Source organism: Coenobita brevimanus, chromosome 38 (assembly GCF_032717465.1).
Source record: "Coenobita brevimanus isolate Jiangsu-jjx chromosome 38, ASM3271746v2, whole genome shotgun sequence".
Taxonomy (NCBI): domain Eukaryota; kingdom Metazoa; phylum Arthropoda; class Malacostraca; order Decapoda; family Coenobitidae; genus Coenobita; species Coenobita brevimanus.
In genome coordinates, this window is record NC_136991.1 from 42,066,870 (window position 1) to 42,211,048 (window position 144,179).

The following is a 144,179-nucleotide window of genomic DNA, read 5'->3' on the forward strand; positions in this document are numbered from 1 at the left end:
ACCAAGACCGTAATGGATCAGAATCTCACATCATGAAAATCAGGGTCTACGTTGTTGCTTCTGTTACCCAGATTGAAATGCCTGGGACTGCTGCAGCGTTGTCCCAAATGAATTCCAGCAACATGAATGTGATAGTTGCCTGTGACACCCTCAGTGCACTACTCTATTTTATCGAGATCATCAGTTACCTTTGAATTGGCTTGTACTGTAGAAGACAGCGTCTGCTCCATGTTACTGTGCAGAGTGGAAGAATGGTTGATTTTAAATTAGTCTCATTATAATATTGCTGATAATGAAAGAGCTGATCAACTTGCTTGTGATGTTACTAATAAGGATAGCGTTGACTATGTTCTACCGTTACCTATGTCAAGATTAATGACTGTTATTGGTAATCAGGTTGATTTGCACTTGGGGGGATATGTGCCTTAAATGTATGAGGGAAAAGTATGCATCTATTGATAAACATACCTGTGTAAGTGGAAGCAACTCTCCATCCTTTATTAATCTGGGTCTCCTTTCAAAACACCACCAGACTAGTTATAGTAGAATAAGACTTGGCTATTGTTATTTGTGGGAGGTATCGGGTGTGAGAAATTTCAACCTTAGGAATCATAGACTGTGGAGAAATAGACTGTCATACTTTGGATGATTACATTGTACAATGCAGAGAACTCGAAGACTATTGGGATATGTGTTGTAATTTGTCATTTGTCACATTTACCAATTTGTTATCTATCTTTCACGGAAGTGATGCTTTCAGGAAAGTTAAGGAGTTAAGAGACTTTGCAAATGCATGCTAGGGGTGCGCATTTTGTAATGTTCCAATGTCATACCTTATTGGTATAATTTTACCCTCTGTTCGTTGTATTATATATTATTTACTACCACTCAGTTATCATGGTGATCCTCCTGAAGTAACCTACTAAGGGGTGCGCCTTTTGTGTAGCATTTATATGTCTCTGTGTACTACTACACGGTAAAATTTATAAATGCAATTCCCATTTAACGCTGCCACTAACACTCCACCTCCCAAACCCTGCCACTACCCCGTTGCATTCTACCCGATCCTGACATTACCTTACTGCGCGTCAAGCAACACTCCCATAACCTCAACACACCCCACCCAAACCCACCATTACCCAACTAAACAAAACCCGCTGCTCGATTGTCCCTCTGCATCCCAAGCAACCCTGCATATACACCACTGATCCCCACTTATCCCTGCTCAGACTCCGTTGCATTCCTTCCAGTGTGGCTCTTATCTCACTGCACCTCGTAAAACCCTACCTAACCTTAGTGCACCCCACCCAATCTATATTTTACCCCATCCAACCGGGCTTTTACCCCTGAGCACACCACCCAACCCCACCATTGCTACACTGCACCTACACATCACCGTCATAACCCCACATTCTACCGAGCACACTGTGCGCCCCATCAAACCCGATGGTTATCCCACTGAACCCCACCCAGCCCAGCAAATACCCCCCCAAACCCCACTCAGCCTGGCAAATATTTTACCGAATCCAACTGAATCCCACCCAGTGTGGCAAATACCTCACTGCACCCCACCAACCCAGGCCTTACACCACCGCACCCCACCTAACCCCACCCTACTCTCAGAACCCGCCTTTACCGACTGCACCCCTATCCATATCCACCCTTACATCTTTGCACTCTACCCAGCCCCACCCATACCCTTTTGCATCCTTCCCGACCCTGTGCATACCTCACTGCACCCTACCTATCCCCGACATTACCACACTGTACCCCACGCAACCCTGCTATTACCCCCACTGCAACACGTAACAAACAGCCGGTACTCCACTGAACTCCAACCAACCGCGTGTGTATACAGTACACTACACCAAAATCAGCTCAGATCTTACCCCACTGTACACCGTTCAGACGCCGCTCTTACCCCACTACATTCTTAGTGTGTACTTACAGTGTGTATGGTGTACGGTGTGTATAGTGTATGGTGTGTATGATGTATAATGTGTAAGGTAAATGGTGTGTATTATGTGTATGTTGTATGGTGCATATTATGTGTATGTTGTATGGTGTGTATGGTGTACATGCACCTATAAAGCGTTTATGGTGTAATATACTTACCATGATCTTCACATTTGATGTAACTCAGTTAATGGTTCATTGAACAGAATATTTTCATGATCCGTATTTTCATTTGTTACAGTTACGAAGCTACAGCAGCCAACGAGATCGATGGTCTGTAACTATATTTACTGTCCCCTCAGTTGTCATAGTCCTTTCACCTTCACCTAGCCCAGATTTCACCCCTTTGCAGTTTATTTCACGTAGCTGAATGGCAGAATAAAACAGCACCATGATTCTACGTCTTTTCCATAGCAGTTCTTCATAACTATCACCGTATTCTAGTGCTAAATTATTGTTACAACTTAGCATTCGAGGTGGAGAAATGGCATTTCTATAGGCTGAGTTAAAGCAAAGATAGTTCAGTTGGGTGGAAGGATGGTTAGGACAAGCATGGTTAGGACAGTCACGACCAAAGTTCATAAACAGCCAATTATTCTCAGTTGGGTCAAATTTAAATTGATTCAGAACTGTTTGTGCTGACTACCATCTGATTCTGACCCCGTTCTTTGGCTTGCTCATTGACTGGCTGTTCCTAAAATCGAATTATTTCGTCATTATCTTACACTCGGCGTCATCTTTGGTCCAAATTGGAATAGAACTATTAAACAAAAAATCCTTTTTGTTCAACGGCAATACGTAAAATTTTCACTGCTGCTGTCTCATGTTTTACGGCCATTAACGAAACTGCTCTCAGTACACCACCCAGCAGTTTGTTATCGTTTGTCATTACGTTAATCTCTGAAGACATTTTTTTCTGCTTATGTATTCAACAGAATTGTTATTCTCTGTTTTAATAGGTCAGCTATGGAGTTGAAGATTTTGTATTTTGGATAATCCTATCCTCATTCATTGTAAGGGGACTGTTTCATGGGGTTACGTGTCCCCGCAGGAAGAGAAATTTGTGTAATGCGACACCACTGTATCAGATGACAGTTTATTTGTAAGTGTTTTGTCTTTGCAAGCTGTTTTAATATATGTAGAATAGGCCTCTGTTCCTAAAGATTATTCTGTAACCAACACAGATCGACGTCCTTCAAGACCCAAATAAAGTTGACTGAAGAATAATTACTATTTCAGAAATCAGAAGTGACCCGTTTTATTTTTAGCTTAAGAATGGTTCCATAAAGACTATTACACCATATATGCATACTTGTTTCAAAGAATTTTTAAAATGGAAAATAAATTATACTTTATTTCGTGAATGACTTACACACACACACACACACACACACACACACCTTGCAAAATAAAAACATCCGCCCTGTTATCGCGAGCGTGGATGCAATAATTTACAGGTGAAATGCAGTTTAGCTTATCAGAAATCAGATAAAGTCTATAATTTCCCTACCCTTCTCGCACGTAACTACACTAAAATATTTCGTCCTCTCTTTAGCATGTGTTACTTTGTTTCATTACTGGTAAGCGTAACGGTGCTCTGTAATTATATACATTAATCGTGCTCTTAATTACAGGAAATTACAATATTATTTTGCTGTCTCTCTCTCTCTCTCTCTCTCTCTCTCTCTCTCTCTCTCTCTCTCTCTCTCTCTCCAGTGTACAGTATAGCTAACCTTTCATTTTCGCTATTCTTCGGTGTTTTTTCCATAAAGTTTATATTGTTGATAATACTTAAATGACTTGTATAAGAAAATACTGCGCTCATTAAACTAAACTGAACAGACGGTGTGGTCCTACCACAGTCCTGTGTCGCAGCGGGTTTCTGCAAGCAAGTAAAACTGGTATAATGAGGGAGTGAAGTGTACTTTCTTCCCCGCCCCTTGCAATCCGAAGGCGTATTATATATTTATTCACTATAATCGTTCTGTCACCATTCAATATCATTCGGTTTAGGGGAGACTTTTTTTTTTTTTTAAATAGAGGGGTTAGACATGACCTCCATTACCCCTTCACCACAAGACATGTCTCTAGATTAAAGTTGCCTGGAAGCAACAAGAATAGATTTAATGAATGTCATGTTGAGGTGGCTAGAACTGTGAACTGAGAATGGCCAGTACACATTATATATTCAGCTGTGCACATTACCACCTTTGTTATAATGACCTCGCTTTGTATTTCGTTTTGCTACACCTAGACGACTTTATTTAGAGTAGGAGAGATCTTAAACAGAGACGTTGTTAAGAAAGCTAGTGTGTGTATGGGAGAGGGGGGGCGGGGCAATGTAGGGCGGTTCAATATGAGGTGTAGCAATGTATGGCGAGGCGGGGCTATGTGAATGCGAAGTAAAGTGTGGTAAGAGTGAGAGAGAGAAAAAAAAAATCCTCTTTTACCCCAGTGATTTTTCTAACTCATGGAATTCCTTGACAAGAGGATAACAACCAGTAGAAACAAGGGTGGAGTGAAAGAGGGAAGCAGTGTAACTTGAGAGGAAGGGAGGAGTTGTGGTTCTTCAATGTACAGTGGTGTCCAGTGAGGGGAGAGTCATTCGTGAAGGCAGAGCTACTTTGATCAACACAGGAACATTGCCACTTACAAAGTTCTGCTTAAATACCCTCAGACCCGGTAAGTCACTTGCGGTTTATTATTGCTGCTACCAGACGATTTTTTCAGTTTAAGAAAAGCCTTTAGTACTGAGGGGTTCATTGAAGGTCACATCTAACCATTGCGGTTCAAAAATTCTTGAGCTAAATCAAATTGTTTATAGACAGCAAGAAAAATACAAAATCGGATTAAGTGGTTAGTTTCTTTATTACGGGAGATCTCCAGTTAAGGTGAATAAATAAAATAAATCCGGGTGATAGTAACCTTAAAATAAGAGACGTTAAGAGTATCCTTCACCCAGATTAATATCAAAATTTGATCGTGGGAAGAACAGAAAGCAACACTCAGAGAATACAATATCCGTGCCGTACAAGCGGTCTAAAGGCCTGTACTTATGATCAGTAGACACATGTGGTATTGGAGCATGATGATGGAAAACATGTTAGAAAACGACCATGTAGACGTGATGAACTGAAGCTCCTACCCAGCTTTTGATCTGCTGCTTACTGCCTGATTCGTCACCGTTCTTCGAAACTGATGAACAGCGAGCTAGGGCATGTTTGGTGCACACTGACCATGTGGGAGGATCTTTATGGTAAGCAGTTGCCTCTACCCTGTGTCGTTGATCTTTGACTGATATTCTCTCAAAATAAAATTCCTTAATCCTTATCTGACTCTCAGTCCTTCTACCAAGTTTGGTTCAAATTGAATGAAAAGTGTTTTAGTTGACTTTAACGTTTGACCTAAAGTTTGGACGTATTGTTCCGAAAATATAGTTGTTTCACTTCTGCCTAACCTTTAAACCTTTCCATTAAGTTTAATTCAGATTGAATCAGATCTATTTGAGTTGAAGGGGAGAACTTTTGACCTTGCCCTGAGACCTTTACCTTTGACCAATTGATCTTAAAGAACTCCACCCTTTCCCATCCCTCAACCTATCCATCAAGCTACGCCGAAATATAACAAAATTGGATTGACATCCCCAATATATGACCCATGACGTTTTTTTGGACCCCCCAGAAATCAGTCACCAGTTCCTCCGATGGTCCCAAGTCACTATGCCAAATTTTGATCAAGTTCATCCATTAGATTTTCCATAATCTTGCAAACAGACAGACAGACACAGTGGGACAGACAAACCGGACAAGTCACATAACCCCGTCGCGTTTTCTCGTCCGTACGTGATAAGAGTTGGTGTATGTCATTGTGGTGATAGAGGTAATAAGGGTAACTTACTTCGCCCAGCGCAGCTTTCAAATCAGTCACCATAGTGGCGTCTGTTTATATCTGCTTTCTACCTTCAAACAACTTTATTCAGCTTTGTAAAGACTTGAAAGGATCAGCAATGACTACGGTATATGCAACCAACCATTCCAGTTCAGGAAAGTCCTAAGCGATACAATGTCGTCGGGAGTTAACAGGAACATAATATAAAAACGTCCTCGTGCTGAAGGAAGTTAACACTCAGGTTCCAATGATTCACTCTCAGCTGAGTCAAATCGTCTTGTATTTGCTTTGATAGGATACTAAAATTGTCCTGATCATAAGGGAGTTAAGAGTACTGTCCTGATCATAAGGGAGTTAAGGGTACCTACATTAGCACAGTCCGACTCCTATGATTTACTCTCAGCTGAATGAAATCATCTGACGTCGACTAGAGGAAATTAAAAGACAGACATGAGAGGGTTGAGAACAGTGGCAACTAGCACCGTACATGCATCTGATTTAATTTCCATAACAAATTGATTATTACTAACTAGTACGGAGCTGGAATGGTATGAATTTAGCTGTTCATTCGGCTCTCTGGATTAGGTATATTATCTCCATTAGAATGAACATATTAATGTGTAGTTCGTTAATATCCTGACTGATTAGAGTTTAATTCAGAAACATACTTAACGAAAGTTCCTCTTCTGAAAATGAGTTTGCTTCAGTTTTTGCCAATGACTGAGGGAGTATTAGGAACGAAACCAGTGGCAGTGCAGGGTAGGGCATGGCAGGTCAAGATGTAGCAAAGGCAGGATAGTAAGAGACATAGTGTTTCAGGGAGAGACATCGCAGGATATTGTGTGCAGAAGCAGGTTAGTGCGAGACAGATACAAAGGAGAGGCAAGACAGTTTGAGGTAGAAAAGGGAAAAGCAGGGCAGAGAAAGGAAGGGCAGAACTAAGTTGGACAGGGTACGATTGGGCACGGGGAGGAAGGGCAACACGAGGTAGAATGGGGTAAGACTGGGCAAGATGAGCCAGGGGAGGGAGAACCATGGCAATGAATGGTAGGCAGAACAAGGCATGCAGGACAAGGCAGGGAGAGGCGGAAGAAGAGGCGGGCTGTAGAACACAAGTAGTGGTAGAACAGGGAGAGTCAGGGAAGGAAGAAGCAGGCAGGACAGGGCAAGTTAAGACAAGGCAAAGAGAAGCAGAAAAGACAAGGTAGTGAAATGGGAGGCAGGGACAGGGCAAGAAGAGGCAGGGTATGAAAATGTAGGCAAGTGTGTATGTTTCCCAGCCATTAGGATATTTTGCGTGTTGTCGAAGGGGAGCAGTTGCTCTCCGCTGGCGTGGCTGACTCGTCGTCGGTCTTTCGCGCCTGTTCCTCCCAGTGAAAGTACTTATCTTCCCTATCTTTTCTCCAGTTCCACGTCTGTACAATATCTGTGAGATAATGTTAAGATGATGTATAAATGGGGATTTAATGTATAGATGGTTACTGGAGAGACACACATTGTATCTCGCCTTTGAGGTGCCCCCAAGTGAAGTGCTCCCCAGCTCCTGTCTTCCGTCAGTATCATCTATATATACCCCTCACTCAACTTACGTAAGCTTTAGCAGACTAAACTTAATTAGTTGTAACAGCAACACCATTTTCTTAGTGGGAAGAGACAGAGTGGTACAGGGTAGAGAAAAACAGGGCAGCTGGCAGGGTAGAGTAAAGCAAGACGAAGCAGAGCAGTTTCATCCCAGGGAGGGTAGGGCAGAGGAGGACAGGCAAGGCAGTACAAGACAAGAAATGGCAGGGTAGGGCGGGGAGAAGCAGGGGAGGGCAGTGCAGGGCAATATTGGGTGAGCCCGAGCGGCACAGGGTAGAGCAGGATTAAACAGGGAGATGCAGACAGGGCAGGGTGATGCAGGGTGGAGAAGGGCAGGATATGGAAAAGCAGGGCCGTGCAGTACAGGGCTATACGGGAAAAGGCAGGGCAGGACAGGGCAGGGCAACGTAGGACAGGACATGGTGAGATAAGGAAGGATAGGGATTAACAAGGCCGGGGAAGTCAGGGCAGTGCAAGAAAGGACATGGTAAAGGCAAAGGTTTACTAAGAACGGTAAAGCTAAGTTTGTCAGGGTCACAGAAGCAAGAACAGTTAGGGTAAGGAAAGGCGCGGCAAGGTGAAGTTGGGCAAGCACTGGGAGACAAGGAAGAAAAGTGACAAGTAGGCAGACAAGGACATAATAAAGCTAAGCAAGACATAAAAGGCAAAGTAAGATAAGGGAGAGTAAGGTAAGGAGGTGAGAAACAGGTAGATATGAACAGCGTAAGGCCATGGAATGAAAGACAAAGTGTAGTGGAACAATGAAATGTTAGGGATAGGGAGATTAGTGATGGATTATGTGAGACAAAGACCAAATAGCAGAACAAAGTAGACCAAGGAAAGATAAGACAGGGAAATGAGAGATAGACAGTTTGCAGCAGGCAAGACTTAGTCTATCTATCTATCTATCTATTGCCAGACGCCTCAATCTCGTTTGGGGTGGCCACAAACAAATCGCCTCCAAGTCGCCCTGTCCCCCGCCATTTCACTGCCCTGCTCCCAACTCACACCCCCCTCTCTCATATACCTCTCCACCCCATCCCTCCATCTCATCCTCGGCCTCCCCCTCCCTCTTCCCCCATCCACCTCACTCACATACACTCTCTTCGTCAGTCTTTCACCCTCCATCCTCTCCACATGGCCAAACCACCTCAGTGTGTTTCTCATAACGCTTCCTATCACATCCACATCCACACCACAACGCTCCTTTATATCCTCATTCGTCAGCCTGTCTCTCCACGTGACTCCACAGGCTCCTCTTAAATAACTCATTTCCACTGCTCTCACTCTTGACTTGTGTCCTTCCAACAATGTCCAAGCTTCACTTTCGTACGTTAGAGTTGGTATCACAATACTGTCATGTATTAACTTTTTCACTTCCATGCTCACTTCCCTGTTTCTTATCACTGCTTTCAAGACTTAGTATTGAAGCAAAACAAAGACTAGGTTAGATAAGTTACAAAAATTAGAGCGAAGCAGGGTATGTCAGTACAAGCAGATACAACAAACCAGAAAAACTTAGGATAAAGATAAATAAGGCTGAAATTTTGGGCATAGGCAGACTACGGCAGGGAAAGGCTAGGTAAATAAATGTAAAGGGGAAAGTAGAACAAAGAAAGAGTAGATCAGTAGTGCTCGTAAAAGTAGCCACTGCCTTTAGTTTATAGTAGAATTCTATGAAGAAAACCAGAAGCGAACGGAAAAAAATGGAAACACTGAGAACTGAGCATTTTTAAAAACTTGATGACCTTTTATTTACTTTTTTTTTTTTGTTTAGGGCGTTCAGCATAAAGACGTTTTTTCAATTGTTGCTATCTCCGTACATTATTAACGAAAAGTTTGATGAAACACACATCTAGTCCCTGCAGTTCTAAAAGTCTTCCGAGCTGAATAGAATCGTTTGGTGACAGAACCGATATAAGAAAAACCACTTCCTTGTATCTCACCTAACGTGAATAAAATCGTCTGGTAGCTGCAACAGCAAAATATGAATCACGTCATCGTACAACAACTGTATTCCGTTGAAGGAAGGGTTTTCGACCCCAAGGAATGAAATACTGCCTCCAGTAACCACTGCACAGTTGAATATCTTTCCTAACTGCATGACAAAACAAGTCATCGTGAATTTAAAGACTAGAAAAAATAACGACTGAACATTTTTGTGCCTCGTCTTTGTCACATTCGTTGAAGTTGATGCATTTACTAGGACCAGCTCCAGAAGCCATGATTTTGTTAAACTAAGAAAAGTCCTAGCAGTGTGTGTGTGTGTGTGTGTGTGTGTGTGTGTGTTTTGGCGATGGCGGCTGCGGTGGCGGTTCAACGCAGAGTTGGTCATATGTCTGCCCGTAATTTTGCAGACTTTTTTCTGTGAAGGGGGGGGGGGAGCTGTGATCCAAATAAGCCAGTATCAGTCTGATATAACGGGTCTGTGCACATACCTTTTTCATCCCCATTTTGACATTTGTGTTTCCCTTCTTTTTTCCCATCTCATTCTCCTTTACTCCTATCTTGCCTGTCCTGTCATAAATGTCTGGCTTTGTGCTGTTTTGACCAGCCTTGCTTTGGCCTCCTCTGCGCTGCTCTGTCCTGTCCTGCATTGTTCTGTTTGTTTTTGCAGTCTTGTTTCTAGTTGTCCTACCCTTGCCTTCACTACCCAGTCCTGTCCTGTCCTGTACCGTCTCCCTTTGCCTAACCTTGTGTTGTCCTTTTTACCCGTCCCCGCCCCGGAGGCGCTCGGGAACGGGCATTGTTTTCACTCGGTTTGTGTGTCTGTGTTTGTTTGTTTGTTTGTTTGTTTGTCTGTCAGTCTGTCTGTCTGTCTGTCTGTCTGTCTCTGTCTGTCTGTCTGTCTGCCTGTCCGTCTGTCTGTTAACAACTTTACGCGAAAACTACTGGTGCGATTTTTACTAAAATTACAGGGATGATGAACCATGACCTGATCACGTGATTAAATTTTGGGCCAAATTGGGCCAAGACCCAGGCTGTAGGCCCCAAAAAAGTAAAAAAGAGAAAAAAGTTTTTAAAATCATTTTTTCGCCATAACTCCTTTCAAACTGTCATACCGGCATGAAACCAAAACCTAAAGGTGCATCTTTCAAATCTGCATTTTTTTTTTTTTCATGCGAGGAAGAAGGAACCAAAGGCCATGAGCCCGCAGTAACAGTTCCCTCCAAGAGAAAAACAAAATACAATATAGAGCCAAATTCAAGATCCGATCATTTTGAGATGCCTGGACACACTGCGTTTGAAAGACTGGAGATCATAGGCAGCAGGAAATACAGACAGAGGGAGACAGTTCCAGAGCTGACCTGTTGCATAAATGAAAGACTGGGAGTAACGGTTAACTCTTGCATTAGAGAGTTGGACAGAAAAAGGATGAGAGTTTGCTGCCAGACGGGTGCTTCGCGCCCGTCGTAGAGGTGGAGGAATGCAAGCAGAGAGTTCAGAGGAGCAGTGACCATTAAAGTAGCGATAGAAAAGAGATAAAGATGCAACAGTGCGGCGAAGAGACAGAGGTTGAAGGGAGTCAGTAAGAGGAGGAGAGTTAATGAGACGAAAAGCCTTTGCCTCCACCCTATTGAGAAGAGCTGTATGTGGGGAGCCTCCCCACACATGAGAGTTGTACTCCACACAGGGGCGGATAAAACCCCTGTATAGAGTCAACAATTGTGCAGGGGTGAAGAAAGTGCGGAGTCGGCTTAGCACACCCAATCTCTTGGAAGCAGATTTTACAAGAGATGTAATATGATATTTCCAAGATAAGTCCCGAATAAATGAAACCCCAAGCATGTTCAAGGATGATGCAGGATTAAGCTGAATATTATTAAACATTAGTGGGTATACCTGTGGAAGATTTTGTCGGGTTGATAGGTGTAAGAACTGAGTCTTAGATGCATTAAAGACAACCATATTATTTTTACCCCAGTCAGAGATACGAGCCAAATCAGACATTAGGTGTGCCACAGCCTCATCCCTTGCTTGTTGAAGTAACTGTTGAGATGGGCGTTGCGGGAACCGAATGGAAAGGTGAAGGGTGGAGTCGTCAGCGTATGAGTGGATAGGGTTAGATGTACAGCTTAGAAGATCATTGATGAATAAAAGGAAGAGAGTTGGTGATAGGACAGAGCCCTGAGGAACACCACTGTTGATAGATCTAGGAGAAGAACGATGGCCGTCTACAACAGCGGCTATAGAACGACCAGAAAGGAAGCTAGTGATGAAGGCACAGATAGAAGGATAGAAACCGTAGGAGGGCAGTTTGGAAATGAAAGATTTATGCCAGACTCGATCGAAAGCCTTTGAGATGTCAAGTGCAATGGCAAAGCTTTCGCCAAAGTCCCGAAAGGAGGATGACCAGGAGTCTGAAAGGTAGGTGAGAAGATCGCCAGTGGAGCGTCCCTGACGGAACCCATACTGACGATCGGAAAGAAGGTTGTGATAGGAAAGATGCCTTAAAATTTTTCTATTAAGAATTGACTCGAAAACTTTTGAAATACAGGACGTTAAAGCAATTGGACGATAGTTGGAGGGTTGGGAGTGGTCACCCTTCTTTGGGACTGGCTGAATGAGAGCAAACTTCCAGCAAGAAGGAAAGGTACAAGTTGACAGACAAAGGCGAAAGAGTTTGCCTAGGCAGGGTGTAAGCACAGAAGCACAGTTCTTGAGAACAACAGGAGGGACCCCATCAGGCCCATATGCCTCGTTAGTACTGAGGCCAGTGATGGCAGAAAGTACATCAACTGAAGATATTTTAATGTCAGCCATGAGGAAGTCAGAGGGGGGAAGTGATGGAGGAACAGCACCGGAATCGTCTAAGGTAGAATTGGAGGAGAAAGTCTGTGCGAAGAGATCTGCTTTATCAGTAGAAGAAATAGCTACAGAACCATCAGAGTAGAAAAGAGGAGGGAAGGATGATGAGGTAAAGTTGTTAGAAAGATTTTTGGCAAGATGCCAGAAGGAGCGGGAGGAATTCGAGTCGGAGAGTTGAGAGCATTTAGTATGGATGAAATTATTTTTAGTAGAGCGAAGAACAGACTTGGCACGATTCCGGGCAGAAACGTAAAGATGGTGTGATTCAGGGGTGGGTTGGCTCCGGTACCTTTTGTAGGCCCTCTCCTTGTTGCGGACAGCATTAGAACAAGCGTGATTAAACCAAGGCTTTCTTGCATTAGTCAAAGGATATGAGAAAGGAATGTATGCTTCCATGCCCGAGAGAATAACCTCCGTAATGCGCAAGGCACACTCAGATGGCTCACGGCCATGGAAGCAATAATCATTCCAGGGAAAATCAAAGAAGTACTGCCTGAGGGCCTCCCAGTCCGCGGCTCCAAAATGCCACAGACGACGTTTCACTGGAGGGTCCACAGGCCGTACCGGAGTGATAGGACAGTTTAAGGTAATAAGGTTGTGATCGGAGGAGCCCAACGGAGAGAAAAGATTAACAGAGTAAGCAGAAGGATTAGTTGTGAGGAAGAGGTCAAGTATGTTGGAGCTCTCTCCAAGGCGGTCAGGGATACGGGTAGGGTGCTGTACAAGCTGCTCTAGGTCATTAAGGATAGAAAAGATGTAGGCTTGTTCACCAGGTGGATCCGTGAAAGGAGAGGAGAGCCAAAGGTGGTGGTGAACATTGAAATCTCCAAGAATGGAGATTTCAGAGAAAGGAGAAATGGATAGAATGTGTTCCATCGTAGAAGTAAGATAGTCGAAGAATTTTTGATAGTCAGTAGAATTAGGGGATAAGTAAACAGCACAGATATATTTAGTCAGAGAATGACAGGAAAGCCGAAGCCAGAGTGTGGAGAATTCAGAAGAATCAAGTTCAGGAACACGAGAGCAAGATAAGTCGTTGCGTATATATACACAACAGCCACCTTTGGCTTTGAAATGAGTATAGAGAAAGTAGGAGGATACAGAAAAGGGTTTGCTGTCAGTTGCCTCAGATAGCTGAGTCTCCGTTAGAAAAAGAAGGTGAGGTTTAGAGGAGGAGAGGTGGTGCTCAACAGAGCGAAAGTTAGAGGAAAGGCCGCGAATGTTGCAGAAATGAAGAAGAAGAGAGTCAGACCGTGGTTCCAGGCACCTTGAGTCGTCACCGGGAGATGGGCAGATGGTGGGGGCATTTATGGTCCCCCCCCTGGGGACTCCGAGGCTTGATAAGACGACGCCATTTTGGTAAATTTTGAATAGGAAGTGTAGTGTGTACTGTGCATGTAGTTTGGTGTAGATAGTTAGAGAAAATTGTACTGGAGAGCATGCTGGCCTACTCTCTGTGTAATTGAGACACTGAAAAAGTTCAGCAAAGGGGGATGGTCAGGAACTAGTCCTGAGGGCTGATGAAACGGGAGCTCCAGCTCTCCCTGTCATCAGCTTTCCATCCACCTCGGGAGTACTGCCCTGCTCGACCGGTGCTACAGTCTACTCCTCCCATATAAATTGCCTCATTACATCAGGGGGCTCACCCCCCAGTTTGCGGTGGGGGGGTCAGTGTCAGGTGGGTAGGGCCTAAAATTTGATATGGGCATTAAAACGTCAATTTTCACACGATTTACTCCAAATTTGATATGTGACATCTGTGACTAGATATCTTGTTGTGTCTATACGTCAGTGCTAAAATGACTGCCGGGGACGGGTTTGCTGTGCCTTGGCACCGCTTCTTGTCTTTCCTGCTCTGGCCTGGCACGGCCTGCTCCGTAATTTATATCTTCCTGTCTTGTCCTGCCGTGCCATGGCCTGCTCCGTCTTTTGCCCATTTCTTCCCTACCCTGCCCTGTTTTGCCGTACCTTATCCAGAAATGCCTAGTTCTGCTCTGTCCTGCCCCACCCGGCTGGCACCTTCCTTTCCGTCTCTGCCCTGCTCAGTCCTTCCTTGGCCATTTCCACCGCGCTGTTCTAGGTGATCCGTTGCACAGTTCAGGATCCTGGCACAGTTTCCACCCAGCCAAACTATGGAAAGCCGCAAAAACATCACAAATCCCCGTCATATTCCCGCACTCGCTTTCCTTTCCGTTATTATGATTGTTGAAGGAAGGGCTTTTGCTTGAGTTTACTGCACTTTATATAAGCTTCTGTGCGTACACCCTGCCTATGTAAACTCTTTCGCCTTTGTCTTTCAATTTGTACCTTTCCTTCTAGCTGGAAGTTTGCTCTCATTCAGCCAGTCCCAAAGAAGGGTGGTCATTCGCAACCCTCTAACTATCGTCCAATTGCTTTAACATCCTGTGTCTCAAAAGTTTTCGATTCTATTCTTAACAGAAATAATTTAAAGCATCTTTCCTATTACAACCTTCTTCCTGATCGTCAGTATGGGTTCCATCAGGGACGCTCCACTGGCGATCTTCTCACCTACCTTTCAGACTCCTGGTCATCCTCCTTTTGGGACTTTGGCGAAAGCTTTGCCATTGCACTTGACATCTCAAAGGCTTTCAATCGAGTCTGGCATAAATCTTTAATTTCCAAACTGCCCTCTTACGGTTTCTATCCTTCTATCTGTGTCTTCATCTATAACTTTCTTTCTGGTTGTTCTGTAGCTGCTGTTGTAGGTGGCCATCGTTCTTCTCCTAGATCTATCAACAGTGGTGTTCCTCAGGGCTCTGTCCTGTCACCAACTCTCTTCCTTTTATTCATCAATGATCTGCTAAGCTGTACGTCTAATCCTATCCACTCGTACACTGATGATTCCACCCTTCACCTTTCCATTTGGTTCCCGCAACGTCCATCTCAGCAGTTACTTCAACAAACAAGGGATGAGGCTATGACACACCTAATGTCTGATTTGGCTCGTATCTCTGACTGGGGTAAAAATAATCTTGTTGTTTTTAATGCATTAAAAACTCAGTTTTTACACCTATCAACCCGTCAAAATCTTCCACGGGAGTACCCACTAATGTTTAATAATATCCAGCTCAATCCTGCATCATCCTTGAACATGCTTGGGCTTTCATTCACACGGGACTTATCTTGGAAAGATCATATTGCATCTCTTGTAAAATCTGCTTCCAAGAGCTTAGGTGTGCTAAGCCGACTCCGTGCCTTCTTTACTCCTTCACAGTTGTTGACTTTATACACATTGGTTTTATTCGCCCCTGTTTAGAGTACGACTCTCATGTATGGGGAGGCTACCCACATACAGCTCTTCTCAATAGGGTGGAGTCAAAGGCTATTTGTCTCATCAACTCTCCTCCTCTTATTGGCTCCCTTCAACCTTTGTCTCTTCACTGCAATGTTGCATCTTTATCTCTTTTCTATCGCTACTTCAATGGTCACTGCTCCTCTGAACTGTCTGCTTGCATCCCTCCACCGCTACGACAGGCACGTAGCACCCTTCTAGCAACAAACTCTCATCCCTTTGCTGTCCAGCTTTCTAATGCAAGAGTTAACCGTTACTCCCAATCCTTCATTTATGCATCAGGTCAACTCTGGAACTGTCTCCCTCTGTCTGTATTTCCTACTTCCTATGATCTTCAGTCTTTCAAACGCAGTGTATCCAGGCATCTCGAAATGAATGGATCTTGAATTTGGCTCTCTTTTGTATTGTTTTTGTTTTTTCTTGGAAGAAGCGTTCATGCAGGCTCAGCCTTTGGTTTCTTCTTCCTCGCACACATATATATATATATATATATATATATATATATATATATATATATATATATATATATATATATATATATATATATATATCAATGGAGCCTCTGTGGTACAGTGGTAAAGTGTGCGTTTTCGTACACGGGAGAACCAGGGTTCACACCCCGCCAGGGTAATAAACTTTGGGATTGTTCACCCGGCCACGTACTGCTTTGGTGGACATCAAGGATGCTGTGGTTGAACAATTGTCGCATACTATAAAGTATGCTTGCACCCAGTCGGCTTGCGTGGGCCGATTACACTTGGTTCACGGACTACACACACATCCAAAGCCATTCCAACACAATTACACTTACAAGCACTTCTCACCCTACATACAATCTCTGCTAGACGCCCTAAGCCACTTGGTCGAGATACATTGGTTGTATCGTCCCTGCTTCAGTAGGGATAGGCCGGTCCTGCAGTGGACACTCAGATGGCTGATGACTGGGACGATATATATATATATATATATATATATATATATATATATATATATATATAAAATTTAGAGAGAGAGAGAGTGATACAGCCTTAGGTAGAAAGATAGACAGATAGATAGATAGATAACGATACAGCCACGTTCAGTATTACGTTTTAACTGTAGCTTTTCTGTGCTGTTGGATGTTCTAAAAATGGAGTCCTTATTTTTCAAACCAGACTTCCGTTCATACACATTTTTATCTCGAGCTCTTTGCAGTGGTAAATCTGAAGTGTGGGGAAAATTTTATGTGCTGGATACACACATTTCTCGTAAAAACAGTAACTGGGTTTGAAGCCGAGTCCTCCAAAGGATTTCCAGGGAATTCGCACAATTGGTCTGTAAACTGTAACGAAGACAAATTGTTTGTCTTTGTCAGAGCGAATAATCTCCAACAGAACCAAATAATACATGTCATTTTGCCTCGATAAAAAAGCTTAACCAGAGAAAATATGTCATCAAAGATAAGAGAAGTGAATTTCATATTCCGCTTAGCCTACTATACCCAGATCAAGAACAATTTCAGACATAATCTGACGAATTCTGTACAGTCGGGAACAAGAGTCCTGAGAATGTTCACCCCTTCTTTTTCTCAACTCTTCTCGGTGGCAGATTCTTTTATGTTAAGAGAAGCTTGATGTTTCTCTGCCCACTGATGATGATACATTTTGATATCGGATGCATCCGAGAGGGAAGTGACGGACATGCCATACGTTGAGTAGACGCTGTTGATCAGTAGTTGATCCTGTTCCTGGCTGTATATATGATAAGCAAATTCTTGCCTGTACCAAGTTTTATGAAAAAACTGAGTGACATCCTTTGGTAGTTCGATAAACGTGCGATATGCTTCCCACCCTGAATATCATCGTAGGCAATATTTGCGCTAAATTATAACAGGTCTGCAAAATGTTAAATCCTGAAAGTTGATTAAGATATTTTTGCTTAATTATTGTAGCTTGGGGTTCCAAATTTTACACCGATTATCTTCCATCACGTAAGGTTTTCTCAAAAAATGATAAAGAATATTACTCAAGAGAATGCATGAACTGGCATATAGGCAAAGAAATAAAATGATAATGCATATACAACTGTAAATTCTGAGAAAAATAAATAAAGTGCACCAAATATGTACCATTAATAGATTATAGACTCCCTGATTCAAAACTGCATTTTTTTTTCACAAATGCAATGGCAATGATTAGGTGGATGTGCAGTGCGTCCTTCAGTGCAAGGCCTGGGGGGGCTAGGTTTACGATGGAAGAGTTGAGAGGTAGGATGGGAGTGGAATGTATTGGTGTGGTGATGAGGAGAGGTAGACTGAAATGGTTTGGGCATGTGGAGAGGGTGGGAGATGATAACTGAGTGCAGAAAGTGAGAAGTGTTAATGTTAGGGGTAGAGTAGTGAAAGGTATACCGAAGAAGATCTGGGATGAGGTCATTGAGTGTGACCTCAGGATTAAGGGACTAAATACGGAAGCTGCCAGAGACCGAGCAGCATGGAGATCCGCCATTAGGTGACCAAGGCCGACGCATGCAAGCATGCTGGAGCCTTCAAAAACGAAAACGAAAACTAACTGCGTCTGGAACTTCTTCGTGTATAGTTTTTAATGGATTCTCGCGATGCAACATCCAGCAGTAGTAGTTAATACAACCCCGCGTAGCCATTCCCAGATAAACTACAGCTGACACTAAAACAAATATTAAAGTACTATGAAGATCTCTACAAATATAGAACTCATACAAAGCACTGCAGATCAGAACTAAAGCTAATCATACTTTTACAATGTACGTCCGAACAGTACTGAGGCAAGGTGTCCAGTGGCACACTTCTTTGTTTCCCTTTTCAAGCCTTTCGCACTTATTATTATATTCATTCCTGCTGTAAATCAAAGTGCTAGATTCATGGTTAGATCTGTAATTTAATGAGAGAATCTTGCTATGCTACTTTATGAAACTTTGGCCGGAATCTGATCTGCTTTAATTTTTCTGGGCTCTATGATTTAGAAATTTAACTTTGTGAACAAACTGTACGTGATTCTTAAATTTCAGCATAATGTTTGAATTCAGCATTTCGAAATTTATAAGAAACATGTACGGTAATAAGCCCTGAACATTTTATTTTTCAGACCTGCGTTATTGGATATTTGGTTTCCTAAGATTGTTAGCCCTTTTAGTTGATGACGCATTTATAATTTAATTACTCCAAATAGATGACTTTATAAAACTTAGAAGAGATTTCTAATAATGGAGGCCGCATCAGACCCCTCGAGCTTAGAAAGTCTTAAAAAGCTGAATATAATCGTCCGAGGATAGCAAGAATAAAACAAAATACGTCATCATGGTGAAGGAGTTGGAGATACTGTATATAAGGTGGGGTCAGGGGCAGTAGTTCTTTGACTGTAGAAATTGTAGGTTGTATTCTAAGTGGCATGGCAGGCTTCGTAGCACCTCATCCTTTGCGATTTGTTTTGTATATTGCACCTTACCACTCCTTTGTGTGTTTTTTGTATCGTTAAAATATACTGTACTTTCTATCACAGATGTATAACAGGATACTACAGTGTAATTTTCAGAATAAATCGTTAAGAAGTGGGCGTTATGAAATCTCCAAAGCCACCTAGAATACAACCTTGTGTCAAAAGCCAAACGAGAGCCAGCTTAATTGACCAAGAAGAGTCAAAGCGATTGGAGTCTTGTTTAATGAGCTAGAAGCCCAGACACGTATTGGATGATAGTTTCTTGGTTCCCCTATCTAGCAAAATTTCTGGCCGGTCAGACTGGTGGACTCAGTTTGTGCTCCCCTGATTCTTCTTTACCCAGCGTCACAGTTGGGGACTTGAATAGGAAAACAACTACCACGCATATCTCGTAGGGAAAGACGGAGACTTGGCCAGCACTCACTGTCTGCCATACTGACTCCCATTAAGTTGATAGGCATGGATCTAAGCCTTTCTCCACATACCACATACATACATGGAGTTAATGTTGGTTCTCTCATATAACAGGGACAGACAGACAGACAGACAGACACACACACACACACACACACACACACACACACACACACACACACACACACACACACACACACACACACACACACACACACACATGGTGATGGTTCCTCTGATATGGCCATTGCAACTAAAAAACTCACTTAGCCAAGCCTGATAAGCTGGCCCTAGACGATTACCTCTACGAGAGCAGTGAAGATATGAGAGAGGGAGAAGTTTATCAAGAACTATAAAAAGTGCTACGGGTCCTTCTTGTAACAGTCCTTTTCTGCCTGAGTACCCATGTAAGGCAATATCACCACACATATACACCAAATTAACAGAAACTGAGAAATGTTCGTAGTTTCATAAAAATAAAAGCTTTCAAAATGCCTGCATAAAGTCTACAAAACTTTGCTAGGTCAAACTGAAGAACATTTGACGCAAGTTCGTTTAGCTTGTACAGTTGGGAAAGTTTGTTAGATATCAGCCACAATAATAAAAAATTTCATCATTTTCATTATCATCCCATTCCTACTTCCCACCAAGAAGTCGGTGGTCGGACAGGATTCGGAAACAAAGAAGGAAGAGCGTGACAATCATAGATCACTCCGTTCTGGCTCTACCTCACAAGTAAACTTCCTGCACATATTTATTTTTTTTTAGGTACCTTTCACATATCCCAGAGGAACAGAGTCATTCTGTTCACTACCAAGATTTAAAAATAAAGTAGAGCTCTTGTCATGCGAATTTCCGTACCAACAGGTGCCTCATCCATCCACGTCTATTCATTGTTAGTTCCTTAATTTACTCCACTTCCGTATTTCGCATTCTCACTCACTCATTCTACCACGTCCATCAGTCTTCGTGGCCTGTCACACTCCTTGCACCTTCAGACTCACTCACATATACTAATTCCACGACCATTTGTATGAACTTGTATATACATTCTCTTCCAACCACCATGCAATCAAATGACAGTCTCTTTTATCCGTGGATCAACAGACTTACTTACTTTCTTACTTACTCCACGTTTTTCACATCCAGTTTGCACAATGCTCACACATTCCTTAGCAATTTCTTGTTAACACTCTTGACTTTTCACATTCATGGCATTCACATGAGTGCTATTATGCAAAGGCACACGAGTTATATAAAGAGAAAAACAAGGAAACATACAGAAAAGAAAGAAAGCCAGAGACAAAGAAAGATATATAAAAGAAGAGAAAAAAGAAAGAAGCAGGAGAAAGAACGAAAGAAAAAGAAGAAAGCAATGAATGAAAACAAAGGAAGAAGAAAGAAAGAAGTAAAAATGAAAAGGTACACAAAGAGCGAAAACAGAATGAAAACAAATAGAACAAAAAACGAGAGAAAAGATAGTAAGAAAGCAAGAAAGTTGCTTTGACATCACGTCTTCCGGTAAATGCTGGGGAGACAAGTGATTGAAACTTTAGCCGTCTTTTCATACCTCTGCTTTATTATTATTATTATTATTATTATTATTATTATTACTACTACTACTACTACTACTGCTATCTGTACATTACTTTTTATTAATACCGGTATTATTGATATTTCGTGGTTAGTCTAAACTCCTTAACCAATTTAGTATAATGATAGCATTTTTCCAGAATCCGGACTGCCTGGTAGATGATTTTCATACTGTTTAGGAAAAGCCTTTTATACTGATCAGGTTTAGAAGGCCTCAGCAAACCCCTCCAGTTTGACAAGTAAACTGAATAAAATCATCTGGTGGAACTATACTGTTTTTACTACAACTGCCCGGTGCTTCCTCCTTTTGCAGCTTATTTCACGTAGCTCAGTGGCCGAAAAAGACAGTGTTATGGCTGTAAATCTTTTCCATAGCACTTCTTCGTGACCAGCACCATATTCATTGTTAATCTGTTGTTACAACTCAGCATTCAAGATAGACAGACGACACATTTGGATCAAGGGGAGGCTGTGGGTCAGTCGCTAGAGGGGTGGCCTGAAGTCCTACCGGACCCAGGTTCAAATCCCAGCTGGGGTAGGAAACAGTTTAAGGATTTGAATTTCATGTAAAGCAGACTTTACTGATCCACCAGAAGACCCGCCGACATGTCGTAAAAATACCCCTGCTAATACCAATACACCAGTCCTGTATGAGACAGCCCTAGCATGTATTCAATATGGACGGTGGGTGTTAGCGCCGAAGTGGTGACGTGTAGAGGTGTATGGCCTTGGGAGCAGGCTGTGAAGCCTATGCCCAGAGTCGGACACATAAAAAAAAAAAAAAAAAAAAAACGTAGAAATACAGCGAGTCGCAATACGTCATCATAGTGGCGGAGTTGAATCATTCAGTGCCACAACGCCCCTGCCATTTTTTTTTTTTTTTAATCAGTATTCCTACCTCCATATGCTTTTCTTTAATTTAAGATTGATCTCTGTTACACAAAAGGTTTGAGGTTCCATCAGTCCTTCCAGTAATTTACCGACTTCTGTGTATCATCCTCTCCACCTTAGTACGATTTTTGTTTAGGATTGACGTCTTGTAGTGGAGGGGGTTAACCAGACCAAGGACGTCATCTTAATGTACTCTGGCTATCCGAGACGATTTTATTCAACTTCGGATAGACAGCTCGAAGTGGAGGGGTTAGATACAGCCTTTATTAACCCTTCCATTGACCCCTTTACTAACCTGTTATTAACCACTTTATTAACCCATTCATTAAATCCTTTACTAACCCATTATCTACCCTTTTATTAGCACCACTGTCAGGAGCCGCAGCCATGATGAACGAAGTCTGACGATAACAGGAGGAAAACTAAATAAAGTAGGTAATCGTGGTGAAGGGGATAAGTTGGATAGAGTATTAAGTAAACAGGATTATTCAAAACAGCTGCATAAAACTTCCCCCTCCCCCCAAAAAATGGGGGAGGAGGAGGAAGAAATAAACAAAAGAGAGAAGAAAGAGACGAAAGAAGAAATGATGGGAAAAAGGAAAGGAAAAAGTGAAGGCAACTGGAAAGGAAGGAGGTAATGAAGGAAGAAGGAAAGAAAGGAGGTAACGAAGGAAGAAGGAACTGGAGAAATGATGAAAAAGAAATGAACTAAGAAGGGAAAAAAAAAAAAAGGAAGAAACGAAGGAAGAGGAAAAAGAAGGAAGAAACTGGGGAAGGTATGAAGGAAGAAGGAAAGGAAGAAAGTAGTGAAGGATGAAGGAAATTAAGGAAGAAGAAGAAGTACGAAATGATGAAGGGAAGAGAGGAGGGATGAGAGGATCATAAGTTGGGGAAATGGAGAGAGAGAGAGAGAGAGAGAGAGAGAGAGAGAGAGAGAGAGAGAGAGAGAGAAACAGACAGACAGACAGACAGACGAACGAGGGGTGATTATGAGAACAGATAATAGAGAAGCGTTTGTGAGTGAGTATGAGCTTTATGAACAAGGATATTGGTGAAGCGAATGTTGCAATTGAGTAAGAGAGGTAAATATGAAAAGATAATACTGGAATGGGAGACGTAATGTATAATTATAACAAAGGTGAATAAGTAACAGTGAGAAAGATGAATGTGCGTAAAGACCTAAGCGACTATGAGTAATGGAGAGTGATGGGTGAAAGTGAGCGTAAGGCGTGAATTATTATGATGAACAACTCTGTAATAGAAGCTTGAATGTAAAGCTGTTATAAGGTCATCTCACTGTCGTCGCAAGATCTCCTCACCTTCAATTGGTGTGAAGACAGTCTAACCTAACATATTCTGATATGACCTTTTTGTACCACGTTAAGTTCACGTCACATGATCTCACTTTCATCTGACTTCACGCTTACCTATAAATGCCATATCTTTATTCTCCATGGCCTCACTTTCACGTCACCATGACCTCATTTTCATCCCATGAGGACCTTGCTTTCCTCCCAGTATTTCTTTACTGAAACAGTCAGCCTTTAGTTTCTCACAAGTTTATCCTCACTTTCACCTCACCATGACCCCACTTTCACCCCATCACCCCACCATGACCCCACTTTCACCCCACCATGACCCCACTTTAACCCCACCATGACTCCACTTTAACCCCACCGTGACTCCACTTTCACCCCACCATGAACCCACTTTAACCCCACCATGAACCCACTTTAACCCCACCATGACTCCACTTTAACCCCACCGTGACTCCACTTTCACCCCACCATGACCCCACTTTAACCCATCATGACCCCATTTTAATCCTACCATGACCCCACTTTAACCTCATCATGATTCGTCTTTCACCCCACCATCACCCCACTTTCACCCCACCATCGCCCTGCTTTCACCCCACCGTCGCCCCACCATCGCCCTGCTTTCCTCCCACCATCACCCCACTTTCCTCCCACCATCACCCCACTTTCCTCCCACAATCACCCCACTTTCCTCCCACCATCACCCCACTTTCCTCCCACAATCACCCCACTTTCCTCCCACCATCACCCCACTTTCACCCCACCCATGACCCCACATTAACCCCACCATGATCCCACTTTAACCCCGTCATGATTCCTCCTTCATCCCACCATCACCTCACTTTCACTCCATCATCACCCCACTTTCACCTCACCATGATCCCATTATAACCCAACGAAACCCCACTTTCACCCAATCATCACCCCACTTTCACCTCACCATGATCCCATTATAACCCCACGAAACCCCACTTTCACCCAATCATCACCCCACTTTCACCCCACCATGACCCCTGCTTCACTCTACTATGACCTCACTATTACCACACCGTGATCCCACTTGCGTCCCCCACCGTGACCCACTTCAGTCTCACCATGACCTCAAAATGAACTCACTTTGACCCCCACCATGACCCCACTTCAGTCTCACCATAAAATCACACTGACCACCCCACCATGACCCCGCTGCAGTCTCACCATGACCCCACCATGAACTCACTTTCGCCCCGTCTTGCCTCGCACCCCAAGCTCATCTGCATCCATCAGCATTAATCATTACTAAAGCCACTCTCGCCGTATAATTTAGGCTCAGCTTAAAATACAGCAAGAAAATTATGATAAGTTTTCATTTTTGTAAACGTTCTTTTGCAACTAAGATGGCCAGAGGGAAATGAAGTTGATAAGGAGTACATGATTTGATCTTTGGCTTGCTACTGAAGCCCTTGGTTATCACTTGAGGCTGGCCCCGCATGACTGTGTATAACCAAGACAAATCCTGACGGTCAGAGGATCTTATTGCATTTATCTGATTCAGACGAACACACGATGATTTTGTTACGCTGAGATTTTCAAGGTCAAAGGGTTAAATTGTTTTAATTATATTCATCACGCCAACACTCGGTTACATTGTTCTGCATGGAGCAGTCCTGGCTGCCTCAGAGAATGATAACTTTTATTTCAGCTGACACCAGGTAATTTTGTTTCGGCAGTCACGGAAGTAAGGAGCGGTTTATATTAGTATGGCTTAAAACAGACGATTTTATTCAGCTGCGAGCACTCACTGAAGTCAGAAGTAAAGGCGATTTCAGTCTTTTCAGGCTGACTTTAGATGATATTCTCATAACTGACAAAAAAAAAATCGTCACAGTTGTAAAGTTCTGTTATATAGTTCTGCATTTATACAATTTCCATTATCTTGTTTCTTTTTTTTTTTTCCGTTAGTCGTTTAAAAGAAACAAGGTAAATAAGATGATGATGGTGATGATGACGATGATTATTACTATTATTATTAGTAGTAGTAGTAGTAGTAGTAGTAGTAGTAATGTACTAGATTTGGTAAGGAATATTCACCGGAAGCTTTACCTTGGTCTTTGCTATTTAGTACACTGCATTTTGTTCCGTCTGCCGCTACTCAGGATTATATCACTCTCTCTCTCTCTCTCTCTCTCTCTCTCTCTCTCTCTCTCTCTCTCCTGCACTTCATACTAACAAGTAGAGAAGGAGAAAGACGCGTTATGTGATATACAAGAAGGAGTAATTAAGAGCAATAGATAGATACACGGATAGATAAATAGTGTGTGTGTGTGTGTGTGTGTGTGTGTGTGTGTGTGTGTGTGTGAAAGTGGAGGGAGAGAGGGATGCAAGTACCACATAAGAAGAGTTGCAAGGAGACGGCGGGTATGTTACAAGCATCAAAGTATATATTCTGGTATAAGGTTTCAGCGTCTTGGGTACAGTCGTCTTTGGAATATTCTCGTGTGGAAAGCAGACCTGGAAATGCTGAGAATATGCGTATAAAGCATTAGTTGGTCTCGCTTTGCTGTTCTCGTACCTAAAGCCATTACTCTCTCTCTCTCTCTCTCTCTCTCTCTCTCTCTCTCTCTCTCTCTCTCTCTCTCTCTCTCTCTCCAGCCTTCCTGTTTGTTATTCTCTCTGCTTTCTTTGTGCCTTCCTCTCGTCCCCTCTGTCTGTTTCATACATACGTTCTTGCCTTTAATCTTCATTGCATTATTTTCTAGCTTCATCCTTCGGGCTTTCTTCTGCTTGTTGTCTTTCTGCCATTTTTATGTATCCGCTTCTTCCGTCATTTTTTTTTCTCTCTCTCTCTGCTTCTATCTCCCACCCTAGTATTTTTTTTACTCATACGCTCCTTACTTGTCTGTGTGCCATCTCAAGCCTCTCAGCCTGTTGTCTCTTAGCCTTTTTGCCTGCCAACGACTTCTCCCACTTTTCTTCTGCCTCTCTCTGTCTCTCCCTTTTTGGGGGCATTCCTCTCTGTGTTTTTTTTTCTTCCTCTGTGCTTTTCTCTCTTCTTTTCAACGTGCTTGATTCTTCTCTCGCTTTCTCTTCCTCTGCCTCTCCCTGCCTTCCTCTCTGTCTGTCTTCATCCCTGCCTGAATCCTTCACTGTAAGCCCCCCCCCCTCCATCTGCCTGTCCATTTTTGCGGCAACCCATTTTCCATACCCGATTCTTTCTCCACGCACCCCTCTTGCCTTCCTCTCTGCCTCCACCACACCCTTCCTGTCTCCACCCCACCCCTCCTGTCTCCCCCACACCTCTCCTGCCTCCACCTCGCCCCTGCGGCCTCTATTTCACCCCCGCCGCCTCTCCCCTACCCCTCCTTTCAAAACCTCACCCCTCCTTCCTCCACTACACCCCTCCTCCTCCCCCTTACCCCTCTTTCTCTACCTCACCCTTCCTGCCTCCACCTCACCCCTCCGTCCACCTTTTCAATCTTTCGTCATCCACACTACCTCTCTTTTCTCCATACCTGCCTCCACCTCACCCCTCCTGCCTCCACCTCACTTTTCTGGCCTCTACTTTAATCCTTCTTCCTTCACTCCACCTCTCCTGCTTCCTTTGCCTGCTTCCATCTCATTCCTCCTGCTTCCACCTGACACCTCCTGCCTCCAACTCACTCCTGCCTCCACCTGACACCTCCTGCCTCCAACTCGCTCCTCCTGCCTCCACCTGACCCCACCTGACACCTCCTGCCTGCACCTCACCCCTCCTGCTTCCACCTCTTCCCTCTTGCCTTCACCCTACCCATCATAACTCCACTTCAATCCTCATGCCTGCACCTCACCCCTTCTGTTTCCACCTCTCCCCTCCTGCCTCCGTCTCTCCTCTCCTGCTTCCAACCTACCCTTCCTGCCTCCACATCACCCCTCCTACCTCCACCTCATCTCTCCGGCCTGCATCTCACTCCTCCTGCCTCTACCTCACTCCTGCGACATCCTCATCCCTCCTGCCTCCACCTCACTCCTGCCACCACCTCATCCCTCCTGCCTCCACCTCACTCCTGCCACCACCTCACTCCTATCACCAGCTCATCCCTCCTGCCTCCACCTCACTCCTGCCACCAGCTCATCCCTCCTGCCTCCACCTCACTCCTGCCACCAGCTCATCCCTCCTGCCTCCACCTCACTCCTGCCACCAGCTCATCCTTCCTGCCTCTACCTCACTCCTGCCACCAGTTCATCCCTCCTGCCTCCGCCTCACTCCTGCCACCAGTTCATCCCTCTTGCCTCCGCCTCTCGCTGCCTCATTCTTTCCCTGTCTGTCTTTTACCTTGTGTGCATTTTTCCTTCCCGCTCGAGTTCCACGCATCCATTTTCTGACAAACACTTTTTGTTCCTGTCCTTTTCTCGGCTCGCTTCATCTCTCCCTACCTTCCTCCCTTTCAGCATACCTACCTCCTTGTCCCCCCTCCCTTTTAGTCCACCTACGTATCCTAGTATATTGCTGCCGACCTAACCACCCAGCCTATCTCCTAACTTCTCCTCTCCCTCCCAACCCGCCTTCCCTGCCCCTGCCTCTGTCCCTTCCAATCTACCTTCCTCTCTGTTGCCCTCACCCCTTCCTCGTCTGCTTCTGTATCCCAGTCGGCCTATCCTTCTACTTTCCTGCCTTCCCTTTTTCCTCCTTGTTTTCCTCCCTCTCCTCAGTTTACGCTCTCTCTCTCTCTCTCTCTCTCTCTCTCTCTCTCTCTCTCTCTCTCTCTCTCTCTCTCTCTCTCTCTCGCTACCTGACTGCCTTACTGGTTAGACCTCCAGGTCCGCTTTGGGAATACCCACAGCTAAGTGCCCTGTTTCAGTGTTTTGTGTGTGATTACAATAGCGTGATAGTCCTGTGTTTAGGTGAGTGATCTAGCTGACTGCTCGCGAAGAGTAGTTTGTGCAGTGTAACTACTGTACAGTTTGTTTAACGTCTGTGAGTTTTGTTTGTAGTTGTGTTTGATTTCCAGTATTAGCTTTGTTTGATAAACCGTATTTTGAGTAAGAGACTCTTTTTGTGTGATCTCTGTGACTGAGTGTTGAGTGATTTAGGCGGCGATCTGCACCGCTTTAAGGTAATAGGATATATATATTTATAGATAGATAGATAGAATTGTTTTACCCTGGCTCTCACATTTCTTTGTCCTACATAAGCAGATTTTTTTGCCGTAGTCCGCCAGAGGGCCAGACGAGGTACCCTCAGAAAACCATAGGAATTTGTGTTTTTTGTATTTATTTTGTCTGTCTTCGAACTACTTTTAGTATTAATGGATTAGGGTAGTGTTTTTCACTGTACTAGTGATCCATTATTATGTAACTGTAAACGATAAATTTGTGAACCAAGTGATTACGTCAGAATTTGTTTACATCTTCGATGCCAGGCAAGTCTTGTTGCTGATGCCCAATAGCTTTTTTTCTACTTACAATAATTTTTACAGAGAAATATCTCTCCCATTCTTTACTGGTAAGATAATACTGCATATTCATATGTTGTGACTTTCAGGTGTTAAAATGCTTGTTTTGTTTCTGTATTTTATGACTGTGTTGTGGTTTCATTGTTGTTATATTTCAGGTTATAATATAATGTCATTTCTTCATTCTAGGTAACGGTTAGCTTTCCATTCTCTGTAAGAGAGTATTGATAAATTTTCTGCAGGTACACCCACGAAGGTAATTATCGATACCTCTTGCTTCGTTAAGTTTTGCAACTTTCACTGGTACATACGCAGTAACAGTTGGTACACCTGATCCTCCCCCCCCCCTCTCTCTCTCTCTCTCTCTCTCTCCAGATATACTACAACGCTCGTATCATGTTGTGTGTAATGAGTAAGTCGTAGTAACAGACGTAATGCTCAAAGTAAAGTCTCAAAGCATTATCCGCTAGGTAATATAGAAATCAAAATGCTATTATTCTGCTTGGCATCCATCATATCCGAGGTTACCACCTTAAGATTTACTGACACGTTGTGATACAGTTATAGCCACCATTAGCATTTAAGGAGTAGGTTGATGGCAACCTAAACTAAACACATCCGCTTCCAAAGAACTTTACTTCAGTATTATATCTCTGAGCTGCCTCATGTTGTTTCTTACATCTACATCCTTCACCTTTTGGAATTTTAAGTTTAATTATTCTCTCCTTAGTAACAGTCTTTAATATCCGTTCTCTCTTATCAGCCGTTTTCTTTTAATCTTGTCTTTTTATATTGTACGTATTTTTATAGGAAATCTCCTGAAGCTGGAGCAAGGCCTTTCATAGAGCCTGCACCGCTGCCTATTATGGCACTATTTTTTTTTTTTTTTTTTTTTTAGCCAGGGACAGATTGGGAATCTCAACCTATGACAAGAAATCACAACTCCAGTATGGTACTAACCACAAAGAAATCTGTCTATCTATTGCCAGACGCCATAATCCCATAAGGGGTGGCCATTTGACTTTGAGATGGTACTAACCACAAAGAAATCTGTATATCTATCTATTGCCAGACGCCATAATCCCATAAGGGGTGGCCATTTGACTTTGAGTTATTTGTTTTACGGGGCGAGGCACTAACCCTCCACCAACCCACTTGCTGACACGTAGGGAGCACGTATGGTTTGGTTATATGGTTACCACCTAGCGTTGTAAATGGTATCTTGGCTTACAGGAAACCATTTGGCTTGTCACTCAGTGTAAAGCCACCTGTAAAGGAAAGAAAAACAATAAGAAGTGACAGGAAAGATGGGAGAAAGAAGTGGGCAGGCACAGAAAATGAATGATAAAGGGCAAGGAAGAAGTAGGCATGACTACATCAAGTGAGTGGATGATGGTCGCCACCACATAAAGAAATGTATTGGAAAATATGGTGCGCTGTAGTATTCATCCATCCATCCATCCATCATCCAATCCTACGTTACCCCATGAGGAGCGTAGGAGCCCGGGGCTAGGCAGTTGGTCCTGACATTTAAGATGAGAGTGGAGATCATTAATATGAATTAGGAATAGGGTTGGATAATTAATATGTATTACAAATTGCTTAGTAAGCGGTGCTCTGAAGCCTCTGATGCCACAATGAATACGGGCCTAAGGCTAAGCAGATCAGGGATACCAACCTGGCACATTAACTTAGGAGTTTTGTTTTCAGATCTTTCTTCCGGTGTGTAGGTGTTATCACGCCAGGAGAGTGCTGATATTTTTTTTTTTAGTGGATGTACGTTACTGACCAGTAAGGTAAACTATTCGTGCACAGTTTTAACAGCAACAAAAGCCCCTCCAGCAGATTTTGTAAAAGTAACAGGTTCTTGTTCTAGTATCTCTTCCAGGTACTTATCAGTAATATTTGATTTTTTTTTCTCTCTCTCTCTCTTATAAGGCTTCACAGTAACTCTGAATTTCAGAATGCAGTTGAACATTATTTGTGCAGGATATGCAAACTACGTCAAAGCCTGGAAGAGTAGCTAACTGAGGCCATAAACAAAATTAGCAGCCTGACCCGAAAAGTTGATGTGCTGGAGGAGTTCAATGCAAGTAATGTCGGACACACTGTGGAAGAAAGTGCCACTGCTCAGCCAACCATTGTCCAAGTTGACTATCATCCTCTTACTGTAGTTACTTTGTTCCCTACCATACAGAATGAGTTCCTGCCAGTGCGGAATGGTGCAAGGTTTGAGAAAAAAAGAACATCATTCCAGTAATCACATTCAATATCTTTCAGATTCTTGCAGAAGTAGAGGAAGAGCCCCATGAGGCACGGGTTGTGGGGAACTCCATCATCCGTGGTAAGTTGGTGGAATTTTGCGGCAGGGCACTCTCTAAACACTTTCGTTTAGAGTCTAAACGAAAGTGTTTTTGTATTTCAGGTGCAGAAATACACAATGTATCAGAGGCTGTGGATGATATTTTTGAGAATGCAGAAAATGACAGCCTTGTTATTATTCATGCATGTATTAGTACCAGTTGTACGAACCCAGTCAGAGGAGCTGATGGAGAAGTACAGAAAGATGATCCAGTGCTACAAGAAAAAAAAAATATTTTAATTTTTAGGCACACTTCCAGGGTTGATGCAGGGAATGCCTTTTTCAGTAAAGTGTTTAGTATAAATAACAGGGTCAAGTCACTTTCCCTGCAGGAAGGCGTTGAGTTCATCGACACGTGGAACCAGTTTCATGAGCAGTGAACATTGTTTGCGAATGATGGACTACACTTGAATGCCGTTGGTTCTGCCCATCTCGGTCGTTTGCTTCGTGATGCAGTAAGTTTTTTTTTTTGTGTGTGTGTGTGGAGGAAAAACAAGCATCATAAGAGGCGAACGTAGATATCATGTGATCCTATGAATCAATAGGTAGTGGAAGCTCCCCACATCAGAAAGGCAAACACATTAAAGGTGTTTTTGTAAATGCGCTTAGTCTATCTATCTATCTATTGCCAGACGCCTCAATCCCGTTTGGGGTGGCCACAAACAAATCGCCTCCAAGTCGCCCTGTCCCCCGCCATTTCACTGCCCTGCTCCCAACTCACACCCCCCTCTCTCATATACCTTTCCACCCCATCCCTCCATCTCATCCTCGGCCTCCCCCTCCCTCTTCCCCCCTCCACCTCACTCACATACACTCTCTTCGTCAGTCTTTCACCCTCCATCCTCTCCACATGGCCAAACCACCTCAGTGTGTTCCTCATAACGCTTCCTATCACATCCACATCCACACCACAACGCTCCTTTATATTCTTATTCGTCAGCCTGTCTCTCCATGTGACTCCACAGGCTCCTCTTAAATAACTCATCTGATTTAGAGGCCATTGTCTTTGCTGATGATTATGTTTTTGGTGTAACAGAATTGTGGCTAAATACTGAGGAAAGAGATTTTTTGACAGACTTTAATTTACCAAGCTGTCACATCTTCAGTAGTTAAAGAAAGATTAGAGCAGGGGATGGTGTGTTGTTATATATTACATCAGGATTTCATCTAGTCGAAATTACCAAACCATGTATTGAAAACATTGACACTATTTATATTCAGCTTAGAAACGAATCTTGTCATAAAGACACTTGGCTTAATTTATTGTCCACCCAGTAAGCCACTGAACGTCGACAATGAAATCTACAATCAAATTGCCAAAATCTCTTGTATGCAAAGTGCTGTAATATTTGGTGATTTTATCAGTTACGAAGTGGAGAGAAGCCCTATCCTCGCACACAGGGTTAGACCTATATGCAGACTTAAAAGAAAGTTCATTGTATCAGTTTGTAAATTATCTGACACATGGAGCTAACATCCTAGATTTTGTCTTAGCCACATCAGAAGATTTAGTAAGGAACATTATTGTAGAAGAATTTAGTACAAGTGAGTTACATTAAACATTAAATTCAGTGTAGGCAGTGTCAGGGCCAGTTGCAAGAATGTGCTTGAGTGTTAGAGGGCATATTTTAATAAAGGCAATTATATGTGCAGGTGACAGGCATCCCATTGTACCGAATTATTAGTTACCAGTGATGCATGGAAACTTTGTACAGAGACTCTCAACAATGCAGTCAGGTTATGTATACCAGCACTCAACCGAAGGCCTTCCAAAAATTCTAAACCCAAATGGTGGAACTCTGATATTAAACATTGGTAGCAGAAAATCTTGCATATAAAATTATAATTCCACAGACAGTCATAGTGATAAAAATAAATATGATGCTCTTTGACGAAAAGCCAAAAAATTAATTAAACGCAGTAAGAAAAATTTTGAGGCACATATTGTCAGAATAAGTATATCAAATCCCAAAGAAATTCTCAGTTACATAAGAAGCAAAAAGGTAGTAACTCTAACAATCGGGCCCTTAATCACAGATAACAGAGAGCACACTGATGACGAAACTAAGATGGCAATAAATTCTTCATGCTTTCTTTACATCAGTATTTACATTGGAAACAAGAAGCGATGCCAAGGCACAGCAAACCCGTCCCCGGCAATCATTTTAGTCCTGACATACAAACACGACAGGATATCTAGTCAAAAATATCACATAACAAATTTGGAGTGAACTGGGTGAAAATGTATGATATGCCCATTTGAAATATTAGGCTTGCCCCACCTGACATTGACCCCCCTACCACTAACTGGGGGGTGACCCACCTGATGTAATGAGGCATGTTATAGGATGCAGATTTCAAACCTGCACCTTTAGGGTTTGGTTTCATGTCGATATGACGAATTTGAAGGGAGTTATTGCGAAAAAAAGAAGAGTTTTACCCATCCTCGTTTTTTTAATATATATTTTTTGGGCCTACAGCTTGGGCCTTGGCCCAAACTTTAATCAGGTGATCAGAAGATCATAACCCATCATCCCTCTAATTTTAGTCAAAATCACACCAGCAGTTTTCGTGTAAAGTTGTTAACAGACAGACAGACAGATAGACAAAGAGAGACAGACAAACAGACAGACAAACCGAGTGAAAACAATACCCGTCCCCGAGCCCCTCCGGGGCGGGGACGGGTAAATATACATTCGATTCCTGCACTTTCCTAGTTCCTATAGAAGAGGGCAACATAATCAGTGATATTACAGTTAATTATTGCACTGTACTACTTGCAGTTAGCATATTAAAAGAGAATAAAATACCAGGACCGAACAAAATATCACAACGTGTATTAAAGGAACAACAGAGTGAAATATCAATGTCTTTATCTGAACTTCTTAACTTACCATTAAAGAGAATTAAGTTGCCACACAAATGGAAGCTTACAAACGTAACCCCAATATTAAAAAAAGGGAACAGAGCACAACCGGAAACCTAACTGCCCAATTAGTTTTACATCGGTGTTTTGCAGATTGCTTGAAACTATTGTCAGAGACAAGTTTGTGAAACACTGAGAACCAAACAATCTCATCAAAGAATCCCAGCATGGTTTTCGGAATAATCACTCTTTCGTCATGAATCTTGTGGACTTTTTCAACCACATATTGAACATGTACGACGAGACTAAATCTGTTGATGTTGTCTGCCTCGATTTTCAAAAGGCTTTTGACAACGTTCCACACAAAAGACATCTTCAGAAGCTAAAGGTGCATGGTTGCAGTGGCAGTGTGCTCGGGTGGATAGAAGATTGGCTTATCGGACGAGAGCACAGAGTTGCAATAAATGGAAGAGAGTCAGACTGGATAAACGTTACAAGTGGAGTGCCGCAGGGTTCATTGTTAGGTCCTGTTCTTTTTTTTAATATACATAAATGATATTGATGAAGGATTATGTTGTAAGATTTCAAAATTTGCTAGCTATACTAAAACAGGTAACAGAGCAGATACAGCACTGCAGAGGCAGGTAGGTCAGAGAGATCTTGATAAACTGTTTAACTGGGCCCAAACATGGTAACTGTATTTCAGTCTTAATAAATGTAAAGTGCTAAACACTGGCAGTAAAAATTTAAGAGCTAGTTATAACATGAATATTTTTCAGCTTGATAGGGTAAACCATGAAAAAGACTTAGGAGTTATAGTAACAAATCATCTGAAACCAGGCAAACAATGTACAGAAGCTGTAAAAAAAAAAAAAAGCCAGTTGATCGACTGGAATTATAGGTACAGTATTTGACCGTTTATCCGACAATATCGTCCTCACTTTGTATAATTCCTTAGTACGCCCGCACTTGGAGTATTGCATTCAGTTTTGGGCACTGTATTTTAAAAAAGATATGGAGAAACTTGAGCGTACAGCAAAGGGTGACAAAGATGATACCTAGATTGAGAAATAAACTATATGAAGAACTTTTAGAAGCCCTGAATCTCTTTACCATAACTAATCGGGTGTTACATTTCTGTGTGTGTGTGTGTGTGTGTGTGTGTGTGTGTGTGTGTGTGTGTGTGTGTGTGTGTGTGTGTTGTTACATAGCCTATGATTTCATCATCCTTTGTGTAATTTTAACGCACAGTATGCTGCATGTTTGATCACGAGCATGTTCTGCCTCAGTCCCCCCCTTCTACCGTTATAGTAGAGTAAGTCGTCCTTTCTGTTGTTCAGAGGAGGATTTTCAGCTCTTTGTCCCCATGGCTTCATTTGCGCGTCCTTCTTACAAGTTGTATCAAGCTCTGCTGGCCCCTATATAATGAGCTCAGTCTCTGCATCATTGCCACTTAGATCTACTCCTCATTTTGTTCACATCTCTGTCCTTCCCTGTACAGTTATTGTTGTGAGTGCTCAGGAAGTCTCCAACCATCTAGCAGCTGTGTAATTTGAGTATAACTGTTATTGCATTTTTTCCTTGTACTGTGTAGCATGAGGTGTTGATTTGTAGGCCTAGTGAGGTTTTTGTAATTTATGTAGGATTCATTTTGTCAGCCAGTTTTAATATTATTTTGTATCTGTAATAATTTATCTTGCATTAACTGAGCATTACCCAGTGTATTTTCATTTTATCAGGGCTGACTTAGGTAAATTTACTCTTGCTAATTTCATGTTAATAGAGACTATTGCAGTTAACCATATATTTAACCTGTTTTTTGCCATTACATTATCCTTATGAGTCCTGAATGTTTTGTTGTTAGTTTGAGCATTAAACTTTAACTTGTAATTTTACCTAACTCATTTGTTTTGAACCTGGAACTTTACGGGACAGTAGTGATTTTTAGTATTCTCACTTAAAGTGTACATTATCTTTCTCTGTTCCGTAACATAAATTTGGCGACCTCTTATCAGGATATTCAGGATATTATCATAAGGATATTGCTCGATATTTTGTGACTGTGATTTATTCATGATGTCTACTATTACTACACTTGATAAAGCCAAAGATTTTTTGTCAAATGTGCAAACAGTGTGTGATGTAGAAAACAGAACAAAGAATGAACTTAAACTTGTTGCTCAACAATTGGGAATTGCTGTTCGCTCTCATCATTCTAAAGATCAAATTGTTGACATGATTAATGAAAGCTTGTTTAATGTAACTCCTCCAAATGAGCAAACGCAGATTGAATTAGCTAAGTTACAGCTAGCCCTGCAGGAGGCTCAGGCTAAGGAGGCGGAGTCTCGTGCTAAGGAGGCTGAATTTCAAGCACGTGCTAAGGAGGCTGAGTCTAAGGCTAAGGAGGCGGAGTCTCAGGCTAAGGAGGCGGAGTCTCAGGCTAAGGAGGCGGAGTCTCAGGCTCGTATTCAGGAGGCTGAATTTCAAGCAAATGCTAAGGAGGCTGAATCTCAGGCTCGGATTCAGGAGGCACAGATACAGGCTCAGGCACAAATTGAACTAGCTAGGATTCAGGCAGACCATGAGTATCGCATGAAACAAGGTGGAACTGGATCATCTAGCTCTGATGATTTTGATGTGGCTAAAAATGTTAAACTTGTCCCTCCTTTTAATGAATCTGATTTAACAAAGTATTTTCAGTTGTTTGAGAGGGTAGCTACAGGTTTTAATTGGCCCAAAAAGTATTGGCCAGTACTCCTTCAAACTGTTCTCACCGGTAAAGCTCAAGTAACTTATGCATCTTTGCCTCAGGATCAATCTGATAATTATGATGTAGTTAAGAGCTTGATTCTTAAGGCCTATGAGCTTGTTCCTGAAGCCTATAGAGTAAAATTTAGGACAGCTTACAAGCAAGATAAGCAATCCCATGTTGAGTATGCAAAAATCAAAGAAGATCTGGTAGAGCAGTGGTTAAATTCTAAGAATGTGGATTCTGATTTTGGTAAATTTAAGCAGATGATTTTGCTGGAGGACTTCAAGAGGTGTATTGGTAAAGATGTAAGCCTATATCTTGATGAGAAAAGAATAGATAATTTGTCTGATGCTGCAGTTTTAGCTGACGAATATGTTCTCACTCACAAGAGATATTCTAGAGAAAAAGGGAAAGCTGAGAGTAAGTACGTTGCCTCTACTCAGAGTACAGGTAACAGGAAAGAGAATAAAGATGATGTTTCTCAGGAAGTAAATACCAGCTTCACCTCTAGATTTCAGAAAAGTAAATGTACTTATTGTAGTAAGCTTGGTCATACTACGGAGAGATGTTTCAGGAGACAGCGTGATGTGAACAAAAAAGAGTCTTAAATATTCAGTCAATTGGTCTAGTGTCCACTCTTGAGAGTTCCCAGAATTCTTTAACTGAGTTAACTGAACCTGCTTCGAGGGGTAACTTAAATTCTCATGATGGAGCTCCTCTTTTGAGCAGTAACGTGGGTGACACTCTCAAGAGTTCATGTGCTAATTTCCTGTCTGATGGTTTTGTCAGTCCTCTGGACAATAATGACAGGAAATCAGTTAAAATATATCGTGACACAGGTGTTTGCCAATCCCTTATGCTGACCAGTGTTCTAGGCTCTAATGTTAATTCCTCTGATGAAACTGTAATCTTACAAGGTGTAGGGAATAATTACTTCTCTGTCCCTTTGTGCAGAGTGAATTTAGAGTCTGGTTTTGTTAATGGTTCCGTTATGGTTGGGTTGGTTGAGACACTCCCAATGTCAGGTGTAACTTTCTTACTTGGAAATGATATTGGTGGAAGTCAAGTGTGTCCAGCTCCTCAGTTGTCTAGTGAGCCAGTGGCTGCGTCCCAGGATTGTGATGTCCCTGATGTGTTCCCTGCATGTCACTAGGGCTAAGTCTAAAGTTACTGGTGATTTAGAGGATAATGATGATGATGATGTTATCCTAGCTGACACTTTTCTTGCTAATTTGGACCACTCACCAGATGAGGCAGTACCCCGTAGTGTTGATAATTTGTCTCGTCAAGAGTTGGTCGAGTTGCAGGTTGCTGACCCTGAGTTGAAAGGTCTAGCTAACTCTGCTTACAGTGAAGAAGAGTCAGCCGGTGCTTCTACTTGTTATTACGTAAAGTCAGGAGTACTTATGAGGAAGTGGATACCCCCAACAGTATCAGCCGACTGTGAATGGGAGGTTGTACATCAAGTTGTCATCCCTCGTGTTTGTAGGCAGGATATCATTAGAGTGGCTCATGATTCCAGTTTGGCAGGACACCTTGGAGTGAGGAAGACTGTGGCACGCATTTTGAAACACTTCTACCGGCCAGGTATCTTCAGGGATGTTTCCTGGTATTGTAAGTCTTGTCACACCTGTCAAGTTGTGGGGAAGTGTAATCAGACCGAAAAGGTTGCACCTCTAGTTCCCATTCCTCCTTTTGAGGCGCCATTCACCCGTGTGTTGGTGGATATTGTGGGCCCTCTTCCTAAGACTTCTTCAGGATTTTCTTACGTGTTGACCCTGATTGATATGGCTACTCGTTATCCTGAAGCCATTCCACTTAGAAATATCTCAGCAAAGAACGTGGTTAAGGAAATGCTAGGATTCTTCACAAAGTTTGGTCTGCCCAAGGAGGTACAGTCAGACCGGGGAAGTAATTTCATGTCAAATGTTTTCAAGCAGTCTCTGAAAGAGTTGGGCATCACCCAGATCACGTCTTCAGCTTACCATCCCCAGACCCAAGGAGCGTTGGAGAGATATCATCAAACACTCAAATCGATGCTTAAGAAATACTGTTTGGAACATCAGAAAGACTGGGATAAAGGTTTTCCATTCGTTGTGTTTGCTGCAAGAGAATCTCCAAATGAATCACTGGGCTTCTCACCTTTTGAACTACTGTTTGGCCATGAAGTAAGAGGACCCCTTAAGTTACTCAAGGAATGCTGGCTGTCGGAGGAAGATGACGTCAATCTGCTGGAGTATGTGATGAAGTTCAAAGAACGGCTGTCCACTGCTTTACAGCTGGCGAGAGAGAATTTAGGAGCTGCTCAGGAGAAGATGAAGACTTGGTATGATAAGAAGTCCAGGTTACGCCACTTTCAGCCAGGAGATCAGGTTTTGATTCTGCTACCGGTTCATGGGCAACCTCTTCAAGCCAAGTTTAGTGGTCCTTATTTCGTGGAGAAGAAACTCAGTGATGTCAACTATGTCATCGCCACACCAGATCGTAGAAAGAAAAAGCAACTATGTCACATCAACATGCTAAAGTTATATCACAGGCGGGACGAAAATAATCCAGTCTGCACTGTAGCTGTTCCACCCGAGTCTGCAAGTGAAGCTCTCCCATGCAGTACGAGCCTGAGTGATAGTTTGGGGAAGAATCCTGATATCATGAATGATCTCCAGACTAAGCTTTCTCATCTACCTCCCGAGGAAAGGCAGGAGTTTTCGGCATTACTGCAAGAGTACCCGCAAGTGTTCCGTGCCACTCCAGGAAGAACCACTGTGTTGATGCATGATGTCGATGTTGGAGACGCAAAGCCAATTAAATTGCCTCCTTACCGTGTGAACCCAGTGAAAGTTCCTCTCATCCAGAAGGAGCTTGGCTACCTGTTGGACCACAAGATGATTGAGCCCTATCAGAGCGAGTGGAGTTCTCCTGTCACTCTAGTCCCTAAGCCAGGTGGGTCACAGCGGCTTTGCATTGACTACAGACGTGTTAATCAGATAACTAAAACAGACACTTACCCTCTCCCTCGTGTGGAAGATTGCATAGACAAGATCGGAAAGGCTAGGTACATAAGTAAGTTTGATTTGTTAAAGGGATACTGGCAAGTACCTATGACTGAACGTGCTAGGGAGATCTCATGTTTTGTAACATTAGGAAAGACTTTTGCATGTTCTGTAATGCCATATACAGATTGTTTTAGAGTAATAAGAAATTTCCTTTGTAAATTTCTTTTTTCTTTGTGGGGAGGTGTTACATAGCCTATGATTTCATCATCCTTTGTGTAATTTTAACCCACAGTATGCTGCATGTTTGATCACGAGCATGTTCTGCCTCAGTCCCCCCCTTCTACCGTTATAGTAGAGTAAGTCGTCCTTTCTGTTGTTCAGAGCAGGATTTTCAGCTCTTTGTCCCCATGGCTTCATTTGCGCGTCCTTCTTACAAGTTGTATCAAGCTCTGCTGGCCCCTATATAATGAGCTCAGTCTCTGCATCATTGCCACTTAGATCTACTCCTCATTTTGTTCACATCTCTGTCCTTCCCTGTACAGTTATTGTTGTGAGTGCTCAGGAAGTCTCCAACCATCTAGCAGCTGTGTAATTTGAGTATAACTGTTATTGCATTTTTTCCTTGTACTGTGTAGCATGAGGTGTTGATTTGTAGGCCTAGTGAGGTTTTTGTAATTTATGTAGGATTCATTTTGTCAGCCAGTTTTAATATTATTTTGTATCTGTAATAATTTATCTTGCATTAACTGAGCATTACCCAGTGTATTTTCATTTTATCAGGGCTGACTTAGGTAAATTTACTCTTGCTAATTTCATGTTAATAGAGGCTATTGCAGTTAACCATATATTTAACCTGTTTTTTGCCATTATATTATCCTTATGAGTCCTGAATGTTTTGTTGTTAGTTTGAGCATTAAACTTTAACTTGTAATTTTACCTAACTCATTTGTTTTGAACCTGGAACTTTACGGGACAGTAGTGATTTTTAGTATTCTCACTTAAAGTGTACATTATCTTTCTCTGTTCCGTAACAGTGTATATATAGATAGATAGATAGATGTGTGTGTGTACGCGCGTGTGTGTTACAGAGTAGGTGAAGGACAACATACGAGATCACCTTAAGTTGCCATGGTACCAAAGGACACAGATGTTTACGTGGTTTTCTGTAGAGATTTATCAAGAAAAGCAGTGACTGGAATGAAAAATCGAGAAGAGATTTAGCAACATTATTTGGAACCGCGTAGGATATGAAAGTGGCATTGCCACACAATTTATATGGAAGGTCAACTGTAAGACAACACAAAGAATTTGGTGATGAGACAGACAGACAGACAGAGAGTTGTTAACAAAAAATATATTGCTCATAAACTGACGTACTGCAATTGGTATTTCTGTAATGACCTTACAAAGGAGCCATAACCCTCCTCCCACCTATAATACAGTCATGCTATCATTGTTTTGTTATAGCCAAACGAAATGGTAAACAGTTACTTATTACTGTTCATTTCCTTTTCTCATTGTAATTACCATACAACTTTTACCTCAGTGAATGAGGGCAACGCGAGCTTACCTTTTTTTTTGTAGAAGAAATCTGTGGAGTAAATTAGCAGTGCAGTTAAGCTATTAATCCTTCAACACCCATTTCCGTAGGGTATGCATCCCTGTCCCAGCTTCACCCTCCACCAAATTTTCAGCTCATCCCGTCCTTTCCTGACTCCTCACGCTCATTTCTTTACTTATTTGACGGTGATATGGACCGACGCAGACCCCTCGGATGACGAAAACGCTTGTTAATACGTTTATTTTACTGTTCATGGATATATATTCAGCTCTAATAATTATCTCTGAAATATCTTACATTAAATGGTGCATAAGAACATATCTACTAGAATGTTTTCAGGTGTCCCACCATATGTTTAATAAAACAGCCTCCATTTTAGGTTATGTTTAATAATTCAGAATGCTCAAATGCAGTCATGTGCAACTTTTAGTATATTCATGGGAGACCATAAAGAATCTATTAGAGGATGTTTCACTTGTGCTAGTTTTTTTTTTTTTCCATTTATTTTTCCATTGTTTACCGTACTAGTGGATGAACTACTTAGCACCACTAGTGTCTATTCTGCATCATTTTCTTCTTCCCACAACTCTGTTCGTATTTATATGTCTGCTGCTTAAAGCGTGTTGGCTTCATGGCTGATAACTAATTCATCGAGGCATCCATAATGTCTGTGCTCCTAACACCAGTAAACTGAACCGTCCCCGCAACAACCCAGATACGGCCAGGTGAGCAGTAAGGGGGACACTATACAGACCATCATGTATTGTCCGTTTTGGCTGGGGGAACAGAATATACAAACCACCTTGTATGGTCGGGTATGGTGCCTTCGTAAACTTTGTAATATAATAAATTGTCATAGCACATTTCCACCGTCTGGAAAATCGTCTTTGTATCTTATATTCTGAGGCAACAGGGTACATTTTTATTGTAAACCGTCTTTGTAGCTTATATTCTGAGGCAACAAGGTACATTTTTATTTATTTTTTAATGTTTATTTTTATGCTCGGGTAGCCTAGTTCTGAGAATCGGCTTTGGTGGTGTTTTATCCTGATTCTGTTTTAAACCTGGGTAGAAATATTTTTCCTCACTTCTATGCGCTTAAACGTTATACGGTATAAATACGAGTATATATATACATATAGATAGATAGATAGATAGATATAGATAGATGGATAGATAGATATAGATATATTGGTAGATACATACTGTAAATATATAGATTGGTAGATATCTATAGATAGATAGATAGGTAGATACATAGATAAAGATATATTGGTAGATACATATAGATAGATATAGATAGACAGATAGATAGATAGATTGGTAGATAGATAGATGGATGATAGATAGATAGATAGGTAGATACATAGATATAGATATATTGGTAGATACATATAGATAGATAGTAGATGGCTAGATAGATAGACAAATAGATAGGTAGATACATAGATATAGATATATTGGTAGATACATAGAGATAGATAGATAAGTAGATACATAGATATAGATATATTGGTAGATACATATAGATATAGATAGATAGATAGGTATATAGATAGATAGGTAGGTACACATATTGGTACATACATATAGATAGATAGAAAAATAGATAGATAGATAGGTAGATACACATATATATTGGTAGATACATATAGATAGATAGATAGATAGATAAATAAATAGATAGATAGGTAGATACACATAGATATATTGGTAGATACATATAGATAGATAGATAGTAGATGATAGATAGATAGATAGGTAGGTAGATACATAGATATAGATATATTGGTAGATACATATAGATAGATATATTGGTAGATACATAGATAGATAGATATCCAAACGCTTAGAAATTTTTTGCTTCTTTATACTGAATATAATATCACATTTTGAGTGTCAGTCAATCAGACAGTGCTTTTTGTCGTGGCTGTAGTTACAAGAATGAAAAGCGATGAAGTTTAATTAGCTCAGACTAGTTGTGACAGTTTTGGTCACTGGTGGATTTGAATGAGCTGTGTAAACAGTGATGATAAAAGACTTTTCATGACCATCGTATTAAACATAATTATAGCTCCCTATGGATATTAAAACTGCATCAGGAAAACTTTATGCACTCATCCAGTGTCTAAAAACACTGGTTTACAAAAAATTTGAGGCAAGCATGAAATTAGGTGTTCTAACCTAATTTTGGGGTGCTGATTTCAGATTCGAAATCCGTTTTCACTCATCACCTCTAGTGTTTGAGATATACATGTATACATATAGGCCTTGACCCAAAATATTCGCCAAAAATCCATTTACCGTCCTATTTTCTTGGAACGTGGTTTTAAACGCGCGCCACAACAAGCTCAAACATGTCAAGCACTACACGCAGAAGGACTGGGGGTCTAGGAGCACTTTCGTGCCTGGGAAACACAGTGCCCAAGAAAATCCTCAGGTGGACATGAACAAGATGCTTCTTCCCCCTCTTGATATCAAGTTTGGCCTTATGAAAAATTTTGTGAAGGCCATGGACAAGGATGATGCTGCATTCCAACACTTGTGCACTCTGTTCCCAGTTCTCAGTTCTGCTAGGCTCCAGGAGGGCATCTTCATCGGACCTCAGATCCAGGAGGTGCTGAAGGATGAGGTATTCGAGGGGAAGCTCACCTTGAAGGAATTGAGAGCATGGGAACCATTTAAATCAGTCTGCCATGGCTTCCTTGGTAACACACGGGCACTACAGTAGATTACCAAGAGCGTGTCGAGAAGTTGTTGCAGGCTTATCAGGATATGGGGTGCCGAATATCTCTCAAGATTCACTTTCTCCACTCCCACCTCAACTTCTTCCCCCAGAACCTCGGAGCAGTAAGTGACGAACATGGGGAAAGGTTCCACCAAGATATTACTAAGATGGAGAGCAACTACCAACGCAAGTGGAACCCCAGCATGATGGGGGACTTCTGCTGGATGCTCCTGCGCGACATCCCGGAGGCAAAGTATACTAGATCGTCAAAAAAAAACTCACTTCTGACTGTCTGTAGTACTATGGTGTGTATATATGCTTATATCCAAGTAATGGTAATATTTAGTTTTGTCAGTGTTCTGTGTCTGTTTTGTTTCGTTCTGTAATATGCCATTTTAATATATGAAATAAGCTCATTATATTATAAATATATGCATTATAATAAAAAAAGGTATATGTGAAAGCAAAAAAACTAGAGGTGATAGAGCAAAACTGTTTAGAAATTTGAATTAAGCATATCAAAATTAGTCAAAAACACCTATTCACATGCTTGCCTCAATTATTTATTTATTTTTTTTTGTAAACCAGTGAAATGTGTCCTGCTGACTGTGACTGATCATACTACTCATAGTAAACGATTAAGGGGTATTTGGGGATGTGTGGTTGCTGTTTTAGTCCTCCTTAGATATTCTCTCTCTCTCTCTCTCTCTCTCTCTCTCTAATCTTTCATAGTCGACACATAAAACATATTTCAATTATCTTGTCAAACACAGGGAGTAAAACAACACTGATGCTGAGTTCTGTGATCCCTTATCGGATATTTCCATGTCTATTGAGTCAACGTGTCTTTTACTGCGGGCATCAAGGCTGTTATTTTCAAGGCTCTTTATAACCCCATTTTTACTGTGATCGTTGAGCTGTTACTTTTATGGCTGTTTGTAATCGCTTCTTTCACTGTCATCATTGGTGCTGTCATTTTTGTCTGCATTACTTTTTTTTTTTTTTTTTAACTGTGACCATTGGTGCTGTTATTTTTTTGGCTCTGTATAACCGTTTCCTTTACTGTGAGCGTTGATGTTATTTTTTTTAGCTCTGTATAACTGTATTTTTACTGTGAGCGTTGCTGTTATTTTGGGGGCTCTGTAAAACGGTATTATTACTGCGAACTTTGTGCTGTTATTTTCATGGCTCTGTATAACAGTTTCTTTTACTGTAAACGTTGGTGCTGTTAAAAATAATAAGGCTGTGCATACCCGGGTCATTTACTGTGACCTTAGGTGCTGGTATTCTTTAGGCTTTGTATTTCGACTTTACGTGCCATTATTGTTATTGCTGAATGGTCAGGTGTGTTGAGATCACACAGCCAGTCTTTTTATCTTTGTGTGTGTGTGTGTGTGTGTGTGTGTGTGTGTGGCAGACAGACAAACAGACCTCTCGAGTTGCAGCTTCTCTATTTCGAGAAGTATCTCCTAAGCTTAATAGATTGTCTGGAGACAATAAGAATATATCTGCGTCTTCGGATTTAAGGAATAAATAGTTTATATTCAGTAGCAGCAGTAAAACTTGTAGGCTTAGGTCCATCTGAAAAATAAACTTTTTGAACTGCAGACTGAAAGTGCTCTTTTCCTGAAGCCCGTCATTCCCTTTTTGACAGAGAGGGAGAGCTTTCAGGGATGTTTATTTTGTTTATTGTTGATCAATCACTCTATGTCTGGCCGCGCAGACCTTTCAACCACAGGCAAACAACTGCCCCAGCAGGGCCATCTTGTGTTGTTAATCGATGTTCCCTTGTGGATGCGGGGAAAAGTGTGGATGTTTGGTTCCTTGGTGGATTCTTGATTTGCGTCTCCACCCAGTTGACAGGTGTGCCATAGTAAGCTCCATTTCACCCCGTGATCTGGTTATATGGCTACTACCCAGCGCTGTAAATGGTTTCCGGGGTTACAGGAAACCATTATGCTTGTCACATTGTGTAGAGGCAGCTGAAGTGAAAGAAAGGGAGAAGTAGGAAGAGAAGGGCAGACACAGTGATAAAGCTGAAGGAAGAAGTCGGCAGAATAACATCAAGTGAATGGAAGTGTTTGTTTAGAAATATGCTTATTTTTATAGTCGACTACTTGACGACAGAAGGCTCAAGCGATGATAACGTACACAATATTTTTCACTCTTGGCAGGGACTTCCCATCCGTTTTCAGTTTATTCATTATTACGGTATACATAAATTATGACAGTTATAGAAATCACATTTTATAAGATGGGTAGGGGTGTCAGTGCCCAAAACCGCAGGAACAAGATGGAGGCAGTGAAATTACATTCAACCCCAACCCTGTTTTTTTTTTTTTCCTTTTTTTTGTCTTTACCGATTAACATTATGGTGCAACAAGTAGTTAAGCATAAGTGCACCCCCAAAAAGAAAAGTGCCATGATTATGATATACTGTTACTCAGCCATGCGGTACACAAAAGTAACCCATGAATAATGTAGGGATGGTGTTACACGTACTTTTACTGCCTTGACCTTGGACTTTGGCGGTATCCTTGTGTCTTCATCCTTCCAAAAAAATATAACTATTATTCTTTCAGTATTGAAGTGGAAGATATAACAAGTAGGTAGTAGTATAAGATATAATAACTAAGTGGAATAAAATGCAAGCACCATGTTATTATAAGTACTACATTGTATAAGCACTATGATATGTGCATTATAAGGTATAAGCAGTAGTAGATATAAGCAGCATAATGTTTTGACCAGTATGATGATAGCAGTATCGGATAGGCTTACAATCGGTATAAAATATAAGCAGCATCAGATATAACCAGTGTAAAATGTATGCACTAAGCAATAGGGGGAATCAGAAGCTCAATATAAAGATTTTAGCAGTATAGGTAGTATGCGACACAAGCGTTGTAAGATACAAGAAGTAAGCAGAGTACCGTAATATGTAAACAGTATAAAATATAAGTAGTATAACACATTAGCAGTACAGAATTATAATAAGTATCGGATAAAACAATATAATAATAGCACATTAAAGCAACATAGGAGAGACAGGGATTACTGAATTCTGTTACTTCACTGTCTTTGTCTAAGGGGATGCACTGCCTCTCTAGCCATGGTCACCTCACTGCCATACTAGGTCGTATCACCTCTCTGAGTCATCTCTGTCTCAGGGGTGTCGCTACCTCTCTAGCCATGATTACCTCACTGTCTTACTGGGAAGTACCACTTAACTGAGTCGTCTTTGCCTCGGGAGTGTCACTGTCTCTCACGCCATGATCACTTCAGTGCCTTACTGGAAGGTGTTACCTCACTGAGGAATGTAATATTTTGTTCTCTTTACTGACAGTTCTTCCTCAGTGTACCTGTGTTTCCCCTTCAGAGGAAGTGGGGGAGCTTGTATTCCCTGCACCAGAGTGGTTGGTGGTAGTGGCACTGGGTGCGAGGTGTTGCTGAACCAGTCCGTAGAACTGAAGAGTTTTTTCCTCAGTGGGACCCTAAGTCATCCTGGTCTGTAGGCAGTGAGGCTAATACAGGAGTACTGTTGCCGTTCCCATTATCGTCGTATAGTCTCTTATATCGCAAGTAGGCATCAGATTCACACTGCCCAGGTTCTACATTTGTTTTTGGTCGAGTATAATATAGTCATTCACACCTTTCACCAAACTTGCTGGCCTAGTTCTTCTCACCGTCCCAGTGCATTACATTACAGCATATTTCAAATGCACTAGCTTCTAGAAAAATATAATTTCTTATACTGATATCATGACGTGTGAAGGAGGACACGACACCGTTCATCAGCATATAATTCACAACCAAGCATTCATGGGGAACATTGATGGTTTCCTCGGCTTGTTCATAGACTCTCAGTATTTCCTTCAAAATGTAGCGCTGGGAAGCACTCAGTCCAAGGTATTCATTCTAACAAATCACATTCAGTGCCGTTGCATTTACTGTTTCCCCAAGGCCAGGAATGGCATCACCATCCGAGGACACAGCTGAATGGTGAGCAACAGTTAGTATCATTTGCATTAAAGGCTCAGAGAGGGCCAAAAGCAGCTAGTGCACCTACACATTCCCCAGCTACTGGACGAGATTTATGAAAGTCTGAAGCAAGTTTTTCTTGCAAAAATGACAACTGTTATTATTATTATTTTTTTTTTTTTTTGTCACGGCATAGCGGATCACCGGCAGGAAGCTCAGGTGCTATGGTATATGGCATTTATACACGGCTAAACGTTTTCCCAGCACCCAGCAGACAAGGAGTCTCCCCTGCAGCTCTGGATAGGAATAAGCGTCGCACTCAGGATAGCGTGAATCTTATTTCCTTTTCACAATCTGTATCCTCTGACATTAGACTCCCCAAGCATATAAAATTTTCTAATTGTTTTGTTTGTCTCTCTTCTATGTTTGCTCTTACTATACTATGCTATACTACATTGGCAGTAACAGGCTCGGTGAGCAACTCGTTCACTTGACGGCTACTCCCTCTTCCTCCCTCTCCAGCAGGCAGCGTGCCGCGCGCACGTGGGTGCAGGTGGAGAGGAGGATCCTGACTTTGTTATTTCTCGTGATGGATGCACTTCAAGCGAAAAAGAAAGAGAGAGGGAAAGAAAGAAAAAACTTAAACGAGTATTCACTTTTCATGCTGCATTTTTCGCTCTGGCACCTCAGTTAACTTCAGTAACATATAGATATGTGTGTGTGTGTGTGTGTGTGTGTGTGTGTGTGTGTGTGTGTGTGTGTGTGTGTGTGTGTGTGTAGAAAGAGAGAGAGAGAAGCAAATGTGGGACACGTGTGCAGTGAGGCAGGTGTAGTGAGGCAGATGTGGCTCTCCCCTACCCTATTACAATAAACAAAGGGCCTCCAGCCTCATTAATTACAACGCCCCAGCCTCTCCCCAACGCCCATGTGACATTTATCGACTTCACTGCCTCCATTTAATTTCTCTGGTATCTCAGCACACGACATCAATATCACAATCAATAATTTATCGTCATACTGCAGCTGTTTTTATCACTGTTATTGCTTTCGTTGTTATATGTCCATATTCTACATCGTTATCATCATTATTTTAGCCTGTTTCAGATTATTCTGTGTCCACTTTAACTTTGCCTAATAATGCCTTCTTATATCTTGATTTACATGCCATAAAATATTAACTCCAGAATAAGGCGGTGGTCACGAACCAATGCTGTGGAACCATGAAACCGTAGTATTATTTATTCCACCATACAGCCACGCGAAATACGCTGCCAAAGGTCGAAAATTCTCGCCATTGCAACGTAACTTATGGAGTGAAAAGGATTCAGACAAGGAAATAGAAAAGGATAATTATATGAGAACTGTCAGTCAGTCAAGTGATCAGTGAAACAGACAGTCCATTCATTCATTCATGATTTAACTTTTAAAAAATCTCGGTTCCACCTTGACATCATCATTAATATTGCGCTGTATTAATGTCTGTGGGATATGAACTATTACCTCAACCAACTTAATCCTTTCAGTCAGTTTACTCTCTCTGTCGGTTTATTATTACCACCTTCTGACGGTTTTATCTCGGGGGAGACATCATCATCACTTCCGTCTCCTCAGCTCTTGTTTTAGCCTCTACCATAATTAAGTTCATATCGATAATGAAGTACCGGTACCATGGAAGTATCACACAACCTTGTCTCACTCCAACACTCATAGTCAACCACTTGCTCAAAATCCATGTATTCATACACATGCTTTGCTACAATCGTGAAAACTTCGCAGCATACAGCAGTTTAGTTCCTTCTTCGCTCCGTCATACTTTCTATCGAGGTCGATAACTCATATTTGCAGTTCTCAGTCTGCATTCTCGACAATGTGCCGTCACTCCCTCAGTCCGACAACCACCCTGTTCATCATTCACTAGGCTTTCCATCATCTGTCTTTTATTTCCATCCCCAATCATCCAGTAGTTACCATAGTCTTCTCGTGATGCGTGTGCGCCGAGTCTAGGGTTCGAGCCCACGTCATGGTTAACAGTTTAAGTGAGTGCTGGTAATATGTCTTTCATAATGCTTGCACAAGTTTGCACCCTCTCGGTATACCGATAACAGCGACTGACGCACATAAACGTTGCCATTGCAACGTATTCATTTTCACGTGCATCACTGTTTCTACACACTTCTCTTCCCCTTCGTACTTTGCCAGGATCAGTAAGGATTAATTCTGGCTATGACCCCCTCTGAGAGGAAGGTATGGATCTAATCTGAACTGATGCAGATGGAGAGACTTCCATATACGTGACCCAAAATGCTCGGGAGACGTATTATACAATTATTTCTCCGTTCATCTTGAACGCCTTTATTTTTAACTAAATCCACCGTCACAGCATTCTTACACTCCACTGACTCAACTCCATCCTTGCATCCAGGTTTCTTTTTATATTTCCCAATTCACTTCCGCCACTAACACATTCTCGGACACCCATTTCCTTCCTTGACTACCACCCAACGCAACTAAATTCACCTCCGCTTTGTCCTCGCAGTGCCAAGTCAGTATTTATATATAATTTTTAAAAAAATCGGTAATTCAATTCCACATCACATCATTGTTCCCGTATCATCCGCTACATTTTACTTCTTATTGCCACATGGATTCTGACATTTCATAATCTATTTCCGAAAGTGATGTGATACGGCTTTTGAGACGTACAGTAGTATTGACTTATTCAGCCTTTGAGATGCAACATGAGGTTTGAATATAGTCCTAGTCATGAAGAAGGGCAGTGGGAAGGGTATGAAGCCATAGTATTGTACTCTGCCATTGAACTGGAACGATTTACAGTAGAATACTCGTAGGGTACTAGTCACGAAGAAGTGTTTTGGAAGGGATACGGAGCCGTACTATCATCTAACATTGCCAATGAGATGTAGGAGGAAACTAGCACTAGGCTATGGCGCTGTAGTAACAAAGCAATGCTGTAGCAAGAACGTAGAGCCTTGTCACTGAGATGTAGCAAAAGATGAACACTAGCTATATGGTGCAGGTTACGAAGAAGTGCTGTGGAAAAGAAGTTGAGCCGTAGCATTGTCTTAATCAGTTTTTGCTTTGCTCTACGGAAAACAGACTGAAAAAGGGACGAAATTTTCCCCCAAATTAAGGTGGATAACTACAGTGATATACGAGTAGCTTGACAGGGACATGATCTTCAGTAATTTAATCCCTTCAGTTCCATGGCATATTTCAAAAAGTGGGAGCATCACTTGGAACGCCTTTGTTCGTCTGCCTCTCACTAATGATTTTCGGAGACGAGGTGCTTCACTCCCGTAGGCTTTAGCAACTTAGCGAGACCTTACTACACCACATCACACAGCACTTCATCACTTCATACCACCCTCCCATACCACACCACACACTCACCCTATCATACCACACCACTCAAAGTCATCCTCTCATACCACATCACACAGTCATCCTACCATAGCACACTACACAGTCATCGTTCTATACTACACCACAGTCACCCACCCCCATCACACCACACAGACATCCATCCATACCACACCACACAATCATCCTTCCATACCACACCACACAGCCACTCTTCATACACAGTCATCCTCCCATGCCACACCGCACAATCATCCTCCCGTACCACACCACACAGTCATCCTTCTATGCCACACCATAGTCATCTTTCTATACTACATCACACACCCACCCACACCATACCACACAGTCATCCTCCCACACCGCACCACACCTAGGGCATAAACCGACAGGCCCTAAAGCTGCCGCGTCTAGTAATTTTGTACGTGTTCATTTAGTTCAGACCGTCTCCAGACTATTGAATTTAACTCAAAAAGGACCCCTGTAATGAAGAAGTTCAAAGGTAAATTAGGTCCTCCATATTTTAGTGAAATGCCTAGAAATAGCAAGAATGAAATAAAGAATAGGTGTGGGAGCGAGGAGATTAATGAATTGCACCAGCTGGTAGTAGGATGATGAATGAATGATGTATACCACGCAAAATCCTGTACTGACCATCACTGGCTGCAGTGACGTTCTTTGCAATACATATTCACAGGTTTGCTCTCTGACTGCTAACATTGGCTGGTTTTGGCTTAAATGAAACTCTTACTGTAGATGTACAAATATAAGAGGAAGGGTTACTCGCAATAGCCTGGGAAGCCTTGTGACTGCTGGGATTTCTCTCAGCTGAACAAAATCATCTGTGTTCAGCTGAATAAAATACCCAAGTGCACAACCACCGCCAAATGTTCAGACAATGTCTCTTGGTCGGAATGTGTATTATCTTCAGTGTGGTGATGTACTTTTTTTTTTTTTTTACCGTATTTTTGCCGCTTTCAGACGGCTAAATTCACCTCCATAGTGAATGGGATAACGAAAGCAGTATCAAACTCCTCCAGTTCGAAGAATCTGTCCTGTGTTGAATAAAATGGTCAGGAGACAGTAAGGATGAAGTAAACTGCGTCACCAAACCGAAGTGGTTAACCTTCCTTTACACAAGTAATACCACATCGATATTTTAAATTTTATACATGCAAAATATTGCCATGTGTATTTTGGGGAATCGTAAGTGAACTTCGTGTAAGTGGTCGGCGGTGGGCTCCAACTATTCACTCACTGAATGTAGGTGGCTGAGTGACAAGCAAAACGATTTCACGTAGCCTAACCCAGGAAATTATTGACTACTTTTTATGGCTACAGTATTGCCAACAAATATTTGCCTGTAGGTCTAATGGATTATGGCGTACCGATCAGACGTGGCCAATGAGGGTGTATGTCGGCGGGTTGGGTGGGATTCATTATTTACATAATGTTACTCAAGGACGATGATCTGGCCACTTGCCTTATATGTCTGAACTGAAAACCTAGTCCTGGGTCCCTACGCTCCTTGTATGACAATAGAGAATTGGCTGATAGGTAAATTGGTAATGGTAATGATCATGATTAGTTCTACCAATGCCACAGTTTTTCTAAACATCCTTATCGCCAAAGAAAACGTGGAATTATGACGTCACATTCGTGTAAAGGAAAACGGAAGCTGTTTCGTGTACCAGTTTTACCACCATGGAAATATGTAACGCCTGTGTTGCTAGATCTAACCAGCCTGCATCTTTTATTACAGAGCTAAGTCGGGGGTGATGTAGAGGGGCCGGACCCTGCTCTGTCTTCATCTCGTCATGTATTAAGCGTTTGGCTGTAAATTACTCAATACAAGACAGTGTGGTTGCCGGTTTGAATACGGATGGTGGAATTCTCTCTCTCTCTCTTTCTCTCTCTCTCTCTCTCTCTCTCTCTCGTTTTAAATATCCACCACATCTGCATGACATATGGGAATAATAGATTTAAATGTAAATGCAAGGGTTTTAATAAAACCAGGGGCGTACCTAGAGATTTGGGGGCCCGGGGGGCTAGGTTCTTTGCGGTGCCCCCCTCCAACATCTAGTGAGATTTGATGAAAAAGATTTGCAATGAACAAACATGCTCCACCACTTACCTGATAAAAAATCCTAATATCTAATATCTCAGTTGGGATTGTCGGGATGCTAAATATATATATTTTTAAATAATAAAATAAAAAAAGCTTATAATTTTTTAAGGCTTTTGGGGGCCCCCCTCAATTGGGGTCCCGGGGGGCAGTTTCAAACAGCCCCCTCTCGCCCACCCCCCCTCAGGTACGCCACTTCCGCAAGAAATAGGACAGTTGGGTAATGGGCAGCTGAGTTAGCCTAATTGTCGAGTAACTAATCGGACCAATTATATATATATATATATATATATATATATATATATATATATATATATATATATATATATATATATATATATATATATATATATTGTTATGCAGCGTATTCTGAGTCCCGACTTCTCGGCCAAAGGTACGGTGCAACCTTGGGTTCTTAGTTCTCAACCTGGTCAGTCACAGACAAGGAAGGAAAGTGCAAACACCGCGTGTCAAAGGCACACTTGTATATTAACAATGGGCAAGTACACACACACAATCTATGAGCAAAACTGTGGAATATACAATAACCAAAATAGCTCTTACAATAAATCCTTCCCACCTAGTTCACCAAGCTTGACCTTTACACAGTATTCTACCTTTCTTGACACAGAGTAATTTCTACACTGTGTTACAGGTGTGGTTCACCGATACATCAGAACGCACTAGGTCTCGTGTATATGACGAGGACAGTCAGGTATATCTCAATATATCAAACGCGTGACATGAACGGCAGTGTACAGTATATTCAAGCCCTTATGTATATATGGCCGCATAATATAGACAATTTCCTATGCTAGTTATATGCATCCACGTGACATGGACGATACCCTAGCTATCCTTATGCTACGTGCACGTACAGAGGACGAGAGGATATAGCCCTTAAGATCTATCCATGCATGTGGGCTCAAGGGGGGGAAGGGAGGGGGGGCGGTAATATCAAGAGCGAAAGGGCGGGTGGCCAGGTGTCTAGGATTTGGGGTTTGCGGGGCAGCACAGGGGGAGGGATTGCTGGTATTATTGGTCCGTGTATAACACTGGGGGGGGGGGAGTCACACTTGGGGTGTACCCGTGGCCTGGCGCCACGCACTCCGCGAGTAAGGTTATGGACACAAGAGTTCACAGTTGCTCACGGGGGGGGAGGGGGTGACACTGAGGAAACACAAAAGGGGGGTGTACCTTCGTTCCGGCTCCCAAAAGCCAGGTACACCATGCTCGTCTAAATCACATCTGCTATTTCTTTTTTAGTGTCACAACTCCAGTCAGTCTTATTTGTCCAGGGACCCCTGTCCGTTCACTATCCGCAATTGGTTTATATAAGGCCCCTGATTACTGTACAGTAAAGTCTGAGTCTATAATAGCCCATGCCACACATTATCACTTCGCACTCCGCTCCCACAAGTATGACATCTTCAAACTTATTAATACTACTTTTCATCTACCAACAGACAATCTTTCTATCACACCAGAAAACTTACGTATGTTGAACTATCTAAACAATTCTAATTTCATTATGAACCAGTTCTCTTCAGCTTTTAACCGCTCCTGGTCACATCCAGTCTTTGTATTTCCTCCGGTTCCCTTATGTTTTCTAGGTTTTATTGCAATTGTTTGTATCCTGTATTGTTGTCTCAAGCGAATGGACAAAAGGTTGCATGAGATCCGTGTAGCAACAAGGTTAGTGCAACAACCAATAGACCTGGAAAATGGTAGTTCTGAGTAAAACTCATTTTGTGATTATATATATATTTGTAAATAGACCAAACCTATATGTTTATGCTATTTTTCCAACATGGCCATGTACTGTAAATATATTAATCCTTTCTTACATCCAGCTTTGTGAATTATGTAGCAATATCTCATTTATTATTGTACTCCCATGTAATCCCGGTTCACTGTATACTCAGACCACTTGTATTCTTGCCATATTATGACTTGATGCCCCACCACTGTGTCAGGAGACACACTTTTTGATGAGGGGGAAAATTGTTTGTAACCTTTTTGTAGATATTATATAATATGTAAATATAGTATGTAAGTAGTATGTAAGTAGTTGTAAGTAGTTGTAAGTAGGATCCAAGTAGGGCGTCAACGTTCACTCAGTATGTTATGTCTACAAAGTATGAGTCACGACTTCCGAGTCGCACCGCTTCTCTCTTTCTAGCCGGTGGGAAACCGGCGATCAGTAGCTGTTCAAACGGGTCTGGGGTAGGACATGAAATTGTCCACCATCTCTGTACATTGATTCAAGACTGTGTTTAACCCGCCCCATCCCGACGACGTATGGGTACGTTGCAACGATTTGCATTTGCCAGTCCCGGCGACGTACCAGTACGTCGTGCAATTGCAAGGTCGCTAATTTGCACAATTTTCAATTTTCGCACGTGATTTTTCGTATGTATACACGGGACACCTTCCTCTATTCCTGTACAATATACCAAGCAGGGACAATGCCTTACACTGCATAACCTCCCCCCTCCCCCCCCTCACGCCATTGTCTTGGCAAAGGACCTGTTACCAGTGACCTGGCTAATAAAGTTATTCAGGGCCAGAGTGATTCCCCAATCGATGACAATGTGGAGGACAATGTTTACATAGCATTAGAAGAAGAAACAGCCAGAAATAATGACCAGGTAGTGTGGCAAAAATAGGTCAGGTATGGTGATTAGTTAGTGAGTGAAACAATGCTTATAATGCCTTTATTACTGCTTGAAAACCAATATACTGTCATACTACATATACATTCGTACCAAGTAAATAAATAAATACCGTTTATGAGTGGATAAAATAGTTACCCTCCCATAGAACTCGTTTTCTTTGGTGCCAGCATGTTAGAAAAGCCACTCAGGTAAGGAGGAACTCCTACCTGGATTGGGCACTTTAAACCTCAGGTGAGCGATTTCTCTATGAATTTTCGATGTTTCTCACCAAAAGCGAAGGTTTTAGCCAAAAAAAAAAATTCGAAAATACCTCGGGACTGGGGGATGTCGGAGGTGCGGAAAACCTCGGGACGTGACGGGTTAATATATTGTCAGAAAACTACTACAAGACTTTGCCTTTACCTGCAAGTGACGTAAAGGGGGCCATCGACAGCTTTAACAGGGGGGGCACTGAAGTGGGGAGGGGAAAAGGGGCTAGTCCACTGGGGTGGGGCTCACAAACACTGAGGGGGGAACACAACCTTAGAGTCTCTTACTCACGGTACTGGCGGAGAGGGCACGGGTCACGGGTGGCAGGAGGTCCTATGCTGGGAGCCTTAGGTGGCGGCCAGGCGTCGGTGGTGGGCCGTCCGGAGTGTAGTACAGAGGTAGGTCATCTGTGGGGTTGCCACGAGTCCTGGAGGAGTTGGTGGGTGGCTCCCTTGCAGTGGAGGCCTGGCAGGAGGCGGGACTCTCTGGGCTAGGGCCGAAGAGGGCCAAGAGGTGCGCTGCTCGGCGCTGGCCCTTAGTCATTGTCAGGGTCCTGGGGGTGGCCCATGCCTAGGATCGGCTGTGGGGAGGGCGGCGCCCTGGCTAAGCCACTGTCACATCCAGCAGGAGCGGCCGTCAGGGAAGAACTGTGGCCACCTGCGCCGGGGGAGGTCCTGTGGCTGCAGCAGGTGTTGGGGGCGGTCCGCTGGCTCCTGGGGCTGTGGTCTCGTCTGCGGGAGGAGGCTGTCAGGGCTGGACTGCGGTCTCTCACCCTGGTGGAGTCCGGCAGCAACTAGGGAGGGCGGGGCTGCAGGGACAGGACACGTGGCCTTGGGGACGTCTCGCCCGGTCTGGTCTCTGGTAGGGTACCTGCAGGGAAGCAGATCCCACCTTCTCAGAGAGAAAGGCGGGGGGAGGGGCGCCTTGCTATGCCACAGGAGAGGATAGGTGCTACCCTCTGTAGGAGCTCAGGGACTCTTGGAGGGAGAGCGGCCAAGGGCCGGCTCTCTACTTGGGGGGCTCGGGAGGCCTCGCCGAAACTCCGGTCTGGGGTGTGCGGGGGAGGTCCGGAGGACGCTCCCTCCTCCAGGCAGCCTCGTTGGGCACTGCCTGTGCTCCTACTGAGGACAGGGGTGGAGGAGTCTGAGGGGACTCCTTCTGACACCACAGACCCTGGTGCCTGGAAGAGGGCACCCAGAGGGCTCTCCTGGCAATACCCACAGCTCCGGTGGAGACTGCACTCCTGCCGCAGGGTCTGGGACACCTGTCCCAGCGACGTCGAGAGGCAGAGGCCTGGTGGGCACTCTCGGCTTAAGCCGCAGCTCCGGCGGAGTCTGTCCTCCTTCCGTCGGGGTTGGGGCAGCTGTGGGCGATGACCGGCGGTCAGTCCCGAGTGGTACCTCCGGCGGAGTGTACCCCGGGGCCCGCCTCCCTCCTGGGGAGTACCGGCGAAGTTTGTCTGGTGGACGTGCCGACGTACCGGCTCCCAAAGGTGGGTGGCAGAGGGTTGAGAACCGATGGTCACTTCTCCTACAGTATACCCAGTGGGTTCTACTGTGCCACTGCTCCCTTGGGGTATAAAAAACCTCGAGGCTTCTCCTGAGACCTCTGTTATATAGTGGACTCGGCATCCGAGGTTTTGTTTGGGATCTTACCACTGCAAGTCCCACCAATTCGGGCGAGTGTTCCCTCCACCGAAGTGTAGTGTACTTTTCCTGTACACTGGCGGGTGGTCTGGCTGTGGGGGAGAGGGGCTTTGGGTCACGGGGGAGATACGTCGCTCTTGCCTGGACAGCGGGTCAGGTAGAACAGCCTCCCTGTCGTCTCCTCATGAGGTGGGTGTCGCCCCCTCGTGCTCTCCTCCTGGGGTGGTTGTGTCGGGTTCACCCCACCGCAAATATATATATATATATATATATACAGTATATATACATATATATATATATATATATATATATATATATATATACAGTATATATATATATATATATATATATATATATATATAAATATATATCTATATATATATATATATATATATATATATATATGTATATATATATATATGTATATACATATATATATATATATATATATATATATATATATATATATATATATATACAGTAATCACTCTAATATCTGGACGCCCAATAACCGAACATCCCCACTACCCGGACCTTATCGTCCTGGGATCCAACATTCCCAAAATGGTCCGAAAACCCAAAAAAATAAAAAAAAATAAAACGATTTTTTCCCGTACGTAATTTGAACTTGCCGCGCGCGCCATAGGAGAGCATTGTTTTGGTGCGTCATTCCTCCGACGTCCGATAGAGCGCCGCTGCATCCTCCCCACTTCCTGCCTGTCTCTCACCGCGACTGGACCTATGCTCGTCGCAATGGCTGCCCACGTGCTTGCTTTTGTGGTGGTGCCGTACCTGCTGCAGGGCCTCCTGCTGCTCTCGGGCCTCCTCTCAGTGTGTGTGATGATAGCCCCGCCATCTGAGAAAAGGAAGAGAGTGGTGTTGACTCTGGAAAAGAAGAGGGAGATATTGGAGAAAGTTGATGCGGGTTTGTCTTCTTCCCGCATTCTCCGCGAGTACAACCTGGCCCGGTCGACTTTGTTTGATATCAAACGTTCCCGAGACAAACTCATGCAGTACACGGCTGACTTCTCGTCACAAAGCAAACGCAACGTGGAAAGGAAGGTTATGTTTACCCCCAAGTTTGCAGAAGTCGACCGATCCACGTTGATTTGGTACCGACAGCAACGTGCAGCTGGTGTGATGGTACGTGGAACGGAGCTGAAGGCTGCTGCTGAGAAGTTCGCAAGGCTTCACGACGCCCTAGACTTCAAGGCATCCGAGGGTTGGCTCTTCGCATTCAAGTTGCGACATGGCCTTACTAACCGTAAAGCACATGGCGAAGCATTGGACGCTAACGAGGATGGAGTTGACGAGTTTCGGCACAAGGTGAAAGGCTTGATTGACAGGGAGGGCCTAACTCTCGGTCAAGTCTACAATACTGACGAAACTGGCCTATTCTATTGCTCGCTGCCAACGAACACTCTAGCCGAGGAGACGGAGAAGCGTGTACCTGGCCGCAAGCTTTCCAAGGAACGGATATCTGCTTTGTGTTGTGCCAGTGTTAACGGCATGCACCGGCTTAAGCCCGTTGTTGTTGGCCGTGCAAAGCAGCCTCGGTGCCTTCGTGGGGTGATGGATGTCCTTCCTGTCGTCTGGTACCATTCTTTGAAAGCATGGTTCACAGCTGTGATTTTCAAAGACTGGTTTCACCGTCACTTCGTCAAGGAGGTCATCCATTACCAGACGAAGACACTGGGAATCCCTCGCGACCAGGTAAAGGCTCTCCTTCTGCTCGACAATGCACCTGCCTACCCATGCGACAAGGACTTGGTTGCTGAGAATGGCCGTATTAGGTGCATGTTTCTGCCACCTAATACGACTGCTCTCATTCAACCCATGGACCAAGGAGTGATCGTGGCAACAAAGCGCCTGTATCGTCGGAAGTTCCTGGACGAGGTGATGGTTGTTCTTGAGGACGAGGACGAGCGCAGGGAAGGACGTGACACACGAGGCAAGCGGACTTTGGAAAACCTTCACCGCTACAACATCAAGTCTGCGCTGTACAACTGGGCTAGTACATGGAAGGAAGTCCCTGTGAAAACTCTTGAAAATGGTTGATCTCGTCTGCTTCTCGGAACGGATGTGGATTACGATTTTCTAGGGTTTGACGTGGATGACTTCCATGCACGGCTACATACGCACGGTGACGATGTTGACGTGGACGATGTTCGTGAGTGGTTGGACGACGACGAGGGCGATCATGGGTATCAGACATCTGATATCGAGATCGCGTCTTTGGTTGCTGGTGTCAGTACCGAACTTGAAGATTCCGACGACGATGATGCGGACTCCTCTCAGCAGGACACTACTCTAGCCATCCCCAAGCTGAGCGCACTCCGGGAACATCTAGAGTTCATCCTAGACTACCTGGAACACCCGGACTGCGACAGGGAGATGGGGCCCTTGGGACTCGTGGAGGAAGTGCGTGCTTTCAGGCAGCGCATCATCAATCGCCAGAATCGTCGGTCCTTGCGTCAGTCAACGATTGGCAGTTTTTTCAGGCCCGTGATCCCCGCTGTGCCCAGCCCTGGCTCCACTCCGTTGCCTCCCCAAGATAGGCCCTCATGCTCCGAGCCACAGCCCAGCACATCAGCCAAGGTGGAGTCACCGCTCGACGTGAGTTTGCGGCTTTCCTCAGAGTCCTCTGCAGTGGGTACGCCATCACCACGACCCAGCGATGCACCCTTTGGTTGCCTGCCAGTGATACTCTCGGACTCTGACAGTGAATAAACAGCAAGAACTTCTCCACTAGACCACACGGGAATTTTGAGTGTTGTGCAGTGAAAAAAACGGTGTGTTAAGGTTTTCGAGTTGAGAGAAAAGACTCAGTGGAAACTAAATTTAACGTAAATAAACTTCTTTGTTTTGGCTTTGGAAATTTTGAAAAGATTGGGAAAAGTTAATGTGCAACACTAAATTGAAATGGAACATTATTTTGACTAAAGTGAACACTGTGAAGAGAACGGACTTCTGTGTGTTATTGACTAAGTTCAGTGCAAGACTTCAGGAAGAGTGTACTGCAAGTGCTTCAGGAAATCGTTCTTACTGTCAGAGTCCGAGAGGAGGCGGTTATTCATCGAGGTGGCCAGGAACTTGCTGTAAGTAGCCAGAATGTTTCATACTGTACTTTTTTCCATACTATACTTACCAGAATGTTTCATACTGTACTTTTTTCCATACTATACTTACCAGAATGTTTCATACTGTACTTTTTTCCATACTATACTTACCTCATGCATGTGCAGTAGGAATGTGTTTTTCTGAGTTAGGCTAGGTTAGGGTCCATAAGAACCAGAATGTTTATTAATATATGAACATACTTCTAAACCCTCATTTTATGTTTCTTTTGCATTTATTTCAGTCATTTATGTGCCTTATTGATGTGATTTGGGTGTTAAATAAGTGCTATGCATGTCCAGAGGGAGTTGTATAGGTGTTTCTCTGAGTTAGGGTCCATAAGTACAAGTCCATAAGCTGGGGCCCAATATCCGGACAAAACCAATAACCGGACCTACCAATGGCTCTATTACGTCGGATATTGGAGTGATTACTGTATATATATATATATATATATATATATATATATATATATATATATATATATATATACAGCTCGGATGATGTAACACGTAGAACAACACTGAAAAATAGTGCTGACTTCCTTTTCAAGTAGAGGGTCAGATTAAAATTTCCATTCCCTCCTGCATATGAAATTACCGTGACAGTTTTTTATGCCGCATGGTGATCCTTCTCACTATATCCTGCCGGCTTCGGCTGGAGGGTTTGGTGGGTGGGTGGGGGGGAGCTTTCCTGCCTTTCTATCCTTGTCCTTAACTGGTAGAATAGTTTTGATAGTTACAACCTTCCCTATACCAAACAGCCACGAAAAGACCAAAAGGGTTGTTGCTGTTTGCTTTCCTCTGTACTCCTTTGTCTCCTGTCGCTGCTTTTCTCTTCACCGTCCTCTCCGTCCATTTGCCCACCTCCATACCTTCCTTCTTTTCTCACACTTTTCCTTCCCTTCTTCGTTTCCCTCTTTTCTTACTTTCGCTTCTTCCTCTCCGTCCCCACATCCTTTTCCTCCCCATGTCTCCCTTCCCTTACCTATTCCTTTCTTTTCCCCTCCCCACTCGCACCTGATCTCCCTTCCCCTTCCTTACATCTTCTCCCTTCCGTTTCTTTCCTTCTTTCCATCCCATCCATTGTCCTTCCTTTCTATCCCTCATTCCCTCCCTTTCCTCTCTTTCCCCAAATCATACAGTATTTTATAAAAGGTGTTTGTACTTAATTTTTCTGCTGCAGTAATCTCTTTCATCTCTACTTTTGTATATCTGAACCCAGTGTTTTGATCACGACTTCATATTGAAATATTGAAATATATTGTTTTTCTTCACCACTGTGTCACGTTGAATTGGGTGTTGTTGTTGGGATCAATTCTTTTTGTTCGTTTGGAGGCTTTGAAAAGTTTGATAGGTATTATGACTCACTCTCTCTCTCTCTCTCTCTCTCTCTCTCTCTCTCTCTCTCTCTCTCTCTCTCTCTCTCTCTCCACAACACAACCGTATCCGTACGTCACAGAAAACAACACACAGTATAGCACAGATCACAGCGCAAAACATATAAACTCCTAACATAGCATTGACCATTGCATAGTAAGGAGATGCCTTTTGCGTTTTTGGCACCACATGATGTAGCCTTAGATACCATTGAGCGCCATTTTTCTATCACACACCACAGCAAACAGTACAGCCAACTCTAGCCGGCAACACCACACAACATCGCCCCCTACACCACACAGAATATCACATAACAGTATACAATTTATCACAGAGATCAAAATGCAGTCAGTAACAACCTGCGACACCACACAACACACTGCACAATATCCCCTAACAGCCAGTGACACAACACAGCATATCCCACAGCATACAACACAGCCAGTAACAATCTGCGATATTACAAACCACGCAACATCCCGTAACAGCCTACGACACCGCACAACACAACCCATACTAACCTACGAAACCGCACAACACTGCCCCTTAAACTGAACGCCTTATCACTTAGGGCAACACAAATAACACAACACACAACGCTGCCAATAACAACCTGCGACAGCATGCAACACAGCACACAACACAACCAATACCAACCTGCGACACCACACAACGCAGGTCTCGACAGCACACAGCACTCTGGGGAATAGTGCTGTCTCTTTCGGTGGTGGGCAGGTCCCATTTGGGATTGGGGTGCGGGAGGTGAGATAAAGAGGGAGAGAAGGAGAGGAAAGAAGGAGGTAAGTGGGGCACAGGAGGGAGAGGAGGAGGGGAAAGGGTAAGAAGGAGAGAGAGGAAAGAAAGAGGGGAGAGGAGGGTAGAAGGAGGGGAGTAGATGAAGGGAGGAGGGGAAGAAAGAGGGGAAAGGGAGAGATGGAAAGGATACAAGGAGGAGGAGTGAAAGGGGTCGGCAATGGTTGAGGAAGAAGAGCAAAGGAGAGAAGTTGAAGAGGTAGGATATAACAATACGGTACCAAAACAAATTGAAAGCCATATGTAAAATATATGCCGGTACAGTAGTGACAAGTACAAAGTATCATTATCATCATCGAAATTACCAACTCACCACCAACACATCGTCGTCATCGTCATGGTCGTCGTCGTGATGATAATAATAATATTCTGCTTATCCAGTTTTACTCAGAATATCGGAATGGCTAAGTACGTATGTATATTTATATTCTTGCAGCCTTCAGACGATTTTATGTTTATAGAAGACTGTCGTAGCAAAAGATGTCAAATGGATTTGTCTCTAATTCCCTCATTACCTGTATCGAATGTTTCCCCTAATGAAATACCGGTAACTCTTCTCTGGTGGCAGCACGCATAAGTTATATATACGGTATGTCACTTATGTAACTGAAGATGATCAAAATTTGCTGTTTTACTGGCATACGACAAGCATATCAGACCAACATTGTAATCATTCAAAGAGTTGAACTGTATGTATATTTAGTTAGAACTGCATAGCTCATCTCCTTCTACAGGCCACGAACTGATCAATCACCCATCGTATAAGAACTATCCGTATCTATTATCGGTTTGTTTTCATATGGCGGAACTGAACAATGCCCACAATTTAAATAGTAAGTCATGGTTGCATGAAAATCGATGAACTCTTGCCATGAAGTGAGAATGAGTCTTCTTGCTAACCAGGCAAGTCAACGCTCTAATCTGACCGCACTTGTTCCACAGCGTAGCTGAAAGGAGTTATGGAGCTTTTTCTGATAGTACAGAATGCACATGTGACAAAGTTTAATGATCGGCCAAGTCAAGTGATACTCTTTTGAAAAAACATTCTACCAATACTGCAAATCAGTGGAGTGAATTGATGTTGGTTGAAATAAAATACTAGAAAGGGCTCAGCCTGAGAAAATTAAACATGTTCATTCACTTGAACGGACTAGGTAACTGATGTAGTGGAAATGATTACTGTTATGAGTTTTTTGCATTAACTTTTGTTAAAAGAACAAAATTAATTACGCATCTTAATTTATTATGTGGCCTTGCAGATATGAGGACAATTTTAACTACTGCTTAACTGTTCAAGTAAGAAAGGACTTCAATAGTTAAGGGGCTAGTGAAAGCTGCATTTAAATTCTCCATTTGAAAGTAGTTTAATAAAATCGTCTTGAGATGGTAAGATTAACAAAGTTTTCATTGTAGTTAAGGTGTACTACAAGATATGATAAATTATAGCTGCTAGGCATAAGGAAGACTTAAGCAGTAATATTGGCTTATGGAAAATCTAGCACCCAAGTTCATTGGTCCTGGCTAAAAGAACTTTGAAATGTATATGGTGTAAAACACTGCAAACGTCCCCATAACATTACTGTACGGTACTGCAGCAGAGGCCATAGCTTGTGTTCATAGGGTGTTTAGTACTATAACTTCCCGATGGCAGAGATATAACAGGTCAGCTCTGCTGCCTGGTTTTATAAACGTCTTTCAAGTCCATTCTTATCCCCCGAAAGGAGGAAGGTGCACTGAAGCAGGACAGCAGCCTCAGCCTGCGGTTCGCTTGGTACAAATTCAGGTGAACGTTGAGTTGCAACTACTATATCACCTGCTGCTGCTTCTGCTGCCTTTCTGATTAACCCGCTCATCATGATGACGTACGTTTAATCTTATTCCTTCTGAAGCTAAGCGAGCTTATTTAATTTAGGAGAGACTTCCTGTGGCGAGGTAGCAATTGGTAGATATATTTAACACCTCCAGTTCGGAAAGTCAACCATCCATCCATCCAATATATTACCACTATGCCAGGAATCGAATCCGTGACCCGCAGGTGAGAGCCAGGCAGCAATCCTATGTGAAGTGCAGGGTTCTGTATTCGAAAAATGATGCCTGTTCAGTTGATCACAATCATAAAGTTTGATGTGTGTAATTCCCAAAGCAGCAAAGCAGTCTCCATAAATCAACACTTATCTAAGATCACTGCATGTGAACAAAATAATGTTGTCCCATTTAATGCTAGGAAAATCAAATTTTTCCACTTTACCATTAGACAGATATTGCCTGGTTTCTATATTGCAGTCAGTGCAATCAATAGTCTTATCTCTAAAAGCATTGAAATTCTCGGTGTTTCGCTTAGCAATACCCTCAGATGGACCTCTCATATTAGATCCCTTGCTGAAACTGCCTGAATGAGCTTTAATATAGTACAGAATCCATAGCGTCTTTCTTGACGAGCAGTTAGTTATAAATTACAAGAGTCTCGTGCCCTCTCGGCTCGAATATTGACCACCCTTGTGGAGTGGATGTGGAGAGGTTGCACTAAAACAACTGGACAAGATTCACAATAAAGCTGTAAAAATATTTAATAACCCAGCAATTACAAGTAACTACCTGGCCTACAGGTAAGACAAGACGAATTGTTTTTCTTCCCTACTTTTTTTACACATATTTTTATGGCAGATGCTCAGATGAAGGTGCATCCACTGTGCCATCTTCCCACGCCTCCCGTGTTATCCTGGCATCTGGTAGCACTCATGATTGGACTGTCACACTGCCATATTGCAGAACTTCTGTTTATCAAAATTCCATTTTTCCCTGAACTGCTTCTCTTTGGAAGTCGCTTCCCCAGAGTAGTTTTCCCTCAAACTTTAACCTACAGCTGTACAAGTCCAATTGTTACAAATTTTTTATGAATAGAGGACACCTTCGGTCTTGTGTAAGGAATAATTTAAATTTAATTTGTTTTCCTTCCTCTGCTCTTCTGTATTAAAAATCATAACCTGATTTAACCTCACCTCAGCTCGTCACATCTGATCCTCTCCCCAGTTCCTACACTGACACATTGCATAGGGTGTTTGGCATATTATTCGAGACTTTAGTAACCCCAGTTCTAAAGCCATTCATACATTCTTACCCACTTTTCAGCTTTGATTACCCTTTGATTTGTGTGTTGAAGCTGGCTGGGTTGCTTAACCCTCTTCCGACCGATGACTTATGTATTCTTCCTGCCATTAGATGATTATATCCAGTGTAGGAGAGTTCTCATATAGAGCAGGAGTTATTTGAGGCTATATCTAATCCCTCCACTTGGAAAAGTCCACCGTGAGCTGAGTAAAATCGTATGGTAGAACAAGGATGAGTCAATTGTTATACTCGAGTTGAAGGGGTTAACTCTGTGGTTCCTATGACTCACTCAGATGAAAACATATATACTCATCTAGCGTCACGTGTGATAGAATACTAGATTAGTCTCGGCATTGAGACGGTTGATGTTTAAGTATTGGATATATTAGGCTTCAGTGACTCTCAGCTGAATAAAACCGTCTAGCATTTAGCTGCCTGGATTGAATTCATAAGAGTTGTTCCGGCTGTGAGAAAAGTATTGAAAATGAAATAAAAAATAAAATTATTTGGTCTGTTCTGGTGATCATAAGGAAGGTGGAAATGATGTTACCGAATGCTTAGCGGGAAAATATTGGAGGCGGCAATAAATTGGTGAAGCTAATTATGGCGTGACAGGGGAAAGGGAGAGGTATTTGTGTGTGTGTGTGTGTGTGTGTGTGTGTGTGTGTGTGTGTGTGTGTGTGTGTGTGTGTGTGTGTGTGTGTGAGAGAGAGAGAGAGAGAGTAGTGGGCTGGCATCACGTGGCATAACTGAATGGATGGAAGGACGAGGCTTTAATGGAGTAGCAATGAAGAAGTGGGGAAGGGGGAGGGAGAGACGGGAAGTGGAGGGGGAGGGTGACGACGAAAAGGAAAAGGAAGAGGAAGGTAGTGGAGAGGGTCTGATTAAGGGGGACTTCAGGAAAGAATAGGCCAAGATATGGAGAGCTGAGAGAGAGTGGTTGAGCAGAGGGAGGGAGAGAGGTCACGAAAATGGAGAGAGAGAGAGAGAGAGAGAGAGAGAGAGAGAGGGGGGGGTGGAAAGAAAGTACAGTAGGGTGGAGAGAGGGAGTGGGAAGTTGATGGGGTGGTGGTGAAAGCGAAAAAAAAGAGGTAAAAGAGAGAGAAATGGATACGAAGGGAAGGAGAAAAAGAAACTGTCTGAGAGATGGGAGGAAGAATGGTGTGTGTGTGTGTGTGTTTGTGTGTGTGTGTGTGTGTGTGTGTGTGTGTGTGTGTGTGTGTGTGTGTGTGTGAAAACTAAGTAACATAGTTTTTTTCCAATTTCAACCACACTTGATGGAGAGACTGACGGTAAGCGAAACGTCAGACCTGTTGTTGATTTTTAGAAAATAGGAGCCTCTGTGGTATAATGGTAAAGTGTGCGTTTTCGTACACTGAAAAACGAGGGTTCGCGCCCCGCCAGGGTAATAAACTTTAGGAGCTTTCTTCTGGCAACGTACTACATCGGCGGACACAAGGGGTGCTGTGGTTGAACCAGTGTCGCATACTATAAAGTATGCTTGCACCCAGTGGGCTTGTGCGGGCCGATTACACTTGGTTCACAGACTACACACACATCCAAAACCACTCCAACACTCCAATTACACTTAAGCCCCAGTCACACGGCAGGTACGACTTGTTGCAAACCTGAAAATCGCGAAACCAGTCCCTTACCACTGAGATCTCCGAGCAGTCGTGCCACCGATCGGCTACCGGTGGTTGTCCAGTGTCCGTCCAGCGTCCATCCAGTGGGCGGCCAAACGGCAACCACAGCCAGGTACACACAGGTCAAGACACTGACGGGTGGCCGGCCAGTCCGCATCCTATCGCACTTTAGATTGCGACCACTAGACCGACACCAGCCGTGGATTGGCCGGTGGCTGGTCTCAGTCCAGCCCACCACCTGTTGCCCGACCAGTCGCCGGCTGGACGGCGTCTGGACTTCATCCACCACCTCTGACAGGAGGCTTGTATACGGCAGCCACCGCAGTCCAGTCGTCACCTTGATGAAGTGCATACGACCACCACACAGAACGTGCAGCGACCGGCCTCCGTCCGGATGGCAACCATCGCTTAAAAATCAAGTGTTGCTGACCAGTCGCAGTCCGTAAGCTGGCCAGACGCAGTCCAGCCGCCTGGTGGGCAGCTTCCCTGCCCCAACATCGGTGGTCGCGGGGAGGTTTTTCGTGCAGCACGAACAACCTCACGACGATTTTTTGGTCGCCATGGTGGCCTGCAGGTATACCGAGACATATGACGACCGGTCATAAACCTCACCAAAACCACTCATGACTTGCAGATCGCGGATGGTTTGCGATAAGTCGTACCTGCAGTGTGACTGGGGCCTTACAAGCACTTCTCACCCTACATACAATCTCTACCAGACAGCCTAAGCTACTTGGTAGAGATACATTGACTATCGTCCCCACTTCGGTCGGGATAGGCCGTTCCTGCAGTGGACACTCAAACGGTTGATGAGATGAGATGAGGTCAACATTTAACTTCACGGTCTAGGGCAGAGTTTGACCTAACAATCTGCTTAAACACTTTGTATCCAAATTTGAACAACCGTAGTTGGAGCGTTCAGATGAAAGCAAGAGCAAATGGCTTTGATTCTGAGTCCAATTAGTCAAAGGTCGAGGTGATCTGTGTGTTTTTGTGTGAGCAAAATTGCTGAAGCAGTTTTTTCTTTTGTGAACCAAACATGATGAAAGTGTTGAGGACCACCCATGAACTTGACCTGTTGTGTTTAGGAATGGTCAGTGTTACATGGCAAAATCAGTTTAATATTTTTAAAAATCCGATTTAGACCAAAATGTGGAATATTTCAAATTAAGACAAGAATAAATGGATTAGATTTTGAGAACAATCAGTCAAAGGTCACTCTCACAGGGGATGATCGAAGGTCAAGGTCACAGACGATGATCACCTCAAACAGGTTTGATCTGATCTGAGCCAAACTTTGTGAAAAGTTAAGGGTCGTGCAAGGATGATGTAATTCTGTTTTGAAAGCAAATCATGAAAGGTAAAGGTAACAGGACAAAAGTTGAATATTCAGCCCTAAGACTAATTGGTGGGGTCGGATGATGCGCCCTCTGAGTGATTCTTCCCGTTTTAGTTTATTTTTCTTACACGCAAACGATCATACTTATACAGGTTGTATCGAGATGTTGAGCCGACACTAGGTGACCAAAGCTGATGCATGCAAGTACAGCTTTATGAGTGATACGATACGACAAGCCCTCTTCTTTTATTAAGGGTGTTAATTAAAGGCTAGATATGACTCCTTGTATTGAATGGGTTAATAAGAGCTGTTTCCAGCCCATTTCCAGTAAGCACTGCGATCGGGGAGCGCTGCGAGTCATTTGTTGGGGATATACTGTACTGTAGATGGGTGGCTTTGGTGGTGCCGCTTACCCTGCCTCAGCCCCAGCCGCCTGGGTCCCCAGTATTATCAAGGACCTTAACCGATATACAGAACAATCAAGTCTCCACATCTGTTAACTGTTATCCAGTATTGTTTTGTTTTGCTAATGATTTCACATAGTCACTGGTGCTCATGTTAGCTGTATGGGTGAAGACGACAGTATATGCAAATAATCTTATTCACATCTTAGGCATCAGGGGGTTCGTTAATACGGCTTCAGCATTTGCGTACGTACCATACACTACAATGTAACACGCAAATTATCTTTCTACAGGCAGTGAGAGCGGAGGAAGCAAATCAGCCGAAAATGCACCGGGGCTGGGGTGGTGTCGCACTGAGGAAGAAGAGGGAAGGAGGTAAGTACTGTACACGCTGAACTGTTTAACTTTTTGAGCCTGAGGACCTCTTCGTTTACTACAGCAACCTTCAAGTAGTTACTGTATATTCACCTTGAAAAGAGGAACTTGGTAGTAACTGGAATCAAGGAATGAAGAACACTGTACCATCCTACAGCTCACAAAAAAAAGAAAAAAATCGGGAGAACAAGAACTTTATATATATACTGTGTGTGTGTATATATATATATATATATATATATATATATATATATATATATATATATATATATATGATATCATCATCATCCGGACCTCCTTTCCCACCCTAGGGCAGGGTGAAGAGTAGCAGTGTCCAGACAGCCCAAATTTGCTCAGTCCAATTGGCCACCCTTCCATTCACTCATTATTCAGAAGTCCAGTGGCGTACCCAGAAAGTTGAAAAGGGGGTCCTTTTTTTTTTTTTTTTTTTTTTATCTTTTTAACTGTGCAGCCCATGACTTAGGCAAGCCCAGCCAGCCTGTACAGCTGGGGGGTTCGGGGGGGCGCTTAAAGCCCCCCTCCCGAGAAATTTTGCATTTTGGCCAATATTATAATCATTTTGAGGCCATATGGAATATATGACATAAATATAGCATAGTCTAAAGTCATTTTTAAGTATTCTGTGCCACTGAGTTATGATTCAGTCTTTCCAGTAACCTTATACTACTAAAATTCAAACTCTATTTTTTTTTTAAATAAATCTTAAGCAGAATAGAAAGAAATACTGGACAGTATGACAAAATATACTGTATATATATATATATATATATATATATATATATATATATATATATATATATATATATATATATATATATATATATATATATATATATATATATATATACATCGTTTTCGTTTTCGTTTTCGTTTTTGAAGGCTCTAGCATGTTTGCATGCGTCGGCCTTGGTCACCTAATGGTGGCTTTCCACGCTGTTCAGTCCCTTAACCTTGAGGTCACACTTAATGACCTTGTCCCATGTCTTTCTCAGTTTACCCTTCATAACCCCACCCCCAACATTAACACCTCTTCCCTTCCACACCCAATTATCTTCCCCCATCCTCTCCACATGCCCAAACCATCTCAGTCTACTTCTCCTCATCACAACACCAATACACTCCAGTCCCATCCTGCCTCTCAACTCTTCCATCGTAAACCTAGCCCTCCCAGACCTTGCACGCAGGGACGCACTGCACATCCACCTAATCATGGTCATTTCTGTGCGTCTGAGCCGGCGAATATCCTCCTCCTTTACTGCCCAGGTCTCACTACCATACAGCATTGCACTCCTAACACATGCTGCATACAAAGACCCCTTAGCACGTAGGGAGAGTCCTCTCAGTGTCAGGAGAGGCAACAGCTCCCTGAACTTCTTCCAACCACTTCTCACCCTAGCCACAGAACTAGCTCCAGCCCCATCTCCAGCACACAACATGTCTCCCAAATAACAAAACTCTTCCACACACTCAAGAGACTCACCAGCAAGTTCAATCCTTTCCTGCCTGACAATCTTCACAAGCTCTCCCCGACACGCCATACACATAAAATCAGCAGTAGGCAGTCTATCTCTGATACCTTTACATCTCTTGTGCACCCATTTATCACAAACCCTGTAAAAGATTAAATTACTTCCCACGCCTTTGTGGCAAACTGCACATGGCCACTCTCCCTTGTCTTTGACAGTACCGCCACCAACCCTAGATATCTGCATTTACCCTTAAGTCCTTGTGCCCCATACCATCTCTCCACTTCCTAAATCTTTCCTCCGCCTCTCTCTTGTTCTCTGCAATCAACACCAAATCATCAGCATACAACATCGCCCACGAGAGTTCATTTCTGAAGTTAAGTGAGAGGGCTTCAAGTACCATGATAAACAACATGGGACTCAAAACTGACTCCTGATGCACACCAACGTTCACGGAAAACTCATCACTCAAGTCTCCATTCACTCTTACCTGGGTGTGAGCACCCACATACATAGCCATAACCACCTTAACCAGCCACTCCTCCAAGCCCACTTCACCACCTCTCTTTGGACTCTGTCAAAGGCCTTTTCCAAATCAACAAAAACAAAATACAGATCCCTTTTCTTCCCAATATATTTTTCCTGAAGCTGTCGAACAATGAATATGGCATCAGTGGTGTCCCTGCCTGGCATAAACCCAAACTGCATCTCATCAATTTTCACTCTTTCTCTAATCATACCTTCTAGAACTCTCTCCATTACCTTCATTGTCTGATCTAAAAGCTTTATACCTCTATAATTTCCTCTTTCCAGGGCATCACCCTTCTCCTTATACACATTTACAATTACACTCTTCAACCAGTCATCTGGGACAACACACTCACATATAATCATATTTATCAGGTCAGTGACTAACCTCGCCCCTATATCTCCTGAGGTCTTCAACATTTCGGCAGTCAACCCAGACACACCTGCTGCCTTCCCCACCTGCATCCTGCCTATTGCCTCACTCACAGTAGCAGCATCAATCAAAGGCCAAGGGCCAAACACTGGATCTGCTGGCTCCAAACCTTCCCTGTCCCAGTCAAACTCCTCATTCAACAACCGGCTATGATGCTCTCTCCATGCATCTTTAGTATCCCCACTGTTCACCACTACCCTTCCTTCATCATTCTTAACACACTGCTCACCTATAATATCCCAATTATCCCTCTTCATCTGATTTGCCACCTTAAATATCATATTTTTTCCTTTCCCCATGATTAGGTTATCAAGCAAAAGTCTGTGTGACTCAGACTTCGCCCTGTATACCTCTCTTCTAGCCCTGCGCTTAGCAGCCAAGTATTCCTCCTTGTTACTACCCTTCTTCCATTCCCGGAAAAGCCTTCTTTTCTCCTTAACTGCAGCTTCTACACCCACATCCCACCACCAAGTTACTTTATGTCTTGGTGGGCCTTTTCTCCAGCCGTATATTACATCAGTAATTCTCAAGAGATTGTTCTTGAGGGCTCTGTACTGTTCATTAACGCCTCTGTCTACGGTTCCCTGTTCAGCCACCACTCTCCTTATCTCGGTATAGAAGGCATCCCATACTACTTGGTTTTCCAGCTTCTATATTTTCCTCCTAGGTACATAAGTCCTCATTTTCATCACTCGTTCTTTAAGCACCATATCACAAATCAATAGTTTGAACTGCTGCACACATTCCTCACTTCCTATAACTTTAACATCCCTCACTAACCTCCTGTCAGCCCTTCTAACCAGAAAATAATCTATCTGACTGCTATTTCCCCCAGCCTCGTACTTGTATATATATATATATATATATATATATATATATATATATATATATATATATACAGTCCATCCCTTCAGTACATGCCTATATGGGCGGCAGAGGACGGCGCGTACTACGAATTCGCGTACTCTGAATATATAAACTTATGGAAAAAATTACATATGGGTGGCACCTCCCTTCATGGGCAACCCCTGAGACTCCTTTCAGGCCTAAGTACTGTTTTGTACAGGGGAACTGTGTATGACATATGACCTAAGATAAAGTAAACCAACATGATTATGGCTTTACTAAGTCAACAAGGATATGGCTTAACTATACCAACAAGAACATGGCTGCTCACCCTAACCCAAGAGGACAACAGGCGAATTGTCTCCTGTACCACCCGGTTTCGGGACAGTTCGGCATCAAGTCAATGCGCCGTCACAACAGTAACAAGACAATTCGCTGTCATTAATGAAGACAGCTGTGGGTGACGCTAGAATAATTCAAAGGCGACTACAGCGAGAAAGAAACAAGTTAATTAAACCACCAGTGATGAAGAGTGAAGACTTGTCTATGAGCCATTTCCTGGGAAGGATCAAGAGGATGATGCAGTGTCTGAGGTGTCAGAAATAGACTTTGAAGGGTTTATGAACGAAGTGAGTGCATTAGCTAGTGAAAATGTCGTAAGTGCTGGTGATGAGAGTGATGAGGAAGGTGGTGTGTCGAGTGGTGCAGGAGAGAATTCGCCGTCAAGTCATTTCGCCGTCAGACAATTCCCCGTCATAACATGGACTATACCGTCAGGACAATTTGCACCCTGGACAATTCCCCGTCATTCTATCAATACAGTATACTTATTATTAATTAATCAGTTTTTTAATAACCAAAGTCAGTGTTCAGTGCTGTAGGCTTTGGATGTTATTTATTAGTTGCACCTCTAGTCAGTATTGACTAAAGGTACAACTAATAAATAATATCTAAAGCCTATGCTGTTGAACATTGACTTATATGGATCCCCCTGAAATACAGTTACTAAAGTATTGATTAATTAATAGTAAGTATACTGACGGGGAATCATCCATGTTTTGACAGGGAATTGTCTGATGGCGAATTGTCTCGGAACCCTAGCATGCAACTCCTGCACCACTCGACACACCACCTTCCTCACCACTCTAGTCACCAGCACTTTCAACACTTTCACTAGCTAATGCACTCACTTCGTTCATAAACCCTTCAAAGTCTATTTCTGACACCTCAGACATCGCATCATCCTCTTGATCCTCCCCAGGAAATGGCTCATCGACAAGTCTCCACTCTCCACCACTGGTGGTTGGCGCTTCTTGGGGTGGCAATGTCACGTGCTCGGGGTAAACCCCGGATTTGGGCCACTCTTTGCTGCCGTCTGACCTATTATGAGTTCAATTCGCATCACTGTTTAAAAGCACATTAAAATTCGATAAAAAAATAGGTCCTCACGTACATTGAGGATCGCGTACTCTGAACTCGTGTACTGTGGAGAACAACTGTATATACATTGCAAAAGGGGGGGGCCATGGCCGAATCCCCCCCCCCCTCGGAACGCCACTGTTCAAGCCCCTGGAATCCTGGCTGTATCGGATATGCCAAAAACATTTACCACATTCTGTAGCTTCACACAAACATATCCGATAGAGTCAATCCGGACGCTGCCACGTTTAAAAGGAGTGCCAAATCCCTGATCATGCACTTCTCCTTACAACATCCATCCAGCCAGGTCGATCTCTTTTCAGTTCCCTGGCCTCACCGACTTCCAAACCTCTCTTCCTCACACATGCATCCACCATATCTCTCCACCTTCTCCTTGGACTACCTCGCCTCCTCCCTCATTCATATGCGCTCAGCCTTACCTCTTTCACCACTCTATTGTTATCCATCCTCTTCACATGACCATACCATCTCAGCATATTCTTCGATTGTGGTGTCCACCTACTTCCTCACTTCACATCTTTCACGAATCACATTATTTCGTATCTTATCCACCCTCTGTACTCCACAAACATTCCTCAGCAGTTCCATCTCCACTGCTCTTACTCATGACTTTTCATTTTCATGCCACACCATAGTCTCACATCCATATGTTAAAATTAGCACTAACACTCCCTCATGTAAGCCTGGTGCAGCTGCAACACTCAAGCCTCTGTTTCATATCAAGGCCTTCATTGCACCAGCTACTTTTCTTCCTTGTGTCACTCTGCTTTCCACTGCTTTTGCACATTTTCCTCTCTTTTCAATCACTGTACCCAGATATTTGAACTCTCTCACCAATTCCAGTCTCTCTTCATTCCCTGTAACATCGCACTGGGAGTCACCTTCTCTCTCAGTAACCATCACTTTACTCTTTTCTACATTCACTCTCAAGGCACGACGCTCACAGACATCAGCAAAACTCTGCACTAGCCTACCAAGTTCTTGTCCGGTATTTGCAAGCAGTACTGCATCATCAGCATACAACAAATTTGAGATATTCCATCCATCACAATTCATTACCAACGCCATCCACCTCTCCATTACTCGTGTTTTTACTTCTCTCATCACCCCATAAATATATATATTGAAAAAACATGGAGACATTACACAACCTTGTCGCACGCCCACACTGATCGTGAACCATTCACTTAGATGACCATTTATCCTTATACATCCATCACTACCATGATAAAAACTCTTAACGGCACCTAGCTTACCATCTACACCGTACATGCACAAAACTTTCCACAGTCCTTCTCTGTTCACTTTGTCATATGCTTTTTCCAGATCCATGAATGCCATAAACACCTTCTGGTCCTTCTCACAAGCCATCTTTGCTATCTCTCTCACTGCAAATATTTGATCCACACATCCTCTGCCACTACTAAAGCCACCCTGTTCGTCACTCACTAGGACTTCTGACATCTCTCTAACTTTCTCTATAATAATTCTTCATATACCTTCCCTACCACACTCAATAAACTTATGCCACGATAATTCTTGCACTCACTTCGTTCACCTCTATTTTTGTACATTATATATACTGTATGTATATATATATATATATATATATATATATATATATATATATATATATATATATATATATATATGTGTGTGTGTGTGTGTGTGTGAACAAGTTTAAGAGAGGAAGAATGCCCAAGAAATGTAAATGACTAAGATAACTGCCTATTTATTTGTTATTCTAGCGACGTTTGACATTTGCAGAAGCGATGCCGTTCCCCCAAGGGACCCAGAATGAAGTTATCACGTTTCATTGTCCCATACTCGACACGTTATCTCCATGTATCCCACTCGCTGTCATTACACATCCCCATTTTATTACTGTCTTACCTCTTTTCCCGCCCTACTGCAGCCCTTTTTCCTCTCTGTCCCACTCTTTTAATGCCTACACACCCATTCTCTCACTGCCGCACCCGTTTTTCCCATCCGTTTTCCCTCCCAATCCCACCCTTTTCATATCTGCTTATTTTCCTTCTACCCACCTCTTTTCTCTCACAACCAACTCCTCTTTTTTTTTTTTTTTTTTTTTGTCTCAGACCACCCCTTTTTGCCCCACCTCACCTCATGTCTGTCCCTCTCACCACCTTTTCACTCCCTACTCCACCCGTTTTCTCTCCCCTTCTCCCTCCACTCCTTTTCTTACCATATCTTATATACCCCATATTTTTTTCCACCCCACCCCACCCCTTTTCTCTCGTAATTTGACCCCTTTTCTCCCTCAATGCAACCTTATTTGCCTCTCCACCCCACCCATGTTCTCTCCCTACCCACATCATTTCTTTCCCTTCCCACCTCATTTCTCTCCCTGCCCACCTCATTTCTGTCACTACCCACCTCATTTCTCTTCCTACCCACCTCATTTCTCTCCCTACCCATCTATTTTCTCTCCCTACCCAGCTCATATCTCTCCCTACCCACCTCATATCTCTCCCTATCCACCTCATTTCTCTCCCTTCCCACCTCATTTCTCTCCCCACTCCACCCCCTTTCTCTCCCTACTCCACCACTTTTCTCTCCATATAAACCTCATTACTCTTCCAACCCCACCTCATTTGTCTCCCACCCCCATTTCGTTTTCTTTCCCTAGCCCACCCCTTGTCTCCCCTCTCCACCTAATTTCTCTCCCTGTCCCACACTTTTTCTCTCCCTAATCGAACATATTCTCTCCCTGCCCCACCCCTTTTCTGCTGCTGCACGACCCCTTTTCCTCTCCTCATCCCAACTCAATTTCAACCTCATTTGTTCTCCAACCCATCTCTTTCCTCTCACTACTCCACCCTTTTTCTCCATATTCCATCCCAATTTCAACTTTTTTTTTCATTTCCCAGTCCATTTCGTGTCTCCTTTCTCTTCTCCTTTATTCTCCATCTTATCCCTATTCTCCCTGCCTCACCTATTATTTTTTCACTGCCCCTGTCACCGTTTTGCTCCTGACTGTTTTCGCCCAGCCGAACATTCTATCCCCCATTCATTCCTTTCCGCCTCTGCCTCGTCCCTTTCCACCCTTCCCAAACTTCTTCCTGCTTTATATACCTTGTTTCTCCCTGCCACACACACTATCTTTCCTTTGTTTTTGTTTTTTTTTCCTTCCCACGCCCATTTCTCTACCTACGCCACTGCCTGTCCCACTTTCACACTCCTCCTGCCTCATCCCTTTTCACCTCACCCTATCCCAGTTCTTCCCACCTCGCACCGTCTCCTCCCGCCACGTCCATAAGTTTTCTCTCTAATCACAATATTCATCCTACCCCAGCACATTTGTTTCCCTTGGGAGTATTTATTAAGGATATAACTGGTTTTCTCCGATGAGCACGTCTAATTGGCGGTGAATCAGTCCTAGAAATCACTTTATTAGATCATACTTTCTTTCTTAACTTTCTCAAGCCCCTTTAACTCATTCTCACTTATAAAATCGTCTGACGTTTATTGCAATAGAACTGTGATATTTGCACCGAGCAAGAAAGGTTACTGGTGTCAGTATCAAGTCTCAGGTTCCTATGACTCCCTTGGCTAAATAAAATCGTCTGTTAGTTAAAAGATAAGGCTAGAACTTTCGTTACCAAGAGGGGCACTGTTCATTGTTGGCAGTGAAGTGTTTAGTAGCTGTATGAGAAGATAAAAGTAAAAACAAGCCTTCTTATCCAAAACTTAACTAAAAGAAAAAAAATATAAATACGACCGACTTTCTTCCGCTACCGTCGTGTTGCTGACTTGATTTCAAAGTGTTTGGTATGGGTATGAGTTCAAGTAAATAAAAGCAAGTTGTATTATCCCCTGGTTAAGCTTAAGAAAGTAAATATGGCACCCGACTCCTGCTGTCTCTATGTAAACCATACCCACTTGCTTGTGCTGATAGAAGTTGATTTGATGATCGCATTTACAATTCAGATGTCCCGTTCCCTCATGCATACGCACTATACATCTTTGGAAACGACAAAGGAATATTCAATGAGCATTACTTATACCTCGGAGTGAGCCGCAGAAAGAGAGTGGTGAGGGGAGGGAGGGAGAGAAAGGGGGAGGGGAGAGAGGGAAGTAGAGGGGACGGAAGGGAGAGGGTGCTTGGAGGGTTGGGAAGGGGAGGGGAGGGGAGTAGCAAGGAGGAAAAGAGGGAAGGTAAGTAGGGGAATAGGGTTCGGATGGGACTAGAGAAGAGAGCAGGGAGAAGAGAAGTGGATTGAGGGATGGGGAGAGGGAGAACGAAGGAGGGAACGGAATAGAGTGTTTGAAAAGGTGGAGCATGGAAAGAGAGTTGCAGGGGTGGGGAGATAAGAGGAGAGTGGAGGGGTAGCGTGGCAGGGATCAGGAAGGAGAAGGATGGTTGAGGAGTGAGTAGAAAAGAAGGGGTTGGAATGGATAGGAGAGGGTGTTGGAGGGGCCGGTGGATGAGGACGGACTAACGGGGAGAGTGGGGTTTGAGGGATAGGGAGAAGGATGCCAGGGTACAGTGGGAGGGGGCAGGGCTCGTGGTTGCATACTGATGAAGGCAGTGTTGTTTCAGCGCATCAAAGCACCACACAAACCTAATGCCTGAGGTCATATTCGCATGGGCGTAGCAGGCTCACCAGCATGTCGTCCTTACCATTTCATTTCAGCATAACGTACGGCACGTTGAACTACCCGTGTATGACATGTTGGATGCTCCCTCACACCACTTCCTTACCAGTTCATTTCGGCAATTTATATGACACGTTGATATGCCCGTAAATGACATTTAGGAAGCTCTGTAGTACCACTTCCTTACCACTTCATTTCAGCATACTGCACGGGACGCTGATATTCTCTTATATGACATGAAGGAGGGTCCTTGCCACACTTCCTTACTCCATATTGCTGAATACCGGTACATCACGTCCCATCCTCCTTTGTGATACTGAGGGGACTTCCTAGCACTTATTCGTTACCAGTTTATTGCGAGGTATTTTACGCCATCCCTCCCCTCCCTCCCTATCTACCTCATCCCTCTCTACCTCTCCATCTCTCCCTCTTCCTCTCTCCCTCCTGCCCTCAACGAGCCTCAGTCTTGTACTGTACTTCCACAGTAAAGATTAGGAAGACGATTTGTTGGTGTCGGCTGGAAGGGATTGGGTGAGGCTTGGAAGTGACACCAAGCAACTTATTTGGCCTACTTCGCGAACATAGTAGCCGAGAAATGTGAATTTATTGGCCTACTTCAAGAAAATGTTGCTTAAGGGGTGTGAATTTACTGAACTACCTTCAGAAAATGGGCAGCTGCTTGTCTTGTTTGTCTTATTGTTGTTGCTGTAGCTGTAATTGTCGTTGCAACCCCAGATTAAACTAGACGTGAACCTGTTGGGCTGAGCTTATCTAGAAGGATTGTCTGTGTTGTGTTAATGTGATACTTGGAGGGAAGAAATATGTTGTGGTGTGTGGGCTCTATTACAGTCTGGGTGTAGTGGATCGTTTGTGAGTTCACTTTGTGTTAACATTGTGGCAGGGAAGGGTGGTAACCGCATCACAATTGGCGTAGGTTTTCTCGTTTCTCCCCGGGGCAGAGTAGTTTCTGAGGAGTGGATGGCTGGTGTTACTTCGTGAAGGATGCTGTTTAGTTGATGGATTTGAGTAGATGTGGTGGCTATGTGTGTATGTCTGCGTTCGTGAAGTGTAGTCTTGGATGGAGGAGAAGGGGTGTTGCAGAGTTATTTTATAATGTTGGAGTTTTTTTTATTTTATGTGTGTGTGTGTGTGTGTCTTTGTAGTGGAGGATTGAGGTGCAGCGTAAAGTTGCAAGGGATGGATGGATCTGGAACAGAAGTGATGAATTATGTGCCTCATATAGAAGTATTGCTGTTTCTAGATGTAGTTGATCCATATTTGTGATTTTAATTCATCTATCTATCTATCTATTGCCAGACGCCATAATCCCGTAAGGGGTGGCCGTTTGACTTTGAGTTACTTGTTTTACGGAGAGGGGATTCATCCTTTTATAATTTGAAAGGCTTTGTTTTGTGTTACTGGAAGCTTATCCATGTGTGTATTGGTTAAGCTTTGGGCTCCGCCTGAGCTAGCATAATTCATTCTTATATCTGTCTATTGCCAGACCCCTCAATCCCGTAAGGGGTGACCGGAAACAAATCGCCTCCACGTCGCCCTGTCTAATGCCACTTCACTACATTGCTCTCAGCTCACACATCCGTCTCTCATATACCTCTCCACTCCACCCCTGCATCTCATCCTCGGCCTTCCCCACCATTTCCCCCCCCCTCCACCTCACTCGCTTACACTCTCCTCGTTAGTCTCTCGCTTTCCATCCTTTCCACATGGCCAGGCTCCCTCAGCGTATTTCTCCTAACACTTTCTATCACATGCACATCCACGCCACAGCGCCCCTTCACTTCCTCATTTATCAGTCTGTCTCTCCATGTAACTCCATATGCTCCTCTCAGATAACTAATTTCCACTGCTCTCACTCTTGACTTGTGTCCATCCAACAAGGTCCAAGCTTCGCTTCCATACGTTTGAGTTGGCATCACAATAATGTCATGCAGTGACTTTCTTACTTCCATGCTCACTTCCTGTTCTTTATCACTGATTTCAAGGAACCAGCAACCTTTCTTCCCTGCTGTACCCTTTCAAGCAGTTCACCCTCTAAACTTCCATCCTTACTCATCATACTACTCAAGTACTTAAACGCACTCAAATTTTCCAATTCCTCCTCATCCAACCTCAATGGAGTCAGTGACATCGCTTCTCTCAAAGACCATAATTTTACTCTTCCATGTATCCACTTTTAGATTCCGTTTCTTACACACAGTCCCAAACTCATTCATGTGAATTCACCCTTGTTCTAATGAATTGTTTGTTGACAGTTTGCAGGGATTCTTTATGTTGTCCCAAAATAGTAACTGTGAGTGACTTAGAACTTGAGTTTAATTCTCATCTTCCCAAAGACGACCCTTGTCATTTTCCTGCTACCATTGTACAATACTTAACTTCGGAGGGTAAAAAAAAAAAAAATCACATCGAAGTGTTCATAAGTGACGATTTTCTTAAATTACTTTCATCAAGAGGTTAGGTTTAATATATATACTCAAAAACAGTTGGCAGTGAGAGCCTAGCCTCGGGCCCCACACCTGGATAATATCCTAGAAATTATGGCACTGTCTATTATTATGTTGTTGTGTTCTTTCTGCCTTGGTGTTTATTCACCCCATCAACCCGAGGACCTCTTGTATGCTTTATTCTTGCTGGCACCCAACAGTTATACTTAGCTTAGGAGAGACTTTCCAAAGTGGAAAAATTAAGTACAGCTATCGTTAATCTTTCATTACTGGAGATACCCCCTGCAACCAGCTCCCTTCATAGTTGATCTTGCCCTGTGACCCTGACCATGGACCGAATGTTAGCAGAGTTAAATCGTTTAGTAATTGTATGACGTTTAATCCATCCATTAACGTTGGTCCTGATCGGATCAGAATTAAGTTTACTTTGCTCTGTGGCTTTCACGATTGATTTTCTGTTTTCAGAATCATGTCACTTCATCGTTGTGTGATCCTTAACCCTTCCACCTTCGGTCAAAATCGGTAGGAAACTTTGAGTCACACACACACACACACACACACACACACACACACACACACACACACACACACACACACACACACACAACGAAACGATATATATCATCGCACTGAAATGGTTAAAGTCTTACTTTGTTTTCCTTAAAACTGTGGTGCGGGATTCTGAAGACACTACCGCTTCATCTCGGCCGTCTGTAAGATTACGCATTCTCCACATTGAATGCTGAAATGTTGTATTGACTGACATTAAATTTTGAGGTGGCAATCTCTAAAAGGTGTTATGATAAGGATGTACAGTAGAACGTTAGTATTGGCTGCTTCTGCCACTATACCGTAACAAAAGATTAACAGTAGAATGTGGTGCTAGTCATGAAAACGTGCTTTAGAAAGAATACAGTAGGCTACTGTCTTATGCTGGTATTGAACTGTAACGCTATTAACATTGGAATGTGGTGCTAGTCACAAAAAATGGCAGTAGAAAGGATGTAGAGCCGTACCGTTGCATTATTCTGCCACTGGCACTGGGAAATATGCTGGAAAAGGACGAAAAATCTCCACCAAATTAAGTTGGATGAACTATAGTGGCCATGCCCTCAGAACCTAAAAATTATAGAATAAATTCGGTGGTTCTGTGCCATTAAGCCACACATAAATAGTCGGGGAGCTGGGAGGGTTGGAAAATTAAGGCTTGAAACTTTAACGCTAGACTGCTTGTAATAATTTTAGAAATATTATTAGAATGGAAATTAACCACATAACTCTGAAGACGTACGGTGAAATACATTCCAACTAATATCAAACGAAGTTATTCAGCACAGAAGCTTTTCGAACAAAAGAGAGCAAATATAGTTTTTATTAAGCCCATCAGTACTAGAAGTCTGTACTAAATTATATCAAATTATTTAAGCAGAAGTATTGTAAAATAACGTCATTATATTGCAGTGGTTACATGTTTGTCACTGGTGAAAGGGATGTGAAATTTCACCCATAATTCTCTCAAATATACATGATTAAGAGAAGAATTCGGTAATGAATATCCATTAAATTTACGTACCGTACCGTAGGTGCTTCACGGGTTGTCTTGTTAACGTAGGACACTCACTGTTACCTCCTCCTTACCTGTTTATTTTACCTGTCTTGCTGTAATACAAGAAAGTATACTATTTTGCCTTTTTATTTTGAAATGGGTGGTAGAAAGAACATAAGAGAACATTATTTTGGTATATGCAGAAATACTATGTAGTTAATGAAGAAAGAGATGCAAGGGAACCTGCTTAGTTGATGTGGTTAGGTTCCCATGTATCGCATTTACAGACTTTAATTAAGAAAGCAAATAGATATGAAGTGAAAACACTGACAAGAGTTCTTTTGTTCTTAATTTGACAAGCGTTCTTTTGTTCTTGGTTTTAACTGGTTCACTGAACTGCAGGGAATATGAAGCAGAGAAATATGAGGTTTACTTTGACGTCTTTTTGTCCATGTTTCAGTGTTAGATAATGATTCATAATTTGATTAATGTAGCTTGATTTCAGTGTACCGAGAACAGGTCACATTATAAAATTTGGCCCAACTAAGACCCTGCACAGGTAAATTGCGTCGAAACTTTTGTATTTTCAGTGAATGGCTTTGCCATTCGTGGGCGTAATATTTCAGATGTTTTTTACTCCAGATTCATTTTCATCATCAGTATTATTGGCATCAGTAGCTGTATTATCATTTTAATATCACTGTATTTTCAGTGAATTGGTAGGATCTAGGAGGAAATATAGGTAATAACAGCATTGCCGGTTCGTTTATAAAAAAGCTTACGTATCTTTCTGTAAAGGTCAGATTTGCACATTTACAAAACTGTTAGATGTCAGGTCAAGTGGATTGAGTTACAGAGCAAACCTACCATCAGATATCTGTATTGCCCGTAGAGGTAATAGCAGTTGTATGAGTAGCCCCATCAGCCTGAATGCGTCATTTTTATTTTATTCGAAAAATGGAAGACTTGTAACTGAAGGGTTCAGATATAGCCTTAATTAACTTTTTCACTACCCTTCCAAAGCCGAATAAAATCCTCTTACTGCAGCTAGGAAGCAAGAAGTTATTGCCAACAGAACAATAATATAGTACAGTACTCTCACTACCATCATATGATTGTATTCGATTTAAAATTCTTATTGAAGTGAAAAATGTGAAAGTCTTCATGACCATTTCAGTAATATTGCACCATACCACAACCGTCAGAACTCAAGTATAAGTAAGCAGTGCGTGTTTGGTTGCTTAGTATATTCATCAGAGAACTTTAATAATTATAAACCTTCCCCACCCCCACACCACCCAACCTACAACCCTTACCTTCACCAGGTGTATTAACCCGCCCCTTGCACTTATCAACTTCCCAATCCGTCCCCCTCACTCCTCTTCTCCATCCCCCTCCATTTTTGTTTTGCACTGATATCTAGCAGATATTTTGACTTCCCCCTTACCGGTTGACCTACAGCGCCCATATTTACAAGGTACCGTATACTTCACCCATCTTGACCCACCTTATGCCATTACCCCGACCCATCCCAGCCGTTCTTCTCTGACTGTTCACTGCAGTGTTGTGGTGATTATAATAAAATTATTGTCGCTGGTATCGTAGGGCCAACAACTCTGTTCTTCACAGGATATACTTCCTTCGTTGTGCTCTGTCAGCAACCACCATCCCAGCCCTTCCCATGCCACTCACTTCTCTCCACCCATCCCAACCAAATCTGGAATATCTGAAACCACTCACCACGTTACTGTACCAGCTCACACCGTCGCACTGATATGGTTAAGAATGTATAATATTGTCATCGTATTCAGAGGGCTATTGTATACGGTTAGTTAACAATGAAGAGGAAAGGTACCATTAACAGTAAAAATAAAAGGCACTTACACTAAAAAGAAAAGGCAGTATCTAGAACAGAATAAAGGCGTCATTGCACTGATTGTATTAAGAATATAAAAAGGCTTTGTCGTACTGAGTGTGTCAAGAATAAGATATTGTCATTTTCATACTAAATGAGTGAAAAATAAATTGGCGTTGTTGTACTGAATGTGTAAAGACTAAGAAATTGGCGTTGTTGTACTGAGTATGTTAAAAATATAAAAAGACATTGTCGTACTGTGTTAAGAATCAGAAATTGGCGATGTCGTCCTGTGTGTATTATGAATATGATTTTAACGTTGTTATACTGAATATGTAAATAATAAATTGGCGTAACCACACTACATGTGTTAATAATGTAAAAAGACGTGTTCGTCCTAATGTGTAAAGAAAAAGAAATTGGCGTTGTTTTACTCAGTGTGTAAAGAAAAAAATGTTTCATTCTGTGTCATCGCATTGCGTCCATTAAGAGTACAAAATAAATGTCATGATGCTGAGTGGGTTAAGAAAAAGAAAAAGTCGCCATTCTGAGTGACTAGGAAAATAAGACGTTATCAAGCTGAATGGGCTGAAAAAATAAAAGACGTCGTCATACGGAGTAGACTGAGAACTTACGGAAAGGCGTCGTCATAGTGCGTGGGTTAAAAAAAAAAAAAAAAAGCGTCATCGTACTAAGTGGGTAACAAGAGTAAAAAAAAAAAAAAAAAAGCGCCGTTGAACTAAATAGATCAGGAAAAGGAATGGCGTCATCATGCTGAGGGGCAAACATTCCGTGAGGGCAAAACACGGATCGTTTCTGTGTTGCTGTTGTCCATCATACCAGCACAAAATCCTGAAGAACCATAAGAGAGACGCATGTTCCCTTTGCATCGTACCGTACCTCACTGCCAGAGAAATTGGATTGCCCTAAAACTTGCTGCCACTCCTGCTGCGGTATGCTGTGTGTACGAGTTGTGGTAGTCACACACACACACACACACACACACACACACACACACACACACACACACACACACACACACACACACACACACACACACACACACTCAATGTGCTGCCGCCAGAGGGTGTAACTAAGGAGTTAGCACACATTGCTTTCATATACATGGCAATTTAAGGGCAAAAATATGTACGGTATGCGTCGCATGTACTGCCACCCACTCCGGACCGAGTTCTCGTCCCCAGGATGATATATTCGCCTCCGCTGCAAATGTCAATACACCAAAGTTTGCCCGCTTGGGTACAGTGCCTGCAATTTACCGCATATTGACAGACCTGCGACAGCCCTCACAGCTACATTTGGGAAAGTTTACTGATGTTGATGAGTTTGAGTTACATAGCCTGCAATTAGTATTATATTATTACTTGTGGGCTAGAGCATCATAGCTATTATTAGATATTTGAGAACATACATGAGCATAATTCTTCTAATGTTATTTACTCCAGCTTCGTCATTTTCATCGTCATTATTATTAGCATCAGCAGCCATATTATCATTATAATACTATTTTATTTTCAGCGAGTAGGTAGGATCCAAGAGGAAATACAGGCAATAACAACAGTGATGGTGAGTTTATACTAAGGCTTATGTGTCTTTCTATAGAGGTCAGATTTACACATTTACAAAATTGCTGGATGTCAGTTAAGTCAAGTGGATTGAGTTACAGAGCAAACCTACCAACAAATATCATTATTGTGCGTAGAGGTAATAGGAATTGTATGAGTAGCCCCATCAGCCTGATAGCGTCATTTTTATTTTATTGGAAAAATGGAGGACTTGTAACTGAAGCGTTTATATATAGCCTTAACTTTTTCACTACCACAGATCCTTCCAGAGCTGAATTAAATCCTCTTACTGAAGCGAGGAAACAGTGTCCTTGGGGCTTGGACTCAAGAGGTTATTGCCAACAGTACGTTACTGTATTACAGTACTCTCATTACATCCTATAACTGTATTCAGTTTAATATTCTTCTTGAAGTGAAGAATGTGAAAGTCTTCATGACCATTTCAGTAATATTGCATCATGCCACAACCGTCAGAAGAACTGAGGTATAAGTAAGCAGTGCGTGCTTTGTAGCTTAGTATATTCATCAGAGAAGAACTTTAATAATTATGTACCCTCCCCACAGCCATACTACCCAGCCTACAACCCTTACCTTCACTAGGTATATTAACCCGGCACTGACCTCCTCCCAGTTATCATCACTACCAAAACCAGGATCATTACAGCTGGCCACAGACACACATACACTAATTATAAGAGAGCCAGCTGGGAGACCTTCACAACTGAAACAGAACAACACTTTGAAACATTAAACAGTACGCCCATCACAGACATCATCATCGTTATGCACACTTTCAGTACAATTATTCAAAACGCAGACAAAAGACACATCACTAGAGACAACAGGAAGAGACACAACCCTAACTTCACACCAGAAATTCAAGGCCGCATCAGCCAACGCGACACACTGCAGCAGTTCCTAACACTCCATACGTAAGACACCGTACAACAGATACAAGCACTTAACACTCAGATAAACAATAAAATATCAGAGCAGCAAATACTAAATTGGAATAATTATCTCCAAACACTAGATCACAAAACAAACACCAGCAAACTCTACAAAATGCTCAACAACATCACACTCTCCAACAGCAACACTACACAATCACACGCTGCCATCACAACTAGACACCATACCCACAAACAAACAACAAGCGAACACTCTTATCATTCACTATTCACATGTCAGCCATCAAAACCCCCATCGCGACGACCGACGTGTCATCCGACGCAAGAGGCAGTTCCCACAGATCCAGACTTTGCACCTTTCACTTACAACCAGACAGTGCACATCATTAGCAGCCTTAAGCACTCATCTGCTTGTGGCCCAGACAACATAAGCAACATACACCTTAAACACATTGGACCACAAGGCATACCAGTACTCACCAACATATCAGTTTACAGCTGCTCACACACCATAATACCCAACCTTTGGAAGCATGGCACTGTCATCACTATCCCCAAACACAACAAAGTCCCCTCGTTACCATCCTCACACCTCCCCATCACACTCCTCAGCATCCCCTCCAAAGTCACTGAACGACTGATGTTACTATTAGTTACACCTTCCGTAATATCCCCCTAGCCCCATCACAACATGGTTTTAGGCCGCTACACTCCACAAACACTCTTCTTACAGACCTTACACAGAGAGTTTTTGATGGCATCAGTTCAGCTAGGCCACCACACAGAACACTCCTAGTCACACTAGACACTAGCAAAGCTTTTGATGCCATCCCCCACCACAACCTCACAAACAAAATATTCAACACAAAACATTTACAATAACACAAAAAGATGGCTGGCAAACTATTTAGCAGCCAGATGTGCACATGTAACATTTGCTGGTCAATCATCGATAAACATTAGAAACATCACAAACGGCGTCCCCCAAGGATCTGTTTTGTACCCTGATCTCTTTAACCTTTACGTGCACGACATACCCACACCCCGCGCACCACAAATACACATACAGGTAGCTTCCTGTGCGGACGACATAACACTTACATGTAGCCCACACACCAAAGTGCAAACACAGCTGCACTCATTCTCCAGCCATACTTCAACACACTATACGAATGGTCCACCACAAACAGACTCAAAATAGCCCCAGCCAATTCTACAGTGACCCTTCTCGCTAACTGGACAGCAGAACATAGTCACATTCCACACCTCACCATTAACAGCACTCCACACACACACACACACACACACACACACACACACACACACACACACACACACACACACACACACACACACACACACACACACACACAGTCCTTGGTGTAACATACTATACATCGATGTCATTTAATCAACACATCACGAACATTAAAAATAAATTAACACCAAGACGCAACGCCTTAAGGTCACTTGCCCAAACAACATTTCGATAAAATAAAGAAACCACCACCACAGTATACGGACCATTTATACGTTCAGTGATGAATTATCCAAGCCCTGCTTGGGCTTCTAACCTCACTGAAACACACTACAACACTCTACAGACCATACAGAACAGGCCCTAAAAATAAGCACAGGCTGCACAGCTACTACACTTACAGACCACCTATACCAAGAAACCAAAGGTCTCAAACTCAAGGATCATCTGGACATGAGAGGCACACATATTCTTGCTGCAGCCTCCACAAACCCACATCATCCACTACACTACATCCTGGACATCCACACTCACCAAGGAACATCAAAACAACACCCAGTACACAATATATACATACTGTCATCTCTCCCCCTTCTTCCGCCTCAAACCAGCTTCCAGAAGCATATCAGTGCTCAAATCACTCGACGCTCCATTCAGTCACTTAGAGACGACACACAGCTGCATGCACGGCCTCGTGATATCCACCCTTCTGAATCCTACCTCCCTCATGAGGACAGGGTCCACCTGGCCAGACTGAGATGTGGGCATCATCCAACCCTCTTAAATTATCAGAAGAGGCTGGATGACCCCGTCACTGACGCCTGTCCAGGATGCAACACAGCAACCCATACTATTAACAACATAATGGAAGGCTGCATTGCACACAATCACCTGCGCCAGCAACACAACATACACTCCTTGGGAGCTCTGTGGGAAAGCCCGGTCTCACCCGTGGCCGCCTTAGGGACTCGGGGCTGTTCGGCCAGACTGCCAAGGGAACAACTACTACAACTACCCGGCCCCCTGCCCCGACCAGCATCCCAATCCGTGCTTCCCACTCCTCTTCTCCATCCCTCTCTGTTTTTGTTTTATCACTGAATTCTAGTACCGGTAGATATTTTGACTTTGTCCTTACCGGTTGACCTACAACGCCCATATTCACAAGTTGTATTTCACCCATCTTGACCCACCTTATGCTATTACCCCAGCCCAGCCCACACGTTCTTTGCCTGTTCACCCATTCCTGCTGTGATGTAGTACTTATAATAATAATGATTGTCGCTGTTATCGTTGAGCCTACAACCCTTTTTCACAGCATATACTTCCTTCGTTGTGCTGTGCAAGCAACCGCCATCCCAGCCCTGCCCATCTCACTCACTCCTGTCTGCCCATCCCAGCCAGATCTGGAATATCTGAAACCTCTCAGCACGTTACCGTACCATCTTCCACCGTCGCATTGATATGGTTAAGAATGTATTATGTTGTCATCGTACTCAGAGGGCTATGTACACAGTTAGTTAATATTAAAGAGGAAAGATACCATTAACAATAAAAATAAAAGGTACTTAAACTATCAAGAAAAGGCAATATCGAGAACAGAATAAAGGCTTTGTCATACTGAATGTGTTAAGAAATTGGCGTTGTCGTACTAAATGGGTTAAGAATAAATTGGCGTTGTTGTACTGAATCTGTAAATACTAAGAAATTGGCGTGGTACTGCATTTCTAAAGACTAAGAAATTGGCGTTGATGTACTGAGTATGTTAAGATTATAAAAAGACATTGTCGTAATGTGTTAACAATCAGGAATTGGCGATGTCGTCCTGCGTGTATTATGAATAAGACTTAAGCGTTGTTTTACTGAATGTGTTAAGAATAAATTGGCCTAACCGCACTGAGTGTGTTAAGAATATAAAAAGACATGTTCGTCCAAATGTGTAAAGAATAAGAAATTGGCTTTGTTTTGCTCAGTGTTAAGAGACAAAGAAAAATGTCTCATCCTGCGTCATTGCACTGCGCTCATAAAGAGTAAAAAAGTCATCATGCTGAGAGGGTTAAGAAAAAAATAAAGACGTCATCATTCTGAGTAGCTAGGAAAAAAAAAAACGTTATCATACTGAATGGGTTAAGGAAAAAATAAGACGTCGTCATGCGGTGCAGATTAAGAATGTACAAAAAGGCGTCGTCATACTGTGTGGCTTATCAGTAAAAAAGGCGACATCGTACTGAGTAGGTTAACAATAATAATAATAAAAAAAAAAAGGTGATGTTGAACTGAATACATTAGGAAAACGAATGGCGTCATCGTGGTGAAGGGCAAACATTCCGTGAGGGCAAAACACTGATCGTTTCTGTATTGCTGTTGTCCATCATACCAGCACAAAACTCCTGAAGAACAATAAGAGAGACATATTATGTTCCCTTTGTATTGTACCGTACCTCACTGCCAGAGAAATTGCATTGCCTTAAGACTTGCTGCAACTCCCTCTACGGTGGGCTGTGTGTATGAGTTGTTGTAGTAGTCACACACACACACACACACACACACACACACACACACACACACACACACACACACACACACACACACACACACACACACACACACACACACACACTATGTAGGTATGTGGCAAGTATTACTCAAATCGGATAAGATATTCATGAAATAACGCCGATCACCAAACTATGACCTTGACCCATGACCTTTACCTTTGATCGATTCGATAGGAATTGAAACTGAATCACATGTTCCTAAACACACAAACACACACTTAATATCTGTTCATTTTCATCTAAACCGTATGTGTCATTCATGAAATAATAACATAAATACATACGTACATACAGACATAAAAACCAGCTGTCACAAAAGCTATGCTTTCGGTTCCGCTAACAACAACAGGACGCAGCACTCACAGAGTACAACACCCGCACCCTACAATGAGTCAAGGACCCGAACTTTTGATCCAGATTTGTGGCCGTAACCTTTGAGATATAGCCGTCTCTCCAAGGACCTCTCCTTGCCCTGCAGAGCTATTTGGTCTATTGGTCCTAGCTCGTGGGATTCACCCGTAGACCGAATGGTCTCAGAATCGAGCCAGTTCAACTTGGTCTGACTTTCAACTCTCCCACCAAATTTTGTCCAGATCGATCAGAGCTGTTTGGGTTATACTGCCCCCCCGCCTCCCTCCCACACACACATCCAGGACTGAAAACAACATACAAGCCCGTGTCGCAGCCCACGGGTGTAACTAAAGAGTAAGCACACGTTGCCATCATGTACATGGCTATTTAAGGGCAAAAATATGTATGCATCGCATGTACAGCCACCCACTCTGGATCAAGGTCTCGTCCCCGGGATGATATATTCGCCCCCGCCACAATATCAATACGCCAAAATTTGCCCGGTTGTACAGTGCCTACAATTTACCGCATGTTGACAGACCTGCGACAGAGCTCACAACTGCATTTGGGAAAGTTTACTGATGTTGATGAGTTTGTGTTACATAGCCTGCAGTTAGTATTATATTATTACCTGTGGGGCTAGATCAGTATAGCTGTCACTAGATATTTGAGAACTTTTCAGATTATAAAATTTTGAATCGCCTTGCCATACGTGGGCATAATTCTTCTGTTATTTACTCCAGCTTCGTCATTTTCATCGTCAATATTATTAGCATCAATAGCTGTATTATCATTATAATCCTATTTTATTTTCAGCGAGTGAGTAGAATCTATGAGGAAATACAGGCAATAACAACAGTGACGGTGAGTTTATACTAAGGCTTAAGTATCTTTCTGTAGAAGTCACGTTTACACATCAACAAAAATGTTGGATGTTAGTTAGCTTAAGGGGGTTTGAGTTACGGAGGAAACCTACTAAAAAATATCACTTGCGCCTAGAGGTAATAGCGGTTGTATGAGTAGCCCCATCAGCCTGAATACGTCATTTTTATTTAATTCGAAAAACAAAAGACTTGTAATTGAAGGGCTTATATATATAGCCTTGAATGAACTTCTTCACTACCACAGATCCTTCCAAAGCCGAATAAAATCCTCTGTAGCGAGGAAACAGTGCCTTTGAACTGAAGAGATTACTGCAACATTAGGGTACTCTCCCTACCATCATATACTTGTATTCAGTTTAATACTTTTCTTGAAGTGAAGAATGTCAAAATCTTCACTACCATTTCAGTAATAATGCATGATACTAAAACCGTCAGAAGGACTCAGGTAAATGTAAGCAGTCCGTGCATAGTTGCTTAGTATGTTCATCTGAGAAGAACTTTAATCATTTTTTTAGAATAACAGAACAGAGAAAGGGAAAACAAAATGAACTGAAAAAAGCCCATACACCAGATTACTGGTGTCCTCGATTCATAAAAAAATCTGTAACAGTTGAACTTTAACAGCTGTACAATAGGTTGAAGTTTGGGGGATAACGCCCATACTACCCAGCCTACAACCCTCACTGCCGAGTGTATTAACCCGTACCATGCCCTGATCAACTTCCCAGTCCGTCCTTTCCACTTCTCCATCCTCTTCCATCTTTATTTTAACACCGAATTCTAGTAGATATTTTGACTTTCCCCTTACCGGTTAACCTACAGCGCCCATATTCACAAGTTATACTTCACCCATCTAGACTCACCTTATGCTATTACCCCAGCCCAGCCCACCTATTCTTCTCTGCTTGTTCACCCATTGCTGCTGTGTTGTGGTGATTATAATAATAATAATTGTCTCTGGTATCGTTGGTCCTACAACTCCCTTCTTCACAGGATATACTTCCTTCGTTGTGCCCTGCCAGCAACCCCCATCCCAGCCCTTCCCATCCTACTCACTTCTCTCAACCCATCGCAACCAAGTCTGGAATATCTGAAACCTCTCAACACGTTACCGTACCAACTTGCACCATCCCATTGATATAGTTAAGAATGTATAATATTGACATCTTACTCAGAGGGCTACTGTACACAGTTAGTTCAAAATAAAGAGAAAAGGTACCATTAACAATAAAAACCAAAAGCACTTATCCTAAAAAGAAAAGGCAATATCGAGAACAGAGTAAAGGCGTCATTGCACCAAGTGTATTAAGAATAAAAAAAGGTTTTCTCTTACTGATTTTTTAAAAATAACAGAACAGAGGAAAGAAAAACGAATGAATAAAAAAATAATAATAATCCATACACCAGATTACTGGTGTCCCCTGTTCATAAAATATTTGTAACATTTAGACTTGAACAGCTGTAGGTTGAAGTTTGGAGGGAAACAACTCTGGGGAAGCGAGTTCCAGAGAGATGCAGTTCGGGGAATGAAAGAATTCTGATAGGCAGAAGTTCTGCAATATGGCTGAGTGACATGCCAGTCATGAGCGCTACCAGATGCCCGTGTAGCACGAGGGAAGGCATGGAGAGGTGGCACCATGGACACAACTTCGTCTGAGCATTTGCCATAAAAATATCTGTAAAATAATGCAAGGGAGGCAACATTCCTTCTTACCTGTAGGGGAGGTAGATTATTTGTAATGGCAGGGTTGGCAATAATTCTAACGCTTTGGTCTGAATTTTGTCTAGTTGTTTTAATGCAACCTCTCCACATCCATTCCACAAGGGTGAGCAATATTCCAGCTGAGAGCGCACATGACTTATAAATTTAAGCTAACTGCTCGTCAGTGAAGAAGTTACGGACTCTGTACATTAAACCAAGTTTCTTTGAGGCAGTTTTAGCAAGTGATCTAACATGAGAGGTCCAGCTGAGGGCATTGTTAAGTGAGATGCCGAGAATTTCAATGCTTTTGGAGATGGGAATATTAGTAGTACTGAAAGTAATATACGAATCTGGCAGTATCTGTCTATTAGTAAATTGTATATATTTAATTTTACTAGCATTAAGTGAAACAAGGTTGTTTTGTCCCCATTCACTGATCGTAGATAGGTCTTGATTTATGGAGATGGCTGCGCTGAGTTGTGAGGTAGAGATATTAGACTTTGTAAATGGGTGTCTGAGTGTGAATGAACTATGTTGTGTTGAGTCAGCTGCATATGAGTGGATGGGATTGTGGGTGACAGATAAGAAATCATTAATATGAACCAGGAACAGGGTTGGCACCGGAACTGATCCCTGCGGCACGCCAGCGTTAATTGAGTGGAAATTGGAATATACATCATCAACTTTTACTTTTATTTCCCTGTCACTGAGATATGAGGATATCAAAGGTACAAAAGACGTTAGTCCATAGGAAGGAAGTTTGGACGCAGGGAACGGTGCCATACTCTATCGAAAGCTCTATAAATATCAAGGGCTACTGCATGAGTTTCTCCATGTACGTCAATTGATTGATGGATGATATGAGTTAGAAGATTGAGAGTGTCAATGGTGGGTCTTTCGTGGCAAAAACCATATTGTCTATCACTAATTAAGTTGTTGGATTCAAGATGTTTAACAATGTGCTTATTAATTAAAGTTTCAAGTACCTTACCAAGAGAAGATGTGACTGCTATTGGTCTGTAATCAGAGGGGTCAGAAGAACTTCCTTTCTTCGGAATTGGGTGGATATTGGCTTCTTTCCATGAATTTGGGAATGAAGAAGTACGTATGCATAGTCTGAATAATTTAGCTAGAACAGAGGCAAGTTCAGGGGAACACTTTTTCAAAAAAATTGGAGAATTCCATCAGGGCCTGGAGCTCTGTTGGTTGGTAAATTGTCTAGGATGAATTGTACGCATCTTATGTGTATTTTAAGTGTAACAGTTTGGGGAAAGTCAAGTTCTAGTACTGGAACGTTTTGGCTGGCATCGTCTATGGTAGAATTTCTGGCAAATGTACTGGCAAAAATATCTGCTTTCTCTGGAGATTTCAGTGGGGGAATGGATGATGACATGTTTGTTATTACTGAAAGAATTAAGAGTTGACCAGAATATTCTATTGTCATTAGGGTTGTTAAGTAGTTTTGATGCTTTTGAAGAAAGTTTGATTTAGCTAGATTTATTACAGCTTTTGCATGATTTCTAGCAATTTTAAATTGAAAGAGTGATTCAGATGTTTTTGATTTTAAGTAAGAGTTATATGCTAATAACTTTTGGGCTGTTGCTGTGGCACAGTTGCCATCAAACCATTTTGGAGAGTTCGATCTTTTAGTGAACTGTTGACTTGGTATGAAATGGGCGTTGTCGTACTAAATGGGTTAAGAATAAATTGGCATTGTTGCAATGAATGTGTAAAGACTAAGAGATTGGAATTGTTGCACTGAGTATGTTAAGAATATAAAAAGAAATTGTCGTACTGTGTTAAGAATAAAAAATTGGCGATGTCGTCCTCTGTGTATTATGAATAAGATTTTAACCTTGTTATACCGAATGAATGTATCAATAATGTAAACCTACATGTTCGTCCTAACGTGCAAAGAATAAGAAATTGGCGTTGTTTTACTCAGTGTGTAATGAAAAAAAAAGTCTTATCCTGCGTCATTGCACTGCGTACAGAAAGAGTAAAAAAAGTGTCATCATGCTGAGTGGGTTAAGAAAGAATAAACGTCATCATTCTGAGTGGCTAGGAAAAAAGACGTTATCATACATAATGTGTTCGGGAAAAAATAAAGGACGTCGTCATAAGGTGTAAATTAAGAACTTACGAGAATGTGTCGTCATGCTGTGTGGGTTAAGAATAAAAAATTCGTCATCGCACTGAGTGCTTTAACAATAGTTAAAAAAAAAAAAAAAAAAAAAAAAAAAAAAAAAGTGCCATTGAACTGAATACATTAGGAAAAGGAATAGCGTCATCGTGGTGAGGGGCAAACATTCCGTGAGGGCAAAACACTGATCGTTTCTGTATTGCTGTTGTCCATCGTACCAGCACAAAACTCCAGAAGAATCATAATTGAGACATGTTCCCTTTGCATTGTACCGTACCTCACTGCCAGAGAAATCGCATTGCCTTAAAACTTGCTGCCACTCCTTCTACGGTAGGCTGTGTGTACGAGTTGTGGTAGTTGTGACACACACACACACACACACACACACACACACACACACACACACACACACACACACACACACACACACACACACACACTGTAGCTATGTGGCAAGCTTTATTCAAATCGGATTAGATATTCATGAAATAACGCCGATCACCAAATTATGACGTTCACCCGTGACCCTGACCTTTGATCGATAGGTATTGAACTGAATCACTTGTTCCTAAACACACATTTAATATGTGCTCATGTTCATCTAAACTATGTTTGTCATTCATGAGATATAAATACATACGTACATACAGACATAAAAACCGGCTGTCACAAAAGCTTCACTTTCGGTGCCGTTAATAACAACAGGACTCAGCACTCACAGAGTACAACACCCACGCCGTGCAGTGGGTCAGGGAGCCGAACCTTTGATCCAGCTTTGTGGCCGTGACCTTTGAGATACAGCCGTCTCTCCAAGGACCTCCCCTTGCCCTGCAGAGCTACGTGGTCCGTTGGTCCTAGTTCGTGGGATTCACTCTTTGACCGAATGTTCTAAAAATCGAGCCAGCTCAACTTTGCCTGACTTTCAACCCTCCCACCAAGCTTTGTCCAGATCAATCAAAGCTGTTTGAGTTATGCTGCCCCCCCCCCCTTCCCACACACACACAACACACATCCGTGTCGCCGCCCACGGGTGTAACAAAGCAGCAAGCACACGTTGCTTTCATATACTGTACATGGCAGTTTAAGGGTAAAAATGTGCATGCGTCGTATGTACCGCCACCCACTTCGGATCGAGATCTTGTCCCCGGGATGATATATTCGTCTCCGCTACAAATGTCAATACGCCAAAATTTGCCCGGTTGTAGTGTGCCTACAATTTACCGCATATTGACAGAACTGCGACAGCTCTCACCACTGCACTGAGGAAAGTTTACTGATGTTGATGAGTTTGTGCTACATAGCCTACAGTAGGTATTATATTATTACTTATGGGATAGATCATTATAGCTGTTATTTGAGAACTGTTCAGGTCATAATATTTTGAATGGCTCTGCCATACGAGGGCATAATTCTTCTGATGTTGCTTATTCCAGCTTCGTCATTTTCATCAATATCATTTGCATCAGTAGTTGTGTTATCATTATAATACTATTTGATTTTCAGCGAGTGGGTAGGATCTAGGAGGAAATACAGGCAATAATAGCAGTGACTGTGAATTTATACTAGGGCTTACGTATGTTTCTGTAGAAGTCAGATTTACACATTTACAAAAGTGTTGGATGTTATTTAGCTCAAAGGGATTGAGTTACAGAGCAGACCTACCAACAAATATAACTATTGCGCTTAGAGGTAATAGCAATTGTATGAGTAGCCCCATCAGCCTGAGTGTGTCATTTTATTTTATTCGAAAAATGGAGGACTTGTAACTGAAGCGTTTAGATATATCCTTAAGTAACTTCTTCATTACCACAAATCCTTCCAAAACTGAATAAAATCCTCATCCTGTAGTGAGGAAACAATGTCCTTGTACTACAGAGGTTATTGCCAAGAGTACGATACTGTAATACAGTACTCTTACTACCATCAGAAAATTGTATTCAGTTTAACATTCTTTTTGAAGTGAAATGTGTCAAAGTCTTCATTATCATTTCAGTTATATTGCATGATACTACAATCATCAGAAGAACTCAGGTATATTTAAGTAATGCATGCATAGTTGCCTAGTATCAGAGAACTTTATTTTTTTTTTAATAGCAGAATAGAGGAAGGAAAAACAAAATGAATTTAACAAACTAATCCATCCTTCAGATTACTGGTATCCTTCATTTAATAAAAAAAAAAGTCTGCAACAGTTTGACTTGAACAGCTGTAGGTTGAAGTTTGGGGGGAAACGCCCATACTAACCAGCCTACCCTCACCTTCACAAGGTGTATTAGCCCGCCCTCTGCCCAGACCAACTTCCCAGTCCGTCTTTCCCACTTCTATTCTCCATCACCTTCCATTTTTGTTTTAGCACTGATTTCTAGTAGATATTTTGACTTCCCTCTTACCAGTTGACCTACAACGCCCATATTCACTAGTTATACTTCACCTGTCTTGACCCACATTATGCTATTATCCCAGCCCAGCCCACCTATTCTTCTCTGCTTGTTCACCCATTGCTGCTGTGTTGTGGTGATAATAATGATAATGATTGTCACTGGTATTGTTGGGCTTACATCTCCCTTCTTCACAGGATATACTTCCTTCTTTGTGCTCAGCCAGCAACCCCTATCCCAGCCTTTCCCATCTCACTCACTCGTCTCCACCCATCTCAACCAGATCTGGAATATCCCACACCTCTCAGCACGTTACCGTACCAACTTGCGCCGGCGCATTAATATGGTTAAGGATGTATAAGATTGTCATCATACTCAGTGGGCTATTGTACACAGTTAGTTAATAATAAAGAGGAAAGGTACCATTAACAATAAAAATAAAAGGCACTTAATCTAAAAGGAAAAGGCAGAATAGAGAACAGAATAAAGGCGTCATTGCACTGAATGTTTTAATATATAAAAAGGCTTTGTCGTACTGAATGTCTTAAGAATAAGAAATTGGCGTTCTCGTACTGAATGAGATAAGAATATATTGGCGTTGTTGTACTAAATGTCTACAAACTATGAAATTGGCGTTGTTGCACTGAGCATGTTAAGAATATAAGAAGAGATTGTACATTGTTAAGAATCAGAAATTGGCGATGTCGTCATGTGTGTATTATGTCTATGATTTTAGTGTTGTTATACTGAATGTGTAAAGAATTATTTGGCATTACTACACTGAATGTATTAATAATGTAAAAAGACGTGTTCGTCCTAATGTGCAAAGAATAAGAAATTTGCGTTGTTTTACTCAGTGTGTAAAAAGAAAAAAAAAATGTTTCATACTGCGTCATTGCACTGCGTCTATAAAGAGCAAAAAAAATGTCATCATGCTTAGTGGGACTGGAAAAAAATGAAGGCGTCATCATTCTAAGTGGCAAGGAAAAAAAGACATTATCATATTGAATGGGTTAAGGAAAAAATATAAAACGTCATCATACCGTGTAGATTAAGAATTTACGAAAAGGCCTCATCATACTGTGTGGGATAAGAATGAAAAAATGCGTCATCGTACTGAGTGGGTTAATTAAAAAAAAAAAAAAAGGTGCCATTGAACTGAAGAGACTAGGAAAGGGATTAGTGTCATCGTGTTGAAGGGCAAACATTCCGTGAGGGCAAAACACTGATCGTTTCTGTATTGCTGTTGTCCATCATACGAGCACATAATTCCTGAAGAACCATAAGAGAGATATTATATTCCCCATGCATTGTACCGTACTTCACTGCCAGAGAAACTGAATTGCCTTAAAATTTGCTTTCACTCCCTCTACGGTAGACTATGTGTACGAGTTTTGGTAGTTGACACACACACACACACACACACACACACACACACTAAACCAGGGGTGGACAAACTTTTCAGAATGAGGGCTAGATGAGACTTTCTGGAACAGCCCGTGGGCTGGAGTGACAAATGAAAACACAAAAGTGAGTATATGCACGAATTCTATTGGAAATCATGCAAATCAGTGAGACGATTGGTGCTGCTTGCCATGAAGAATTGATTCAATGTCCGGCTCGATGGATGAAGTAGACAACAGAAGAATGTCACTGAGGTGACAGTCAGAGAGCTGGGAGCGTAGGAGAGACTTTGTACTTCATTTTGGAGAAGAGTTGTGTGTACAAGTGTGTACCCACTTTAAGAGTGACAAATACCTCCTCTCAGTGCGGAAGTCCTATGGACACTGGCGTCTGGCAGGTAGTGGTGGGCGTAATCGATTACTATTAATCGAATGATTCGATTACTTGTTGGGAAAGAACAGTAATCGATTACTTTTCCAGTAATCGATACTTCTGACCGATTACTCTGAAATTTGAAATAATGACAACGTTTGTTTCGTTTCGATCTGATAGATACTTTTTTTTTATATATACAATTTCAGCTGTGCCACCAGGCATATAACATAGATTTTACATAATATTTGTTACACATTCAGTCGGGTGGTAGGGTACTTGTTACATTTAATAATAATTATATCCATTTAACAATAGTCAATAAAAGAAAACGGGATCAAGTAGCTGATTCTGCGGTCATGGGGTGTGGACTTCTGGACTCAGTGGACTGTTGGGCCGGTGGTGGCTGGTGGGAACTGGGGAGGGAACCCCTTCCCTCTTTGAATCTCAGACGCACTGACGCTGCGACACAGTGAGTTCACTCAGTTCAATAGGCCAGTGGCCACCCGTTACACAGCAGTGAACACTGCAGTCACAGAATGTGATCAAAGTGTATATATTAGAACAATTAGAGTGTGACTAGATATCAGCGGATTACATCAGTCATCAGGTAATATTACTATCAATCATTTCACTGTTCTCTATAGACTTTCAACATTTCAGGCAACTGTCATAATTTATGTTAAAACCTAATGCTGTGTTAACAAGGTTGGTAATTAGTGAAGATACTGAATAGTGACTAGTTGATTATGTAGAAGTTCATATCAAACATGAAATGGAGTATGAAATGCTCATCATTTTTGTTTCTATCATCATAATCAAGCTCGTCTTTGTCTGTAGGGGGGAAGCAGCCTAGCAGGTAGGCTAGTGATAGAGGCCTCAGGAATGGATAGGCCTAACTGGTCCACATGGGTAGGTCGTTGTCACGGGGTTTTTAAAGAGTATCCAGTATTAAAGAATAATATTTTTCAATAATACTTAGAGCAGGACAATGAATTGTCTGGTGAAAATCAAGCAGTGATTACTTTATGCCGGCGCCGTTACTTCGCCGATTCTCTAAGGACGAGAATTTATAAACTTTCTCAACAGTACACAGCAGGGACTAATTCCTCACAATTGCTGTTTGTTAGTACTGTTAGCCTCTGGAGAAAGTGACATCACCCCTGACAATCAATAACTAATGCTATTAATGATAACAGATTCTTGCTGATGCATTAACTCGTGGTTGGCACAACGGATTTTAAGCTTGATACAAAAGGACTGGCCTAAGTACCAGTTATGAATAGCAAAGCGTTTATGCAAACTAGGAGCTATAAGTGAAATAAGCTTAATATGGAAAATAAAACACGAGTTTACATTACATTAAGCTCAAGAAAAAGAACTGTTAAATTTATTGATTACAAAGAAATCAATTTACGTGTCACGGGGTTTTTAAAATAAATGCAATATTAAAGGATAATTATTCAAATAATACTGAAGAGCAGGAACAATGAATTGTCTTGCTAAAAATCAAGCAATGATTACTTTATTCTGGCTTGCTTCGCCGATTCTCTAAGAACGAGAATTTATAAACTTTCTCAACAGTACACAGCAGAGACTAATTCCTCACAATTGCTGTTTATTAGTACTGTTAGCCTCTGGAGAAAGTGACTTCACCCCTGACAATCAATAATTAATGCTATTAATAACAGATTCTTGCTGATGCGTTAACTCCTAGATGGCACAACGGATTTTAAGCTTAATACAAGACTGGCCTAAGTACCAGTTATGAATAGCAAAGCATTTATGCAAGCTAGGAGCTGCAACTGAAATAAGCTCAATGGAGAAATGAAACACGAGTTTACATTACATTAAGCTCAAAGAAAAAGAACCGTTAATTTATTGATTACAATAAAATAAATTAACGTTACATGAGTCTCAAGATGAATTCAAATAAAGAGATCGCACTCACTCGCTCACTCAGAAGCTAAACTCTTAAACCTAGGAAAATATGAAAAGAAATACTGGTCAAAGAGTGGACTAAGTGGATGACTGGGCGTCGTTACTGGAAGGACACTGCACTCGCTGTCTCTCGCCTATCACACTATGTGGAAATACAGGAACGGCGGCACTACTCGCTCTGGCCCAACCTGCTTTCATGGCGCTCAAACCTCGACTGACTAAATCGTGGGAAAGAGGGGAGCACTGTGGCCGCATTACTAATGGCTAGAATGAGCGAAACATGCCCAAAATAAATCGCTCAGCGGAAGTGCTAACGTCTCGCCCGAAGACGATCATTTATGACAGTGAAAAATTGTTTTGAAAAAAACACTCCCGACCGGCTGAATACGCAGCGGTTAAACTGAACGATAAACACTGGGGTTCTACTAGAGTTCGCGGTTTCCCAGTAAATGATGTCACGAGCCGACTCGTGACATTACGTTACATTTCAAAATGAATTCAAAATAAGGAGATCGCACTCACTCGCTCACTCAAAAGCTAACTCTTAAGCCTAGGAAAATACGAAAAGAAAATACTGGTCAGAAAAGTGGACAAAGTGGATGACTGGGCGTCGTTACTGGAAGGACACTGCACACGCTAAGTCTCTCGCCAATCACGCTAGGTGGGAATACGGCAGTGGTGGGAACTAGGTGTCGTTGAGGAAGGACACTGCCACACACACACTACCTGCTTCCGTGGCGTACAAATCTTGACTGACTTCAAATCGTGAGAAAGAGGCGAGTGTCGTGGCCGCATTGCTAACAGATAGAATGAGCGAAACACGCCCATAATAAATCGCTCAGGAGAAGTGCTAATGTCTCGCACAAAGACGATCATTTATGACACAGTGAAAAATTGTTCTGAAAACACTCCCGACCGGGTGAATACGTAGCGGTTAAACTGAGCGATAAATACTGGGATTCCACTAGAATTCGTGGTTTCCCACCAAAGTTGATGTCACGAGTTTATTCAATTACATATTGCGCCGACTCGTGACATTACGCCCCATAAAAATCTTTTTTTTTCTTTCTTCAGAAAAAAAAAAATTCAATATACATACATATAAATCCTAACTCAGTCACACAAGATTCACAATGTGGTGTGTGTGTGTGTGCTATCCTGCTACAGGAGAAAGTCACAGTCGCCAGTGAGCGAAAAAACCTCATATTTACGTTAATAGAAGCAAGCTTGAGGAAAAAACTCCGTGACGACGGTGAAAAATCCTGTACTCAGATCAAACTGAGTGAAAAATTCACTACATTTACATTAACAACTAATTGTTATGTAGCATGATGTATGTAATACATGGTGTAGGTGTGACAGTTGTGGTGTAACTGTACCTACATGTAAAATTACATAATGCAAATTTATAGTAAATAATGACGACAAGGCAGAAGAGAAGGGGTGGCAGCATGCGACAGGGAAGACCAGCTGATCTGCACGGCAATGCTGCACCCGCCAGCTGCACCTGCGAAAGGAATCAAGGTGGAGCATCAAAAGTGTCATTTCTCTCTCTCTGCCAAGCAATCAGTACTTATGTCATTATTAACCAGGAAACGTAGTCTTAGGATTCACAAATCGCTCAGGACCCTTATAGTTTACTGGTTAACACTTATTAACTAGGAAATGTGCCAGTTCTTGATTTGCTCAAATCTCTTAGAACAGGCAGTTTACTAGTTAACCTAACATTATTAACCAGGAAACGTGTCAGTTCTTGAATTGCTCAAATCTCTTAGAACGGGCAGTTTACTGGTTAACCTAACTCTACTATCTATCTGTCTATTGCCAGACGCCTCAATCCCGTTTGGGGTGGCCACAAACAAATCGCCTCCAAGTCGCCCTGTCCCCCGCCATTTCACTGCCCTGCTCCCAACTCACACCCCCCTCTCTCATATACCTCTCCACCCCATCCCTCCATCTCATCCTCGGCCTCCCCCTCCCTCTTCCCCCCTCCACCTCACTCACATACACTCTCTTCGTCAGCCTTTCACCCTCCATCCTCTCCACATGGCCAAACCACCTCAGTGTGTTCCTCATAACACTTCCTATCACATCCACATCCACACCACATCACTTACGATTAATGACAGGAAGCTGAGAATTGCTACACAATCTCGGGCAGGTCACATTCTAACACCCACCGTGGGTGTGAACACTCATGTGGATATTGAGCATTCTCCGGGAATCCTCAGAGAGGCCCACAGCTTGAGACGTTCCACAAGGTAATTCATACACAGCCTCGGACTGTCTCTGTGGAGTTCTCAAACTTCCCCCCTTAACCTACGGTACATAGGTATGTACAGGCCCTGGACATACTGTGTCCTGTGGGGCCAACAGGTGAGACGTCAGGTCTACACTTTTAACTGGGAACCAGGCTGGTCCTTGGATTACTCAGATCTCTGAGAACGCCTATCTTATGGAACCCAGCATACAACAGTTGCCCGTATTAGTCATCAGTTAGTAGGCGAGACATCGGGTCTGCACCCACATTACCACTGCCCTCTCTGTCAACTGCTTCAGAGATTATGGGTGTGGGTTCAAACATAGCAGGAAGGACATGTCCCTGATTACTGGTACTTTGACACACACTGCAGGAACGCACAAAGCTCTCTATTTCTCATCCCATCCCTGGCCAGAAAAAGTCAGCTCGGATACGGCCCTGGGTCTTCCTTTTGCCCATGTGACCTCCTGAGGCTGAACAATGACCTCATTCTAACACTGCTTGGCGGTATTTGGTGGGAACGACAAACTGCAGTCGAACCTCGCCCTCGGGTGTTCGTGACTCACGGTACAGCCATCCTTGTTTACAAAGGAACTTGGCTTGACCTCCCCGTGAATACTTTATCACTCGACCCTTTTGTTTCTTCCGCATGGCAGCAAGTGTCGTGTCAGAATGTTGTTCTTGGACAACAACTTGGCTACACATCAGATCTTGCGGCGACTCAGTGGTCACAGGGGTGACACAATTTGGAGCCTCAACCATGGCTCGAGTTACTGCAGCCGAAGTCTGGGTAGCGTCATCTTCAGTGTAACTATACTTGGCACTGGAAATATTGCCTATGATCTGGTCAAATAAAGGTTCTGGCATGACAACTGCGACTGTCGTACCAGTGTAAAATGGAGATGCCACCTGGATACGTGCCTCAGGGAACAATCTCCCTGATCCATCGATAAGGTTAGTATGGACCTGTCGACCTGTGTACTGCTGAAGCCGAACTAGACTCTGTCTGCCAGAGCAACCTGAGGAACCATTGTCTCTCAGGACCTTCACAGGAATGTCTCCCACAAACCCTGGCTGAACAAGGAAATCACTGTCACCTGTGGAGGAAGCAGCTAGCCACTGATTAGGCTGCTGAATAAATGATGCGGCAAACATGGTGTCCTGAGAATTTAGTACTTGAGAAGTCGTACTCACTGCCTGGGGAGATGGAACATTGGCCATCTGTGGAGAGGGGTTCAGTGTCATTGTGGGACTAGAGAACTGTGGGGGAGTACCCGTACTGGTAGGGACGTGACCACCATGCTGCTGCTGAGGAATGAAGGCTGCATTCACCTCCTGCCTCCGATACACTGGGGCTGGTGCTGAAAAGGTTTGTCCCGTCGGTCGATTGCATGGTTGATGCTGCTGCTGGTTAGGGTACTTGTTGTACCTCTTCCACTCAGGATTCTGAGTGTTTTGCCCCTGGTCCTTCCTCTGCAGTTTTGGACCTTGGCCATTATTCTGAGAATGGCCTTGTTGCTGGGGTTCAGTCTGAAACGGTTTCCCAGATTTATCAAGTTTCCTGTTCCAGGTATGCTGCTTGCGAGTTTGATACCCGTATGCAGTAAAGAATGCGTCAGCCTTCTTCACCATTTAGCTAGCATCTCTTACCTGGCATATCTTAAGCTGAGCCATAAGTTCAGTAGGCCACGACTTTTCTGGCTGTGTGCGCAGCATAAGGTCAATTATCCCGTCACGCGTGGAAGGAGTTTCATCTTTCTCCATCCACTCATCTAAGTAAGCAGTTAGCTGGTCAAGAAACTGAACGACAGTCTCTTTATCCTGTAAACGCGCCCTCATGAACTGACTCTTGGCGTCATCAACTGTGAGGCCATATGCTTTGACGAGTGCGGCCTTCATCATCTCATACGTGAGATTGTCTCCACGAATTCTGTGGAGAATATCGAGGGCAGGGCCCTCAAACAGGCTAAGAAACTGAAGCCGCTTAGCTGCATCGTCCAGCTGGTACAGTTGAGCCATGTCTTCAAAACGAGCTATGTATGGCTCGATTCGCTTGCCTTCCTTGTATGGGGGAAGCTTGATGTGTGTGGTCGCCAGAACATGTGCAGGGGAAGTGCTCGTGGACCTTGGGCCAGCTGCACCAGATGTGTCTGAAGCCAAGGAATCTAGCTTGAGCTTCAGCACTTCAAGTTCATGTTTTTTGAGTGCATCTTGCTTAGCACGTTCATGTTCTCATTCTCTGTCTCGTTGTTCATGCTCGTACTCACGTTCTTTCTCACGTTGTTCTAACTCGTGTTGACGTTCTCGCTCGCGTTGTTCTAACTCGAGTTCGCTTTGTTTTTGCTCGTGTTCACACTGTTCTCGCTCGTGTTCGCGTTGGATTCTACACTCTTCACAAGCATCACTCTTGCATTGCTGCTCGTGACTAAGCTGAGAAAGGACATAATTCATAACTTCTGTTGGGTCTGTAAGCCCCATATCTTTAGCTTCCTGTACATAGATGCTGGTGGACATGATGCTAACTCAATCTAAGTAAACTAGCGACTCAGTACTGACTGCAATTTTTTCAGAGAAAGATGCCAATAATAGAGAATAAAGAATATAGGCACAGGTTAGTGGTGACCAGTTTTATCTAATTAAACTGGTAAAGAAAGAAAATTAAACAAACAACTGACTGTGAAAACTATTACGTAAATTAATAAAAATTAATTAATAATCACCAGTAAGATAGTGCCTATAGACTTTAATGATAAATACCTAAGTATGAGTGAGTGAGTATTATCTCGTGAATAGCTTTAGAGCTAGGAGTTAATATCCTGGAATGAGGTCGCCAATTGTCACGGGGTTTTTAATGTATGTAATATTAAAGAATATTTATTCAATAATACTGAGAGCAGGGACAATGAATTGTCTTGTGAAAATCAAGCAATGATTACTTTATGCCGGCTTACTTCGCCGATTCTCTAAGGACGAGAATTTATAAACTTTCTCAACAGTACACAGCAGAGACTAATTCCTCACAATTGCTGTTTGTTAGTACTGTTAGCCTCTGGAGAAAGTGACTTCACCCCTGACAGTCAATAACTAATGCTATTAATGATAACAGATTCTTGCTGGTGCATTAACTCCTGGTTGGCACAACGGATTTTAAGCTTAATACAAAAGGACTGGCCTAAGTACCAGTTATGAATAGCAAAATGTTTATGCAAACTAGGAGCTATAAGTGAAATAAGCTTAATATGGAAAATAAAACACAAGTTTACATTACATTAAGCTCAAGAAAAAGAACTGTTAAATTTATTGATTACAAAGAAATCAATTTACATTACATTTCAAAATGAATTCAAAATAAGGAGATCGCACTCACTCGCTCACTCAAAAGCTAACTCTTAAGCCTAGGAAAATACGAAAAGAAAATACTGGTCAGAAAAGTGGACAAAGTGGATGACTGGGCGTCGTTACTGGAAGGACACTGCACATGCTAAGTCTCTCGCCAATCATGCTAGGTGGGAATACGACGGCGGTGGGAACTAGGTGCCGTTGAGGAAGGACACTGCCACACACACACTACCTGCTTCCGCAGCGTACAAATCTTGACTGACTTCAAATCGTGAGAAAGAGGCGAGTGTCGTGGCCGCATTGCTAACGGCTAGAATGAGCGAAACACGCCCATAATAAATCGCTCAGCGGAAGTGCTAATGTCTCGCACAAAGATGATAATTTATGACACAGTGAAAAATTGTTCTGAAAACACTCCCGACCGGGTGAATACGTAGCGGTTAAACTGAGCGATAAATACTGGGATTCCACTAGAATTCGTGGTTTCCCACCAAAGTTGATGTCACGGGTTTATTCAATTACATATCGCGCCGACTCGTGACAGTTGTGATTATTATTATTATTATTATTATAATTATTATTATTATTATATTACCCACGCCGACAGTGGTGGGTGACTGTTATGTACTGAAAGTAATCGAACAGGTGTCGATTACTATTCTATTACTTTCGAAAAAAGTAATCAGTAATCACGATTACTTTTTTTTGCTGGTATCGCCCACCACTACTGGCAGGATGGTGGAAAGATTGTATCTTGGAGGGTGAGGGGAGCACCGAGTTGCCAAATAGCATTTGTTGGCCACATGCTATTTGTCATAATTGAATTTGTTTTGGCTGGGGTTTTGCGTGCCGGATTTGCTATGTTTGTGCCGAACAGGTTGGCGGGTCAGATCTGGCCTGCGGGCCAGATATTGCCCCTCCTCCCCGTCCCCTTCCACTAAACCCTGACCCTGACCTGAGACCTTGACCATTGAGTAATGCTTTGAAACTGAATCACTTGTTCCTTAACACACAATTAATATCTGCACATTTTCATCTAAACCGTGTCAGTCATTCATGAGATATTAACATAATTACAGACGTACATACAGACATTCAAACCAACTGTCAAAAAAACTATGCTTTCGGTGCCGCTAACAACAACAGGACACAGCACTCACAGAGTACAACACCCGCACCCTACAATGGGTCAGGGAGCCGAACCTTTGATCCAGCTTTTTTTGCCGTGACCTTTGAGATAGAACCGTTGTAGTGACATAATTTTAAGTATTAGTGTAAGTTAGTATAAGCTAGTATTGTAGGTGTTGCCTTAAGCTTAGGTATTTTAAGTATAGCTCATGATTTAACCGTTAAGTTCTATATTTAAGTCTAGTCTTAGTTGATATTCATAATCTGAACATGATTCTGCTATTGATAGTGCTAAGTCGAGTTTTGATGTGATTATGACTAATCTTTATACACAGTGAACCAGCTGTTTTCAGCAAAAACGTATAACCGAAGAAATTTTAGTAGAGATTAAAAATTGCAAGTGTCGTCCTTTATATTCTGATCTAGAGATTTACCTGCCGAAGTTAATGGATTTGCACTTTTGAACTATGCAGTGGTGATTGAGAGTTGACCGAAGTAAGCATATTTAAGATTGTCGTTTGTGAAGCGCGAAATTCATGTTATTGAGTTGGGGTTACAGTCACGTAGGCCTATGTAACCGACATGGGTAATAAAACTGTTCGAATTCCTAATTAATTTGGCTTCATTATGATTAAAGTTCCTGTACGCATATTACAAAAATTTTTAACATCGTAAGTCATTTTTCTACGTATGTTGAGTACAAACGTGTCTCTCGTATTCTTTGGGGATCTAGTAGAAACAAAATATTACAAGGTACGCAGTTGAAGTTTTAGCGGATTCCCGAACACTGTCTTGTTGATTATGAAAAGATGGAGAGTCGCGCCAAAACAATGAGACCGTCGCTCCTCTTCATCGTTACGGGTTAGTATCGAACTCATCCACCCCCCCTCCTCCTTTTTCTCCCTCGTGTATTAAGTCATCATATACGTTCGTGAGTGAAATTAGTGATATTTTCCCCTGATCCTTCTTGTGCTGAATAATGAGACCGTCGCTCCTCTTCATTGTTACAGACGAGTCATGGAGGACCGTGGCTCGCATTCCAAGGATTCGAGCGTTCCAGCCATGGTCTAACCTCTAACACGCTAAATCACTCCCCCCCCCCCTTTAGTTTATGGAATCAAAGTGAGTATCGGTTGGTCCATTTGATTACGGTCCATGTGATTACTGATCCTATTGATTATTGTGTCTAGTTTATATAAGATTCTTCAGTTGTTGTGCATTTAATCTTGGAGAATACTCTTTGGTGATAATCTTTAGGTTCTTTCCCGACGAGTCCGTCAGAGACCACTGGACTATATCCATGCGTATCATTATTCTTGAAATATTAATCTAGTGTGTAAAGATACATATTTCTGGAGTTATACTGTAAATCCTGATTATTGAATATTAATTTAGTTTTGTAAAGATTCTCATTTCCGGTGATACAGGTCCTCATTATATTTTGTTTGGGATAATTCACAGTTTGAAGAGTAATTTGTATCTCAGTCCTTAATGCTTAGTAAATGTTACATTAAGTCATATCGAGTTTTGAATTTTTGCTATCTTCCAAGGAGTGGTACAGAAGAGATTGAGTGGCCCGCAAGGTGTGCTAATATCTAACTACTCACGCCCTCTCAGGTAAGAGCAAGCTACCACATTTCCCCTAAATTCTCACATAAGATCACGCTACCCTATTTCTCTTAATCTCTAAAATTCTTAAATAGATCACGCTACCCTATTTCTCTTAATCCCTAAAATTCTCGAAATAAGATCACGCTACCCCATTCTCCATAATCTCTAAAACTGTCAACATTAATGGTGGTTTCTATTATTCCCTTCGTTACACTGGTGTCATTTATTGGTGACTAATTGTCAACATTACACTGGTGGCTAAATTTTTCAGGCGTTACACTGGTGATATCTAAATTCTGATAATTACACTGGTGACTAATTCTCAGTTTCAGATTGGTGGTGTATCAAAAATTCCTCGTTGTTACTCCGTCTCTCCAAGGACCTCTTCTTGCCCTGCAGAGCTATATTGTCCATTGGTCCTAGCTCCTGGGGTTCACACTTTGACCGAATGTTCTCAAAATCAAGCCAGTTCAACTTTGCCTGACTTTCAACCTTCTCAACAAGTTTTGACCAGATCGATCAAAGCTGTTTAGGTTATACTGCCCCCCTGCCCCCTTCCCACACACACACACACCCAGGACTGAAAACAGCACACACACCCAGGACTGAAAACAACACACACACACACCTGTGCCGCCGCCCACAGGTGTAACAAAGTAGCAGGCACACGTTGCCTTCGTATACATGGCAATTTAAGGGCAAAAATATGTATGCATCGCATGTACCGCCACCCACTCTGGATCGAGGTCTCGTCCCTGGGATGATAATATTCGCCTTCGCTAGAAATGTCAATACGCCAAAATTTGCCTGGTTGTAGTGTGCCAACAATTTACCGCATGTTGACAGACCTGCGACAGACCTCACAAATGCTCTTGGGAAAGTTTGCTGATATTGATGAGATTGTGGTACATAGCCTGCAGTTAGTATTTTATTATTACATTTGGGGTTAGATCATTATAGCTGTTATTAGATCTTTGAGAACTGTTCAGATTATAAAATTTTGAAAGGCTTTGCCATATGTGGGCATAATTCTTCGAACGTTTTTCACTCCAGCTTCGTCACTTTTATCGTCAATATTTTTAGCATCAGTATGTATATTATTATAATACTATTTTATTTTCAGGGAATCAGTAAAATCTAGGAGGAAATACAGGCAATAACACCAGTGACGGTTCGTTTAAAGTAAGGCTTACGTATCTTTCTGTAAAGGTTAGATTTACAGATTTACAGAAGTGTTAGATGTCAGTTAGGTCAAGGGGACTGAATTACAGAGCAAACCTACCAACAAAATTGTATGAGTTGCCCCGTCAGCCTGAATGCGTCGTTTTCATTTTATTCGAAAAACAGAAGGCTTGTAGCAGAAGGGTTTAATGATAGTCTTAATTAACTTCATCACTTGCACAGGTCGTTCCAGAGCTGAATAAAATCCTCTTGCTGTAGTGAGGAAACAAAGTCCGTGGTCTGGAGAGTTATTGCCAACAGTACGATACTATAATACAGTACTCTCACTACCATCATATAAAAGTATTCGGTTTCAAATTCTTCTTGAAGTGAAGACTGTCAAAGTCTTCATTACCGTTTCAATAGTATTGCATCATGCTATAACCGTCAGAAATGCAGGTATAAGTAAGCAATGCATGCTTAGTTGCGTAGTATGTTCATCAGAGAAGAGCTTTAACCTGTACCTTTCCGTTTTTTGGGGGGGCCCCCCCACCCCTTGAAAACCCGGTTAATTTTCGTTTTTTTTTTTTTTTTTTTTTTTTTCAAACATTCACTTTTGGTGAGAAACTAATGAAAATCACCAAGAAAGTTGCTCCCGTCACCCCTAGGTGCTCCTAAGGCGTGTCCCCCCTCACCTCAGCCAGGTGTTCTGTGGCCGGGCCGGTGCAGCTGCTCCGTTTTCTACAGTGGGAAGGAGGAGGGTAACTAATCAAACCAACCTAAATACATATATTTACATTTATTTGCTGCACAAGTACATATACAGCAACAATATTGTGGTATATATATATATATATATATATATATATATATATATATATATATATATATATATATATATATATATATATATATGAGTGCAAAATATATATATATATATATATATATATATATATATATATATATATATATATATATCTATATATATATATATATATATATATATGGGTGAAAATAATGTAGGTTCATAATGGTACCACCCATAAATCGCTGATTTCTGGCACACTTGATTAGCTGATACTGTTGTTTCTGCCTAGCGGCAGCTAGAGGAAGAACTCACGCGTATGCCGACCACGAATCACCCCGCGAAATTTGAAAAATGTGCACGCAACTTGCCATGCAACTGCAAATCGTACGGCATACGACGGCGAGTCCAAGGCAGCTACAATGTACTGTCGTATGACGTACGATGTCTGGGGGGTACGGGTTAATACTTATAAACCTTCCCCATGCCCACACTACCCAGCCTAAAACCCATACCTTCACCAGGTGTATTAACCTGCCCCCTGCCCTGATCAACTTCCCAGTCCGTCCTTCCCACTCCTCTTCTCTATCCCTCGCCATTTTTGTTTTAGTACTGATTTCTAGTAGCTATGTTGACTTCCTCCCTACCAGTGGACCTACAACGTCCATATTACCAGGCTATACTTCACCCATCTTATGCTATTACCCCAGCCCAGCCCAGCCGTTCTTGTCTACCTGTTCACCCATTCCTGCTGTGTTGTGGTGATTATAATAATAATAATTGTTGCTGGTATCACTGGGTCTACAACTCCCTTCTTCACAGGATATACTTCCTTCATTGTGCTCTGCCAGAAACCCCCATCCCAGCCCTTGCCATCCCACTCACCCGTCTCCGCCCATTCCAACCAGATCTGGAATATCAGAAACCTTTCAGCATGTTACCATACTAACTTGGGCCGTCGCGTTGATACGGTTAAGAATGTATAATGTTGTCATCGTATTCAGAGGGCTATTGTACATAGTTAGTTAATAATAAAGAAGAAAGGTACCATTAACATTAAAAATAAAAGGCACTTACACTAAAAAGAAAAGGCAATATCGAGAACAGAATAAAGGCGTCATTGCACTGAATGTATTAAGCATATAAATAGGCTTTGCTTTATTGAATGTGTTAAGAATAAGAAATTGGCGTTGTCGTACTAAATGGGTTAAGAATAAATTGGCGCTGTTGTACTGAATGTGTAAAGACTAAGAAATTGGCGTTGATGTACTGAGTATGGTAAGAATATAAAAAGACATTGTTGTACTGTGTTAAGAATCAGAAATTTACGATATCGTCCTGCGTGTATTATGAATAAGATTTTCGCGTTATACTGAATATGTAAAGAATATTTTGGGGTTATCACACTGGATGTGTTAAGAATGTAAAAAGACGTGTTCGTCCTAATGTGTAACGAACAAGAAATTGGCGTTGTTTTACTCCATGTGTAAAGAAAAAAAAAAAAGTCATCCTGCATCATCGCACTGCGTCCATAAAGAGTAAAAATAAAACTCATCATGCTGAGTGGATTAATAAAATATAAAGTCGTCATTCTGAGTGGCTAGGAAAAAAAAAGTTATAATACTGAATGGGTTGAGGAAAAAATAAGACATCGTCATACCACGCACATGAAGAACTTTCGAAAAGGCGTCGTCATAGTGTGTGGGTTAAGAATATTGAAAGTGTCATCGTGCTGAGTGGATTAACAATAGTATAAAAAAAAAAAATGTCATTGAACTAAATAGACTCGGAAAAGGAATAGCGTCAGCGTGCTGAAGGGCAAACATTCCGTGAGGGCAAAACACTGATCGTTTCTGTATTGCTGTTGTCCATCATACCAGCACAAAACTCCTGAAGAACCATAAGAGAGACTTATTATGTTCCCTTTGTGTTGTACCGTACCTCACTGCCAGAGAAATTGCATTGCCTTAAGACTTGCTGCCACTCCCTGTACGGTAGGCTGTGTGTATGAGTTGTTGTAGTTGTGACACACACACACACACACACACACACACACACACACACACGATATGTAGCTATGTGGCAAGTTTTATTAAGATCGGATTAGGTATTCATGAAATTACCCCGAGCACTAAACTATGACCTTGACCTGTGACCTTGGCCTTTGATCGATATGTGTGGAAACTGAATCACTAGTTCCTAAGCACACACTTAATATCTGGTCATTTTCATCTAAACCGTGTTCGTCATTCATAAGATATTAACATAAGTACTTATGGACATACAGTCATACAGACATAAAAAGCGACTGTTACAAAAGCTACGCTTTCGGTTCCGCTAACAACAACAGGACGCAGCACTCACAGAGTACAACACCCGCACCCTACAATGGGTCAAGGACCCGAACCTTTGATCCAGCTTTTTGGTGGAGACCTTTAAGATATAACCGTCTCTCCAAGGACCTCTCCTTGCCCTGCGGAGTTATATGGTCCATTGGTCGTAGCTCGTGGGATTCACCCTTTGACCGAATGTACCCAAATTTGAGCCAGTTCAACTTTCCCCGACTGTCAACTCTCCCACCAAGTTTTGTCCAGATCGATCAAATCTGTTTGGGTTATATTGCCCCCCGCCCCCCTCCCACACACACACACCCAGGACTGAAAACAACACACACACCTGTGCCGCCGCCCACGGGTGTGACTAAGGAGTAAGCACACGTTGCCTTCATATACATGGCAATTTAAGGGCAAAAATATGTATGCATCACATGTACCACCACCCACTCCGGATCGAGGTCTCGTTCCCGGAATGATATATTCGCCTCCGCTACAAATGTCAATACGCCAAAATTTGCCCGGTTGTAGTGTGCCTACAATTTACCGCATATTGACAGACCTGCGACAGCCCTCACAACTGCACTGAGGAAAGTTTACTGATGTTGATGAGTTTGTGTTACAAAGCCTGCAGTTATTGCTATATTATTGTTTATGGGGCTAGAGCATTATAGTTGTTATTAGATATTTGAGAGCTGTTGAGATTATAAAATTGTGAATGGCTTTGCCATACGTGGGCATAATTCTTCTAATGTTTTTTACCCCCAGCTTCGTCATTTTCATCGTCAGTATTATTAGCATCATTATCTATATTATTAAAATACTCTTATATTTTCAGAGAATCGGTAGAATCTAGGAGGAAATACAGGTAGTAACAACAGTGACGGTTCGTTTATACTAAGGCTAGAGTGTCTCTTAGTAGAGGTCAGATTTACACATTATCAAAATTGTTGGATGTCAGGTTAAGTGGACTGAGTTACAGAGCAAACCTACCAACAGATATCATTATTGTGTGTAGAGATAATTGGAATTGTATGAGTAGCCCGATCAGGCTGAATGCGTCACTTTTATTTTATTCTAGAAACTGAAGACTTATAACTGAAGGGTTTAGATGTAGCCTTAAACTAACTTTTTCACTACCATAGATCGTTCCAAAGCCGAATAAAATCCTCTTACTGTAGCGAGGAAACAATGTCCTTGTACTGAATAGGTTATTGCCAACAGTAAGATATTATAATACAGTACTGTCACTTCCTTCATATCCTTTATTTGTATTCAGCTTAATACTCTTCTTGAAGTGAAGTATGTCAGAGTCTTCATTATCATTTCAGTAATATCGCATCATACTACAACCGTCAGAAGATTTTAGGTATATATAAGCAATGCGTGCCTAGCTGCTTAGTATATTCATTAGAGAACTTTATAAACCTTCCCCACGCCCACACCACCCAGCCTACAACCCTTACCTTCACCAGGTGTGTTAACGCGGCCCCCTGACCTGACGAGCTTCCTAGCCCGTCCTTCCCACTTCTCTTCTCCAGCCCCTTCCATTATTATTTTAGCGCTGAATTCTAGCGGATATGTTGACTTTTCCCCTACTGGTTGACCAACAACGCCTAGATTTACAAGCTGTACTTCACGCATAAGACCCATCTTATGCCATTATCCCAGCTCAGCCCACCTGTTCTTCTCTGCCTGTTCACCCATTCCTGCTATGTTACGGTGATTGTAATAATGATTGTCGCTGGTATCGTCGGGCCTACAACTCCCGGATATATTATATATTAACTTCGTTGTGCTCTGCCAGTAACTCCCATCCCAGTCCTTGCCATCTCAGTCACTCCTCTCCGCCCATTCCAACCAAATCTGGAATATCTGAAACCTCTCACCAAGTTACCGTACCAACTTTGACCATCGCATTGATATGGTTAAGAATTTATAATATTGTCATCGTACACGGAGGGCTATTGTACACAGTTCGTTAATAATAAAAAGGAAAGGTACCATTAACAGTAAAAACGAAAGTCACTTATTCTAAAAAGAAAAGGCAATATCGAGAACAGAATAAAGGCATTATTGCACAGACTATATTAAGAATATAAAAAGGCTTTGTCGTACTGAATGTGTTAAGAATAAGAGATTGGCGTTGTCGTACTCAATGGGTTAAGAATAAATTGGCTTTGTTGTACTGAATGTTTAAAGACTAAGAAATTGGCGTTGATGTACTGAGTATGTTAGGAATACAAAAAGAAATTGTCGTACCGGTACTGTGTTAAGAATCTGAAATTTACAATGTCGTCCTGCGTGTATTATGAATAAGATTTTAGCGTTGCAATACTGATTGTGTCAAGAATGAATTGGCGTTATCACACTGAATGTATTAAGAATCTAAAAAGACGTGTTCTTCATAATGTGTAAATAATAAGAAATTGGCGTTGTTTTACTTACTGCGTAAACAAATAAAGAAAAAATATTTCATGCTGTGTCATCGCATTGCGTACATAGAGTAAAAACAATACAGTGTCATCATGCTGAGTGGGTTAAGAAAAAAATAAAGTCATCATTCTGAGTGGCTAGGAAAAAGAACGTTATCATACTGAATGGGTTGAGGAAAAAATAAAAGACGTCGTCATACCGTGTAGATTAAGAATGTTCAAAAGGCGTCGTCATTGTGTGGGTTAAGAATAAAGAAAGCGTCATCGTACTCAGTGAGATAACAGTAGTAAAAAACTGAATAAATTAAGAAAAAGAATAGCGTCATCGTGGTGAGGGGCAAACATTCCGTGAGGGCAAAACACTGATCGTTTCTGTATTGCTGTTGTCCATCGTACCAGCACAAAACTCCTGAAGAACAATAAGAGAGACATATTATGTTCCCTTTGTATTGTACCGTACCTCACTGCCAGAGAAATTGCATTGCCTTAAGACTTGCTGCCACTCCCTCTACGGTGGGCTGTGTGTATGAGTTGTTGTAGTAGTCACACACACACACACACACATACACACACACACACACACACACACACACACACACACACACACACGATATGTAACTATGTGGCAAGTTTTATTCAGATCGGATTATGTATTCATGAAATAACCCCGAGCACTAAACTGTGACCTTGGCCTGTGACCTTGGCCTTTGATCGATATGTATGGAAACGAATCACTTGTTCCTAAACACACACTTAATATCTGGTCATTTTCATCTAAACCGTGTTGGTCATTCTTGAGATATTAACATAAATACAGACATACATACAGACATAAACACCGACTATCACAAAAACAACGCTTTCATTGCCGCTAACAACAACAGGACGCAGCACTCATAGAGTACAACATCCGCACCCTACAATGGGTCAGGGAGCCGAACCTTTGATCCAGATTTGTGGCCGTGACCTTTGAGATATAGCCGTCTCTCCAAGGACCTCTCCTTGCCCTGCAGAACTATGTGGTCAATAGGTCCTTGCTTGTGGGATTAACCCTTTGAACGAATGTTCTCAAAATCGAGCCAGTTCAACTTTGCCTGACTCTCAACCCTCCCACCAAGTTTAGTTCAGATATTGCCCCTCACTCCCCTCCCACACACACACACACACACACACACACACACACCAAGGACTGAAAACAACACACACACACCTGTGCCGCCGCCCATGGATGTAACAAAGGAGTAAGCACACGTTGCTTTCATATACATAGCAGTTTAAGGGGAAAAATATGCATGCATCACATGTACCGCCACCCACTCCGGATCGAGGTCTCGTCCCCAGGATGATGTATTCGCCTCCGCTACAAATGTCAATACGCCGAAATTTGCCCGGTTGTACAGTGCCTTCAGTTTTCCGCAGATTGACAGACCTGCGACAGCCCTCACAACTTCACTTGGGTAAGTTTACTGATTTTGATGAGTTTGTGTAACATAACCTGCAGTTCTAATATATTATTGCTTATGGGGCCAGAACATTTTCTCTGTTATTATCGTGGAAATAATGTCAGTACAGGATCATCAGTATCATTATTAGTTACCCCATTCACCACGAGGACGTCTTTTTTATGTGATTCCTTTAGAAGGAGGATCTGACAATTATGTTCAGTAAAGAAAATTTTTGAAAAGGTGGGGTTTTATATAACCTTAACTAACCGCTTCATCAAGGGGACGCCATTTTCTTTATTTCCTTCTATCTCAAGAGGGGATGGCGGTGGTGTTACCACAAGCGTAGTGGCCTTGCAAGTTAGAGGTCCAGTGTACAAGTCCCAGGCCGACCACGGGACCTGTAGACAGAGTCTTGCTTGCCTAAGTCTGTTCGTACATAGAACTGAAATAGGGACCTGGACGTAAACCTAATAGCAGGTCGTATTCTGGGTGAAGGAAGTAGAGACTTGTGTCAAACACAAACAACCATACGACAATATCTCATATGCACCTCACGTCTTCTTTGCACACTCTTGCCATAAAACAAGAAGGATCCCTTACGGTGCACATCATCGATGCAGACTCTCTCTAAAACAAGGAGCCTTTAAGGTGCAACTCTCGCAACCAACGTGTTTTACCTTAGTTTCCGACCTGGACCTTTGAACTAATACGCTTTGAATCAGAAACACTAAGTTCTTGCCAGACCTTCGACACTTTACCAAGTTTCGTCGACAGTCGAATAAAAAAGTTTGGATTCTACGGTTCTCATAAGGGCACACACAGCCCTAACTACTCGTAGTAAAACTCCGCACTACTGCACTCGGGGATAGTAAGCAAATAATCTGTTGGGGAAAGGAAAACGGTTACGGATTATTGTAATGATTAATTTTATGAAAATAAGAAAAAGATAAGTTACATAAATTTCCGCCCCTGCAGCCCTTCAAGGTTCACCCAGTCACGCTTCTACATTCAAGGTGGGTGACTGAGAAGGCTGGTCTTAGGTAAGGTGGCATAAGTTGGCTTCCATATTGGGTTTGCGTAGTATAGCCGTTGTCATTGTCTTCACAGTAAGCCAAGTTCTCATAGTCTTTATTCACTCTTCGCTACGATGACATTTTTATTTCATTTTGATATACTTTGTTAAGAAAGACCAGTTGCAGTGAAGAGGTTAAAACAGTCAACATTGTTCCCTTCTCTTCGATATGCCATAATGTGTAATGAATAAAATGATCAGGCAGAAGCGAATTAAAGTACAGGGTGTTTAAAAAAACGCTAACACATACATGAGACTAAATGACAGACAGTCATGATAACAAAATATGAATGTTCATATCTTCAAAGGATCAGACAGTCTCAACTTGTTTGCTGTCATTGCCAGTACATTCTTGGATCATATTAATCAATATGCAAAGAAAAAGAAATGAATAAAATACTTCTCATATAAATGGTAATACTTTTGGAAGCACCTTGTATGAAAAGTAGAGATATTGAAGGGATCAACAAACACATACCTGCATTAATCGTACTCTTTTTGTATTACACACCTGTATTATAATAATCATCACATTCCATCATCAGTAGTATCGCCCTGGTATTCCATATCAGTATCAGTATCAACCTGATATATCGAAGTTGAAGTACTTGTTATGTATGATTACGTAATCTTTTTATGGTTTTCAGTATTATCATGTGGAACTGCGTCGTTGTAGTACTGTCTGTCATCAGTATTATGAATGTAATATCGAAGAAGGAAATTCTTTTTAGGCTAGATGTTCATCTAACGAAAATATCTGACTCGCATATTTACCCATTGAAAACGATTTTTTTACAATTATTTCTTTGCTCTCTCTCCAGATTATTTGAAATGATTTCATTCGGCGGGACAGAGTTTTCGAACCGGAAAGGTTGGATAAAGCTTTATTGATCAGGACGGTTCCAAAGGTGAATAATTTTTAATGATAACAGCAAAAATTATTGTAATTAAAATGACATATGCGGACAGAAGGACCTACTCTGTCTTCAGAGGTATGTTCATCTTTATCAGTATTGACAATACTGTTATTCTAGCTGCAAGAGTGTGTTAACCCCTTCAACCTGAGTAAATTTTTTGTAGTGAAGAGTATACATCATAGTGAAGAAGTTACGTTTCGAAGCCTAAATTAGTTGCCAGGTTTACACTAAGTCTGTGTGTGTGCACTTTCTCTGTAATGGCACATACTGCTACACAAACATTCACTCACCATGCACTTCATCAACTGTACTCGTATACACACTAGACCTTCAGTTACACACACAATCAATAGTCAGCCACAAAGCCTGCTGATAACCCTCTACATCAAACACACAGTGCTAGCTACACAATCAGCCATTCTTCAGCACACACACACCATATCAACCACACGCTGTCTGCACACACACATAACAACACACCCTACCAATCATGCACTCCAACAGGGAAGTTTTCACCCGCATATCCCATCAGCCAGGCTTTACTAACCACACACCCTATCAGACACACAGATATGAACCACACACACATCACCTACACGCCGCCAACACGCACCAACCTGCTCACAACAGCACCACCATGCAACCATGCATTCCCAGGAACTGAGGAAAGGGTAGTTGGTGGTGGTTCCATATATACAAGTGACTTTACACACGCACACACATGCATGAGTTGTCACATTTGGTAAGGTGATTCATATGCTCACGCACCTCCCGCATACATGTCTCAATACACACACACACATACACACACACTTAACATAAAGCTGTCTTACTACAGAAGACGACGGCTGCTATTCTCACTAAGATGGTGTGTTTCTCAGTCTTTGGTGCCAACGTGTACGACTGTGCAGACCAATCTTGGATCCGCAAACTTTGACACACACTTGGCATGTCATGTCTGGGTTTGCAGGGAGAACTCTGTTTTGGTTGGGCCTCCGTTGTCTACGCTCTTCTCAGGCCAGGTTCCGAGCTTCTTCGAAACTGATGGCTCAGTAAGGCCCATTTTTAACGTTTCATCAACATACTGATTTGCAAGGGTACGTTGTGAGTGTGCTACCCTATATGCTGGTATATATATATTGGATGTGTGTCCTGGTGTACGTTAATCTTGTGTTTAATAGGTTAGCACGGTATGAACATACCTCTGAAGACAGAGTAAGTCCTTTTGTCCGCAGATGTCATATTTATTACAATAATTTTTGCTGTTATCATTAAAAATTATTCACCACTGGAACCGTCCTGATCAATAAAGCTTTATCCAACCTTTCCGGTTCGAAAACTCTGTCCCGCCGAATGAAATCATTTCAAATAATCTGGAGAGAGAGCAAAGAAATAATTGTAAAAAAATCGTTTTCAATGGGTAAATATGCAAGTCAGATTTTTTCGTTAGATGAACATCTAGCCTAAAAAGAATTTCCTTCTTCGATATTACATTCATAATACTGATGACAGACAGTACTACAACGACGCAGTTCCACATGATAATACTGAAAACCATAAAAAGATTACGTAATCATACATAACAAGTACTTCAACTTCGATATATCAGGTTGATACTGATACTGATATGGAATACCAGGGCGATGCTACTGATGATGGAATGTGATGATTATTATAATACAGGTGTGTAATACAAAAAGGGTACGATTAATGCAGGTATGTGTTTGTTGATCCCTTCAACATGTCTACTTTTCATACAGGGTGCTTCCGAAAGTATTACCATTTACATGAGAAAAGCGAGCGAGCGAACAATCCCTTTCCCCCCCAACCCACCCCAGTCCCATTTACAAGTTGCCATGTAGGTCTGTGAGGTTCGTGGCTGGTGATGTAACATGGTGTCCGTATCTACATGATGTAACATTCTAGTGACTTACCATTACCGTGAATAACATAAGAGGAAGTAATCTGCAGTAATGTGTTAATAGCTAGTATATGAATATGGATATACAAAGTTCTATAAATAAAGGCTAATAAAAAAGTATATATATAATTCTGTCAATATTATACTGTTATTAATGTCAGGTAAATAATTTGCATGTTAAGTGTATGAATCTGCTTTAAAAATTTACGATATGTTACCGTCCGTAACCACCACTCCACTACTCCCCACCACTGTTACACTTTGTTGACACATCTTATCTGTAGAACAAACCAACAAATCCACGAACACAAAAGAATCAACCAAAACACTTTGAGAACTATATATATATTGCAAATGAACAGGTGATGTAGAGCAAACCAATAAATTCACAAACACAAAAGAATCAACCAACACACTTTGAGAACTCTCTCTCTCCCTCTCTCTCTCTCTCTCTCTCTCTCTCTCTATATATATATATATATATATATATATTTATCTATCTATATATTCTGTATATATATATATATACAGTATATATATATACAGTATATATATTATATACATATATATATATATATATATATATATATATATATATATATTGCAAATGAACAGGTGGTGTAGAACAAACCAACAAATCCACGAACACAAAAGAATCAACCAACACAATTTGAGAACTATATATATATATATATATATATATATATATATATATATATATATATATATATATATATATATATACCTAGGCTGCTTCCCCCAAGGAAAGGGAGGTAGCCGAGACAGGACGACACACTCCCCATTTACTCATCCATTCAAACACATTCATTCGCATCTTAGCCCCAAAGGGGAGAACGGACAGATCCTCACCGCACCACACCGCACAAGGGTCAACTGCGCAATGCAATCAGTGACATCCGCAGCAGGGCCCGACAGCAGAACTGGTTTACCCCTGCCACATCATAACAGACCCATCCTCTTACCCGCACCTGACCTGACTAGCTGATCAGACCAAATGCGGGAGAATATCCCCTCAGGGCTGCGTCATCATTTATTCATTCACAATTTCTCTCCATTTATTTCTGTCATGCACAGCCACTCTTCTTTGCTCAACAGACATCCCTCACGCATCCAACGCTCTCTTCACTGTCCATCCATCCTATTCGTGCACTTCCTCTCAGCCTTACACCTCTCACATCAGATCTAGTTATCTTTTTCACCAATCGCTCATTATCCATTCTCTCCATATGCCCAAACCATCGCAACACCCTCTGCTCAACTCTACCAGCCATCTCCCGAACAACTCCAGTTCTCCTTCGCACTTCATTATTTTGCACCCGATCCATACGCGTCACTCCACACATACTCCTCAGACACCTCATCTCCATTACATTCAAACTTTTCCTCTCTGCTACACCCATATTCCATGTTTCAGCCCCATATAAAGCAGTCGGTACCACAACACCCTCATACAGCCTTCTCTTTACATCCATTCTAAGCGGACGACATTTAAACACTTTTTTCATTCCTCCCAGCACCTTTCCTACTTCATTTATCCTAAACTTCACTTCTGCATCTATTCTTCCATCCACAGCAACATGTGACCCTAGATATTTAAAACAATCTACCTCCTCAAACAACTCACCATTCAAAACTATATTCATCTCCCTACCATCTATTGTATTGTAGTTACAAATCATAATAGATAGATAGATAAATAGATAGATAGACAGCTCTATGCGAGCCTGGGAATAGGAAATGAGCTTGCAAATTACACTGAGGAAAGCTGACGACAGTGGCCAGTAAGGAGATGATGCAGTTAGTTGTCAGCAGTCCTCCCGTGAACAAAGCCCTAGTGACCATACACACACATACACACATACTCACACACAGGCTTCTTAAACTTTCCATCCACAAGGAACACACGTGTTACGTCTCCTGTTTCACCAGAATTTAGGAAAGAGAGCTCAGAAGGAGACAGGCGATAGAAGAGACAGGTCGCAGGGAGAAGGGCTTAGCAACTTGAGAGAGGGACAGAGAGAGCGAGACAGAGAGATAGCTAGCGGGACTCTATACTTCGCTCTGTGTGAGAGACTTGTTAATATTTCCAAGACAAATAAAAATACTCCCATACTATTCTTTACCTCTCCTGTCACTACATGACAAATGGGAAAGAAGATTAGCTACTTACAAAGCTACTCAAATATAATAACTGCTCGTCCACAAGTCTAATATATATAAAACTCCACTACAAGTAACTACAAAGTCTTTTATGACATTTGGTAGCAGCGAATCTACGGACATCGTCTCCGAATCAAAAGCAAATTTCTACAAAAGCAGGCGAAACTCTACAAGATTAGCTTCAGTTCTACAGTGATTCCTACAAAATACAGCCTACAATGCAAATAGCCTACAAGTCTACAAAACAACTCTATAATCTTCACGTAACTTCAAGCAGCAACAAGAAGAATATAAAACAAAGCAAGTAAAGAAGAGGAAAGACCAAAGCAACAAGCACACAAGCCCCCACCACTCTCTCCCGTCATCGCTGACGCAGAGGTCAAGACACGCAGCAAAACACTAAGTCCATATTCACAACTCATCTTACTCACCCGTCTTCACTCAAGTTACTCATCGCTACTCATTCACTCACCACAGCTACCAGTGTGGGAAGCCGACGTCACCATGTGCTGAGATGACATCACAACGCGAGTCTGCCATGCCAAGCAATGTGTGACTGACACCAGGCACTTCTCACCCACTACTCATTACTCATTATTCACATAGCTCCTACTCATACTCATTTATTTTCACAGTTAAGTTGGAAATTCGACGTTCTATGCTGAGGTTTGCCTGGGACAACTGTTAACCACCACAAGCACCAGGCCATGGAATTTCCTGAGTAATATCGTCCATCAACACACCACTAGAATTATCAAGAGATCTTCAATCAAACCTGTATTTTTCTTCCGAGATCGACTTTTGTATCGGCACACCTCTACGATCTGTATCAAGTGGGTAAAATTATACTTGATCATTTCTTCTCAGTGCTAAAATTAGCTGTATTCAACTTATTTACTCATCTATTTTGCTAGGACATAAATAAACAAGAGGCGTATTTCATAACACCATATCTTAATGACAGGAATATTTTCGCCACCACCCACGTTAATACCAGATGACACACAATTTGCCACAACAACAGACTCACAATTAAGAGAGCCCCAAGGCAACACACCAGATAACACACAAATTGCCACAACATCAGACTCACAATTAAGAGAGCCTCAAGGCAGCCCACCCCTTGTACAAACCTCACCACACACTAAATATCGAGAAACAAATACGGCAGTTTCAGATGATGAGTGGGAAACCACCTCTGACGTAGGAAGTGCGGACTTTGCCGCTGCCTTGCACACGTATGCCAATACACTTAACAGGGTTCACCGGTCCGGTCGTACATATTCCACCATTCCCTCACACAACGATAAACATGTCCAAGTTGAATTAACAGGGCAAACAGTAAAAATGGATCAAGAAACAAATACCGTGGATCTAACAACCACACCTCACGTGTTTGTGTATCACGAGGATAAAACTGCCCCAAAATTCTCTGGCACAGACAAAGATCGCATTGATGTCATTTCATTAGTCAGTCAGTGCGAACAAATGTTCATCAAGCGCCACATACTAGATGAACAAGAGAAAATTGCTATTTTTTCATCTTGCATAAGCCAGGAAAGATGTCCAGCAAGCAATTTATTGCGCTCAGATAAGCTCCATCATGCTAGGACATATGATGAATTTAAAACTGAATTTCTGAAGAAATTTTCTGGAGGTATGAACTTCTTGCCAGGTATAATTCCAGAATTACATAAAATTGTAGATCTTGTAAGGGAGCACACTACAAATCATGTGCTCAGTGAAATAACTGCTGATGTCTCCACAATCAAGAGAACTTTATTAGCTACATTGGAGAATTCTAATTGGATAACAGATGATGGAAAGATGTCCCCAGACCTCGTCGTGGACATCATTGGTTATGTAGCTGCCTTGTGTAAATTACCTGATAGGACCCTTAAGATCGCCAAGACGATCGCGTACACCCCAGGAATGTGCTTGCTAGACTTAATGAACGAGGTAGAGATGCAGTGCAGTAAAGCAGGTGTGGTCGACACACATGCACATTCTGGTAGAATCAGGGTACCTGAGACAGTATCTGCTGTGAAAACATCTACACCGACCCCAAACAGAGAACAAAATCGATTGCGACCAGAAATCAGGCAGGCCAAACAAACAAAAACGCCTAGGCCTCGTTCCCAGACGCCTTCCTACAGGCAGTTTCATAAGTTTTCGCACAGCCCGAGCAGGTCTCGCGCCATAAACAACACTTCTTATGGGAAATCACCTCGTAGGTCACAGTCAAGGGATAGGTCCATTCTATGTCATTATTGTGCAAAACCAGGACACACAAGGTATGAATGCTTTATCAAGGCAAAAGAGGACAAACAAAAGACACAAGGATTTGGTTCTTACTGTAGGCATCATAGATACCAAGGGCACTGGACTAGTGATTGCAAAACAGTAGAAAAAATTGTGTCTATGTTCAAATCGGGGGAAGACCAAGTCATGACAAAAAACGAACAAACGTAAAGAAGAACAAGGCTAAACTTCACATAGGAGGCATGTTGGGAAATGACTGTATCTTGATACCAGCTGTATGTGAGGATCAAAACGTTTCCTTATTTTTAGATACAGGCTCTCCAGTGAACTTAATAACACATGAAGAACTAAATAGAATTCTTAAAAATAAAAAGAAAGTAACTTTTCTGGATGAAGCTGATTTAGATTTATACACAGTAGATGGACAAGAGATCACTTTACTCTTATTCTCATTTACTTTCAATTTCCTCCTTTCACACACCCTTCCAAATTCCTCTACCAACTGTCTCAATCTCTCCTCTGAATCAGTGACCAGTGCAGTATCATCTGCAAACAGCAGCTGCTTCAGATTCCACTCTCCACCGTCAACATTCACCAGACTCAGACCTCCACCTAAAACTCTTGCATTCACCTCCCTTACAACACCATCCATGTAAATATTAAACAACCAAGGCGACATCACACATCCCTGTCGCAGCCCCACTCTCACAGGAAACCAATCACTCACAACATTTCCCACTCTTACACACGCTCTACTATTTACATAAAAACTTTTCACCCTTTTAAGTAACCTACTATCAAGTCCATACAATCTTAAAACAGTCCACAAAGCCTCCCTATCAATTCTATCATACGCTTTCTCTAAATCCATAAATGCCCAAAACACATCCTTGCCTTTCGCTAAATACTTTTCACACACTTGTCTCACAGCAAACACATGATCAACGCCTCCCCTCCCTCTCCTAAAGCCACACTGCTCATCACCAATCACAGGTGGTGTAGAACAAACCAACAAATCCACGAACACAAAAGAATACACAAACACACTTTGAGAACTATATATTGCAAATGAACAGGTGGGCAACAGGATACCTCACATTATAGGAGCGAGTTGTCCGACGATATCTGTGGGTGCACCCACACACCCGGCCATCTGTTCACTGGGTCATCATAAATGTAGTATACGGTAGTGGTAAGCAAAAAATCATATTTATCGATAATGGTATATGATTATGAAGGCATAATTATGTGTCAATGTGTGATATTTCTGTTAAACATATAGAAGGATCATCTCGATGGGCATGGGCTACTGAGCAACAGTATCTGTAGTGTTACAGTCCTGCCAACACACTTCTTCTTGTAATATATTTCTCTGTGCAAGTGGAACACTGGTTAATGGTGTGTCAAACTCCCGTCACCAAACGTCTCCACTGCCTCACCATAAACAACCCTTTACCTAAGGGAACCATCGTAACAATTGTGCTAGCCCAGCTGGGGCGTCGGAGCGCCCTGTACATCTCATCCATACACATCTCATCCATACACTTCTCCATGGAAGGACCAATTTACCCTACTTCCAGTGATGATCGGATACTTGCCTTATCAGTGGGGGTAAGACCAGCCAATTAGAGTGAAGCCGGCAGGTATTCACAGTTGCCGGAGGCAATCAACATTGTTGCTTGCAGCTTTTGCTATAGATAACACAAATAATATTGTGATATGAATCATGCTAATACTATTATGGTTCTTATTTTAGGTGATTACTGCATGAATGCCTGTTTACGTCACCATATAAACGTCACCTGTGTTCCTGCCTTCTCACCTGGCCGCCCACCTGTCAACAGGATCCTGTCAGTTGTTGTGTCCTGGTATGTTTAGCGTTGTTCCTGTGACATCGCCAGTCACGAACCTCACGGACTCACAGTTGACGTTTATATGGGGATGTAAACAGGCAATCATACAGGAATCGCCTAATATAAGAAACATTAATTTACTAACATAATTCACATCACATTGTTATTTGTATTTTCTATGGTAAAAACTGCAGGCAATGATGTTGTTTACCTCCGGCAACCGTGAATACCTGCCGGCTTCACTCTGATTGGCTGGTCTTACCCCTACTGATGGGGCAAGTATCCGATCATCACTGGAAGTAGGGTAAAGTGGTCCTTCCATGGAGAAGTGTATGGATGAGATGTGCAGGTCGCTCCGACGCCCCAGCTGGGCTAGCACAATTGTTACGATAGTTCCCTTAGGTAAATGGTTGTTTATGGTGAGGCGGTGGAGACGTTTGATGACGGGAGTTTGACACACCATTAACCAGTGTTCCACTTGCACAGAGAAATATATTACAAGAAGTGTGTTGCCAGGACTGTAACACTACAGATACTGTTGCTTAGTAGCCCATGCCCGTCGAGATGATCCTTCTATATGTTTAACAGAAATATCACACATTGACACTTAATTATGCCTTCATAATCATATACCATTGTCGATAAATATGATTTTTAGCTTACCACTACCGTATACTACATTTATGATGACCCAGTGAACAGATGGCCGGGTGTGTGGGTGCACCCACAGATATCGTCGGACAACTCGCTCCTATAATGTGAGGTATCCTGTTGCCCACCTGTTCATTTGCAATATATAGTTCTCAAAGTGTGTTTGTGTATTCTTTTGTGTTCGTGGATATGTTGGTTTGTTCTACACCACCTGTTCATTTGCAATATATATATATATATATATATATATATATATATATATATATATATATATATATATATATATATATATATATATATATATATATAGTTCTCAAAGTGTGTTGGTTGATTCTTTTGTGTTCGTGGATTTATTGGTTTGCTCTACACCACCTGTTCATTTGCAATATACATAGAGAGAGAGAGAGAGAGAGAGAGAGAGAGAGAGAGAGAGAGAGTTCTCAGAGTGTGTTTGTTGATTCTTTTGTGTTCGTGGATTTATTGGTTTGCTCTACGCCACCTGTTCATTTGCAATATATATATAGTTCTCAAAGTGTTTTGGTTGATTCTTTTGTGTTCGTGGATTTGTTGGTTTGTTCTACAGAAAAGATGTGTCAACAAAGTGTAACAGTGGTGGGGAGTAGTGGAGTGGTAGTTACGGACGGTAACATATCGTAAATTTTTAAAAAAGATTCATACACTTAACATGCAAATTATTTACCTGACATTAATAACAGTATAATAATGACAGAATTATATATATATATATATATATATATATATATATATATATATATATATATATATATATATTTTATTAACCTTTATTTATAGAACTTTGTATATCCATATTCATATACTAGCTATTAACACATTACTGCAGATTACTTTCTGTTATGTTATTTTCGGAAATGGTAACTCACTAGAATGTTACATCATGTAGATATGGACACCATGTTACATCGCCAGTCACGAACCTCACAGACCTACCCGGCAACTTGTAAATGGGACTGGGGTGGGTTGGGGCGGTGTGGGAGGGGGAGGGATTGTTCGCTCGCCCGCTCTTCACTGGTCATGGCTTCAGCTACTGGGGGGGGGGGGTAGCGATAGTTGCTAAAACTATACAAGACAGTTACATTACTGTAGCAACACAAATGGAAACAAGTCAGTCAATACATGGAGATTTAACTCAACTATATGTAATTGCAAACCTTAAATTTAACACAATGACTTACTTTTGTATAGTGTGATAATTACATGACCACATACTTAGTGGAAAGATAACCACTGTAATTATCCCATGACCAGGGACTAGCATTAAATAGTGCTGGGTATTGAGCAGAAGCTAATTAACATTTCTAATTGACAGTTAGTGCATGTGAAATTTCCCTGTCTTGTACACTCACAATCTCCCCTAATTCACACCAGCGTCTTCGCACCAGTTTGCTGTCCATGTCCGTGTGACTGTCTGCTTCTCTCAGTAGAACTGCAATGTCCCTGAGACACTCCTCAAGTCCGTCCCTTTTGCCAGCCACCTAATAGTGTTCTCTGCTTGAGCACTCCTATTTCTCGAGTTACATCCAGTTCCAGGAGCCCTGTCTTGCCCCTTACTTTAGCTCTGTAGCTCGATACTTGAATCACTTATATTTTAAGTCAGTAATACACTTATGGATACATTTTTCGTGACCTCTTGCAGAAATTATTAATGGTTTTAGGGGTGTCTTTTTCGTGACCTCTCGCTAAAATTAAAGATTTTCACCTGAGCAGTGCACTTTCTCATAACCCCCCCCCCTTCTTTTTTTCACCTTTTCACCCCTTGTTCTACAAAGGATCCTTGGTACTCCACAAGAGTCAGGCCTTCGTTAAAGTCGCGAGTACCTTCGTATGTTTTACTGTCCTTTCTTATTTTCACTCCATATTTCCTCCCTCTTCAGTGATTCCCTCGTCTCCCACCGTCTGCAAGTTTTCTCTGCAGCTTTTCATGCTTCCTGTGCTTTTTTTTTTCCTAATCTCCTCATATTGTCTACTTTTAACAGCTTAAATGCCACTCTCAGTAGCTTGTGACACATTTTGTATATAGCAGGTTTTTTCCTTGTCTCCATTTTCTTCTCCGATGTCCTTCTTCTCCTTTGTCATCATCGCCTGGACCTGCGCCAAGATTAATGGTTGTGGCAGGTAGGCTAGGAGGTCGAGAAGAAGACTAGTTCATTTTTTTACCAATTTTGTAAGCTCTTGCCCCACCTATATTTGCTTCATCATGGTCAGAATGAGTAACTTTTTCCAGTGTTTGGCGGTCCCTACAATTGTCTGAGAATTAGTTGCTGCCCTCTTATCAGTTTGGCTAATCTGGGTGTTTCTGAAATTCTCGTCTACCTGTCTCTACCAAGCTGAGTTTCCACGACGCTACACATTAACTTTCAGCAACGTACTGTACAAAGTTTCATGTAAACTCCTTCAATGCGATAATGTATTTTTTATCTCAGTCTTGATTCGTCTAGACTTTTATTCAACTATGGACAGACCTTTTAAGGCTGAAGAGCTTAATGAAGACTATTTTATCCTCTCCAATTCGATAAGTATCGCCGTAGCTGAATAAAATAGTGTGTTGATAACAGGAATAAAAAGTAATTACATCCCTAGGCTGAAGGGGATAAAGATGACCTCTGCTGTTCAGTGACTATATACCAGCGACTGATACCCCCACTGACCCTAAAAATGTTGTTTGAACCTTACCTTGCACATACATCAACTTTGACTACTCTAGTCGTTGAGATCTCATATCCATTGTGGTCCTTCAAGCTCCAGTTTGCCGGTAACTTCCTCAAAGAAAGGTGTAGTAAACTAGATAGAGACACAGAGGTCTTATTTTGCCCGGGGAGCCACTGAGGTAATCAGATCGTCTCCCTCCCTTCCTCCCTTCCTGCCCGTTCTGCCAGTCAACATTTCCTTGATGTCCACACCACGGCCCAATACCGACGGTATAATCCCACACTGTTCCACACTATCACATTCATACTTGGCTGCTGGCTTCTGCTGGCACTGACTTTAAAATTTTACTCGATTCTGGGAGTACATTGCTTTCTGTCAGAATCGGAGGAGGAGGAGGATGGAAATTTCGATGATCAAGAATGAATAATCACATTGGAATTGCTTCCATTTTAGATCTGTAGGAAAAGACAGGATAAGAAAAATGAGGTGAGGAACACAGTAGGAAAGATTATGTATATCTGTAGAGTGTGTTTGGGATCAGCTGTAGGCACGAATTCGGTATTAACGTTAAAATTCGCTGGTTCAAAAATGTCTTGTGAAATTGCATTGTTTCATTCATGGGATTGAGAATGGAAAAAAGTGATAGGATTCAGTCTAAAGGCTATACCTAAATAGAGCGTTATATAGGACGTTAGAAAAGAATTTAATCTGAAAGCGTTGCCTCAGAAGAGCATTGTAAGGGACGTTAGAAAAGAATCTCTTCTGATAACGTTATCTCAATAGAATGTTATAAGGGACGAGAGATTGGTGTTTAATCCGAAAGCGTTACTTCAGTAGGGCATTATAATGAATGTTAGAAAAGGATTTAGTCTAACAGCTGTATCTCAGCAAAGCTTTATGGAGGACGTTAGAACAGGATTCAGTCTAACAACGGTACCCCAGCAAAGGGTTATGGAGGACGTTAGAAAAGTCACTCTGCAATGAGAAGCGCTACCCTAATACCGCCTTAGCGCCCAATACTGCTACATTACACGCTGCCATACCATACACTGCCATACCTCACACTGCCGTACTTTACACTGCCGTACTTCACACTGCCATACCACACAGTGCCTACCACACACTGCCGTATCACACACTGCCGTATCACACACTGCCATATCAACTCTACCTTACCATACTGCTATATCACTCACTATAACACGACACACTGTCATACCATACATTGCCACAAATCATATTGCTACCTGCACACAATACATACCACACACTGCCACACTACACACTGTCACACCACACGCTACCTCACCACACACTGGCACATCAGTCACTGCCACGCGACACACTACCACACTACTCATTGCTATACCACTTATTACCTCATCACAGTCACACACTGCCATACCACATGCAAATGCACCACCCACTGCCACACCGTAATTAATACCACATAATCTATACTGCCACACCACACATACTAACAAAACGCACACATTGCTTAAGCACACATACTGCCATACCATACACACACTGCCACATCACACACTGTAACTCCACATTGCATACTGCCACAGGCTATACTGCAACACTTAACAATACCCCATCACACAGTCTTGCACCAAACGTGACGGTATCATACTTCACACTGCTATATTTTATCAAGACCACAGAGGGACACTTCACACTTCCACACCTGTACATGTTTCTGTAAATGTAACAGCATAATTTACAGAAATATTGATAACAACTAGCTTTACTCGAGGAAGAAGACCCCCCCCCCAAAAAAAAAAAAAAAATGGAGGAGACCTTGTTAGCCAGTGTTCGTTGATAATTCAGACATTGGTTGGAAATATGCTATTTCTATAACGATCAGTTCTTCCTCTAATAAAGTAACTTGATGATACGGATGGTGGGAGGTGGTGCTGGGGCGGAGGGAAGCAGCAAGTTGCGGTGACGAGGGTGGTTCAGGAGTCTGAGTGCAAACTGGCGGAGGTATGCTTGATGGGTGTCAGACGGTTGTTGTTGAGTTTGAAGTGCGGTGGCATAGTTGACATATGCTGGGCTAAGAATTATCTTTGCAGCACGTTTTTGGACAGCCTCTAATCTTTGCATCTGTGTTGCAGTGAGACTTGGTGACTATGTTGGTGAGACATATGTCAGTTGTGGAAGTATGAAAGAGTGGTAGATGTTGCAGAGCTCCACCGTGGGAAGACCAAAAGACTTGAGTCTTCGCAACATGTAGAACCTGAAAGAGTTGGATTGAAGGACGGAAACTGTGTGTTGGTTCCAGTGTAGTTTGCTGTCAAAAGTGAAGCCGAGAAACTTGATAACCTGAACTAGCTCCAGGGTTTGGTCATCCAGATTAAAGGAGTGGAGTGAGATGGGAGTAGTGGCCAGGTCAAAATGCATGATGACGGTCTTGTGGTAGATGATGGTGACATCATTTTGTCGTGTCCATTCCAGGAGATTGTTAAGATTTTGCTTCAGAGTGAGGTAGTCTGGGCAGGGTTGGTGTTATTGACTGCTATGGTAATGGTGTTATTGACTGCAATGGTTATGGTAGAGTCGTCAGCATATTTCCATCGATGGTTGGTGTCAGCAAGGGAGTCGTTGATTAGGATAAGGAAACAGAGCGATCCCATCCTGGGCTCCTGTGGCACACCGCGGGTGAGGGACTGGAAGCTGGAGGTAACCCGCTGTGATGAACAGTTTGTTCTCTCACTCAAAAATCGGTAAGCCAGGGAATGAGACTCACTCTGACACCAGTTTTCGTTGCCTTGTTGACTACTGTGGTGTGGTTAACGAGGTCGAATGCTTTTGTGAAATCGACGCAAGTGGTTGCCACGGAAGTTTTTCTCTTTTCTAAGCTGGTGTAAATAAAGTCTAGCAGGCTGATTAAGTAGTGGGTGGTGAAAGATGTCTTCTCGTTGCCAGGTTGCTATGTATCAGTGTTTTGTGCTGTGTCTTCATTAATCCATTCAGCAACAAAGCTCTTACAAAGTAGACTGGGTATAAGGGTGATGGTGATGGGGCGGAAGTCATTGAAAGTGGACAGGTTAGTAACTTTGGGTATTGCAGTGATATAGGTTTTCTTCCAAGTGGATGGTGATCTGGATTGTTGAATGGAAGCAGTGATGATGGAGCATAGTGGTTTAGAAAGCTCTTGTGCAAACTCTTTTAATAGCTTCTTTGGCAGATCCAGAGGTGTGACTGATCTCGTGTTCTGGTAGGTGTGCAAGTTTCTGTAAACATCGAGTTCATCGAAGGTAGGCGGGGAGAATGGTGGGGTCCAGTCTGGAGAGGCGCTGGCAGATAAAGGCAACGTGGGTGTTCATGGCTTCAGCTGCTTCTGGGATGGTTAGATTGTTGGTACAGGGGGGCGAGCATGAACGATTGTTCAGGCCATTGATTCATCCATACCACTGGCTTACATTAGTGCTTGTATCTTGCTGGAATAGAATCCTTTCTTTGTCAGCCTAATTTCGCGGATGACGGCATTGCGCTGCGCAGAGAGCGATGGAGTATTAGATGATTGTTTTGAAATGCATGGTTACGTTGGCGTATGAGTCGCTTGATGCGTGGCTTAGTCCAGGAAACATCATTGGTGTGGATCGTAAGGGTCTGCTCCGGGATGAAGTGATGGTAGGCGGTGGTAAGGGATGAATGGTAAGTTTGCCACTTCTGTTCATCACCGTTAACTGTCTTACCTTCTGTCCAAGGATAAGCAGTAATCCTTTCTCCAAACAGCTGGATGGATGACTGGGGTAATGGTCTGTAGGTTCATGCTATGGCTTTTTGCACCTGGGATGCTGTGGCACGTGGAGCCCAGAGTATGGATGCATGTCCTTAGTTATTTTATGTGTGTGTGTGTGTGTGTGTGTGTGTGTGTGTGTGTGTGTGTGTGTGTGTGTAGCAGCTGAGCTTTGATGGATATAAATCAGATAATTTAAAATCGTTTTAATTTTGCCAATTAATAACGTTAACTAAGCTTTTATAGTAGCGACTAGTATTCCCTTTGATGCCGAAGCCTTTAAGAGTACTTTTCCATGTTTGCGTTTACTACACACTCTGAATGTTAGTACTGAACTCTTTCGATATTTTCTGCTGGTAATAAAAGCTTAGCTCTGTAAACTAATTTAAAATTTCAGTAGAATATTGGAGAAGGATGACCGTTGACATGCATCCTCATATTATCTTTTATTGTTTAGTACAACTTTTAATTACGCCAGGACGGAGGTGCTTTTTTATGTAGTGTATTAGTGCTATTATTGTACGATTGTATCTGCCTCCTTATACCTTGTATTTTTAGACATGCTCCTCTGTCTGAATATGCACCAGACTCTGAATATGCCTCGCTGAATATGCCCCGTCTCTCCCCTCATATGGCCCTCTCATACTCGCCATATGTCCATTCTCCTAGGATGTGTCTGCCTTCTTGTATTTGCCATCCCATCTCCATCCGTATACTGTATACCTTCTTCCCGTCTGTTTTTGCCCGACCCATCCCATCTAGATAACCCTAGCCCTCTTCTGCATATGTCCCTTAACCCTCCCACCCCTCTCCAGGATATATCCTGCATTCCACTGTTAGATTTACACCTCCGTATCCACGTCCCAGTCTGTGTCCAACCTTTATTCCCACCCCTGTTCTGGACATGCAGTTAACCCGCACCACCTCTCCTGAATATTCACCTCATCCCTACCGCTCTTCGAGATATACCTCCGTCATCCCCAACACCTCTCTTCTTAATACGCTCTTCATCCCCACCTACCCTCTCCTCAGTATTCCCCTCATCCTCATCCATCATGTGGATATGCCTTCTCACCTCCACCCCTCGCATGGATGTGTCCTCTTTCCCTCCTTTATAGCCCACCTCCCATAACCACTTTCTAATCCATGCCTCAGCTTCACCATGGATATGCCCCCACCTGTCCTGGCTATGCCGCTCCTACTCCCTGTATCCACCTTCCTCGCTTTCCCCACCTTCACCCTTTAATTTCCCTGACCTTCACCTGGTTATTCCCACTCCTCTCTTGGATATACTCCCTCATCCCTGTCCTAGCCATGCCCCTCCACCCCCATCCCTTCCATCTTGCGTGCGTCACGGTAACACACCCTTCTTGATTACGTAGATTAATGGTCTCTCCCACAATAATTTCTGTGTCGCTACCACAGTCCTTGACCGCGCGTTTTATATTCACATTTTCTTATTTTCCCTTTCTATGATGTGATTTTTTTTCAAATGGTTTCATAATTACTTTTTATTATATTATTTGGTGCCAGGTAGTTTTGTTTTCACTTTGTCTCTTGTTTTTATAACAACTTATTATCTAGTTTACAGTACGCCAGTCTGTGAAAGCAACTCGAGATTATAATTCGGATATATCTTATTCTTAGTTTGTTGGAGAAACATTTGACATAATCCTTGCTTACACTCGAACTATTTATCCTACAACATCCATTTTTACCTAACTGACTCTCATGACCCCTTTTCAGCATTACCAACATTCCCGCCCATCCTACCCTTTTTTATTTCCTCTCGCTCGCTCATTTGTGTGTGTGTGTGTGTGTGTGTGTGTGTGTGTGTGTGTGTGTGTGTGTGTGTGTGTGTGTGTGTGTGTGTGTGTGTGTGTGTGTGCGTAGTTCTTCAGAGGAGTATATAAAAAAAAAAAAACGTTGTTCAAGCAGGTGTTAATGACTTGGGACGAGAAAAATAGGGATTTGGGTGTAAATGTAGGGTGTGAGGATGTTAAGTAAGGGTATGAGGAGTGATAAACGGTGTGCGAGTGGTGAGGTTCTTGTGTGAGGGTGTGATGTTGAGGTATGAATGGTGAGGTTCTGGTGTGAGGGATGTAAGGGTATGAGGAGTGATGTTGTAGTGTGAGTGGTGAGGTTGTGGTGTGAAGGGTGTGAGGGTATGAGGAGTCAGGTGGAGTATGAATGGTGAATGTTGTGGGTGTAGGTGTGAGGCAGGGTTGTGAGGGGTGAGGCAGGGTTGTGAGTGATTGAAGGGGGTAAAGGTGGAATATGTGAGGAAAGCCAGAGGGGCGAGACAGGGGTTTGAGACGTGAGTTCGAAATATGGCAGGTGAATGAGAGCGGAAAAAAAAAAAATATTCGAGATGTTAAGGATGAGGCGGAGCTGTGAGTGATTAGATAGGGATTTGAGAGGTGAGGCAGAAGTGTAAGAGATGAGAGTAGGTATGCGGGATGAGAGTGGATGTAAGAGACATTTACCAACATCCGTGGTCGTAGTACCAGTCTGAATTCTGTTCACTTTTTTCTCCAGTCTGTATCCCGTGTAGCCCCATTCCTTACAGAAACCCAAATCTCTCCCTCTACCTACATGTCTCCATTTAGTTTTCCTGGTTGCCTTCTCCTCACAGACTTCCGTAACGAGGGTGGCACCTGCTGTTATATCAGATCAGAACGTGCAATTGACACTGTTTTGAACATCACTTCAGCTAATTTTGATTATCGCTATACAAACTTAGTTACGTAAATTTTACCAAATACCGGTATATCTGCATAGTTTATCTCTGCCCCAATGCTTCTTTAGAATCCAGCGTATTTGACTTCACATCCACACAGTTGACCAACCATAGCCTCACCCTTACCACCGAAATTACCACTTTCGATGATTTTAACAAATTGTAGAATGGTTATTGCATTCTGCCAGGACTAACGATACTGATCAAGAATGCGAACTGTTTGCAGAATCGTTTAATCTCAGGCAATTGGTAAAACAACCAACCAGAATACCAGATAATCCTGACCATGTTGCTTACCTCTTGGACCTATTGCTGACATATAATCCAGATCAGCACAGGATAGAAGTACTGTCACCACATGGATCCTCCATCCACAATTTCATCAAAGCCTCATAGTCTGTTTCCCCAAATCTCCCTGTTCTGAACCACTGTGGGTGACCAGATGGCACTTTGATAGGGCAGACTGGGATGGATTCAGAAATTATCCTGCTGATATTCCATGGCAGTCATTCTTCTCCACTGACATCACTTATACCCAGTTCCACATTGATGACAATACAAGCTGGTAGTAAATTGTTCATATCGAGTCAACAATCTACGAAAAGATCGGACTCCCCAAAATGGTTTGACAGCAACTGTGCCAGAGCAACGACCCAAAAGTCGTACCATAAAATTTTTACTTAAAAAAAAAAATCTGAATCCCTCAATCAATTTAAAATTGCCAGCAGCCATGCAGAAGCAGTAATAAATCTCGCTAAATCAAACCTTCTTCCGAACCAAGCATCCAGACTACTAAATAATCCTACTGACAATAGAATATTCTGGTCAACTCTCCGTTGTTTCAATAACTACTTTTATAAGTCATCACCCATTCCCCCACTAAAATCTGTAGATGGAAACATTGTAAATGACCCACATGGAAAAGCGAACATCCTTGCTTGTACGTTTTCCTGAAATTCTACCTTAGAGGAAGTCAGAATGTCCCTGTACCGGAACTCGACTCTCCCAGAATTGCCCCCCTTAATATATAAACTAGAAACGTAAAATCCATCGTAAACGTTTTATCAACCAACAAAGCCCCAGGTCCATATGGAGTTCCTCCAGTCGTTGTGAAAACGTGTTCCCAAGAACTTGCTCCTGTTCTAGCTAAATTTTTCAGACGATGCACTAGTACTTTGTCATTTCCTAATTCTTGGAAAGAAGCCAATATCCATGCAGTCCTGAAGAAAGGAAGTTCCTCTGACCCCTCTGATTTCAGATCAATATCTAACACATCTTGGTAAAGTATTTGAGACTGTAATTAATAAGTATATTGTTAAACATTGTGCATCCAACAACTTAACTAGTGACAGATAGTATGGTTTTCGCCACGAAAGATCCATTGTTGATACTCTCAAACTCTTTACTCATACCATCCATCAGTCAGTTGACCAACATGGAGAAACCCATGGAGTAGCCCTTGATATTTCTAAAGCTTTTGACAGAATTTGGCACAGTTCCCTGCTATCCAAACTCCCATGGCATGACCTATCATCTTTTATTTCACTGATTTCTTCATATCTCAGCGACAGCAAGATAAAAGTACATGATGTATATTCCAACTTTCTGTTATTGCTGGCGTGTCACAAGAATCACTCCTGGCTCCAACCCTATTCCTAATTGATATTAATGTTTCATATCTATCACCCATAAATCGATTCACTCATATGCAGAAGGCTCAACACTTTACAGTTCCTTCACACTTAAACACCCATTTGCAAAGTTTATCTCGAACTCGCATATCAGTACAGCAATCTCCATAAATCAAGACTTATCTAAGAGTACTGAATGGGAATAAAGTAACATTGTTTCATATAATGCTAGGAAAACCAAATATATACAGTTTACTAATAGAGGGATATTGACAGATTCCTATATTACCTTCAGTGCCACTAATTTTTCTATCCCCAAAAGTATTGAAATTCTCTGTGTTTCACTTAACAGTACCCTCAGGTGGATATCTTATGTTGGATCACTTACTAAAACCGTTTCGAAGAAACTTGGATTATTGTGTAGACTCTGCAACTGCTTCACCGACGAACAGTTGGCTGTAATTTATGTAATGTGGGCTGTCAGCTGGAATATTGCTGTCCCTTGTGGTATGGATGTGGAGTGGTTGCAGTAAAACAACTGGACAAAATTCAGAACGAAGCCGTGAGAATCATTAATAACCCTGCAATCACAAATGAACTACCTTCCCTACAAGTACGAAGAAATGTTGCCTCCCTTGCATTATTTTCCATATACAGTACACTACTTCTATGGTAAATGCTCCGAGAAAGTTGCATCTAGTGTGGTTCCTCTCCACACCATCTCCCGAGCTACACAGGCGTCTGGTTGCGCTCGTGACAGGATTGCCACATTGCCATATTGCAGAACTTCTACCTGTCAAAGCTCTTTATTCCCCGAATTGCATGTCTTTAGAACTTGCTTTCCCAGAATAGTTTCATCCCAAATTTCAACCTACAGCAAATGAAGTCCAACTGTAACAGATATTTTTTGTTTTGAATGAAGGAAGCCTGTAATCTGGTGTTTGGATTTTTTTTTTTATTAAACTTGTTTTTCCATCTCTCTGTTCTTCTTTTAAGAAAAGAAAATGAAAATGAAACATGGGGTGAGGAATGAGACAGAACCAGAGAAGCTAGGGACCTTCCCGCTGTACGAGCACAGGTGGTGTTTTAGACCGGGCCTCAAGGTAAGAGTTAATTGAGTGACTCATATATTTTTTTTTAAATAACAGAGCAGAGGAAGGAAAAACAAATGAATAAAAATAATAATTCATACACCAGATTACTGGTGTCCTCCGTTCATAAAATATTTGTAATAGTTAGACTTGAACAGCTGTTGGTTGAAGTTTGGAGGGAAACAACTCTGGGGAAGCGAGTTCCAAAGAGATGCAGTTCGGGGAATGAAAGAATTCTGATAGGCAGAAGTTCTGCAATATGGCTGATTGGCATTCCAGTCATGAGCGCTGCCAGATGCCCGTGTATCACGAGGGAAGGCATGGAGAGGTGGCACCATGGACGCAACTTCGTCTGAGCATTTGCTGTAGAAATATCTGTAAAATAATGCAAGGGAGGCAACATTCCTTCTTACCTGTAGGGGAGGTAGTTTATTTGTAATGGCAGGGTTGTTAATAATACTAACAGCTTTGTTCTGAATTTTGTCTAGTTGTTTTAATGCAATCTCTCCACATCCATTCCACAAGGGTGAGCAATATTCAAGCTGAGAGTGCACATGACTCTTATAAATTATAGCTAACTGCTCGTCAGTGAAGAAGTTACGGACTCTGTACAATAATCCAAGTTTCTTTGAGGCATTTTTAACAAGTGATCTAACATGAGAGGTCCAGGTGAGGGCATTGTTATGTGAGATGCCGATAATTTCAATACTTTTGGAGTTGGGAATATTAGTAGCACTGAAGGTAATAAACGAATCTGGCAATATCTGTCTATTTGTAAATTGTATATATTTAGTTTTACTATCATTAAATGAGACAAGGTTGTTTTGCCCACATTCACTGATCGTAGATAGGTCCTGATTTATGGAGATGGCGGTACTGAGTTGAGAGGTAGAGATATAATACTTTGTAAATGGGTGTCTGAGTGTGAATGAACTATGTAGTGTTGTGTCATCTGCATATGAGTGGATGTGATTGAGGGTGACAGATAAGAGATCATTAATATGAACCAGGAACAGGGTTGGCACCAGAACTGATCCCTGTGGCACGCCGGCGATATCTAAGTGGAAATTGGAACCTACATCATCTACTTTTACTCTTATTTTCCTGTCACTGAGATATGAGGAAATCAAAGGTACAAAAGACGTTAGTCCATAGCAAGGGAGTTTGGACAGCAGGGAACGGTGCCATACTCTGTCGCAGCGTTAGAAATACCAAGGGCTACTGAATAAGTTTCTCCATGAAGGTCAATTGATTGATGGATGGTATGAATTAGAAGACTGAGTATTTCAATGGTAGAGCTTTCGTGGCAAAAACCATATTATCTATCACCTAATTACGTTGTTAGATTCAAGATGTTTAACAATGTGCTTATTAATTAAAGTTTCAAATACCTTACTAGGAGAAGATGTGACAGTTATTAGTCTGTAATCATAGGGGTCAGAGGAACTTCCTTTCTTCGGAATTGGGTGGCTATTGGCTTCTTTCCATGAATTTGGGAATGAAGAAGTATGTAAGCATAGCCTGAATAATTTAGCTAGAACAGAGGCAAGTTCAGGGGAACACTTTTTCAAAACAATTGGTGGAAATCCATCTGGGCCTGGACCTTTGTTGGTTGGTAAATTGTCTAGGATGGATTTTATGTATCGTGTCTGTATTTTAAGTGGAACAATTTCGGGAGAGTCAAGTTCTAGTACTGGGATGTTTTGGCTGGCATAGTCTATGGTCGAATTTCTGGTAAATGTACTGGCAAGAATACCTGCTTTCCCACGCGGGTCATTTGTAATGTTGCCATCTGAAGATGTGAAAGAATTAAGAGTTGACCAGAATATTCTATTGTCTTTAGGGTTGTTAAGTAGCTTTGATGCTTGCTTTTGAAGAAAGTTTGATTTAGCTAGATTTATTACAGCTTTTGCATGATTTCTAGCAATTTTAAATTGAGAGAGTGATTCAGATGTTTTTTGACTTTAAGTAAGAGTTATATGCTAATGACTTTTGGGCTGTTGCTCTGGCACAGTTGCCATCAAACCATTTTGGAGAGTTCGATCTTTTTGTGAACTGTTGACATGGTA